The sequence below is a fragment of the Gossypium hirsutum genome, chromosome D05, assembly GCF_007990345.1.
Source record: "Gossypium hirsutum isolate 1008001.06 chromosome D05, Gossypium_hirsutum_v2.1, whole genome shotgun sequence".
NCBI lineage: Eukaryota > Viridiplantae > Streptophyta > Magnoliopsida > Malvales > Malvaceae > Gossypium > Gossypium hirsutum.
The window spans coordinates 1,206,809-1,329,623 of NC_053441.1; the positions used below are offsets into that span (position 1 = coordinate 1,206,809).

The 122,815-nt window shown below is 32.1% G+C and overlaps 14 protein-coding genes, 2 long non-coding RNA genes and 2 pseudogenes across 20 annotated transcripts; 12 read left to right on the forward strand and 6 right to left on the reverse strand.

Annotated features, from left to right (window-relative positions):
• Positions 1-1,072: 1,072 nt before the first annotated feature.
• Positions 1,073-4,389, forward strand: LOC107907317 (probable protein phosphatase 2C 27). The gene is made up of 4 exons (XM_016834653.2): positions 1,073-1,670; positions 2,366-2,566; positions 3,118-3,329; positions 3,562-4,389. The coding sequence occupies exons 1-4, from the start codon at positions 1,494-1,496 to the stop codon at positions 4,121-4,123; spliced, it is 1,152 nt and encodes a 383-aa protein (XP_016690142.1). The 5' UTR covers positions 1,073-1,493; the 3' UTR covers positions 4,124-4,389.
• Positions 4,390-4,971: 582 nt separating this feature from the next.
• Positions 4,972-6,366, reverse strand: LOC107907318 (uncharacterized). The gene is made up of 5 exons (XM_016834654.2): positions 6,145-6,366; positions 5,983-6,035; positions 5,809-5,881; positions 5,440-5,507; positions 4,972-5,367 (listed from the first exon to the last, which is right to left on the reverse strand). Exons 1-5 carry the CDS (start codon positions 6,209-6,211, stop codon positions 5,167-5,169), a joined length of 462 nt encoding a protein of 153 aa, XP_016690143.1. The 5' UTR covers positions 6,212-6,366; the 3' UTR covers positions 4,972-5,166.
• A 763-nt stretch (positions 6,367-7,129) lies between these two features.
• LOC107907319 (uncharacterized) lies at positions 7,130-11,407 on the forward strand. 4 transcript variants are annotated; one of them, XR_005913539.1, is made up of 4 exons: positions 7,130-7,625; positions 7,730-7,789; positions 7,879-8,005; positions 11,170-11,407. XR_005913539.1 is itself a non-coding variant. In XM_041093030.1 (3 exons), exons 1-3 carry the CDS (start codon positions 7,704-7,706, stop codon positions 11,290-11,292), a joined length of 336 nt encoding a protein of 111 aa, XP_040948964.1. In that variant the 5' UTR covers positions 7,130-7,703; the 3' UTR covers positions 11,293-11,407. The 4 variants fall into 4 exon arrangements, 1 of the variants encoding a protein (XP_040948964.1); XR_005913540.1 differs by lacking the exon at positions 11,170-11,407 and adding an exon at positions 8,208-9,846; XR_005913538.1 differs by lacking the exon at positions 11,170-11,407 and having other exon boundaries at positions 7,879-11,157.
• An 18,724-nt stretch (positions 11,408-30,131) lies between these two features.
• Positions 30,132-31,870, reverse strand: LOC107907320 (protein CHLORORESPIRATORY REDUCTION 6, chloroplastic). Its single transcript, XM_016834655.2, has 4 exons — positions 31,475-31,870; positions 31,183-31,314; positions 30,562-30,770; positions 30,132-30,482 (listed from the first exon to the last, which is right to left on the reverse strand). The coding sequence occupies exons 1-4, from the start codon at positions 31,692-31,694 to the stop codon at positions 30,282-30,284; spliced, it is 762 nt and encodes a 253-aa protein (XP_016690144.1). The 5' UTR covers positions 31,695-31,870; the 3' UTR covers positions 30,132-30,281.
• A 410-nt stretch (positions 31,871-32,280) lies between these two features.
• Positions 32,281-35,079, forward strand: LOC107907322 (uncharacterized methyltransferase At2g41040, chloroplastic). Its single transcript, XM_016834657.2, has 8 exons — positions 32,281-32,762; positions 32,989-33,098; positions 33,198-33,338; positions 33,586-33,667; positions 33,875-34,068; positions 34,184-34,295; positions 34,473-34,577; positions 34,701-35,079. The coding sequence occupies exons 1-8, from the start codon at positions 32,604-32,606 to the stop codon at positions 34,827-34,829; spliced, it is 1,032 nt and encodes a 343-aa protein (XP_016690146.1). The 5' UTR covers positions 32,281-32,603; the 3' UTR covers positions 34,830-35,079.
• Positions 35,080-39,163: 4,084 nt separating this feature from the next.
• LOC107903297 (protein RGF1 INDUCIBLE TRANSCRIPTION FACTOR 1) lies at positions 39,164-40,595 on the forward strand. Its single transcript, XM_016829320.2, has 4 exons — positions 39,164-39,498; positions 39,580-39,825; positions 39,913-40,053; positions 40,136-40,595. The coding sequence occupies exons 1-4, from the start codon at positions 39,484-39,486 to the stop codon at positions 40,457-40,459; spliced, it is 726 nt and encodes a 241-aa protein (XP_016684809.1). The 5' UTR covers positions 39,164-39,483; the 3' UTR covers positions 40,460-40,595.
• A 17,613-nt stretch (positions 40,596-58,208) lies between these two features.
• Positions 58,209-59,473, forward strand: LOC121217441 (uncharacterized). The gene has a single exon (XM_041093031.1). The coding sequence runs from the start codon at positions 58,475-58,477 to the stop codon at positions 59,090-59,092; it is 618 nt and encodes a 205-aa protein (XP_040948965.1). The 5' UTR covers positions 58,209-58,474; the 3' UTR covers positions 59,093-59,473.
• Positions 59,474-64,681: 5,208 nt separating this feature from the next.
• LOC107958701 (protein NUCLEAR FUSION DEFECTIVE 4) lies at positions 64,682-67,563 on the forward strand. Its single transcript, XM_016894537.2, has 3 exons — positions 64,682-65,280; positions 65,817-66,727; positions 66,794-67,563. Exons 1-3 carry the CDS (start codon positions 64,786-64,788, stop codon positions 67,278-67,280), a joined length of 1,893 nt encoding a protein of 630 aa, XP_016750026.2. The 5' UTR covers positions 64,682-64,785; the 3' UTR covers positions 67,281-67,563.
• A 366-nt stretch (positions 67,564-67,929) lies between these two features.
• On the reverse strand, positions 67,930-68,964 carry LOC121217442 (uncharacterized). The gene has a single exon (XM_041093032.1). It carries the CDS (start codon positions 68,872-68,874, stop codon positions 68,074-68,076), a length of 801 nt encoding a protein of 266 aa, XP_040948966.1. The 5' UTR covers positions 68,875-68,964; the 3' UTR covers positions 67,930-68,073.
• A 4,889-nt stretch (positions 68,965-73,853) lies between these two features.
• LOC121217444 (uncharacterized) lies at positions 73,854-76,786 on the forward strand. The gene is made up of 3 exons (XR_005913542.1): positions 73,854-74,914; positions 75,023-75,591; positions 75,697-76,786. It is a non-coding gene; the product is annotated as an uncharacterized lncRNA (long non-coding RNA).
• A 210-nt stretch (positions 76,787-76,996) lies between these two features.
• Positions 76,997-79,618, forward strand: LOC121217982 (receptor-like protein 13). The gene is made up of 8 exons (XM_041094806.1): positions 76,997-77,333; positions 77,480-77,554; positions 77,772-77,912; positions 78,005-78,049; positions 78,148-78,252; positions 78,336-78,473; positions 78,639-78,782; positions 79,017-79,618. The coding sequence occupies exons 1-8, from the start codon at positions 77,192-77,194 to the stop codon at positions 79,616-79,618; spliced, it is 1,392 nt and encodes a 463-aa protein (XP_040950740.1). The 5' UTR covers positions 76,997-77,191.
• Positions 79,619-79,704: 86 nt separating this feature from the next.
• LOC121217983 (receptor-like protein 1) lies at positions 79,705-81,279 on the forward strand. Its single transcript, XM_041094807.1, has one exon. The coding sequence runs from the start codon at positions 79,705-79,707 to the stop codon at positions 81,277-81,279; it is 1,575 nt and encodes a 524-aa protein (XP_040950741.1).
• Positions 81,280-81,405: 126 nt separating this feature from the next.
• LOC121217443 (protein S-acyltransferase 24-like) lies at positions 81,406-87,813 on the reverse strand (annotated as a pseudogene).
• A 2,607-nt stretch (positions 87,814-90,420) lies between these two features.
• Positions 90,421-93,146, forward strand: LOC121217447 (phosphopantothenoylcysteine decarboxylase subunit VHS3). The gene is made up of 4 exons (XM_041093035.1): positions 90,421-90,712; positions 90,811-90,968; positions 92,404-92,462; positions 92,555-93,146. The coding sequence occupies exons 2-4, from the start codon at positions 90,849-90,851 to the stop codon at positions 92,898-92,900; spliced, it is 525 nt and encodes a 174-aa protein (XP_040948969.1). The 5' UTR covers positions 90,421-90,712; positions 90,811-90,848; the 3' UTR covers positions 92,901-93,146.
• Positions 93,147-93,688: 542 nt separating this feature from the next.
• Positions 93,689-102,917, reverse strand: LOC121217445 (probable anion transporter 6, chloroplastic). 2 transcript variants are annotated; one of them, XM_041093033.1, is made up of 15 exons: positions 102,327-102,917; positions 101,790-101,935; positions 101,352-101,451; positions 100,999-101,051; positions 100,050-100,124; positions 99,484-99,564; positions 99,159-99,226; positions 97,430-97,539; positions 95,802-95,917; positions 95,500-95,536; positions 95,070-95,165; positions 94,628-94,769; positions 94,445-94,497; positions 94,122-94,208; positions 93,689-94,026 (listed from the first exon to the last, which is right to left on the reverse strand). In XM_041093033.1, exons 1-15 carry the CDS (start codon positions 102,726-102,728, stop codon positions 93,925-93,927), a joined length of 1,668 nt encoding a protein of 555 aa, XP_040948967.1. In that variant the 5' UTR covers positions 102,729-102,917; the 3' UTR covers positions 93,689-93,924. The 2 variants fall into 2 exon arrangements, with proteins under 2 accessions (XP_040948967.1, XP_040948968.1); XM_041093034.1 differs by having other exon boundaries at positions 94,441-94,497.
• A 6,276-nt stretch (positions 102,918-109,193) lies between these two features.
• On the forward strand, positions 109,194-110,042 carry LOC121217448 (uncharacterized). Its single transcript, XR_005913543.1, has 2 exons — positions 109,194-109,502; positions 109,755-110,042. It is a non-coding gene; the product is annotated as an uncharacterized lncRNA (long non-coding RNA).
• A 1,942-nt stretch (positions 110,043-111,984) lies between these two features.
• LOC121217984 (codeine O-demethylase-like) lies at positions 111,985-113,747 on the forward strand (annotated as a pseudogene).
• LOC121217449 (pyrophosphate-energized vacuolar membrane proton pump) lies at positions 113,680-118,967 on the reverse strand. The gene is made up of 8 exons (XM_041093036.1): positions 118,366-118,967; positions 116,319-116,893; positions 115,836-116,215; positions 115,664-115,750; positions 115,245-115,575; positions 114,448-114,858; positions 114,271-114,330; positions 113,680-114,170 (listed from the first exon to the last, which is right to left on the reverse strand). The coding sequence occupies exons 1-8, from the start codon at positions 118,625-118,627 to the stop codon at positions 113,964-113,966; spliced, it is 2,313 nt and encodes a 770-aa protein (XP_040948970.1). The 5' UTR covers positions 118,628-118,967; the 3' UTR covers positions 113,680-113,963.
• Between the last annotated feature and the right edge of the window lie 3,848 nt (positions 118,968-122,815).

Below are 122,815 nucleotides of genomic sequence, written 5' to 3' on the forward strand. Positions count from 1 at the left end.
TATATGCGTTAGTAACATTTAAAAGTCTAATGAGCATTAATTTAATTGACATAATTACAATTGCAACAATTAAGTAATGTGTAATTGACAAAAATATTATTATTAAAAAAAACTTAAAAATTAAGTGAACCTTAATTTAGTTGTAAGTAAATTTATTTTTTAAGTCAAACCTGACGCGGATAAATGAGAAAAGAGATGGACCCTAACACATAATTTTGTCATGAGCTCCTACTAAAATATTGTCATTCAAAATCTCCAATCGAAGATCCGAACGGTGATCAAATTACCGATACAGTTGAAGGCGATGCGGGTGATGAACGGCAGCATAGAAAGAAGATGAAAGGCGGTGGATAAGATTGATACTGTAGCGAGAAAGAAAAGTGGAGGAAGCAATATTGTGGGGTCAGCTTTTGGTTAATTTAATTTCCATTGTTGGTAATAAGATTCTTGAGATTTAAGAATACAGAAAAGCCAAGTATGATGGGCTAAGAAAAGAACCTACCTTTTGGTTAGTGACCATTCCTACAAAGACAACTATCTCCATAGTCCATACCAAACATTGAACCTTTTAACATAAAATATATTCAAACCAGATTTGTTTCTTTTAATCTCTCTAGATATTCTCTTTTTCTTTATTTAGTTTTTGTATCACTCCCTTTATGGGAAAAAAAAGCCAATTAAAGAGAAAATCCAACGTCATTTTCTTTGCATCATCGTCATCTTTTCCCTATCTTATTCCCTGTCTTGTAATTAAACACTTGGGATCATCGTTGCCTAAAAAAACTTCATTTTCAATTTTATTTTTGTCATAATTCTACCACCACTAAAATTAAACAAATCCCTTGATTTAACATTTTCACTTTGTTTATGATCATCATTAATTTTGCATTAAAAAACAATCTCTCGTTTATATCTTTTTCCTGGAACTTCTTCTTCTTCCACTTTCCTAGCAAACACGCATGAATTTCATAGTAAGAAAAGAAAATAAATTAACATTTAACATCATATTATATTTAAGTTCAAGATGGACTTGCAGAATATATATTATATTTAAGTGGAGAAAATAGGGTGAGACAGGTCAATATTAGAGGGAGGACATTTCCTGTGCCGTTGATGGTGATGGCAACATTTGAAAAGGAGAAAAGGGTTTATGGGAAAACGAAAGCGTTAAGAAAAAACACAACCATTTGCAACGGAACTGATTTTCAGCCACGCTTTCATAATAAAAATCTGGAATTCTTATTTCAGTCACATTATAATTATTATATTATAATAATAATTACGAAGAAGGTGTTTTTATTTTTATTTTTTAAAAGAAAGAAAGTGGCAACCAATCCAATTATATACTCTCAACGAATCTTCTCAGTTCTCCCCACTCCATAATTTTCTTTTGATTCTCACTTTCTTTTCTCTATTTGTGTCTAGTTTTCCTCCTGTTACTTTGGATACGCTTACCATTTCTTTTCCTTTCCTTTATTATCATCAATAGTACCATGTGTGTTCAAGATATAGAACAGGTCAGCCAAGAAATGGAGGACCTTGGTGATGGCAGTACCAACAAAAAGCCTTGGCCTTTACTTTCTAGGGGTGATTTCTTGAGTACCCAGATGGAGAATTGGGTTCACAAAGACTCTCCCTTTCCCCTGGCCGTGGTAGCTGGCAGCAATAGAGTAAGTACCCAAACTTCATTTCCTGCATCATTTTTGCTTTTGATAACACAGTTTCTTATGATTATGTTTTGGGTATTTCTTGTTTTTGTTAATCCTTTGCTTCAAGTTGAGAAATTTGTCCCAGTAAATGTGCTTTTGGCAGCATTAAGCTTTATGGAAAATAGCCAATTTTTTGTACCTTCTTCCCTGTATATGTGCACTTTTCATGTTTTGATGGATTACAAAAGTTGCATCAGCTACTTATATTCAGTTTGGTCAGGTTGATGATCAATCATGTTTGTATATTTTCACTTACATTCAGCTTCTGACTGTGTTGGAAGTGGATTCTGATTATATTAGGAGAGACAGGAACTGACATCGTTCTAAACATTGAATATAACACAATAGTGGGGTTGTGATCAATAGTATATAAACTTTGATATTCAGGGTCTAACTGTCAATATAGTTGAAGAATTTTCACAAGTTAGCTTTATATTTTGTAGGGTTTTGCTATTAGCACTCAGATAGTGTTGTCTTTTTTCTATAGATTGGTATTCATGATATTACATTGCTATTCTTTGTTTAAGGCTATATTCTTCTTTTATTCAGTTGTATCTGGATAGGAGTAGGTCCGGTTATTACCATTGACAACGCTTCTGCTGTTTCTTTTATGGTATTTCACTAATTGTCTTGTTTCTCATTTGTGTTTCATTCAGCTGGAAAGTATTTCTGAGGAAACAGTTGCCACAGACAAAAAACATGACCTGTTGACAAATTTTATTCCCACTCTTCGGTCGGGAGAGTGGTCTGACATTGGTGGTCGTCCTTATATGGAGGATACTCATGTATGCATTGCAGACTTGGCTAAGGATTTTGGTCGAAATTTAATGAGTGAAGATACTGTTTCCTTCTATGGTGTAAGTTTGCAAACAATCCTTTTTCTCTCTAAGATGCTGTCCTGTTAAACTTTCAAATATCTCTACCTGTAATCTGTTCTCGAGTATTTGCAATTTATTTTAGAATATGGAGCTAGAACCTTTGTGCTGTCCATCAACTAACCGAATTCGAAAAACAAATAAACTGTCATCTCTGAAGTCATATTTTCTTCCCTAATTTTAAACTATGTTTTCCAGATGTTCATAAAATGTTTGAACCTGTTGCTTCCAACAAAAGGATTGAAAGTTACTGCTATGAACTTAGTTTCCAATGAAGCCTTGGCATCATTGGCAAAGGCTGAGGCCCTGGGACCTGTAGTGCCTATGCCCGAGTCCCACCATGTGAAATTTATGATTCAGTTCTTGTAATGATTGATTGATTCTGATTGGAACTGTTGACATAGTTAGTTGTAGCTCTACTGTAAGCAAGGACGATAAATTTGATGCAGAGTTGTTTATTTTCTGTTTAATTGCAAAAACCTGTTCATTTAGAAGCTCGTAAGCATTCTCTTTTTTGACTTAAAAAAGAACAGGTTTTTGATGGGCACGGGGGCAAGGATGCATCTCAATTTGTCTGTGATCATTTGCCTAGAGTTATTGTTGAGGATGCTGATTTTCCCTTAGATATAGAGAAAGCAGTCACCAGGTCATTCATGGAGACGGACGCTGCATTTGCAAAGTCATGCTCTCTCGAGTCTGCTCTGGCTTCTGGCACTACTGCTCTCACTGCTATGATATTTGGGAGGTAAGCACTCCTAAAGCTTTTCTTGTTGGCCTTATCGTGCTTTTATCTTCCTTCGAAAGAGATCAAACCAAGATAGACGTTGAGGGAGGTGAGATTACACAATTCAACGCATGCGAGTTTGGAAAAGTGAATCGATAGTCTGGACATTTTTGTAATTTGTTTTCTCTATATGTTTAAATCAGCATGTAAGGTTTTTGCTTTGTCTGAAAGGGATGATCTTAATCTTTTACAGGTCATTACTTGTTGCAAATGCTGGGGATTCTAGGGCTGTACTATCACGGGGCGGAACAGCCATAGAGATGTCAAAGGATCATAGGCCCTGTTGCATGAAAGAAAGGAGACGAATTGAGTCTCTGGGTGGATTCATTGATGATGGTTATCTTAACGGTCAACTAGGTGTCACTCGGGCATTAGGCAATTGGCACCTCGAAGGCATGAAAGAAATGGGCGAGAGAATTGGACCCCTAAGTGCTGAACCAGAACTCAAAATGATAACATTGACCAAGGAAGATGAGTTTTTGATCATCGGGAGTGATGGAATATGGGACGTTTTTACCAACCAAAATGCCGTAGATTTCACAAGGAGGCGACTCCAAGAGCACAATGATGTCAAGTTATGCTGCAAAGAAATGGTTGGTGAAGCAATAAAACGAGGAGCAACAGACAATTTAACAGTTGTTTTAGTGAGTTTCCACTTGGAGCCACCTCTCCCTTCTATCATACAACGGGCAAGATTCAGGCGAAGCATTTCTGCCGAAGGGCTTCAAAGTCTCAAATGCCTCTTAGAAGGATAAGTTCTATATGTCCGTTCATCGTTCAATACGCAGTTTATAAAAGAGAAAACTAGGTATGAATTATGATCTTCTTGTGCATATGCATTCATCAAGCAACCGAAACCCAAAAGAATCGAATTATCGTTCATAATTTGATAGATTTTAGATTCTATTTCCCAGCTTCCTACTGAAGCTGTAGGATAATTCGAGGAACAGAATTGATTTGTATATCTGTGCACTGTTCGTTGTAAACAGAAACAATTGTGTTAAATATAGACATTTTGTAAGCTGGTTTGCCTTTTTGCTTTGGGACCAATAACTACTATGCAAATTATATGGGAAACAACTCAATATGTACAGCCATCAATGGTCGCAGCAGTGAACCGAAAAACAGTGTCCCGATAGACCACCACCTAGCGAGAAAGCATTTACTCATCTGCATGGTCCACTCAAATCTTAGTTCTCGAGGCCACAACATGTGAGCCCACATGTAAGAGTGACCACTGACCATTCGAACACTATAATCAATAAGTGAAACATGGTGGGTCTAGCCCAAAATCCATGGGGTGGGTCATTAACTGAGTAAAGAAAAGAAAAAAACACACAAAGGGTCTATTTTACAGATAAGGCTCGATGTCCATACCTACTTTCATTTAAAGACTTTGGCCTTCTTTAAATTTTCGTTCTTAGGTCCCCCATTTCTGCACTTTTATTAAATTCTGTCGACATCCCATTTTTTTTTATATCTCTTGTTAACATCTAAGACCAATATCATACTAATGCATGTCTGCCAAAATTTAAATCCATAGGTTTTCCTTTGTTACTTGTTAAGTTTCTGTGCATCATTACTCAATAACCAAAAGCGATGGTTTAACAAATAAGTATGATAATTAGTTATAGAATATTTATATATACAAAAAAAGCTCATTCTCTCTAACCCTAAAAAAACTGCAGCATTCCTGGAAAGCTGTCAAATTTCCCATTCCTTTAAATTATTTTTTCCTGGAAAACTTTTGCTTCTTTTTTTAATATTGTCTTTGATTTTTTTTCCCACCTATACATTCTTAGTTGTGTATTGGAGGTTTTCTCTTGGCTGGTGAATAGTCCATTTCAGCTATCTCCATAATGTCCGCGTATTGGTCCTGTTGTTCGGAACTTGTCGGCGAACTAACAGAAACTTTCTCTTGCTTTTCACCATTTTCTTGGTTTCCTGATTTGACTCTTGTAGTAGGGTTAGCTTTCTTATAATCTCCACCATCTTCGCTCTGTAAAAGCACATAATGTCAACATAATATATATCTAAACTCAAAACCCTATATATATATATAAAGTTATACCTTTGAACTGGTGGAAGATGCAGTGGTAGTTGCAGTAGTAGTTGCTGTAAGAAGTTTCCTACTGTTTCCTGCAAAAAAAAAAAACTGAAGGTGAAAAGGAAAATTCTGGTGTAGTGCATGTCAGTTGGATCTTTCACAATATGCCCCCATAAATAAAAATTCAACTCAAAGGGTACAAAGCTTTTTTTGTCAGAATGTAGCGAGAGACTTGGTTCTTATGAGATTCTTTTAAGGAATAATGATACTATCTAACCCTAGTAATTAAAAGATATTGAAGAAAACTGATCCTAAGGGAGGGTAATGCTTCCTAGGTCCACAGTAATCTTATTGAATGCATGGTAACCAGTGCCACAGTCATCTTCTTTGTACCTCTACATTGCCCTTGTTTGCAGAAAATGACATCTCCCATAACTCCATTACTTATTTTCATCAAAGCTTCTTCCTGCATTACAAAAAACCCACAACAGTAGGCTTAAGACTTTAATATTGTGGAAAGGAAATTATCTTGAACTGATGCATGGAAAAAAGAAAATGGATACTAACATGCAATTTAACATCATGTCCTGATGATTTAAAACTTCCCTCCAATCGAATCCCTTCAAGAGAAAAAAGAAACATGTCAGAAATTTAATGGTATGTAATAGCAACACAGAAACAGGAGACTCTGTTGTGTAATTACTGAGAAAAACACTGTTGGAAATTTACCTTCAACACTATAAAGGAAAATGAACAACACCAGAAAACAGACTGCTTCTAAACAGGAAGGCCTCATTTGCAGGAAGCTTTTTTTTTTGTAGAATTGCAGAGAAATTGTTAACAAATATGAAAGAAAGAAAATTATGATTCAGTTTATGGGTTTTCCCCCCCTTTGTATTAAGAACAAGGAATTTTGAATGCAAATTATGCAAGTTTTCCTGATGAATTTCTATTGCATTGGAACTGCCTGCCTTTATATATACTACAACATTGCCGTTTAGGACCCACATAAAAAATAATGATATTTTTTCTTTTCCATTTCCTTTGCTTTTGTGTTGAAAATTACTGACTTTTACCCTTTATTTGTCTCCAACATAGAATTAATTATAGAAAATGACAGATTATTTTGGGTACCCCCAATACCACATTGTTCAATTATGGATATTATGTGTGTGGGTCTTGTTTGGAGTGGACTTTAACCATGGGACTCCTATAAGCCTTTAAGGGGACAGATGTTGTATTTTTATGTGTCAAAATGACACCCAAGACAGACCATAAATTTTAGGAGAACCAAGGAGGTGCGCCACTGTTGAGTGTTTAGTGATTTTAATATAATATAACTAGTAATTTGTTGTATGTATTAAATTATATTAAATTATTTTTTAAATTTCTTTTATAAACTTTATAACGTTTCTATGATTATAAAAATAAAATATAATAAAATATAAGTTTAATTTTAAAAATATGATAATTAATATTATATTGAATCTAAATAAATAATATTTTGAAATTACTTTTAAAATATAAATATCATAATAATGGGTTGTGTGGAATTTTGTTTTATTATATACTAACTTAATTTATAATTATTTATTATTGAATATAGATTGTAAATTAAATTTATATATTGTGACCGCTAAATAATTTATTGTAATATTATATATATTAATTTTAATAGTATATTTAATTTGTAAAAATAGTGATAAACTTTTTTTTAAAATAAAGTCCGTTTAATATTTGGGCTTAAAAGACCAAATTAGAGAAGTTTACAACAACCCCAAAGGAAAAAACGAAAGGAAAAATCAAATAACAAGAAAACAAAAAATAGAAAACCAAAAAAGCAACAGGCCCCAAAATAAGAAATCGTCTTCTCATTTCTACATTCTTCCAAGCTCTTTGTAAATCTGAACTCCCCAAAGAATAAACGGCTAGAGTCAACCAGAAGAGGAAGCAAGTTGAGACAGACAATCAGATTACCAAGTTTCTCAACCTAATTAACTTCACAGAGAAGGAATTATGGTGGTCGACTGAATCGTCGATCAGAATCAGCCACTTCCAAGACTTTTAATGGCGCGTTTTCAACCCAGAACGAATCTTCATTAGTTTTCAAACCTTCAATAGCCATTGCATGCGCTGCCCCATTTCCTTTTCACACAACGAATTGAAATCGACAAGAAGAAAAATTCCTCGCCAAATTTTTCGCATCCCAGGTGAATGGTCTGGATTTCGAGTAATCTTCGCTTGTTTGTTGCATGTTTTGAATAACCAACTTTGAATCACTCTTAAGAATGACGTTTGTGAATCCCAAATCCAGTGCAAATTGGAGCCCATGCAATACTGCAGTCGCTTCAGCAATCACCACCGATCAAACTAGGTTATGCCTTTAAACCCCGAACCCATTATAAAGCCTTCATCATTTTTGATGATGAAACTTGAAATTGCATGTCTTTTTGCAACAAACAGTCTCGCATCGACATTAATTTTCACCCACCCTTACGGAGGGGGCATCCATTTTACCATGGATCGCGGTTTAGGATGTTTCAAAGTCAATGTGCTACCCCGATATTCCATACCAAAACCCCTAGTGAAGGTAACAACTTCTTCTATACTTTTCTTCTTTTTCTCATGGACATAATTGTTTCGAGAAAACCAAAATGCCCAAATTGTAATAGCAATCTAATCTTTTCTGTTACTGGCTGAATTCTCCAAAATCCAGTTCAACCACTAATTAAAATTTAAATTTGCCATTGAAATCGGCCACTGAAAATTTAATTTAGACCAAACTTGTGTAGCAAACAAACAATCACGAACAATATGGGTAGAGGATTCACAAAGCTATCAGCAACGCGAACATTTGTTATCAGTGATCAATCTCCTAAAATGTAAGTTCGGATAAGTAGGCACATAATTTTTCGCAAATTTCAGATTAAGATGCGAATTTTTAAAGGACACATTAAGCTCCATATTTGCTTGAATAACTTTTGCTCATTTAAATTCACATTTGGGGGATCCAATAACATCTTATATCCGCTTTTCACATAATAGATGCCTGAGTTTTCGCTAGACCAAACTACTTTATCAGATTGATTAGTAATAGGAATAGGAAGACTCACAATTTGATAAGCTTCTTCCACTGTAAAGGTTGATTAAATGAGGTCTCTATTCCATCGCTTAGGATTCTGCAAAATCAAATGCAATTTGATAATCTTCTTCCACTGTAAAGGTTGAATAAATGAGGTCTATATTCCATCGCTTAGGATTTTACAAAATCAAATCAGACACAAATTCCGTTCCAGCCACCCTGCCTATAGAAATAAGTCGTTGATATTTCCCTGGCAACCAATAATCTTGCCATATTGACACAAATGTTCTAGATCCAATCCTCCATTTCAAACTAGAGCCTAAGAGTCCTTTTACACACCAGATACTTTTCCATACAAGCGATGGATTCGCTCCTAGAGAAGCCTCCATGAAATTTGATCCATTAAAATATTTTACTCTAAGTAAACGCACTGTTAGCGATCCTGGGTTTTCCATTAGGCTTCAACCCTGCTTCGCTAGTAGTGCAATATTGAACTTGGACAAGTCTCGAAACCCCATCCCTCTCCTCTTTTGGTAAAGACAACTCTTTCCACGAACACCAATGAAGACCTTTTCTTCTAGCTTTCTTTTGCCACCAGAAACGGGCTATGACAACTTTCAGTTCTTTACAAACAGACGACGGTAGCAAGAAACAATTCATAGAATAAAAATGAATAGCCTGAAGCACAACTCTAATAAGAACTTCACTCCCACCCATAGAAAGTAATCTTGAGCTCCAACTAGATACCCTCTTGATTAACCTCTCTTTAAGCTCCTTAAAAGCCCTCTTCTTATTATGCCCCACCATTGCTGAAAGACCGAGATATTTTTTTAGATTAATGCAGTTAACCCCCGAAATTCTACACACCTCCTCTCTTTTATTCTGATTGATATTTGAGTTGAAGAAGACCCCAGACTTGTCGAAATTAATTTCTTGACCCGAACTCTGGGCATAAACCTCTAAATTTTCTTTAAGTGCTTTAACCCCATCAACTGTTGCATCTCTAAAAATAAGGCTATAATCAGCGAAAAATAAGTGGGTAACCCGAAGAATGTGCCTGTTTATACAAAAACCATTAAGAATACCTTTAACAGCCTGATTTTTAGTGATGTCAAAAACAGTGGTTTGAGCCACCAAATCCGGTGAGTAAGCTCGTAAATTTTATTATTTAATATTTACGAGTCAATTATGGTTTTAAAAAAAATTGAATTAGTAATTTATGTTCTTATAATGAATTATTAGATTCGAGTGATAAAATCCTAGTTCAAGTGGTTTTAAAAAATGAGGTATCGGGACCTTGTTTCTATAAACTGAGCCGTAAATATTTTTATAAATATTTACGGAGTGTCATTAAGGTAGTATTAAATTTCATTGAAAAATTTTAACGTTTCGACAGTTAATTAATTAAAAAGGACTAAACTGAAAAAGGTGCAAAACTTGCTAATTATAATAATAAAGTGACTAAATGACTTGATTAATAAATAAAGAATGACCTAAATAGCAATTATGCCTAAATAAAAAGATAAGGCCTAAATAGCAATTATGCCTAAATAAAAAGATGAGGCAACATAAAATGGAAAAAACTAAAATAAAGCCATTAATGGCAAAATTGTAATTACATTAAAATTAAAATAAAATAAAAGTGAAATTAGAAAGTTTCTAGGCAATTCTTTATTCTTCTCCCAATTTTCGGTTCGGTTCAAAAACAGACATAGGAGAGCTCCTTGAGCTGGTTCTTCAATTTTGCTTCATGTAAGTTCAATTCTTACTCGTTTCTTGCAATTTTTATATTTTTGAGATTGTTACAATTAGGTCCAACTAAATCTTACTCTAGTTTTTGATTTTGTTAAAGATTATGAATGTTGCCATTGATGAATCTATATGATTTTAGTTATTAAATGATGAATTTGAGATGTTGATTGGTATTTAAAAGTATTTTGGATGATATATGTATATAAAGAAACAGTAAGAGAATGATATGTGTCATGATATGTATATATATATCAATATCTTGATATGTTAATACATGGAACTATGTAAGTTATGATGAGTAATAAACTCAAGTGTGATATGTTGATAAAATAAGTTTATCAATGTTGAATTTATATGAAATATGTTCAAGTATGCTAACAAGTATTGTTGTTGACGCTTAGACAAGTGCCAAGTTACCGGTTAAATGGTAATCTGTTTATCATATGATGCGTTGAAAGGGTAAGTGCTCAAATGAAAATATACTTGTGCTCATGAAAAAGCAGTAAGTTTTTAGTTATGCAATTTTTTATAAAATGAGTTATCGTGTGATTAATTCGAAAATGGTCTATGTTTAAATGCACTAGCTTGTATCTATGGTTGAATGATATGCTTATGACTAGTGTGTTATGCATATGGAATGAGTGTGGAAAGTAAAGAAACGCAAATGAAAATAAAGAAATTTTGAAAGAGTTAAAGTTATTTAAAATCCTACTATGCTAGGAATATTATGTCTAAGTGATACTGTAGATTTATTCACTTAGTGAGTTGTTAAATATAACTTCATGAGTATTGTGGTAGCAACATTAGATTATTCTTGATAAGTATAAATTTCATATTTGAAAAAGAAGCATTATGATTAAATTTTATACGAGCTTACTAAGTATTCATTGTTTATGTATTTGTTTTCTTCTACTTTTCAGGTTATCGGAAGCTCGATTGGGTTGGAAGCTTGTCGGAGATATATCACACTATCCATTGGTTCTATCAATATTTTTGAATGTTTTGATTTTGGTTATAATGGCATGTATAGGTATTTTGTTTAATAATGGCTTATATGTAGTGTGTTGAGTTTAGCCACTTATTTTGGCTTGTTTTGAATGACTAATTATGGCTTGTTGATATAAGTAATGTTGATTTTAGATAGACACAAAATTGGGTGAGAAATATGGCTTGTAAAATGACCTATTTTCGTTCACACGGGCAGAGACACGGGCATATGTCCCCTACTTCTAAGAAAATTTTTAAAATTTTGAGAAAAATTCCCTTAATACTCGGTTTAGTCCCGATTCACTTCAAAGGTGAATATTGGGCCTCGAAGGTCCATCTAAGGGACAATATGAGTGTTATATAATTGATTCTTAATATGTGAAACAAAAGTAAAAAAATGTCCGTATTTAATTTGTAAAGTTCGGTAATGCTCTGTAACCCTGTTCCGGTAACGAATGAAGGTTAGGGGTGTTACAACACCCCTTGTAGCCACCATTCGAAGAAGAGCAGACAAACCTTATCCATAAATAAGAAATAATTAGAGGCTAATAGGGTCCCCTTGAAGAAAACCCCTTGACGGGAGAAATGAATTACCCACCTCCCCATTCATAACCACAGAGTAAGAGACCGATGTCATACAACGTATGACTTTCTCAACCCACTGATCTGAGAAACCCATCATTTGAAGCATAACTTACATAAAAAACAATTCAACCCGGTCATATGCCTTACTCATGTCAAGTTTTAAGGCAAATGATCCCTCTTTCCCTACCCGTTTTCTCTTCATTGAGTGCAAATTTCATATACTGCTATGATGTCATCGGTAATAAGTCTTCCCAGAATAAAAGTGTTTTGTGCTTCGTCAATACAAATATGAAGGACCTTTTGAAGCCTATTCGCAAGCATCTTTGAAATAATTTTATATAAAATATTACAAAGACTAATAGGCCTAAAATGAGTCATGAAACAAGGCGAACTAACCTTTGGGATCAAGACAATTCTTGTACTGTTTATTTCAGCCATGTTATGAAGTCGATGCAACGTCTCAATGCAAAAAATCTACCACCTCTTTACCCACAATATGCCAAAACCTTTGATAAAAAATTGCTCCTAAACCGTCCTCCCTAGAAGCTTTTAAAGGGCTCATAGCTTTTAAAGCCAAACACAACTCTTCATAAGTAAAATCCCTCTTAAGATCCACACTCATCAATTGAGATATACATGGCTCGACACCTTCCAAAATAGAATTTGGATTTCCAACACCTTTCGATGTAAATAAGTTATTAAAATAATCTGTGGCCAACACTAATAAATCAAAATTGCTCTTATGAATATTACTCGCACCATCCACCATCTCCTCCACCCTATTGTTTCATCGACGATCTGCTGCCGATTGATGAAAAAAATTTGTTTCTATGTTAAACGCTAGTTTAGTCTCCACAATTTCTCCCAATATTTCATCCGTGGGAATAGCTTCATTCAATTTAAGCAACTGTTGTTCCAAATCTTTCCTCATTAGAGACTTTTGATTTTTAATTTTCTGGAACCATTTATCAATGCCCACTCCTACCGCCTTTATTTTACTTGGAACATCACCCAAACTATTAGCCTAAATCCTACTAACATCTATTTCATATGATTCCTCCAAAAGTCACGTTGCTTCAAATCTAAAATGCCACTGCTTTAGACGTTGATTTCCAAAATTTGAATTAAGCAACAAAGGACAATGGTCTGAAAACACATGTGACAAATAAGATAACTTAAAATTTAGAAATAAATCCAACCAAGTCAACTTCGCAATACCTCTATCTAGGCATTTCCGAATATTATTAATTCTTGTATGACCTTTTCCCAAGTGAACCACTGCCCACTATAACCAAGATCAGTGAGAGAACAATATTCCATAACATCTCGAAATCTACACATTTGCATTTCCCTCATTGGAAGCTCGCCTTTCTTTTCAGTTGAAAAAGCAATTTCATTGAAATCCCATATAACAACCCAAGAAATATATGGGGAGTCATTCAATGTTCGTAATAGATTCCAAGATGCTTCACGCATAGTCTCCTCTGGCGCTCCGTTAAACCTTGTACATCTACAAGTTTTCCCCTCCAAGTCCTCATCAATTATAACATCGATGTGCCTTCGTGAAAAAGATTAAAGAGTAATCTTACAATTACTATTCCAACCTAAAGATAAACCCCCACTTCTTCCATCCGAATCAACATCTATTCCATTAAGAAAACCACACTTACACCTGACCTTTTCCATATTACAACTTTGAAGCTTTGTTTCAATTAAAAACACCACTAGGGAATTTGTGTCTCTCAGCATATGCCAGAAACGATTTACAGTTCGAGGCCTTCCTAAACCCCGAACATTCCAAGTTAGGAGTTTCATTGCTCCCGGCTAGCCTGTTTAGCAAGGCCTACTGATCTTTTTGTGTTTTTGTACCTGCAATGAAGTATCAAAAGTTTCATTCGAATCATCATTTTCAGAAACTCGTAAAACATTAAATTGCAAGCGAGGTCGTTTAAGTCCATCACTATGCGTTATTGGACTACTCGCTTCCTCATGGGCTACCATTTTCTCGTCAAACCCATCTTAATGTTGATCTATTTCCCTAAGTTTTAATGGGCCTAGAGCAAAAGTAGACTTTCCTTTATCTTTTACAAAAATAGAATCTTTTGGGATAGAGCCCCAATTCTCGCCTTTATTCACTAAATTTGATTTCAGAATCCACACATTCCTTTTTTTCCCCTGTTGACTCTGTGTTGTCAAAAATAGAAGGTTTCCCCCCATCGTCTTCCACTACCCACTTTGTCTTCCATAACAGATTCTTCCTTGGTTGAGCATGCAGAGAAATATTCCAATTAAAGACATATTCTGAGTGTGGCTGAATAGCTTTAATTGGGCAAAAACTTTCACCATGTCTTAATTTGCCACATAGAAAGCAAAATAGAGTCATTTTTTAGTACTCAAAATGAACATAAACCGATTCACCATTTTTCAGCGCAATCCTCTTCTTTCTGTTAAGAGGCTTTCTAACATCCACCCTCACCTTAATTCTTATGATGCATTTATACCCCAGTTGAGTTGCAGTAGTGTCATACTCAATAAATTCCCTAATAAAATTTCCCAACTGATGAGCAACAGTATCTGCCATAAAACCAAGAGGGAGGTCATGTATTAGTAGCCAAAAATCCACCCAATGTAATTGAACAGTTAAAGGATCCTCTCCCGTATTCAGTCGATGTAGAATTAGTAAATAGGGATTAAAATCTCATGGCCCATTCTTCATAACTCTCTCCACATCCACTTCATAATAAAACTGAAATAAATATCTCTCCCTTCCCATATCTGAGATTGAAACACCCCCTATTAGATGCCCAACACTTGCCAAAGTCGGTCGCATTGCTTGAAAATGCACAACACTGGAAATAAGAAATACTCCCACTAAACAGTTCACATACGAGATTTATTGATTAGTCTCTTCCACCTTCAGTTGAATGATTTCTTCCTCTTCATCATCCAATGAAAGACCTGCAATTAAGTCCTCTATTTTCTTCCTACAAAAAAGACAAACAGGTTACCCAAAATGGAAAATTAAATAAAATAAAAACAGAAAATAGTCCAGAAGAAAAAGCGCGTCAAAAGACAAAGAAAAAGTGTGTCAAAAGATAGAGAATCTCTACAATATAAAATAGTGATAAACTTAAAATTATTTTTTCAAACTTTACTATATAAAAAGGCGAAGGAGTTTATGTTATAAGTTTCTCCACTATAAATGATTACTTTCTATCTTTGTCACAAATCAATTTTTTATAACGTGAATACATTAACAACTTAAGAACCTTGTAAATTGTAATATATATAATATATTAATATTTTATCCAGTGCAATTTACGGGTTAATTGTATGCATTAATTATAATACATAAAAAAATAACTTTAAAAATCCTCTGATAAAGAGAAATAGGAAGGAATTTTAGAGATTTATGAGAATAAAAAAAATGAAATATAATTATTAGACAATTGATAGTGTACCACTTGATTGAAAAATTTGTGTCATTACATTTTAAGCTCTGGTGTCACCTCTTTAGGTAAAGTCAGCTTTTGACAAAAGCTATAAAAGGAGGGGTGGACATTCCATTTTAAATGAGTGATCAAATCAAATTATATATGTGTGAAAATTGATTAGCCAATAATTTAACTGTGATTATATAAAGTAAAGGTCGTACGAAACATCTTTTTGAAAATATAAAAGCGTGAGAATAGATTCTTTTTATTTTTAAAATGTAATAAATACAATTCCATACTTTTATATTACCGTTTGATGCAAAAATATTTATATATTTCTCAGATTGGGACTTCTTCATATATCTAATCTATAACTTTTCTTTACTCTCATTTTCATCCCATCCCATGAGTATTTACAATAGCCAGCAAAGAATAATATATATTCATGATAATATTTTTTAATTAAATTGATGTTTGATTAATTTATAACATCAATTTAAATTATAGTATATATATATATGCACTGTAGTTTTATCCCAGTAGTGGCTACCATACTGAGATTTTCATTGATATGTATTTTGGATAACTTGCTATTTTATTGCTTTTATAAAATACATATTGTATGTATATTGCACATTTTGTGATCAACAACTTGCCTATATAAAATATTGCAAATCAAAGGGACGGTCTAAAAAAAGGTTTTGAATAATATAAAATTTAATATATTTCACATTTTATGTTTTGTATTTAAATATTGATTTTATTTTATTTGAAATATATTAATAATGAAAATACATAAAATGATTTTTTTAAATCATCTCAATTAAATATTAAAAAATATCAAATTTTGTTAACAATTTAAAGCAGCAAATGCTTAAAGTTTTATGTTAGACATCTCAATCAAGTTCTATCTTAAATAGTTTGATTGTTTAAAAAAATCATATTTTAAATCAAAATCAAAATTTAATTATTTTATTAAAATAATTACTAATATAAAATAGTATAAAAGAAATGCCAATGTGATTGAAAGATTGATATCTAACATTTAAAATTTAAATGTTTGTATAAAAAGTCTTAAATATAATATAAAACAACATATAATAATTTTTACTTTTATAAATAATTTAGGGTGGATTTGGATAGGCGGTGCGTTTACTTGCGATTAGTGTAAAAATAGCGGTGACGGTGAGATTAGATACTGTAGCAATACTACAGCGTGAGCCAAAAAATAAACTAAACGCACCACACCGCACACAATCGCTCATTCAAACTCACCCTTAGTAATAAAACAGTGAATAGGACAAATAGAACTGCAGGATTCAATCTCGGAAAAAAAGTAGAGATTGAAGAAGTACAATATAATAAAAAAAATCTATCAATAATAAGATTTATTTACAGCTTTATTAAATTCAAAGTTGATTGATCTAACTTAAATTTATTTTCAACAAAAATAATATATTTATTTTAATTTTTTGATTGAATGAAGGGAATTAATTAGATGTTGCATCAGTTAGCATGGGGATTGGGAGGGAGACAAGGTGGGCCAAGTCCCACGTGTCACAAGAAACAATGGGATTTAATGTGAGGGTGACAGAGACGGGTTAAAATCACCCACCTTGACTTGAGTCACCAAACTGCCTTATTTTGACAGGGAAGTTTTGTCTCTAGCATCCCAACGGTGCGACCACTCCACGCGGAGCTCTGTAATGGTGGGACCACAATGGATTACATGGCAGGTGATTTAGCCACGTAGGCATACCCAGTTCACGTGGCATGTTCCCAACACCAAAACAACTCCGAAACTATTGCGTATAACACCTGCCGGACTTTCATCAGTTAAAAATCAAACTTAGGCTGAGAGTGTTTTTCTAAATACATTTAGACTTGTCCAGTTTATATTTTTTTTTGTCAAAATGATAATTCACAATAATTCATATTTATTTTTTGGATCAGAATAATTTATGTTTATTTAAATTCTAATAACATGTTATATCTTTACTAATGTTTCTTTTTTCTCCTTTGCCCATGCTATTATTCTTTTGATTCGACGTTTCTTGCTTGTAGAATTCACAGCGTTCATAGTAGTTATGTTTCGTGTGAAGGCCATTCAATTAGATATTTTAATAAAATAAACACTTGCATTTGGTCAAACTACTGTATTTGTTCAAAATTGTCATAGTTACTTGAATCTTATTATTCTTTTTGAACCTTTCAAATTTAATTAATTATATTGGAATGTGTACATTAGCTTATATTAAATGGAGTTAATTTCGGCTTCTTTTGTTTTGTTGGGCGTCACTAAAAGTAATATAGAATAATTTCAAATTTTCAGTGGTCGTTCTGGGACAATTGACATGAAAAAAACGAGTAAATTGATTGAAATAATGGGGACTTGAACCATAATACATAGAGTAGAAATGAAATGGAACGAAAGCAAAAGAGGAAGAGAATTGAGCCGACAAAACGACATCACATGTTTCAGGGACTCGTTGGAACATATTGGACCGCATATACATGTACATATTCAGATGTTATTGTTCCTTGTTCTTCCCAATTTTTTTTTTATGATACACTTCGTGATCTCGTTTGCCACCGAACAAACAATTATACTTAATCCTCCTCAACTATTTTCATAATTATTTCCTACATCCACTAATCCAACATAAATGCTTCCTTCCTATCTTTTTACTCAACAAACAGTATGTTTGCACTAAAAATTTCTCTTGCCCGTACCTTTTAACTGTAAATTTCATGTAATTATCTTATAAGTTATTACTTTTTATTATCTTCATTCAAATATCCTCTCTCAGTTTTACTCCCCATTATTTTTGTATAATCATTCTCTTAGTAATTTCTTTTCAAAATCTAATATTATTACAACCATGGCAACTTTCATTGTTTCTACGTATTTTTCACTTCCATCACCAGTGGCGGAGCCAAGCCGCAGCCAGCTATCGACCCTTAAAATGGAAAATTTTTATTTGAGCCCTTTATATTTTATAAAATTTTAAATTAACAATGGTATAATTACATTTTGATCTTCTATTATTGTAGCCCAAAAATATTTTCTAACTCCGCCACTGTCCATCACTATTACTTGTCAATGCACTTATTTTTCAATGTCTGCTCTAATCATCTTCTCTAGCATCTCTTGAGGGCACTATATTTTATTGATTTATAACTTTGAAGAAAAAAACCGTCTGCGCTTAACCCATTTAATTTAATTCATCCGATGAAGAAGCTCGCTCATCGACAAACCATAATTGCAACTCAACCTCTTTTTCCTTTCGTCCAAAAAGACAACAAAAATTCAACGAATCCGTAGCTATTTGAAGACAGTGTCTCGTCATTCAAAAGCATTGCAACAAAAGCAATCTTTCTTCCATGTTTTAATTGAATTTATCAATCTCTCATGTCCCTATAATATATATGTATTGGTTTCTTGTTCCTCTCTACGCCTTCCCATACCTAATGTTTCCCCATGCAGGATCACATGTTTTGTCCTACATTAATTCTCACATGGGGCGGCGTCACCCCCCCTGCCTAGCTACCCCTTATACGCGAGCCCATCTTTCTTGACCTTGTTACTCATACGGTGCGAGAGCTCCGAGGAAGGTTTGCCGATCAATACACCGACCACCGACACAATCCATTTGCTTTATACATGGCCTTTGTTGGAACACAATGACTCTTCCTTTTCGGTTTTGTAAAGAGAATTGAACTTCCAAATTTTGTTTCATTAGACTATAATATATGAACTATCGATTGATTTATATATTATTTTATGGGAAGAATTGCGATCGCATGCAAATTTACTTTATTTTCGTATAATTTGGGAGAAGATAATTGCATGGTTATATTCAGTTGATGATATTTTTCCTGCTTTTTTTACATTTCGTGTGTGAAAAAGGTTTGTTTGAATCATATAAAAAAAGAATGAAAGTGATATAATTTCCAAGGAGCCGACCATTTTCGACAATAATCCTCTACTGGGATCGATGTTGTCTAAACTTTTGTCCAAGTCATATTTTGTTGTTATCCATTTGAAATGTAGTTTCAAAGCTTCAATCGTATTAATGGAAAAATAAATTTCCATTCAACTAGGCAAGTGGGCTATTTAGGGTTTCAATTAAGTTTTTTAAAAAGTGACGAGTATAGTTATAGGTAAGTGGGGTATTTAGGTTTTCACTTGATTTATTTTTTATTTATATAACTAAAGATAACTACATAGAAATAAAAAAAATCAAATAATAATTTAAAATTAGGATAATGATAATATTTAAATTTTTTTGAAAGTTTCAGGTTTTGGAATCTTGATCTATATGCTCTTTTCTTTTACCCTTTTGCTCAAATGTACATATTCTCGAATCTTCATATAACTCCAACTGTTTATCTTTTTCATATGAAACAACACCAGTTCTTACTCGCCAAAGCCTATCAATTGGTTTTCTTTATTATCAACCAATCATTGGCTTCTATTTATTAGTTCAAAGCGGTGAGGTTCGTGCCTTCTTATATTAGATGTCAGTTGAGAGACCTTGCCTAATACATGTTAAACCATATTTTCCTCAGGTGGAAAATCCACTTTTTTACCATTAACTTTTTTGCCTTTTTTCGTCATCGTCAATCCAAGATTATTAATTATTATCATTGTTGTAATTTTAAATTGTATTTGAATTATTATTTTATTTAAATTTTTTAACAATTTGAATTTTTATGTGCTCAACTTTGGGAAGGTATAATGCCTAGGTCTGATATTGGGGGAAAACCATGTAATTGGAGAACGGAAGTCAGCTGGTTGTCGAAGAAAACTACTAGGAAAAGCCTAAAGGCTAAGCTAGGAAGATGCCTAACAATGATATAGTAAATTGGCAGATAGTAATAAGGGTTGAGATTAAGGAAAAGCCTAAATGCTAAGCTACGAAGATGCCTGACAATTATTTTATTTCAAATTTCTAATAGTAATAAGGATCGAGTTTTAGGAAGAATAAAGCAAAGCGTTATACCAAACCTGCTGTATAGATCATATAGTATCCACTTACAGGAATGTGGAGATAGGAGTTTAGGTGGCCGCTTTTGACTGTTATTTTTCTATTTTTAGGTTAAATTATTTTTTGTGTTTGAATTTTATTGAGTTAGGTTCTTAATTTCACAACTATTCTCACATTAGAGTTTGAATTTATTTTATCCAAGTTAAGCTCTTAACTTGACAATTGTTTTCACATTGGAGTCTAAACTTTTTTTTTTAAATCAGTATTTGATATTTTCTTGAAAACCTTTGTAACACTCTTAACTCTTATCCATGGCCAAAACAGGGTTATAGAGCATTACCAAACTTTTCAGATTTGAATACAAACATTTCATAACATTTAATGTACATATTAGAAATCAATTATAAATCACTCATATTGTCTTTTGTATGAGCCCTCGAGGCCCAAAATGCGCATCAGAAATAAATCGGGACTAAATCGAAAACTCAGAGAATTTTTTCCAAAATTTCAAATTTTTTCTTAGGTGCAGGGACACACACCCATGTGGCCAGGCCGTGTGAGCGACATGCCCGTGTCTTAGGTCGTGTGGGCATTCGATGTGAGGCACACGGCCGTGTCCTAGCCCGTGTCCATGCCCGTGTAACCCTCTGACTTGGGACACACAACCAAGTCACATGCCTCACTAAATGTAACACTCCTAACCCTTAACCGTCACCGAAACAGGGTTACGAAGCATTACCAAACTTTTCAGACCAATTACGAACATTTCATATCATTTAATACACATATAAAAAACCAATCATAATTCACTCACATTGTCCCTTATATGAGCAATCGAGGCCCAAAATATTTATTAGAAACAAGTCGGGACTAAACCGAAAACTCAGAGAATTTTTCTCAAAATTTCAAAATTTTACCTAGGTGCAGGGGACACACGCTCGTGTCTTAGACCGTGTAACTCTTTGACTTAGATCACACAGCCAAGTCACACGCCCGTGTGCTAGACCGTGTGCAAAAACCTGGGCATTGTGTTTCTAAATTTTAATATGCAAGGGACACAAGACTAGAACACACGCCCATGTGCTAGGCCGTGTGTCACACACGGCTGAGACACACGCCCGTGTCTCTACCTATGTGGACGAAATTAGGTAATTTTAAGGCCACTTTTCTCACCCTTTTTGTTATCAACCTATACACAACATTTCAATACATCAATACATCCCAAACAAACAATTAACCCAAGCCAAAATCATGTTTTAAGCTTAACATAACATCACAAATACTCAATTACTTAAATTTACCTATTTAATCCATCTCATTGGTTAAATTTACCTATTTAACCCAAGCATAACTTAAATTACTTAAATTCTTATCGGCTCTTCAAATTTCCAACCACAAATTCTATATCTCTTCTTTTCAAATCTGCATACGATTTCTAACGGTCAGAAGCAGCTTTCAAACTATCCCGAGTAATTCGAACTTTATCTTCAGTCTCTCGTATCAAGTCGACCCCTACTAGTTTGGATTCACTCAATTCAGACCAATACAATGGTGTCTTACATTTCCTCCTGTAAAGAGCTTCAAATGGTGCCATTTTTATACTGGATTGATAACTGTTGTTATATGAAAATTCAGCCAACGATAAATACCTTTCCCAGCTGCCACCAAAGTCAAGTATACAACATCTCAACATATCTTCTAGAATCTGAATTACTTGTTATGATTGCCCGTCAGTCAGAGGATGAAACGCTGTGTTGTAATTTAGCTTTGTACCCAGAGCCTATTACAATTTACTCTAAAATCTCGATGTAAACCTCAGATCTCGATCTGAAATAATGGATATTGGAACCCCATATAACGTCACAATCTCTGCTATATACAATTCTGCTAGCTTCTCAACTGAAAAATCTGTTCTAACTAAGATAAAATGTGCCGACTTAGTCAATTTATCAACAATCACCCAAATCGAATTTTTCTTTTTCGAAGTCACAGGTAATCCGGATACAAAATCTATTAGTAACAGACTAACTAAATTAGCACATTTCATTCAAATCAGAACAGACTTTTCGCTAGAGAAATTAGCAGAATTATATATGTCTGAAATTGTGATGTTACATAGGGTTCCAACATTCATTATTTCAAATCGAGATCCGAGTTTACATCGAGATTTTAGAGTAAATGGCAAGAGGCTCTAGGTAAAAAGCTAAATTTCAGCACAACATTTCATCCTTAGACTAACAGGCAGTCAGAACGAGTGATTCAGATTTTGGAAGATTTGTTGAGATGTTATATACTCGAGTTTGGAGGTAGTTGGGAAAAGTATTTACTGTTGGCTGAATTTGCATATAACAACAGTTATCAATCCAGTATAAATATGGCACCATTTGAAGCTCTTTATGGAAGGAAATGTAAGACACCATTGTATTGGTCTGAACTGAACAAATCGAAACTAGTACAAGTTGATTTGATCCGAGAGACTGAGGATAAAGTTCGGACTATTCGGGATAGTTTGAAAGCTGCTTCTGATCGTTAGAAATCATATACTAATTTGAAAAAAAGAGAAACTGAGTCCAAGATTTATTGGACCATATGAAATTATTGAAAGAATCGGCCCCGTAGCTTACAAATTAGCTTTGCCTCCTAAACTTGAGAAAATTCATAATGTGTTCCACGTATCTATGTTGAGACGGTATAGATTTAATCCTTCACACTTGATTCCACAAAGTTAGATTGAGCTACAGCCAAATATGATGTATTCGGAAGAACCGGTGAGAATTTTAGCTCGAGAGGTTAAAGAATTGAGAAATAAACGAGTATCGTTAGCAAAAGTATTGTGGCACCGTCATGGTTCGGAGGAGGCTACCTAGGAAATAGAAAAATCAATGAAATCACAATATCCAAACCTATTTTCAGGTAACAAATTTCAAGGATGAAATTTTCTAAAGGGGGGAGAGTTGTAATAACCTGATTTTCAGTGGTAACGGAAACGGTGAATCGAGGTCACCAATTTCGATGAGTAAGCTCATAAATTTTATTATTTAGTATTTACGAGTCAAATGTGGGTTTAGGAAGATTTTTTTTGAATTAGTGATTTGTGTTTTATAAGGATTTATTAGGTTAAATAGTTTAGAAAACGAGGTATCGAGACCTCGGTTCTATAAAATGAGCTGTAAAAATTTTTATAAATATTTACGGTGTGTCATTAAAATTTAATTAAAGTTCCGTTAGAAAATTTTAACGTTCTAATAGCTAATTAATTAGAAAGGACTAAATTGAAAAAGGTGCAAAACTTGCTAAAGTGATTAAATAGCATAAATGGTAAATAAAAGAGGACTAAAAGGAAAAATATGCCAAGTGGAATGGCTGAGGCGGCATAAGTGCGAAAAAAATCATGTGATTCAAGGGCAAAATGGGAAATAATTGAAATTTAATTATCAAATTGAAAAACCTAAAAGTTTCTAGACATTTTCTTCATCAATTTTCTGTCCAAAAACACCATTGAAGAGCTCCCAAAACTGTTTTCCATATTTTAGCTTCTTGTGAGTTTAATTCTTGCCTTTTTATTATAATTTTTGTGTTTTTAAGACTTTTACAATTAGGTCCAACTAGCTATTTTATTAGTTTTTGATTTATTGAGAATTTTAAAAGTTACCATTGATTAATACTGGATATTTTTTATGAAATAACATGGATTTGGAGCTTTAATTTTGTTGTATGATGATTTTAATAAGTGATTTTGTTTGATATTGATTTTAGGACTAAATTGTGAAGAATTAAAGAATTAGGGTTTGGAATTAAATTTCTATGTATCAAGGGCTGTAAGGTAGCCTAGAATATTTATATAAATTATCAATTGAGAAAAATTAGTTCATTTGATAGACTAATTAGTAAGGGGACTAAATTGCAAAAGTTATAAAATTTGGGGTAATTGTGTAATTTTAAAAATTGAGGGTATTAATTCTGAAGTGAACTGGAACTGATATATATGCTAATTAATGAGCAATTTTATATTTTAGATCAAGAGTCCGTAGATACTCGTGAAAAAGGGAAATTAGTAGAATAGTCTCTAAACTTCTACAAATTTTACAATTTAACCCAGGTAAGTTCATATGGTTAAATTTTATTAATTATATTGATTTGTTGAATGATATTATGTATTTTAGTATATTGTTGAAAAATGGAATATTGTTAAATTATAAATTTGAAGTGAATATCCAGTTTAAATAAAATGCGAGATTGAGTACAATCGTTGTGTGGCGAAAGATAGCAAAGGAAGAATTGACAAAAAATTACCCAAGTAAATCGAGTTCAAAATTTGTTGCGAACTTTCGTGCTTACTTTTCGTTTAGCTCTCTCGAGCTTTTGCTTAACTCATATGAGTTTCCGTTCAACCCTAATGGGTTTCCATTAAGCTATTTTGAGCTTCTGTTTAACCCTTTTGAGATTTTGTTCAGCTCTTATGAGTTTCCGTTCAACCCTTATGGGTTTCTCTTTAGCACTTATGTGCTTCTATTCAGCTTTCAGGCTTCTGAAAACGATGTACTCATATCCGTAAGCCGTTTTTCGATTTGGTAAGACTTGATAAGTGACTTATGTAATTGAAATTGAAAGATTTATTGTTTATTATTGATATTGATTTGAAATAAGTGAGTTCATCAATTAAGTTTCTGATTGACAGAAAGATTGCATGAGTAAATTTGAAAATTTGATTTGTTATATTCGGTTCAGTAAGATTTATGTTTAACCTATTGAACTTACTAAGCTTTATTAAGCTTAATTGTGTTGTTTAATGTTCTTGTAGATAAACGTGAGGTCGGGAGATCGAATCAACACATCAAGTCACACTATCCAGCTCATCCTGGTAGTCTTTAAAACGTATTCTATGGTTTTTATGGCATGTATAGGGTTGGAATAGTTTTAAGTAAAGTTAGTTTGTGGAAATGTTTAAAAGTCACATATTGTTATATATTTCCCACCAACTTATATATGTATGATTTAATCATGCTTGATATATGTTTAGAGTGGTTAAATGATGGACAGCTTATAGGCATATAGGTGAATGTGTAATATATTTTAATTGGTATAATAAATCAAATACGTGGTTTGATCAATATGGTAAATTAAAAATGCTAGGATGTCGATGGTAATAACATATGTTTAAAGCTTGATTTAGTTACACTGAGGGATTTGTTATGGCTTATGGGAGTGTAATTTGAAGTGTTTAGGTTGGAATTTAAAAATGGGTGAGAAAAGTGGCCTTGAAATGGCCAATTTTCGTCCACACAGGCAGAGACACGGGCATGTGTCTCAGTCGTGTATGACACATGGCCAAGCACATGGGCATGTGGCCTGGCCGTGTGTCCCTTGCATCCTTAAAATTTAGAAACAGAATGCTCAGGTTTTTGCACACGGCCTAGCACACAGGCGTGTGGCTTGGCCGTGTGTGTAACACCCCCTACCCGTTTCCGTCGCCGGAATAGGATACGAGGCATTACCAGATTTTACTAGTTTTTTTTAACCCCTTTATAAATATCAAATCTTCCCTGCAAATTTTAAACCGAGACCAATCTGACACAACAAATCCATTTCAATATATTTTCAAGATAGATTTATAATATTCATAAGATAATCTCATCACATACCAAAACCAAAGTTTGTTAGCCATACCAATAGCTAACCATACATTCATTTCACATTAACATCTACTTTACTAGCTTATACATGCCATTGATTTTCAAAATAAAGTTTCTTTATATACTGAGATCTTGAGGTTGATAGTGTGATGCGTCTCCGACCAAATCCGACCTCCGAGCTCTTAATTCTACAAACAGGGGAAAAAGAAACAGGGTAAGCACTTTGTGCTTAGTAAGCTCATGTAACAAGAATTATACTTACCTAATATTTTCCATACAATGTAATAACATTCATACACCCATTCCATACATTATTCCCCTATCATGCACAAACTCAACATTCAAATTAGTCCAATAATTTCCATGTATCAATAATTTATACCATGATTGATGAGCTCATCAATTCCATGATTTCCATTTCCTTGTTATTTTTCCATATTTATCCCGTTGAACTACTTGGAATTTCGATGGATTTTCAGGGGTACACCTAAGTGTACAAATTCCGGGTCCGTCAATTCATATTCATGTGCGCACATTTCCATTTCAGAGAGCACACTCCCGCGAACCTCATCCTTACAGCGGGATTACCAGTCCAGGCTAAATCCCCTGTAATATAAACTCATAGAGTATTATCGGGATTACCAGTCCAGGCTAAATCCCCTGCAACGACAATTACTCTAATGAGCTTGGATCTGATTACCAGTCCAGGCTAAATTCAGACCCTAATTCGGATTACCCGTCCGGGCTAAATCCATTTTCCACATATTCTTCGGGAGGGCTATATCAGGATAGGATCACCCGTTCGGGCTAGATCCTTTTTACCGTCAATTCCTTTTCAGAGATCCATCGAATTTTCCTTCCATTCAACCGGGATTTATTTTCTCTTTTCATCAAGAATATCAATACTTCATCAATTATCATACAATAAACATCCAACTCATTCTCACATCAATAACAAACATTTCAAGCATTTAAGAATATAATTCAAGTTACACGAACTTACCTCGATACTTGTTCGTAACTAAAAATCTACTAATCCCAAACTTTTTCTTTCCCTCGATCTTGCTTCGTATTTGAATTTTCCGGATCTAAATAAATAAATTTAATTATTAATCTAATACTTTTCATGTTCATATGTAACATTCTCTATAATTCTATTATTATTTATAATGCATTCAAAGCTGTCTCACTGAGTCACAGTCACTAAATTATTTATATCTTGAGCTAAGAAACTCCAAATTAAGATCCGCTAATTTTCCCTGAAACTAGACTCACATATCTTCTTATCATAAAATTTTCAGAATTTTTGGTTTAGCCAATAAGTACAGTTTATTCTTTAAAGTTTCCCCTGTTTCACTGTTTGACAGTTCCGACCTCTCTTCATTAAAAATTAATTATCTCATTGTACAGAATTTGGATGATGTTTCCATTTCTTTCTTCTGAAAATAGACTCATTAAGGATTCTAACCATATAAATTATAACTCATAATCATTTTTGTACAATTTTTAATGATTTTCCAAAACTCAGAACAGGGGAACCCGAATTCATTTTGACCTTGTCTCACAAAATCTATTATATCTCATGATTTACACTTCCATTGATTAAATTGTTTCTTCTATAAGAAATTAGACTCAATAAGCTTTAATTACATATTTTTTCATCCTCTAATACGATTTCTAAAATTTATGGTGATTTTTCAAAGTTGGATACTGCTGCTGTACAAAATTGTTTTAGTGTATGATGTTAATTACCATTTTTCCCTAAACTTTTAATAAATGATAATTTCATCCCTGCTCAATTAACCTCTCAATTGAGCTGATTTTTCTCCATTAACACTTTATTATATCACTTTAAACTACCTTATAACCTTTGGAAATCAAAATTTTAGCATTAGACTTTAATTCCAAACTTTTTCACAATTAGGTCCTACAAATCAATTTCTATTGAAATCACCTAGTAAAATCATCTCATAAACAAATTAAATCTTCACTTTCATCCTATTTTATCATAAAATTCCAGCACATATTCATAGCAACTTTCCATTTCATTCATAAAATCAAAAGCTAATGAATTTAGTAATAGGACCTAGTTGTAAAAGTCTTAGAAACACAAAAATTACAAGAAAAAGGCAAGAATTAACTCACTTGGGGAAAAAATTATGAAAAACCAGCTTGAAGAAACCCTTAGGACATTTTTGGCTGATGAGAATGCAGAAAATATGAAGAGAATTCTAGATATTCCACTTTAGTCCTAACTTTTAAAGCAAATTTTTGCAATATTCCAATTTTACCCTTAATTCTTCAATTCTCCTGATTTTTCTCAGCGTATGCCGCCCAAAACATCTCCTTTTGGGGTTATTTTCAATTTATGTCCCTCTTCATTTAACAATTGAGCTATTTAATCCTTCTAGTAACTTTTACACCTTTTTCAATTTAGTCCTTTTCACTTAATTGACTACCCAAGCATTAAAATTTTCGAACGAAATTTTAATACCATATTACTAACACTTCATAAATATTTATAAAAATATTTTTGACTCGGTTTTACGAGATCAAAGTCTCGATACCTTGTTTTTACTCAATTTCTTCTATAATTTCTTTTTCTAACTAACGACTAAATCGATAAAATTTTTTTATCGATATTTTCATACGATTTTCCTATCATACCAATATTCATGCAAAAATATTAAAATAAATTTCTCTTTAAATCGGATTTGTGGTTACAAAACCACTATTCCGATAACCTTGAATTTGGGCCATTATAGTGTGACCCCTGCACCTTAATTTCATAACACACGGCCTGACCACACAGGCGTGTGTCCCCTGCATCTAAGAAAAATTTTGAACTTTTGGGAAAATTTTTGAAATTTTGGGAAAAATTCTCTAAGTTTCCAGTTTAGTCCCAATTTATTTTTGATGCGTATTTTGGGCCTCGAGGGATCATACAAAGGACAATATTAGTGATTAATGATTGGTTTCTGATAATATATATGAAATGTTATGAAATGCTTGTATTCAAATCTGAAAATTTTGGTAATGCTCTGTAACCCTGTTCCGACGACAGATAAGGGTTAGGAGTGTTACAACCTTAAAATTCAGACCAATTTGTTCAAGCCTTAATATAGGTACAATTGCCAAGTTCAAATATTAACTTGGACAAAAAAAAATTAAGCCCTAATATAGGTACAATTGTCAAGTTCAGAGACTAACTTTAACAAAAAAAAATCAAACCTTAATATAAGAACAATTATCAAGTTTAGGTCCTAACTTGAAAAAAAATAATTGAAGTCTCAATATCAAAATAATTGCTAAATTTAAGTTCAAATATTGATTTAACCATTCTATATTTTGGTTGTTGATTACTGAGTTAATTTACTTACTTATATGATGTATTCTAGTTTTTTGTAGAATAAAATGCATTATTATAAAAAAGTTTATAATGAAAATTAAATTATTACAATACATAAATGAATTAATGATTTAAAAATATTAGAGTTTAGATCAGAATAAATTTAGAGATAATTTATACAGGTTGAGAATTTAAAATAAAATAAGAATCTATATAATATTTATAAAAAAGAATGAGAGTCGAATATAAAATTCCAAGTTACTCTTGCAGGAATTGAACCTCTAGGCTTCTTCTGCAACTGTTTGTTTGGTTAATGGTAATCTTTAACTTATTATAAATGGATAAAATTTACATCCTAATTTCAAACAAATAACATGTTGAATTTTAAATGAAAAATTAGGAATAGCATGGATTCCCAATAGATTGGTGAACCAAGATTATTATTATTTTTAGAGAAAGCCATTCCTGTTCAATGATTCAGGCCTGGTCCAAAACAATTTAAGTAAGCTTACACTAGATCAGTGGCTCGCTTTCAAGCCCATTAGTTTTTTATGCTTTATTATATTAAGGCATAATCACAAGTTTGACTCTTACTATTTATATTTTTTCAAAAATATTTGAATTGTTATTTTTTAACGGAATATTGATTATCTTTTTTTGAATTTTTATAAAATTATTTTTATATTTTTCTAATTTTGAGTTATGTTATATATTTTTGAATATTTTTATAATTATTTAATTATTTTTTGAAATTACATATAAAACAAAATAATTCTACACAGGTTTTCACGTAGTATCATCAAAATTTTAATATTTTAATCCATACTTTAGTTAAAAAAACAATTTGACTATTTTTTAAAAGATTAATAATTAATTTAAACTTAAAAATTAATAATATTAAAATAAACAAAAAAAAATTATAAATATTAAAAACTAAAATTATCGTTACAACTTATGTAAAAAAAACCAACGCAAATCATATATATTACCGGCAACTGAGTAGAGACATCATCTCTGTTTCTTTATTTGTAGAGTTAAACGAATACAAGGTGTTCAATCGAGTGGTTGTTGATCAATCAAGTCAAAAAGTTCATCTCCAATCCCAAACCCAAGCATCCTAGCCATGTCACTCGTCTTCAGTCGAGGTTTTGGAATGCCTTGCTGTTTCAACCATGAGTATACTACGAACACCTTCTTCATTATGAACAATTCCAGTGCCTCTGGATTAAATACAACCCCCATTCTCATACTCATCTGCCATTAAAAAGACATCCCAACATTATTAGGCTATGAAAAGCTCTCATTTCTCAAATCTATTACTGGATGGTAGTACCTGATGGGGGACTAACATGGCTGCATAACGGGCTAATTCCCCAGCTCGCCAGTCTAACAACACAGGGAGCCATGGATACACAGCATCAAGCCTTACAAACCATAGCCTTATATCAGGAAATTCTGACAATTCTCTTGGATCATGTGGATCATCTCTGGTATAATTTATTGTAAATCCAATTGTTTTTTCAAGATACTCTTTTGGTTCAGCTGTAAACATTAGTTCCATCAGTAATTAAACAACCTGATCCAAATAAAAGAAGAAAGAATTGGAGTAAAAATACGATGGGATTCCTGGTATTAGGAATTAGATTGATTTTTTTACTAAAGAAAAAGGACAAATTAATCTCTGTATATTAAATCAAAAAGTATATTAATCTTTCACTCAAAAATTTCATCAATTTCCACTAGTAAAAACCAGTTCTTATGACACACTATGTTGTCCGGTTATTCCATCCGTTACACCAGTTTTTTAATAATAAAAATAGAAAGAAATTTTTAACTAAAAAGACGAATTACTTTTTTTATCTACCATATAGGAATTAATTTACTCATATTTTTAGTTATAGGTAAAATATAATCGAACTCCAAGTACAATATCTTTTATATGATCCGTTTGTACCTGATAAAGGTGAAGTAATTCCGGTGGCACTTTGAAACGGGGACAAATCAAGCCGCCGTATAACATCATTATCAATAATCACTTCAAGTCGACCTTCACTAGGCGGCATTGGAGGCTCAGCTTGAGAGGAATCTGTGATGCAACAGTTTCATATATCAGATTCGACCCTGTTTTGCAGCTATCGTTTTACTCAAAGATTACGCTAAAACTGAGCAAAAAATCAAAACCCACCACTGAAATTATATAATCTTAACATAAGACAAGAATTTGGCAATGAAATTCAGTTACTTACAATCCTCATCACCATACAAGGAGAGGTCAAAATTTCCAGAAGGATTGAAGGAAACTGAGGGTGCAAATTGTCCTCTTTGTCGAGTGAAGTGGGAAATAGGCAAATTAGGCATTAAAGCTGAGATGGGTTTGAATGAAATCCATGGGGATGAAGAGGGATTGTTGATGTTGTGTTTGAGGGAAGGAGAAAGGGGAAGTAAAGGATTAAGGGCAGTAGCCATGGACTGTGTTATCTTTATGGTCAAAATGCAGTTATTATAGTTTTGATTGTGTTATTTTGGTTTCAGATATTTTTATCTAAGTTATTACTTATGCTAGCGGCCATATGTTTTTTTGAAGCTCCATATCATATCCGTTGTGTGTGAGGTTTTTTGTAGGGTGCAGCTCAACCCTATCTATTATTTACATGTTCCCCTTCCCTGCTTAAAATATATTGGAAGGGTATATCAATATTTTTATTATTTTTTTAATATTAACAATCCACTCCTCTTATTATGTAATACTTTTTCTTTTTCAAATCAAAATATCTTCCCACCTGGCAACATAAAAGCTAGCAATTTGGCATCACAATATCAACAGAATTTTTGTAGAATTAAAAAAAATAAATCTCTATAAATAAGGAAAGTAAGTTTAATTATAAGGATGATATTGTACTTAATTTTGATTGGTATATTAATAAATATAACCTCAAATTTTACCAATTTGCTGAATTTATATATTATTTTAAATTTTATCAAATTTTTATTTTTTCTAATATTTTTTGAGAATCAAGATTCATTAAATATAAGTATTGAATAAAATTAATTTATTCAATATGAAAAAAATTGGGAGTGAGAGTGGAGCCGTTTTACCTTTTATTTGGTGTGGGATGAAAATTAAGAGTTGATGTGGACAAATACTAATCATAAATTAGAGTTGGTATATCAGCAATGGAGATTTTCCTCTTATATTTTAGTAGAGGAGAGTATCTCCTCTCCCATGGTTGCTGACGTTTCTGCCACTAATTTCACAGGAATATTAAACACTAACCGACGAGCATATTACATAGCATTACCCAAAGCTCCAACTTTTGCATAAACCACATTTCTAGAGAATCAGTGAGCCAACCTTTCCACTTTCCCTTCTCTTTAATGGCGATTGCTCCACCCTACCTTCGCCCTCTTCACAAATCTCTGTTCCCGAAGTACCCTTCTCTTTCTCATGATTCTCCGTTTCGCCCTTCCCTCCATTTTTCTTCTCGACCCTTCCGCCTCACTGTTCGGGCGAGCTCCGCTGTCGCTTTGGAACAGGTAAACTCCTCCATTTCAAAGTAATTGAAAGGTTCAGACTTCAGATTAATTATAAATTAAGTTTTTTTTATTTACTCTTTCATGTGTTGCAAATGCGATGCTTCTTTTAAGGTGATACTGAATTTATAGAATTCAGATGCTGTATCATATTACCGCTTAACATTCATAACATAATTGTTCCATAGAAAATTCAGATGAACAAAAACTATGTTTTTTCTTTTTTCAGGATTTAAGAACTCAGGCTACTCAGCAGAATCAAACAGTGGAAACTGAGTTGTTTTCTTGCCCTGTGTGCTATGAACCACTGATCAGAAAAGGCCCTCCTGGTTTAAACTTGTAAGTTACTATATATATATATATATAGTAATTATACAAAGGTATTAATCTTTTGATCATGTTAGTGTATGACATCTAATTGATTTTCAAAACTTGTAGGGATGCTATCTACCGGTCTGGATTCAAGTGTAAGAAATGCAACAAGTCATACTCAAGTAAAGATGTATTTCTGGACCTGACTGTCACTACTGGATTGAGAAACTACACTGAAGTCAAACCTGTTAGGACAGAGCTATTCCGGTATGTATAGTTAACATACAGATACGGATTTACATTTGGTACCTTTAGACAGGGCTGGTTGAGTGTTCTATGTTAGGATTTAAGTTAACAGGTAATGGAAATTCCGGAATTACTATCTCTTTTGGAATCTGATTTAGCTAGAAAGATTATCGGCATTTCGTGACTGCACCAATGAACTAGTGTTCAAATTACAAATATGTCTGTGTAAAGGTATTGTTTTACTAGATCATGCTTTCATCTTTTCTAGGAGTCCTCTTGTATCGTTTCTCTATGAAAGAGGCTGGCGTCAAAATTTTAATCTCAGTGGCTTCCCTGGAGCTGATGAAGAGGTAAATCTTTTACAGGTTTCATAGACCCCTTGCAGAATATTAATCTGTCTGTATGCAAATATCGTTTTTTGGACCCCAATATGACTCCAAGTGAGCTGATTTAATATATGCTGCAATATCACCAAAATCCTTAATATTGTATGGCTTATTTGTTTAGTTTGTTACATTGCTATTCATGTCTAACTTTATGTTTTCAAAATAATGCAGTTCAGAATGGCTCAGGAGTACTTTAAACCCGCAGAAGGTGGCACTTTAGTGGATGTTAGCTGTGGAAGTGGTTTGTTTTCCCGAAAATTTGCTAAATCAGGGACATATTCTGGTGTTATTGCACTCGATTTTTCTGAAAACATGCTCCGGCAATGTAATGATTTCATTGAGCAAGATGCATCTCTTTTAGCTAGGTAATCATCTCTACCTCTTTAATTTTAAAAGTTGAAGCAGTCATTGCAAATACCAGTAGAGGTTTATATTTCTTCTCGTGCCAAGAGCTGATCAATACTTCATCGGAATTTGCAGCAATATTGCTCTTGTCAGGGCTGATGTTTCCAGGCTACCATTCTCGTCCGGTTCTATTGATGCTGTACACGCTGGTGCTGCCTTGCATTGCTGGCCATCTCCTTCCAATGCTGTAAGTATGATTAAATTCATGTCTCGTAGACTGAGCTACAAAATTCCTCTCAGCCTGAGTTTTAAGATGATAAAGTATCTCGATAATGCAGTTTTTGACATAGCATGCTACTACGGGTCAACATCTCTCTGAGCTAAAAAAACTTCTTATACGGTCACTTGCTTTTATTATCTTCAGATTGCTGAAATTAGTCGTATATTGAGAAGTGGTGGAGTCTTTGTTGGAAGCACTTTTCTTCGTTATACTTCTTCTACTCCCTGGATAATACGACCTTTCAGAGAGGTACAGTGTTTCCGGTTGTGTTTTGAATTTTGGTGCTGTGTATTAGTCTGTTCTCCTTTTGTGCGGCAAACATGCTGATATCTAGAACAATTTAGCACTGGCTAACATTCTTATTTGTTGCAGAGGGTTATGCAAAGTTATAACTACCTCACAGAGGAGGAGATAGAAGAGGTATGCACAAATTCGGGTCTTACCAACTTTTCGAAGAAGGTTCAGCGATCTTTCATAATGTTTTCAGCTCAGAAACCTTGAAGCTGGGTTTGGATCTTTGAATATATATAGTGCTTTGATATGTTTTACAATATTATTTGGTTATACAGGAATCACTAAAAAGAAAACCTTGAAACAGATTATAATGTGGTAAAGATGGAATGTATAGTGCATGCTCAATTTCTTATTAATGCAAGTGTTGCCTGATCGACCGATGATTGTGTAAATGCTTTGAAATACTTCGTTAGTGCTCAATAATATTGAGTATATGATGACATTGTGGTGATCTAAATTAGATATCTGACTGCAGTTTCCCTTTTATTTGTTGCAAATGATTCGCCGAGATGGTTAAACATGATTAACTCCTTGTTTTTGCTGTTCCCTGCGATGTAAGCGTATCTTAATCGCGCTCGGGTGAGTTTTGAATACGAATATGCGTTTAGTAGGTATACTCAATTTTAAAATGTAATGGATACGAATATTTTTTTTAAAAAATATGAATCTGGATAATAAATTATGAGTTATACCTAGGTTGCAATGATAATAATCTTACATTGCTCATAAATATATAACAATGTGTAATATGTTCATAAATAGAACGTGAAATATCAATTTCGTTTATGGTGTACATTTAAAAATAACTGTTTATAACTTTACCAACTTAGGCACCCTCAAAAAATATAGAATTAAAAGAATAACTTCAATATATGTTATTTTCACTTTGATCATGATTAGTGTCAAATTAATAATTAAAATGTTATTACCTTGGTTGATTTGTGGATGTCGAAAAGATTTAGCAGACATTGAGTAACAAATAATTTATTATTCATACATTCTAAATCCTAAGCTAGAATTTGATACGAAACTAGGCATTCTATAGAATCTTTCATGTATATAGGGATTAAAGGGTAAGATTAGGGCTTTGAATTTGGTAGAATTTTTTTTTCAAGTTAGACTCTCAATTTGTCAATTATTTGTACATCGGGCCCCGAATTTTAGAGTTTTCAAAGAATAACTTGGACAAAAATAATTTTAAGTCCCAATGTGGGAACAATTCCTAAGTTCAAGACTTAACTTAGAAAAAATTCAAACCTCAATGTGGAAATAATTATTAAGTTTAGGGCTTAACTCGGATAAAAAAGAGTTTAAGCATGAATGTCGAATTAGGCATTTCATAGAATCTTTCTTTTAAATAGGGATTAAAGAGCATTTGACAAATTTTCTCACCTCTAGACATGAAGCTTTTTTTCAAGTTAGCCCTTAAATTTTGGTAATTATTCTCTCATTAGAGCTCAAACCTTAGAGTTTTTAAAGATTAACTTGAACAAAAAAAAAATTTAAGCCTCAATATTGAAACAATTATCAATTTAAGAATAAAGAAAATAATAACCCAGTGTAAAAATCAGGGTGATTTAAAGTAAGAGTAAAACGTAAAGAAAAAGTTGAAAGATGAAATGCAAAGAAGTAGACGGCTCACATTCACTTCCACAGTCGCATTCCACCTTTTGAAGGCTTTAAAAGAAAAAAACTTGAGATTCCCGTACTTGTTGATCTGGCGTCATACCAACCTTAAAACAAATTACCAGTTGCAGTGAAAAAAAAAAACCCAAAAGGAACAGTGCACGTGAGCCTAGGCTTCGGTAACAACGCAAAGCATACACAAACCATATAAAAACTAGATTATTAATACGAATCTTTTCTAAAGTAAATTAATTAACAAAAATTTCTAAATAAATCCCAATTTATATTATCTGACACAGAACAAAGTTGTTGTGATTGAGTCAGTCAGTCACACATGTAAGAAATATAAAGGGACAGCCGGTGAGAGAGACCCCCTCGTGCATCATCATCTTATTTTTAACTGCTTTGCCCTTTGACTACCCAATGGTGGAACCATTTTTTTGTCAGTTTAAGACGCATTGGATCCCCTGCACGTGGGGAAGCATGCTGCCCTTTTCCCCTAATTTCGTTCTTTACTACGATTTATCCCATTGTCCAATGGGTTCAAGTTTGAAGTAATTTTAATTCTTCATTATATCAAAAGAATGATAAAATTTTTGGATTCGATTATTAAGGAGTGCACGTGAATTCTTTTCCCCAATTTTTCAAATTTGAACCCATGGACGCTAGCCGAAAGTTCACTAATTTCATACAAATTTTGAAACTTTTACTTCCATAGTTTACAATTTTTACACAACAAAATATTTATTATTTTTTCCATCATTCTCTTTGTTCCTTTTGTGAAATTATAAATATTTATATAAAGCTGTCGGATCTAATAACACCCAACTTTCTTTTCCCTAAAGCTTACTGTAAAAAGGATCGTTAATAACTTCTTAGGTTTCCCTTTTCTCAAGGAAAATTCTACTGTCATGAACAAATCAAATAATTTCTTTTTACCGATGTGAAGTTTGTTCGAGAAAATTCTTGTTATAATTGTTGCAATAATATAAATATAACTAATCTTCGTCTAATTTTATCATCACATCAATCAAATAAATTATAAAGTAGTTCATGAGCAGTAATGCGTAATTATATTTAATAAATAACAATGCAAGCCAGATGAAGCTAATCCAAATAATAAATAAAAGTGATTTATTAAACCCAACGGATAATTTATAATTATTTTTCCTTGCGTAGGCCTCTAGGTGAAAAATGAGACGACATGATATTGGTTTAATCATGGGATTAGCATTAAAGAAGGATTAAATAAGTAATTGTGATTATTAGGAATTCCAAATTGAAATGGAAGGGCAGAAGACAGAAATAATTGGGGCCGAAAATAGCAATCCCCAAGATCTGCGTTTGTTTGGAGCTTAAAGGCACAACAAATTAGGTCACCTCAAAATTAGTAAATTTAATTAATACATGCCTCAATTAATTAGCAAACTAATTACTTCTTTTTATTGAGTTGTGTAATTTGTCGGTCGTTTGTTTGGTAGAAAAGCCACAAGATGTATATTCCATAATTTAAACAAATGAGTTAATTCCACAAAACATCCTCAAATCATGACCTTCATTCTAAATTGATCCCTAAAATTCGAATCACACTAATTACATCTTTAAACTATCAACCTTATATTATTTCGGTTATTTTGTTATTAAAATCGTTAATTTAACTATCAAATGACACGTCGGATCTTATGTAATATATTTAAAATGAAATTTTTAGAGTTTTCGAAGCTTTTACAAGAGATATATTGTTTGCTCTCTTTTTTAGTTTTTTACTTTTAAAAATTATGCGACAACATTCTATTTCTTTTTTTTTTCATTTTAAGTTTGGAGACATAAGATTTGATATGTTATTTAACCGTTTTAATAACAAAGGGACCTGATTGTACAACATCGATAGTTTAGAAATATAATTAGAACATTCTGAAGTTTGTGGGCCAATTTACAGTGAGAGTCATAGTTTGGGGTTGTCTAGTGCAATGAACTCTAAACAAATTTATAAAATAAAATTTTACAAATTATCATGTATATAAATTTATACGTATTGAATGAAAACTAGAGATGAGTGGAGTGGTTGAGGTGTTGAATTTTAGCATGTTTCAATCCCAAAAAACCGGGGGCTTCCTCATATACATCTGTTTCTTTTATTAGCTTTGTTCATTAGTTTGAGTTGAGTTATTGCTGTAATGAAGGGAAATGCTGGCACCGCCCAACATACATGTCTGTAATTTAATGTGTTATTATTGTAAGTAGTAAAATAATTTTTATATATACTGAATTACTGTGTTAGATTTTCGTACCCTTAAGATATGATCTGAGCATATGTATAAATTACTTGGCTTTGAAGTCATACTAGGGATGTCAATACAGTTTGAAAGAATGTAAAAAAAAAAAAACAATTATAATGGGAAAATATGTCACCTTTCAAGAAAAAGGTGCTTTTTTTCCTACTACTTTGATGGGGTTCTTAATATCAGATTTGTATTCCCTTACAAGTTGCAATTTTTATTAAGAATTAAGCTTAATGATAAATCAATAATTTCTTGATAATAGTGCTGCAAATATGAAGTTTTCCAAAGTCAGTGTTATTTTATCATGAATTATTACACTGTCAATACAGTAAGTGTTGGACTTAAAAATTAATTATACCATAAATCTTAAAGGATTTCATTTTCAGTAAAGTGATGGACGATAGCGAACCTTTGATTATTATTATTTTTTTTAAAATTGAAAATTATAAACCCTAAATTTAATTTAAAAAAATCTAGAGATCATATAATTGTCTGTAAACTTATGGACTGTGAGCATATATTTTTCCAATCTCCTTAGAATGATAGTATGCATAAAAATCTTAGTTTTGTTCAAAATTAATGTTAAAAAATAAATAAAATTGAATTCAAAACTAGATTAGGTAGTTTAGCAATAAGGTGGTGTTAAGGCAAAGATGATGGGAAAAAAATTGTTAAAGGGGGGAGGGGTCTTAGATTCTATAATGGGAGGCATGGAAACAGCACCCACGTTCTTCTCTGATCATTATTTTACTTAACTTTCTTTTGTCTCTCTTCTTTTTTCCCGGTCTTCAATTCCTCCCCTCATAGCCATAGCCCATAGCCCATAGGCCATTTACCTCTTTCCCTCAACCTCCTTAAATACTCTTATTACACCATCTCTGTTAACTCCACTGTCTTGATAAACTACTGTCTGAACTACAACCATCTCTTCTTTACTACTTTTCGACTGTTTAATGATTATGATCATGGTTTGTCTTTATTTCTCTACCGAAATTCGAATTTTTTATTGAAATAATTGGTATATTGATTCATTTTTTGTGTTATTTTAGGGAATTGAAAAGCCTGCATGGTTAGAAGGCATCTACACCCAGAAATTCTTCGTGGGGTGTTCGTACCACGAAACTGCAAAAAAGAATGAAAAGAACGTATATTGTTTGGATTGTTGTATAAGCATTTGCCCTCATTGCATATCCTCACATAGTTTCCATAGGCTTCTTCAAGTTCGTCGCTATGTTTATCATGATGTTGTTAGATTGGAAGATCTTCAAAAGCTTATAGATTGCTCCAATGTTCAGGTTTGTAAATAGACAAATGATAGTTTGGTTTTTTTTTTTTTTTTTTGTAGAATTCAGTTCATAATTCATGGCCTTTGATTGGATTAGGCTTATACTATAAACAGTGCAAAAGTGGTGTTCATCAAAAAAAGACCTCAAAATAGACAATTCAAAGGGGCTGGAAACTACTGTACTTCTTGTGACAGAAGTCTTCAAGAACCATTCATTCATTGCTCTTTGGGGTGCAAGGTATGCTTAAGAATTATGATAAAACTAGGTTTTTCCTTTTTTGTTTGTTTGTTTGAAGCTTAAAAGCTTAAAATTTGAACAGGTGGATTTTGCGTTGAAACACTACAAAGACTTGTCTCCATTCTTAAAGAAATGCAAGAAATTAACACTTAGCCCAGATTTCCTTATCCCACAAGACATGGGAGACGATGAAATAACAAACGGGACACCACGTTCAACAATAGCAGACGGTGATGAACCGATTATAAGCTGGTCTTCAGGGTCATCAGGTTCCGACAACATGAGCATGGCATACAGTTGTGATGAGATTGTAAGGAAGAAGGGAAATGGGTTATATGATCAAGACATGGCTTGTAGCATCATGAATAGAAGGAAAGGCATTCCCCATAGATCTCCACTATGTTAAGCCCAATTATAATAATGAGTGAATCATTAATTTCAAAAGCTTTAAGCTCTGACTCTCTTTTCTTTTATCTATTCTAGTCACTTGGTCGGGGGGGTTTTGTCTTAATGGTATCACGTGATTCCTAATTCCAAGTTAACAGTTTGTACAGTTCTTTTAAGCCTCTTTTTTCCCATTTCTCATTAACCTTAATTACCATATATCTATGCTTTATTATTTATTTGGAGAACTTCATTCTTAAGCTTTTTCTCCTTTTCCTGTAAGTTTGTAACTCAATATTTGATGGGTTTTTTTTTTAGTCGGAACGACTTTGTGATTCGCTTAATTATAATTTAATGAATAAAAATAAAAGTTAGAAATAATATGGCCATTTTAGATTTGGGCCTTATTAATTTTTAATTTGATTTTAACTATTAAGATATTATTTCGTATCTCGAAATTTGAGTATTAAGTTTTGGTCATTTAAATTATAATTTATGGTTGTATAACTAAATCACATCAAGTTGATAATAAATAAAATCTTCGTCACCGCCCTGTTATTATTTTTTAATGAATCAAATAAAAAAGTTTAATTCTTTTATATATTTTCTTTAAAATACTAATCATGAAGACAAATGTCTGGTTTTAAAGCTGTTAAAAGCTACTTTGAGTTAACTAGTTTGGGCCTACGTTAAGGCTCAAATAAGACCCAGAAATCAGTAGATTCCTCATGCTTTGCTCTCTTATCTCACAAGTCATGCGTTCCTTTTTAGGCTTTTTAGGCTTTGGCCCACACAAAGTAGATTTGGATGTTGGTGTTTATCTATTTTAGGAAATCACATAAACATTAACAAAAGATAAATCCAAAAATTTGTGATATTTAAACTCTGATTATATGCATGAAACCTTTTGTCTTTTTCTTTTAATAATTTAATACAACTTAACTTGAATAATAAAATAATTTACACACAATTTTTATATCCCGAAACTCAAATCCGAAAATCTATAGTTTTATAACCTCAACTCTGGTTAACAATGTAAAATTTTCATTACTTACATAAAGCTCCTACTAATATTACCATATTTTTATGCAAAATTAACAGCTCACATATTAAATTTAGATGGTAGTATATTTTTTATTCCACAAGCAATTTTAAAAAAGTTGTCATGTGCATCTTTCTTTAATATTTATTTATTTTTAAATATTTTATTATACCACTATAAAACATTTGTCAATCCATGACCTTTCTTGTGGAGTCTAAATACTTCAATGACAATATACCAAATGTTTTCCCTTCAATTTAACTCAATTTTAAACATTCAAATTCCAATATCCATTCCATATTTCACCAAAGGGCAAGACAAGAGAGCACAAATTATAACATTTTAATGTATTATGAATATAGCCATACCGATTAGATTAAAAACCGTACAATACATTAATTGAAACAAATAGTCAAATCGATTTTTAAGTGAACTACTTGAAATTAATTGAACCGGTTTAAAAATATTCAGTTAAATTTGTGAATGAGTCGAATTTTCTCTACTTTTTTCAATTTTAATAAATATTTAATAATTTATTTAATTAAAAATCAAAACGTCGTGGAAACTGATCTTACTATAAATCTTATCTGAATTAGAAAACCCTACTATTACCTACAAATCTAAGCTCCCATCTTTGGATGGACATGGCAATGAATAAAATCAGGGCATTAAATTAAGATAGATAATGGACTATATAATATTACAAGATTTGATGTTTAGCCATCAAAAGTTGGATGCGTTAACCTATCATTTACTATACATTTTATAGTTTTGATGTGTATTTTGTAGTTTTTATTGAAAATTTATGACAACGTTTCTTAAAAGTATTATTTTTAATATTTAAACTTAAATTTTCTTTAAAAATACAATATATTTTATTCATCTTTATCACTTACTCTAGAACCTACACCCTATAATTCTTCGAGTGTAAGTTAAAAACAGGTTCTCTTTTACATGCTTATCCGTAAGGAATTATTATATGAACTGACATTTTTGGGTCAAACATTGTTTCAAAGAACATAAATTTTTTGATCATTATTCAAAGATAATAATAAGAATTAAAAGTGTGAGTAAAGTATTTGTTACCTTTTACACGCGTATCCGCAGGGAAGTGACATTTTTTTTGTCTTAACATTATTTCTAAATAATAGTACTATTTTGCTTTAATTTTTCCAGTGGTGTTGATTATAAAGTTGCTTTTCTATCCAATACAATATTATCAAAACACTTTCAATTTGTTTTCTTTTTTATATTTAAAATATCAATAGATTTAATTATATTAAATGAAAGATTTCATTTCATAACCAATCTAGTACAACAAAGGGACCTAAAGCCCGAGAGATAATGAAATCAAGCCTAAAGGCTAGGCCCAAGAGTTCAAACCAACAGAACAGCATCTCGCCGCCGTTAGTTTTGGACGAGGGGGGAACAAGAGATCGTTAGGATGGAAGTTACACGACTATGACAGAGAACTCGCCTCAATAACGAGCATGGAGCAGAGTGAAGCACGAGAAAACCCGGGCGTCGGAGATCACCGGCACCAATTACAAGCCCGACGGTGAAGGGGCCAAGGACGAAATGACCCTCCAATCAGTCGGCCATGAACAACCACCAGATAAACACGGGTGCGGCGACACCAACAGCCTTCGAAACTCACAAACGGCAGGAACTCCAGCAAACAACCGATGCCGAAAAAGGAAACCCAACACTTCACAGATCTGAGGGAAGAAAGCATTAAAAGGGAACATCTAAGGCATAAACACCAACCACCATAGAGGTGAACGGGGACCCTTGGAGAACAAAGATGCGGCCGGCAAGGATCCGGTTTTTCTAAAACGAAAAATTTTTATTTAAGGATCTATAATTTATAAATTTATAAATTAATATAAATAAAATTATATGTTAACTTAAAATAATAAAATTTTGATTTAATTCATTAAAATTTTGTAAAAATATAAATTATTAAAATGATGATATTTTATAGCTTTACTTATAAATGCCAAAATTACAGTAAATTATATCTTTAAAATTTATTTACTATGTCATGATTTATACTTACTGAAATTTTTAGATCCATTCATGAATTAAATAACTTGATCTTATTTTGAAACCAATGTTGCAAGCACTAGATCGTGGTTGATTGTTGAGTTCAACTATTATAAAATAATTTCTATCCAATTATTAATTGTCAAATCAACTTATTTTAACCTGTAAATCCATCTAATTTGGATGAAATTTGGTAAAATTCAACATTTTACTTTGAAAATTGTCCTAAAACCAGAAAAGTGTAGAAAAAGATGGTAGCATGTCTTTATCAATGTGAGTATGATCAGGAGTCCTTCCAGTGGTGGATTTGAATGTATAGCCAATTCTACCAAGTGACGAACTTTTATTTATTTTAGGTGGCAAACAAAGCTAGACTTTTGAACTTATTGCTATGTATAATTATCTACAACAAGTATTGCCCCCACATGACCGACCTTTTGGATAAGCAACCATATCAAGTTGAACTCAAATTCCATATCTTTGTCAATTTATTTAAATAATAATACTAACAATGGGTATGCAAATTACTTTTTGCATGAAGATTATTCCTAAGTGGTGTTTATAATTGTTGAACAAAATTAATTAAACAATAAAATCTTCATTAGAAAATAATATAACCTAAAATCATTTTCACTCTAACATCCACTTGACTTGGGGTTTAAGACAACACTGAATTCAAGACACTCAAACCCTTCCATTCAATCAAAATTCAACTAACCCTCCAAGTTTAACTCTTAAAGTTAATAATATCCCTTTTCTCTCACGCACATTTTCTTCTTTTCTGGCAACCTTTCAAGTATTCCAAGAGAGATTTTATCTTCCTGAAAATTACTAAAGCAATGTGAAGTGTCAGGTGAGTAAGACCCTTGACCTGCAACACCACTCACTCCATAACAATATATATACACACCTCTTTGTTATTACAAGAAATATAACACCTGAATTTGATGTTACATGTTTAGTAAGAAACGGTGCAAGATAGTTTTGTATCTTATTACAAGATCTTCCACCAGGTTTATTTTGTCTGAAAAATCAAAATGGAATATATTAAATACGAATTTTATTAGCTTCAATGTAAGAAAGGAACCCATAACTGCCATTGTATCACCATTATTGGAATTTTCTTTCTTTAGGTCTAATTTAAGGGGGACTACTTTGTAACAGCTGCAAATTGGAATAAGAGCAGTGTTCTGTCCTTCGTTGTCCAGCAGTCACCATTGAATAGACCTTTTTATTAGTTATTTTCAACTGATTCAACTCATTGAAAAGGAGATTAAATTAAATAATTCATGTATTATAGACTAATCTTGTTACCATTGAGTTGTATCTTTGTACTAAATTAAATATCAATGTAAGCAAAGGTTATTACAGTAAATTAAACAAGGTTTTCTTTTTTCTTTTTCTTTTTTTTTTTTACTTTTTGGCGTAATGTCAAACTCAATCTTTAAACGTTACATCTTTTGTCAATTTTTTACCTTATTTTTTATTTTTTTTAAAGTTAAGGGTGTGTTTGATTAACGGAATTGATTTTCCGTAAAATCATTTCCAACTTTTCCAGCGTTTGATTGACGGAAAACATTTTCCATTTGGAAAATTAACTCCAAAATAAGGGAAAATGGGTTAGGAAAATGTCTTACCCTTTCAATTTCCGTAAGACATTTTCCATGCTCTCCTCTCTATCGCCTCCTTCATTCCTTCCTTCATTTCCGGTAGAAAACTGCTTCTGTTTATCGATTTTCCAGTAACTTGTTTTTTTAATTATTCAATACTTGTTTTTTTAACACAATTACAAATAATTTATTTGATATTAATTTTTTTTCAATTTATAACGATTAATATTGTAGCTTAATAATTGAGTATTATTATAAATTAATCATTGCAATATATGTAAAAATAATTTAAAATATAAAAATTTATTAATATATGTAAAAACAACTTTTCCGAAAAATATTTTCAAAAAATCTGTCAAGCAGCAGAAAATATTTTACACAGATTCAATCAAACACCAGAAAATATTTTCCAGTAAATCATTTTACAGAAAAGTAAAACATTTTCCAGAAATCATTTTACAGAAAATATTTTACTGGCAATCAAACAGACCCTAAATTTTACTCTCTACTTTTTAAAAAGAGCCAAATCATTTATTTTAATGGAAATTCTGAGTAAAATGTTAATGTTTTTAACAATATTAGCAGGACAATTTGCCTGATAGTCCTTGTGTACTTTAGACTAACATAACATTATTTGCCTTGTAGGCCAACACAACAAATAAATTAAAATATATACAAATATTCATAAAAATTCAAATAAAAAATAAAAAGTTCAAAAAAATTATTATGAAGTACATATGGATTGTCATGCGAGCTATCATATTTAAAATCTTAATATTTTAGTCGGTTTTTCTGTTGATAGTTCGACTATTTTTAAAAAGTCGATGGTCAAATTCAACTCATTTGAAAAGGTTAAGGGTAAGAAAAGAATCGGAGTCAAATTAATAAAAATTGAAAAAATTGAGGGTTAAATTTACTATTATTTTGTTTTTTTTTTTCTTTTCAGAGCTATAAAACCCCACTATTCTGCAACATCCTCCGAGTTTGGCTCACAAGCGAAACCCAGCATCTAAACATCCACCCCCTATTTTTCCATGGCCACCAAAACTGCATCATCGTCAAGCTCAAAGTCACAAGCCCGTACATGCCTATGCTCCCCTACTACGCACCCAGGGTCCTTCAGGTGCAGCCTACACAGGAATTTCAACAAGCCACCGACTGGCCGGAGCAGGGCGGTTCGTATCGCACCGAATTCCTGGGAGTTAGCCCTGCAAGCCAAAGCAAATTCCATCAAGGCGTTGCTGCTCCAAATCATTAAACCATCGAGCCATGACTTGCAAAGGAGAAGGAATTTCCAGCCTAAGCCTTCCAGGTTTTGCATGTTGAATGGCAACAGAAACGGGTTCGGGGTGGCTGTTTCCTGATAATATATTGGCCTCCCTTAGTGTTTACTTTAATGTATATATACAAGGATTTAATGTGTATATAAAGGCATATATATGTGAAGAAATCTATTTTAGTTTCATTTATCAATACAGATCTTTCAATCAAATTTTCAGAAATTACTGGGGGAGTGACATATGATAGGAGTGTGTGTGATTCTTTTTTATTTTTTATGTGTATATTTTTTAGCGTTTCAGTCTTTCAGACTTGAGATTTCTGTATAATTATTGTTCTTTATATGTATACACACACATATATGCTTGATAAAAAAATATAATTTAATTTCAAATTTGACTAATTTTTAAGTACAGAGCAACTCAAAATAGAATAAAGATATATTAACGAGAAGATACAGCGATGTCTATGTATTATATTGAATACCCAAATATTGAACTGATTCTATATCAACCATTTAAAAGCTTTGATTTTAGAGTATCTGAGATTCAGTTCATTGGAGATATTGCTGTATCGCCATCAATAGAGATCCCCAGTGCAAAGGGATGCTTTTATTTATTCATACTCAAGGATATGTTTATCGTCTATATATTTAGGGTAAACTACACAATTAGTACTAAATTATTAATAAGTTTTCATTTTAGTCACTTAACTAAATAAAGTTAGAATTTGGGCACTCAACTATTCAAAAGTTTTCATTTATGTCAATAGTTGTCAAAATCAATGCTATATGGCTTTCTCTATTTGCATTGTGTGCATCAGTGGAAAGCATTATTTCCACTTCTCTTCTACAATTTATTTTTTTTATGAAATAATTTTAGATGTCACGAATTTGCGAACCAAAATTTAAAATTTTTTTTCTCTAGTCTCCAACCGTGACCGTCAGATCGACTTGAAATCTAATGTATGTCTCTACTTTTTAAATTTCAAAATTTAAGTCCAACTGTTAACACGGTTAGAATCATTCAGATTCATTACAACATTATTTTTTAATTACATTATTACCAAGTTAGTATTCTTTTTATTTCAAAATGCCACACCAACAAATTTAACAAAAAAATTAATTATTTTTGAAAAATAAAGGGACTAAATTCTTGTAAATAAAAGTATAGAGATGAATTCTAAATTTGTGAAGAAGAGAAGGTCCTACGACATATTTTTACCATTCATTTGCATAGATATGATAAAAGAATATATGTATAGGTTTTCATTTCTTTTTAGGCAGTGAATCAAGGAAGATAGAAATCAAGTTTTGATTCATACTAGATGAAGCTATTTTTAAAATTGAGTTACTCCCGATTTACGTTAATCAAGAATAAATTGAGGTTCTCGCAAAGCTGGATTTTAAAAGAGCTTCTAAGGAAAAGTTTTGCTTTAGGATCTGCATAGCAATGGGAGATAACTTCATCTTTTTCCATTACTAAATTAAAATCTTGATTAATTTATGGTATTGAAAAATAAAACATTGATTTTTAAATGTTACGTAAAATATTCAAATATCAAAGTCAAAGGTCAATGTGGCAAAAGAAGAGTGGACATATTAAAATTTCGAAAATTGGGTATCCTCCAAGACAGTGTCAAGTGCAAAGCAACAAACCACAAGAGTAAGAAACCTTGTGGCTTGTGCTAAGCCCAAAGGGGTCAAAAGTCAAACCTTGAAAAAGCAAAGCTTATAGATTTGACCGAAGAAAACATCAGAGATGGCCTTAAGCTTCCAAACTTGTGGGCTTCCACACCATGTGGAGAAAGGAAAGGAAAGGAAAGGAATAAATTCATACAAACGTATTAAAAGCCGACACCTCCACCGCATTCCTTCTCTTCTTTTGAATCTGAAATTTTCAAACCCCCCGCCCCCCTAAGTGCAAGTTGAGGCCTGCGTCGAACCACAGCTATCTACCTTCTTCAATACAAAACCAAAAATGTCATTTTTAACTCCAACTTCCCAACCAATCTCACAATGGCCAAGTCTTCATAACCATAGAACAGTGGCAATTGGCAAAAATATGGTTTTGTATTTATAGAATGGACAAATGTTATTTTTGTTGTAAAAGTATTACGTAACAAATTCATAGAAAGAAATTTCTTTCTTTTTTTCCTTTTTCGCTCCAACTACCTCCAATTTTTAGGTCTTGGATTTAAATTTATAGGGTCATTCCATCACTTGCATTCGTCTTGTCAACAAAATTGCTTCTCTATTAAACCTCATCAAAGAGTGTTTGAATAAAAACCAATCTTAGACTCTCATTCATATATGAATTAAATTGATCCGAATCCCCTAGAAAACCATATCACTCAATTTTGTAGCATCTTTTCTTTTTATTTGTTTTGAAATTTTACGGTCATCTTTTAAGCAATTTTCCAACCAAATTACGAGTCCATCATCAATATTCCCACACCAAAAATAAATCTTCGTATTCCAAAAACATCCACATGATTCATGATTCATGCTTTGTCCACACTGCAAAAGAAAGTTAATTTTGACAATCGTAAATTCAAGACATGCGTTCCCCGACGTATATGCTCCTTTAAAATTTTACTTATCGAGCCCTTCAAAAACAAGTAAATTAATTATGAATCCCCCACACTTAATGAATTTACCTTCTCAGAAACTACAGCAGTAGAGAGTACTTGGAGTGGAAGTCAACTTATTCCGGTAGGAAAAAGCTCTAATTATTAAGTCAAGGAATCTATTCAACATCACACACACCTTTTCTTCCCTTTATTTTTGTCTCTAAAGTCTAAAGCTGTCCATTTCACTTTCCATAATTTTAAAATTATAATTTAATGTTAACTATAACATATACATCCCCGAATTTGGGTCAGATTGCTACAATTTGTTTGATAAAAAATGTTTTAATTAAATTATATAAGATAATAATAAAAATTTAATATTTAAATAAATTACATTAAACAGTAAAATCAATTTTGGATTCCCCTTGTGAACCCTAGCTTGGGACAAGGAAAGGAGACTTCGAAATGATTGACCCCATACTTCCTTCCCTTTTGGTGGGTTTGTTAAACGTTAATTATGGGAAAAGTATTATGAAGAATCTTATACTAAAATTTAAATTGTATTTTACTTTTTATATTAGAAAATGAGAAAATTAGTCTTTATGCATTAAATCAATAAGTAAAATAGTCATTCTATTAAAAGTTTTATCAACTTCTACTGTTAAAAATTGATAGGTCTATGTCACTATGAAGTACACATGACACTCTAGTTATAACTATCTAATTTTCTGTCGAGCACGCTTGTTTTTAATAATGAAAATGAATATAGATTTAACAGAAAGGACTAATTTGCTACATAATCCAACTTATAAAATTAATATGCCTATTTTTTGAGTAAAAAGAGATAAAATATATTTTAACTTTTTTTCTATAATATTGTTACCGTTAAAATATTTAATTGAGAACCTAAATGTTGATTGTTTAGTGTTTGAGAGAGAAACTGGGTCCAACGTGGGGGGCTAGTGACTTGGTAGTCGGGAACTGTGGCCTCATTCGTTGCAAGGTGTTGGTCCTTTCCTTTGCATAATGCACTTTATATTTTTGAAATTCCAACTTAATTCATAATTCAAAGGTCATTTTCTTGTCGAGCAACCTTTGATTTATATATTTATTAAATACCAACTACTTTGAAATTAAACTTAAAAATGAAGTGGAGCCCCTAACCAGTGTACCAATTTATTTACCCGTAATTTCGAAAATATTATTTTATTTTATGGAAGTTAAATTCTAGGCTCTGGCTTGTTTTTTTATATATATATGTGTTAGCTTTGAAAATGATGATATATATACACACAATATTACTAGGATTATTATTTAAATGTGGAAAACAGAGGTTATTTTTGTAACTAATTAAACACACACATCCAATTATATATAACCAATAAAATTAAAAAAATCATTAAAATTTTAGGAGGCAAAATTAAATTGTAATTCTCACAATAATAAAAATATAATTTCACTATTTTAATAGTATATATTTTTATAACTTTTATAAATTAAATTTTTATCATTTTAAAGGGTAAAATATAATTTTATCTTTACTAATTTAAAATTAAAAAAATTAAGAGTCTTAAAAAAAATTATTTATTGTGTATTTTTATAACTTTACTAATTGATAACTTTTAGCTCATTTTTATAATTTAAGAAATAATAGTAAAATTAAAACAATCTTTATTGTGTATTTTGAGGATTACATGGAATTTTCTTTGAAAAAATTTGTTACTTCTAACAGCATTCTTTAAGAGCACACAATATTTTTTTTGTTACTCTGTAGTTGGTGCAGTTTTTCGTTTGAGAATGCTTTGAAATTTACATTAATCTTTTTGTAATATAATTATCATGAAAATTATTATTCTAAAAGTTAGACTATATTTGTCATTTTTATTTAAAAATTGGTAAATTAGTCCCTATATGTTAGATTGAAGAGCAAATTGATCATTCTATTAAAAAATTCATCTATTTCTATTGTTAAAACTCAGTCCTTGTACGCTAGAATGAGGTACACATGGCACACTGTACGTAACTATTTGGTTATTCTGTCAACCATGTCGGTTTTTAACAATAGAAATTGATGGAATTTTTAATAGAAAGGACCAACTTGCTCATTAATCTAATATATAGGGACTAATTTGACCATTTTTTGAGTTGAAGAGTGTAATGACCCAAAATTCACGGGCATCGGAAAAGTATAATATCGGGCATCCGTCTTAGAAATTTAAGTTCGAAAATAATTATTAGAAATATTTACGAGGCTAGTTGTGTGTTTAAATAGGTTTTGGATAGGTGAATTTAGTTTAGTTATGAGTAATTGGTAAAAAAGGATTAAATTGAATAAAGAGTGAAAGCATAATTATAGATTAAAAGAAATCATAAGGGACCAAATAGGTAATTAAGCCTATTTTATTACATGAGGCGGCAAATGTGCATAAAAATCTTAGATTTTTATGACAATTAATTATAAAATATTAAATATATTATTACTATTATTATTAAATAAATTAAAATAAAGACATGATAAAGTAATACATGTGTAATTAAAGTATGTATATATTTGTAGTTTATAGATTTAATTTGCTTATTAATTAGTATAAGATATTTATTATTTATTATTAGTTATTAGTTATTATTAAATTAAAAGATATTTAATAATTAAATAATTAGTATAAGATTTTTGGGTAATAATAAATTATGATTTTGCCAAGTGTGTGGTAAAAATAAAATACAAGTGTATTACATTTATTTATTTACTTGAAAATTAAGTAAAAGATAATTGTTATTTTAAATAAGAATATTTATGAGATTTTTATTTGATAAATTAGTTAGATTGAGACAAATGTATGGTGATGAATTAATGCAAGAGTACTAATAAAATACATACATTTGTAATACTTATAATTAATTAATATAATATAAAGTAAATGAAATAAAAAGAAATAAAAACAAAGCAAAAGAAAGAAGAAAGAAGAAAAAGAAGAAAATAGGGAAAATAGGGTTTTTGAAGCTTGAAATTTAAATTGGTAAGTCAATTTAGCCTTTTTCTCTTAATTCTAATGTTTTAAAAGCTTTAAAACAAAGTTTTGATGGAATTAAGTTGATATTTTGTAAGTTCATAGGTTTTCAAGTATAGTTTATGTTGAACAAAAGAGATGAATTAGGGATTAAATTGAATGAATTTTAAGTTAGAATTGAAAAAGGGATTAAATTGTAAAAGAAACTATAAGTTTTATGTTTTAGGGACTAAATTTAGAGAAATTCGAAATTAGCAAAATATGCTGAAATTTTTATAGTTAGATTTTAGTTTGGATGAAATTTGAATAGAAATAGAGTGTGAATTGAATTAGGAAAGTAAGTGAATTTAGTTAGGATTAAATTGACAATTAGGAAGAAATTGAATAGAAATTCAATTATTTATTATAATTAGTGCTGTAATTAATATTACAAATTATTATTATTTTCGTAGCTAACAAAGAACCCGAGGCATCGGCGTCAAAAGGAAAGGAGAAAGTTTTCGAGGACTAAAACGGGAGAATAACGGTTTGTATTACTATAATTCAAGTTATTTATTATTAAATGCTAAATTTTAATTTATGTGTCTAGTAAATGAAATGTGAGGTAAGTATTAATATTAGTATTAATTTATTATTCGTATTATTATTATTATTATTAGTGGGAATTAAATTGAATAGTTTATATGAATTAATATTTGAATTGTTTGTTGATTGAAAGCGGGAAATGAATTTGAATCGAATTGTGAATGGTATTAAATTGTATGGAAATGTATTGAGTTGTGAAAATGTGTGAATTTGTGAAATAATTATTGATTGAAGGTGGAAAATGATTGAATTGAAAGTGTGAGAAATTGTGATTGAATTGAGAATATATGTGATTTAAATACCCTATTAACTAGTCGGGCTGAGTCGGATATAGTTGGCATGCCATAGGATTGGAAGAGTTCAGGGATACTTCGACCTCGAGTCAATGAGACACTGGGTGTCACTATATTTCTTCGGATAGATTCGATGAGGTACTGGGTACCAACTTTCTTCGGCTTTGCCGATGAGACACTGGGTGTCAACTATTGCTTCGAACTATCCGATGAGGCACTGGGTGCCATTCTGGTGTGTTTGGTTGGATCCGTTTATCCGCCAAAGTCCGAGTTTTGTTAATAGGGTAAATGATGAAATGATAAACCGAACGAGTTGGTCAAACGAGCTATTGAAATGATATGAAAAAGTTGAATTGTGAATTGAAACAATAATTGTGAACGAGTTTTAATTTGCAGGGGGTTTTATGTAAAAATAAGCAGAAATGCTGCCGAAATTTTTATAAAAAAAAATGAAGTCATTTGGTAAACAAACTAATAAATTTTATGAATATTTTAATATGTTGGTTATTTATTTAAGAATTGTTGTAAATCGTTCGATACGTCCGGTAATGCCTCGTAATTCTATTCCGGCGACGGTTCGGGGTTAAGGGGTGTTACAAGAGATAAAATATTATTTGACTCCTAGTACAAGGGTCTCCATGGTACTTTGACCAACTTTCTGTCAATTTGACCATTGTTTTTTTAGCTAAATTTGACCCCCCAAAAAAAGAGTCAAATAACTTTTTAAACAGAAATACTTAATAAATTATTATTATTTTTAAATGATATTGGTGTGGCAACCCCTATAGTAGCAAACTATGTATATTTTATGTTGATATGATACTATTTGTCTCATATGTCATATTAATTAATAATTTAAAACTTATAAAAATAAATAATAATAAAAAGAAGCATAAACTACATGTGGATTATCATATGGATTGTCATGTTTAAAAATTTTAAAAATTTAACATCTTAGTGAGTATTTTTATTAAAATATCAATTCGACTCTTTTTTAAAAATTTGATGTTCAAATTTGATTTTTACTAAATAATTAAAAGTCAAATTTAACTAAAAAAATGTATTGAATGAATTAATAAAAGATATAAACATTAATAATTAAATTTAAGATGACGTGGACCCCAAAACAATAATATTTGTATATTTATATTGTAATAGGAGGATTTGGGTTAAATCTGTAGCACCCCACCCTCACTCTAATTATATATACATAAAAACATTATGTTTGTTATTATGGTTATTTTACGTTACATATTGTTATGGTAAGGCGTGCAATTTAAAACTTTTTATTGATGATGAATTTGTATTTCTCAATTTAAAAAGCCGTTGCTTTTTCTGTGTTTTTTTTTTCACATAAAAATTATTTATTCACGTTGTGTATAAATTTGATTTTTCCAAAATTGTCCGAAGATTGGGGGAGGATCCAAAACTATTCTCTCTTCCACTAACAAACCAATAATTTGGATCGTTAATTTTAGTTTAACAAAAATGCAACCAAACAATAAAAAAACAAAAACTTTAAAGTAGATCTCATGATAGTGTTGGAGTCTCAATCCTTGAACCACTTGATTCGTATTTATCACGCCGTAACGTTATCAAAACCGTTCATTGTTTTTTCCGCTTTTTAATCATCACTGTTACAATTAAATTTTAACAATTTGAAAAAAAATGAACTGAAAATAAATTTGACAACATATATTAAAAATAGTAGAAAAAAAATTAGAGGTGTAAAAAATTCAAAATAGTAGAAAAAAAATTAGAGGTGTAAAAAATTCTCTAACTTAAAAAAATCAATTAAACTGTTATTTGTCTTTTTTACACTCAATTAAATACTTGAACGGACAAAAATACATCAAAAAGGATCTTTTAAAAATTATAAAAATGTAAGGAAATTTAAAATTCATAAAAAAATGATAAGAATTATTGTATCCCATTATTGTGTCTCTCCAATACGTCCAGGTTGATCATAATCAACCCAATGTTTCCTTAGTTTTGTTTGATATTCTTCTCCTACTTACATTTAATTTTTTCTTGCTAGTTTTGTGTATCAAACCAAATTCTATTCAAATTTTAGAAATATTAAAAAAAAAGTGAGCCTCTTTGTAGCTATTGTTGCATTTTGTCACGTCATAACATGCACCATTTCTCTCTCCATATATAAAATTTTAATATTTTTCTATAACTATTATTAATTTTTATTATATTTCGTCACATGTAACGCTATATTGCGACACATGATAATTTTAACTAAAAAAATTAGGGGCATTAATTTTAATAGTCAACAAATAAAGTTAACGGTTAAATGATGTTTTTGATGTATTTTTATAGATTTTTACTATTTTTATAAAATTTTACAATTTTTTATAAATGTTTTTATAATTCTTAGTATTTTTATTTTTTATAATTTTTTTATCACATGTCACGTCGTGATGACTTTAACTAATAAAAATTAGGGACAATTAAATTTAACTGTTAAAATTAATAATGAAAAGACCTGTTTGATATAATTTATTAGTTAAAGTATGAAATTGAGTAAAAAAAGGGTTTAATTATTATATATATATTTTTAAAAGCTTTGCATTAAGCCTAAAAAGGATCAAAATCTTAAAATTGTTACTATGATTGAATGAAATAAAAGGGAAAAAGAATATTAAGTTATTGTTTTAGTGGGTGTGCGAATAAATAATGAATATAATTAATAAAACGAAATGACCAATGTTGGGAAGAGGCAGACAGGTTTAGCTGTAACAAATGAACCTAAGATTAATTATTGCTCTTAGATATCAAATCTCTTCTTTGTACTTTTTGCTTCCTCCTATCGTAAAGCCCATCATATCTTCAACCTATAAGATTTATTTTATTTATAATTATTGTTTTTATTTGATTTTTTAAAATTTCTTATTATCATTTTATTTTTTTAAATGTAAAATCTCTAATAATCAACCAAGTTTGACCTAATCATAAACACAATTGCAATTATATTATTTTTTAATTAATTGTTGTGAGTGAGGTTAACCTAATTGGAATCTTTTTATTTTTTATGGGTTTTCCCATAATTGTTGGTTATGTCAATTGGATTGGAACATTTGGTCTTGCACTAGCGCAACCAAGAAAAAAGATTCCGCAATGTCTTCCATTCATTTCTTTTTTTTATTCTTTGATGCTAAATAAAAAGTTTTCAGAAAAAGGGAAAAAAAATGCCGAGGAAAATACAAAATTCTTTGATTTCTTACATTACGCATTGTTTAAAATTATTTCTTAAAGAATATGAAAACACTCTTAGAGGAGCAAAGACTTGCCGCCAGAATAACATTCAAATACTCGTAAAACCAAAACATTGTTCGTGCCTACCACGTTTTAACGAATGTCTTAATTAATTCTTTTTATATTTTTTCATTTTTTAAAAATAAAATAATATACGAAGTGCCTAAATTTTAATAGTGAAGTTTTTAATCTATCTTTAATTTAGAATCAAATAAACAATTCAGCGCCAAATACAAATTAAAACTATGCTAATAAACTATAATTTGATTCCCACATGAGGCTACATGTCGCTCAACTATAGTTTTGCAGAAAAAGAAGAGAATAGAATCTTGTTATAGGAAATTAATCAACGATTGAAAAAATCTGCAAATTACCAAAACATGGATTCGAGAATGTGCTTTCGGTGTGCAGGCTCCACTTTTGTTTTCCCTACACGCATGATTCATGGATGGAATATATCTATATAGATTTATATTTGTTTTTTTGGTATTTAAATTTATATATTATTTTTTATAACAACGTACAATTCTGTGTTATTAAAATTAATTTTATATTTTAACATGATTTAATTTATTAATGATTTATAAATGTACCTTACCTTCATAATAATAGCACTATGTCCATGTGTCGGTATTTTTCACTAAAAAATGTGTGTTTTCCATTTTAAAGTTTTTTTCCCCCTCTATTGTAAAAAATGTAAGACTCGATTTATACTGATAATACCAGAACTAAAAACCAATAAGTAAATCATATCATAATTTCAAGAAAAAAATAATTTATAAAAAAAATTGATTCGATTTAATTAATTTATAAAAAAATTAACAAATTGATGAAATTCGTAAGTTACAAAAAGTCTAGGAAAATTTTTTATAAGACAGAAGAGGAGAGGAGCATGAAGCCCCATGTGGCGCTATCATAATCAAGAACTAGATTGCATGTGGAGTATGGATAAGAATGAAAAATAAATTAAAAAATGGAAAATTAGTTTTTTAGAAAAATAATTAAAGGGAAAGAAAAGGATAGGGTAGGTTAAAGTCAGTAGATAGTATTGGGAGTTACAGAAGGGTGGGGTGTCAAAGAGCTGGACTCCATACGTGGCAGTAGCATCAACGCCTTTCAGTGTTCCCAAAAAGATTAGCTGTCATTTTTGTTGTTTGGTTGTGAGTGTGTCTCAAATGCTTTTTGAATTTTTGATGTAACAAAAATGGGTGAAGGCAGTTGTAGGGAGTGGCAGTGACTAAGAAGGCAGAGCCCATAGCTTTTACCCAAAACCGTTGGTTGCTTTATCTTTTTCAATTCAGAAAACCAAAAACCATGTCCCCTGACTCCCTCTGAATCAATAACCGGCATTTAACTAACCCCAACCATAAATCTAACCCCAGGTTTGGTTAGCTCTCCCACACTATTATATATCACTTTTGCTTTTATGTCCTTTCAACTTTTTCTTTTCTCATTTTTACACCTAGCAATAATACTATTAAAACTTTTTTTTAATTTTAAATTTATATCTACTTTTTCGTGGTCATCATAGTTGACCACTTCAAAATTATTCGACTTGTCTTAAAATTCAACTCTCATTATTTGCGATTAAAGACTTTTTTTTTGTTTATTTGTTTTATAAGTAGCACACCATCAACAATGAATTATATAGAAATAAATTTTAGAAAAAATGGAAATTTATTTGCGACTTATAATTGGGTTAGGGGGCTTGAATTTTATCAATATTGTTATGGATACATTCCTTTTTAATTCGTTTTAAATTTCCCTGATTTGTTCACAATATATGGAACCAGCTGTAACATTAATTTAATTATGTACTAATGGCACATTAAAGAAAAAGGCAAGTCGTATAAATGCTAATTCATAAATGTTATAATTATGACTTGAAATTAACATTTTTTTGACATGGACAGAAACTTTTTATAAAAGGATTTTTCAAATCTATTTTTAATTATTTGTAACGGTTAACCAAAATAAAAATAAAATAAGAAAACAAATTGAAAAAATAAAAAAAATAATCAATGTGAAAATATGGAAAGATAACAATGAGTTGTATAGCTGCACACAGTACTAATAACGGCGACGGCACGAAAAATAAATAATTAAAGTTGAGAGGTACAATTGCAAAACAAAAGGACTAAAAATCCCTGCTTTGAAAATATCGCGAAATTACCAAATTACTAACCCTTCCCGTTGTCCTATAAATACATGGCTGGAGTGGAGCAAGGTTTGCCGAACTAAACAGCCAAATACGGCTATATAGAAATATAGAAAGCAAGAAAATAGTCTCCTTTTTTTTTCTCTTCTTCTGCAAATTCTTTTCTACAACACCCTAAGAAAATGGCGGCATCTTCTAGAAAATCGAGTGGACCGGTTCTCCGATCCCTCTCCCCATCAGGCCGATTCAGTTCTCACTATGTTTCACACTCTCCGTCTTCTTCTTCCTCGGCTTTTGCTTATTCCAGTTCGAGCTTTACTTCACGCTCTTCTACTTTCTTTAATCAACCTAGATCTATTTCTCCACCGCGCGTCAATGTTTATAACCACACTCAATCGTCGCAGTCTGTTCGATTCTCGCTCGATAGCCGTCCGATCTCGCCGAATCGTTCGATTTCAGCTGTCCGTAGAAACACCGAGGCGTTGAGAAATTTACAGAGCAAACAGCCAAAGCGTACCTGTATGTGTTCCCCTACGACGCATCCTGGATCGTTTCGTTGCAGTCTTCATAAAGGATTCAATAATTCGCACGCGTCGTCTGGTTACGCGCCTAGCAATCGGCTTAACGCGCGTAGATCTGCGATGACGAACTCGCTGGTGAGAATTGGAGGAGTCGAAGGAGATTTGGTTAAGAGAGCGTTGTCGGCTTTGATTAGACCTTCCTCTCACCAGCAGCGTCGACGTGCAGCGTTTCAGCCGAGGCCTAGCCGACTCTCCGTGATGTCTAAAGCCGAGGATTGATGAAGGTTCCTCTTGAGTGGTATTGCTTTATTCTTTCAAGCTTTTTGGTCAAGTCTCCGAGATTTTGCGGTGATTGGAGATGGAGCTTTGGAGTAGCGCCTCAGATGATGGCGGTGAAGTCAGAATCCGACGAAGAGGTTGGGGATCTGGACGAAAGGACTCGGGACGGATATGATTTTTAGTTTACTCCGGGCGACCGAAACCGTAGAATCCGATCAACATAATTATCATATACTTTGTTGGTGTAGATACATATAATTGCAGCCAATAGCAAATTTGAGGTGGTTTTGGACAAAAAAATGAACTCTTAAAACTCAAAAACTAATCTAATCTTGATATAATTGGAACTAACTCTAATCTAAAATCCAAATTCAAATCTCAGCTTCGATTGGTTTAAATTTTATTCTTTCATCTCTTTTTGTTCTCCAAACACCATTCCATTTCATTCCATCCCCGTACAGCTTTGCGTTTCGTTATCCGTTTTCTTTTCGGTTTCCCGTTTCCGAAGTTCCGTTATTTCTTCCGTTCGTTCTTTTTCTCTTTCTACTCGTCCCGTACATAGTTTGTCTTCCCTTTTCTTTTTAAAATTTTTTCCATTTGCTTCTATTTTTTTTCGAAATCTCGTCGTAATTCTGTTTTGAAAATTTTAATGTTTACCATTTTTTGTTAGTTCTAATCACTTTTTTTTCTTGTTTATAGGATTGAAATCGGTATCGGTCAAGCGTTTGCAGAGCTTTTACACAACTTCATTTTACTTTGACCATGCAAAGGAGGAGAATTAAACTGAGCATTGGATTTACAATTTACCTGAACAGACATCAAGGACAAATTAAACTTAACATTGGAGAAACTGGGAAGTGTCAAAAACTTGATTATAAAAGTGACAGCAAGGACCCCTTTGGTAAAATTGACAGAAATTAAGGGGAAAATGATGATAGTTAAAATCATGTTAATTTGAAATTAATGATGCATAAAAGACAGTAAAAATGAGAAAGGATGGAAATGTTGACAAATATTTAGAATGAGAGTTGACTCGACATTTATAATTAAAATAAATAAAATAAATTTCCAAGTGACTCCGGAGAGTCGCAAAGGGTGCGTTTAAACATAAGATTGTTTTCCAATTTAAGGAACTGGTCATTGGGAGAGCCCACTGGAATTCAATAGCCCACAGGAAACTGAAAAGAATGATTTTAGCCCTAAAGCCTGGATTTAATTTGATAAGTTTAAATTTTTCTTAGCTAATACTCGACCTAATTTAAGAAGACTTAAAACTGCAGTCTTAACTTCAAAATAAATTACTTCATCCATTGTTTTTGTAAATTTGTATTAAAGAAAAGAGGGAAAGAAGAATAAAATTGGAACATTTAGGAAACCGCCCTACTTTATTCTCATAATATTGGTGGCACGCAAAATGGGTCCAGAAAACTGTGAAAGCTTTCAAAATCATTAAAGGTGGAAACAGTCAAAAGTGGTTTTCATAGCTTATGGGGGACCAGTTGATTTCATTTCATAGCTCCACATTATCTGTAAGATTCTCTTTCACCCAAAGCCGAAAAGAGATCCATTTTCCCTATCATTACCATATCATCGTCCAATGTTTCTCCTCCATCTAAGTGGGGAAAATGTCGACCAACAAAAAAATGAGGAAAATCTTTTATTTATTATTTTTGCAGTCTATATTTTTGGTCATGGCAAGTCCCAACCATGTGGCATGTTTTATGATGGTAATTGTTCCACGCTGTTTTCCATTTTAATCAGGATAAGGATGGACTTGGAGTGGAGTTGCATATAATATATTTTCTTATCCTATATGTGGTCGAATGATGTTGAAACCTGCAGGACCAGTACTTGTTCATGGATACTACAAATTAAGGGGCTTTATATTTGTAGTATTCTGAAAAATGGGATTTTTCTCAAAAATTAAAACCGGCCAAAGGTTGAATCCATTGCCATTTATGGTTGTTATTGCAAAAGGAGAAAAAGACATAAAAATGAGGCCAGCTCTCGAAGAAAAAGAGGCAAAAGATGATGTTGTTGAGGCTCTTTGTCTGTATTTCGAATGAATTAATTTAATTGGTCTTATCTCCCTATCTAAATCTCCAGCGTATATTTGAAGCAGCTATACCTAATTCTTTTAATTGAATCTTAATTAATAAACAAAGAAGCAGCGGCCAAATTCTAGGTTCAATGATTTAATAAAAGTTTTTGCACTCATCTTTTATATCTCCAAGGGGCGTATGATTAAGACCTCTTTTGCTTTAAGAAAAAGATTAGGGTATGGGTCTTTTTCCATTTTTGCTGCCCTTCAACTCCAACCTTATGCTTTCGTGGTGTGATGTGTTTTGTTGGACATAATCTTTAGCTTTGCACTTTAAGATTTTCATATACAAGTGAACCCATACATGTTGGGCTGCAAAAACTGTTCCCAAAAGAGATGGACTTAATCAATAGATCCATTCCATGTCACACCTCTCTTTTCTTTAGCCTTTTATTTCTATAATCAAACAATTTCTTCTTTCTTTACGTCCATCTTAAAATATGATAGTATATAATAATTTCTAGGTAGAGGAGAACTCATGGGTTTGATGTTTTGACAATTTTAGTTTCTCCTGTTTCTAAGTTCATTGTCGTGCAACCATGGACATTTGGACATGGAAGACTGAATGTTAAAGATGTCTGGGATTTTTGTTCTCTTTTAGTCATTCCGATCAGTTAAAACTTTTTAAGGTAGAAAAAGAAAAAAGAGTAATATTTTTGTTGAAGAAAAAGAAAGCTCATCTATGAACTTAAAAACACAATGTTTGGGCACTTCAATACAATAGCTGAAAAGGCATTCAAAACGTAGTTAATTTGCATTGATGGATGGTTAACCCATAATGCAGAGTCCGATCATTGACCAACCACTTGCTGATTCAACCCCCCCTCCCCCCACCTTACTTTATTGCATTAATTGATGGTTTATGAGCTATGTGAATTATCAAACCATGGCAGTATTGTAAGACTGGGGAGTTACCTTACCCTTTAATTAGTTTTTTTAAGTAGTTTGGGATGTTAATAACTTTACATTATTAAATAAAAAATAATATATATTTGCAAGTTTATGTTTTGATCACTTAATTTAAAAAAGTTATAAAATGAAATTTGAATTTAAGGTATGTTTTTTTACTCGCCGATGAGTATTGATTCAACGTACCAATCGTCAAATCATTTATTAAAACTCACTAGCTGGACTTTATTTAAAATAAAACATAAAAACTTAATGACTTAAATAACAAATTTCAAATAATTCAATTACCCTTTTAAATAAGTTGATTGATAGTTAACTATAAAATTAATTTTTAATTAGAAATTACCATAAAAAAACGACATTGACCGTTGGATCCCAATTTTCAACACCTATCAATTTTGGAAATAAAAATAATGAGACCACAATGAAAGGAATTTGCAACTCAAACAATGTCTTCAATTTGCTTCCCCAAGCATGTATTTTTGTTCCCAATCCAAATGGCGGCGAACTGATACTCCAGGCACGGTTCAATACTATCCATACACATTTTTTTTATTTACTTTTCTTTATAAGAATCATTATATACATCAATTACATTAAGTTGCTTTAATTATCATCAAAGAATCAACGATGATGATGTATTAAAAGCGGTGTTATTCAAAAGTTTTCAAATGCTTGTTGGTAGATGTTTGGCAATGAACTTAGAGTTGAGGGATGGATTAAAAATAGTCCGGATTAAAAGATAAATTAAGGTGATTATTGAAATTGATTGTATGTTGGTAGTGGAAATGATTAATGATTGCTTTGGAAGTAAGTCATCGATAATTCTCGTTAGGAGAATAAAGAAAGTATTTTGATAATTTGAATCTGTTAAATTTTAATTTATAAAAAAAGAGAAATAAATATGATTGTTGATTGGTCAGCCAGAATATATCTATTTATTAATATTAATTTACATATTCTTGATGTTAATACATTTCATGTTAAAAAATAAATTTAATATTCCAAGAATAAACTGATATAAAATAATATAATACTTCTCCTATTTATAAAAGAAAAGAAAAGAAGAGGTGCTATGCTGATTATTGTGTCGACAAATTGAACCGAAACAATGTGGAATAAACAAAGCAAGGGAGAAAGAGGACCCACCAAAATCCTTGGTGTCGCAATAACGAAAGGCACCATGATTCGTGTGACATAAGTAAGTTTACATGTGGGTCATGCTCCTTTCTTGAATATTGTTCAATGCTTTTTAAGGAAGAATACAACTTCATAATTTTTAATATAAAACAAAGATGATTTTAAAAATTATAATTTTTAACTATTTATAAAATAGTGTCACATCATTAAATTTAAAAATAGTAAAATATTATTATATATTTATCTATACCTATAATTTTCTCTAACTTAATTTAAATTTAATTTACTTAAAATAATTAATATTTTAAATTATAAACAAACATTTTTTTTACAATTTTTAACATTTTTATTTTTTTGATAAGTTAATATTTTTTTATTTTTATGCAACCAGTTTAAAGAAAAATAGTTTATAAGCAGTGGATTTTTTTCTTTTTTTTCCATTTTAGTTTTTTATTTCATATTATATATATATATTTTAAAAGTAAAAATTATATTGCATTGAATAAAAATTATATTGCATTGAATCTTCAATGAATAGTCTAAATTTTTTTTAAAGATAGAATTGTGTAAATTTTAAAATTTATATGTTATTTGATTTTTTTAATTTTAATTACTTATGATTTTTTTAAAAAATAGAGTTGGAGAGTTAGTTGAATATGAATGGGTGTATAATAATAATTTTATGTGTTTAAAATTTGATGATGTGGCAAAATTTTATTAATACTTAAAAACCTTAATTTTTAGGATCACCTTAATTTAAGTTATTCCCAAACAAAAGCTATCTACTCTTAAATTTAATGGATCTTTTTTTATAATTTGTTTGAGTTTATTTTTTAATTTGATAGGAGCAAATTATTCTTGAAATTTTTTTAATAAAAGTTCTTAATAGTTAAATTTTATTTTATTTTTTAAAAATTAAATTAAATTTTGTACGTGAGTAAGTAAATGATTTTTATTAAAAAAATTATTCATTTCTACTATTAAAAATTAATGTGATTGATAAAATTAACGTGCCACGAGTACTCTATTCTAATTTATTAGAACTCGTTTTTAATAAAAAATAGATAAAAAAACTTAACAAAAAGATAAATTTTCTCTTTAATTTAACATATAAAAATAAATTTATTTATTTAAAAAAAATACAATCCAACTACAAAACATTATATATTCACATAAATTCCTGAATCCATCGCATTTTCAAAATATATCAATTTAAAAATGTATATGTTTCTGAATTGTAAATTACAAATGTAATATATGACGTGAATTGATTAATAAGCAAATTGGTTACACACCCCGAAAAGATGGATAATAAAATGTTGTTGTCCTCATTTTTCATTATTTTCTTGAAAGAAGTCTATATCGATAAAAATAAAAAATCCACTGAACAGATTCCATTTCTTAAAATGCACATCTTTGAGCTTTGATTCCAGATTGACGATAGAACGATCAAACCACTAATTTCAGGAAGAAAATAGAAAATAAAATAGACTGAAGCTCCAGTTGACATGGACATGTTACACTGCTGCAAAAACTTGTCCAAATGCCATGTCAGCCCATTTTCAGACAAAACTTTAGGCCTTCCCTACTTTTCAAAAAGAAGAAGCTCTTCTTTTATGTTCTTTTCTCTTCACTTCCCTGGCCCTCTCTCTCTCCTCAAGACAACGAAACCCACAAAAATCTGTTGGGTGTCCAAATTCACCACAAAACATCAATGGCGAACCTCAAAGCAGGGACAAGACCACCATGGGTTGGTCTTGGTGCTGCTGTCTGGGTACAGATAGCATCTGGGAATGCCTACAACTTCCCCCTTTATTCCCATTCATTGAAATCTGTTCTGGGGTTTAACCAACATCAGCTGACAATGCTTGGTGTTGCTAATGATATTGGTGAAAACGTTGGATTACTCCCTGGTATTGCTTGTAACAAGTTCCCACCTTGGGTTATTCTATTGATTGGATCTTTTGCTTGTATCTTGGGTTATGGTGTTCTTTGGCTTGCTGTTAGCAAAACTGTTCTATATCTGCCTTATTGGCTGGTAAGTTTATTTCTTTATATTGTTTTCAGATCCCTGCTATTATGTTTTTTTTTTTTTTAAATTAATGATTAGATTGGTTTCTATATAGATCAAATCCTTATTTATCTGCACTTTGGGTTGGAAGTTAATTGCATCCTTAGATCAACCATGTCCTTTTATGGAGTTTTGGAAGATATGATCTACTGTAATGATTGATACAAATTGGTAAAGTTGGTTTTGAGCTGGCGTTACTTGTTGCTTCGAAATATTAGGAAATTTGTTACGGTAATTCCATGGTGAAATAATGAGGTTTATTTGGGGTTGCTTGATACTTTAAACTAGCTAGGAAATTTCGTTGAAGCTTGATTAAAGTGATGGTTTGATACATACAAGACATGGAATTGACAATAACATGTACTTCGAAACTAGTTTTCCGTTAATATCTGTTGCACTAGAAGAGACCATAATCTTTGGATCAAGAATAATTGAAATACTTATAATAGAGTAGGATATTCATGCCTTTGTAATGATTGCTATTTTTTTCTGTGGTTTTTCAGTTATGGCTTGCACTTTGTGTAGCTACCAACAGTAGTGCTTGGTTGAGCACGGCAGTGCTAGTCACTAATATGAGAAATTTCCCTGTCAGTCGAGGCACGGTTGCTGGTATTCTCAAGGGCTATGCTGGGCTAAGTGCTGCGGTATTTACAGAAATTTACAGCACCATACTTCGGAAATCCTCTGCTAACCTTTTGATGTTTCTTTCGTTTGGTGTCCCTATTCTTTGCTTTGTAATGATGTACTTTGTTAGGGCTTGTACTCCTGCCTTTGGCGAAGACTCCGCCGAGCATGGCCATTTTCTTTTTATCCAAGTTGCTAGTGTGGTTCTTGGCTTGTATGTTTTAACAACAATGATATTAGATCCTATTTTTCATTTTAGTGCTGAGGTTTCTTATGCCATTCTTGTCGGAATGGTGGTTCTTCTCATGGCTCCCCTTGCGATTCCCGTGAAGATGACTTTTTGTCCTTTGAGGATCAACCAACCTGAGATACGTAACCAACAAGTTGCATCTTCAGATGAAACACTTCAACGTGAAGGTAATGCAGACAAAACTGAACCACTGTTGAAGTCATCTGAATCGTCGACGTACCTGGGAAGTTTCCGTGAAGGTGATGAAGCATCAGAGGTGGCCATGCTTCTTGCCGTGGGTGAGGGGGCAGTTAAGAAGAAGAGGAGGCCTAAAAGGGGGGAGGATTTCAAATTTACTGAAGCTGTAATCAAAGCCGATTTCTGGCTTCTTTTCTTGGTTTACTTCACTGGTGTTGGTTCCGGTGTGACTGTTCTCAACAATCTGGCTCAGATAGGGATTGCACAAGGCATACACAGCACGACAATACTGTTGTCTCTTTTCAGTTTTTGCAACTTCATTGGCCGCCTTGGTGGGGGTGTGGTATCCGAACATTTCGTCAGGTAAATGGTTCCCCGCAATCTTTTACATCAGCTCAAATGGTTATAAGACTTTGTTGTTGTTTGCAGGTCAAAAACGGTTCCCCGTACCCTTTGGATGACATGCACTCAAATCATCATGGTCATCACATACCTTCTCTTTGCATCAGCTATTAGTGGTACATTATATGCTGCAACTGCATTACTAGGAATATGCTATGGTGTTCAGTTCTCAATCATGATCCCCACCGTCTCTGAGCTTTTCGGTTTGAAGCATTTTGGTATATTTTACAATTTCATGTCCCTAGGAAATCCTCTCGGAGCATTCCTCTTCTCGGGGCTCCTAGCAGGATATATATATGATAATGAGGCTGCAAAACAGCACGGACTTGGTCTGATCACTTCAAGCATTTCATGCATCGGTCCAAACTGCTTTAGGCTTACTTTCCTGATCCTTGCTGGTATCTGTGGTGTGGGCTCAGTAGCAAGCATCATTCTAACAAAGAGGATATGGCCTGTTTACCAAATGCTTTACGGTGGGGGTTCATTTAGGCTGCCCCAAACTTCAACTTACTGAGTTTGTTGAGATAAAGTGTCTAAAAATTTCGATCATTTCGTAGGCCTACTTTTGGTATTTCCACTCACGTAGTTTGCTAATAAATGAAGTTCATGTTTCGATGGCTGTCTATTTACTCAACACGCGCATCCAAGCTCTAATCTTACAACCTTTGTTCTAATTATGTATAATCTATCTAGAGCTGCATTGTTGCATACTTGCTAACCTGATATACCGGAGCTTGTTATTGTTAACGATGTTGCAAGTTTGTAAGTTGATAATGGAGCTGCTAATTTTAGCTTTACTTTTAAAGGCAGTGATTAAGTATTTTTAAATGCAAAGAACCTATACTTTTTCTTTATCTGATTGTTTGTGTACATGAAAACACTACCGGGTATGGCCCTTATGTTCCTTTGTATTTTTAGACAAGAACTTTAAAGAACCTTAGATTTTGTGGGATACAATATTTATGATGAATAAGAAACTGGCATTCATTGCAACTATTTAAGACGGTGGCTGGCTGTTGTTAAAGAATTCGACCAAGCCCCCGTTACATTAAAATGGTGGATGAAAGTCGTTGAATACTTTCAATAGTGGCTAATGAATATTGTTTTCTACTTTTTGTGACATTACTCTGTCTGTATCAGCAAGAAGATCCTAACAAACCATAAATCTTAAAGGAAATATTAATATAAAAAAAATTTAGATTACATGAACTCAACAAGAACAAACCTTTATATCAGATTCACATGCATTTTTGAATGTGCATGGTTCAACTTTCCCGACAAAAGTAAGAAAGATTCCTCAGACATGGTCAAGTGGGTTTCATGTCTTGAAACAGTTCTGCCCATAATACTGTATGATCATCATAGTCACCACCTGCTTTTTCCTTGTAATGATCACCAAGAATCCTTGAGCTTGGAGGTCTTACATAATTAAGAGGTCCAGACAATTTTGGGCTCCTACGACCATTTGTCAGCATCAACCTCTCTTTAGCCATTGCAATATCAGTAGGAGCAGATGAAGTTTTGGGGCTCCTGTAATTAAACACTAGCTTCTCCTGCATTCTTCTATCTAAGGGCCCTGATAATTTCAAGCTCCTAGGAGGGACCAACAATTTCTCTTGTCCTCTATAGTCCAAGGGACCAGATTTTGCTACCTTCCTGGTTGTTCTCACCATCGGCTGCTCTATCTTCACCTCCCTCTCGTTCTTGCTACCTTTCCGTAACAACGCCACCGCTAGTCTCCGCTGATCTTGATGACGAACCGGCTCTGGCCCTGGCAACGGTTTAATCACGTTGTTATCATGATGAACCAACTTGTTGACATACTTGTTGAAACACTTTCTTGTTTTGTTAATTGCTAAAATGAGCTTGGACAAGCTCTTAGGGGGTTCCCCAATTTCCTTCCTAGCAACCTTGAGAATCTCCAGCCTATGCTTAGCAACTGAAATTCCCATGCTCTGAAGAAACTCATGGCTGAAATAGGCTAAATCCTCCTTCTGAAGCTCATTGTGAGAAAAAAGAAGGCCATATTCATAAACAAGAGAAGGCTCAAGGGCAGTCTTTGATAACCAAGAATACCAGTCCATTGCACTGGTGCTTGGTTTAAACATAGGATGCTAAACAAATTGGAGGGGTTTATATTAAGATGGTCGCCTATGAGTGGTCCAAGCTTACAAGGAAGGGATATATATGCAAATTGCAATTACGGATGCTTTTTAGTTGTGTCACATTTATTATACTTGTGTCATACGGTAAATACATAAAAATAACCATGGTAGAATTCAAGTTGCTGCTGCTATTTAAATATTGAATTAAAAATTTGGAGGGTAGTTGAAACTGAGAGGAACGTGAAGTGAAATTGGGCATATTATCATATGATTTCATCAAACTTTTGTCTTTTATTTAAGGCTACACTATGGGTGCATGTGCTTGCTATGAGTAACCCTATCAATACTATCTTCTAATAAAACAAAAATTATACCCTCACTTGTGAATACGTTTTGGCAGATATTCATTTTATCAACCTTATCTTTTCATTAGGAAATATTGTAAAAATATTTACAAGCATTAATTGTTTTTGGTGTGACTATTTTTTGTTGTTTGAGAACATTGTCAAAAACGTGTACTACCCAATTGCGTATTTTGCCCTTGAGGTTGTGGCATTGGCAAAAAGGATTAAAGTGGGCCGACTGTTTCCCATTGTGCCAGACACATGGTTGCTTAAAGGGATAATAATTTATTTTGCCCCTCTATTTTATAAAAGAATTTATTTATTTTTTAAAGGTTTTTTTTGTTTCTTTTAGTTATTGAACTTTTGTATTTGTTTGTTAGATAACCCAAAATAGATAAAAAGTTAACGTATGACGAAACATCTATGCATACCCATAAGCAAATAATTAGTTTTTAAAATTTAAAATATTAAAAATATGTTTTTTGATTTATAATTTTTATACTTTTAAATAACTTTTAATTTTAAAAGAATTAAATAATTACTGACATGGCACCTACGTGACAATCCATATACATGTCACGTTAGCAAAGTTGATAGATATTAAAATTTTTTGTCTATTTTAAAATGATTTGATAAATAATGAAATTTTAAATGAATGACTAAAATAATATTTTTGTAAAGTTGTAGGGATTGCTTAAAAATGTCCCATAACTTGTACCAACTTATGACAATGATATTAGCGAGGAAAGCACCAATTGTAGTGGGCAGCAAAGTAATGCATAGATGAAATGCCTAAAAGTCATAAGAGGTTTGAAAATTGAGGTCTTTTATGGGATACGAAAACCCCACACGTATTTGTGTATGAATTCATGAAAAGAGTCAAAGCTTTGATTGACATTTTTGGTATTGACTTCATTGGGTTACTATAAACAAAATAGAAGGAACTAAAACAGGATCTGTCAGTTAAGAAATTAAGAATTAAGAAGGCATTCTTCATCTGAATCGCGAAACATGTACCGGATTTTATGTGATATTCCATGTTTTCCTTTTTGTAATTTCTGTTAGTGCATTGAATCATATCGTTAACAGGTGAAGAGTTGTTGCCTTTGACTATTATTTTAACATTTTCCAATCTTGATCCTCCACGGCATGATATGGCGGATTCAGCAATGTTTCTCAGTTTATCTTCATTTTGGTACCTACTACCTACCCATATCAAGATATTTTGGGTTTATCCATATTTTAAATATTGTTTTGTTTATATATATTTATACTCAAATTTTTATTTTTTTCATAAATTATATATTATTTTGATTAAAAAATAAATTATATTTACACAAATATATATTACAAATATATCTATATAAATATATTTATATCTAAATATAAGTTTCAAATTAATAACTTTTAATTTTAAATGTAATTATGAAAATTTTAAAATGGTTAAGATAAAAAAAATTACAAATTGATTTAAAATACTAAAGTTTTGTACCAATCGGTATCGGTTAGTATTGACCAAAATACACCAAAATGATTGAAATGCATCAAAATTTTGACCGCAATAGAACATAAACTACTTTGTACCGATTTAGGTCCGCAATGGTAAGTATCGACCGGTATGAACGTTACTAGTGCAACACCACTATATATAAATTTGATATGGGTAAATTGCATTGATGGTCACTGAACTATCAATAAATTTTTTTGGTGACCAATGACAACTTTGAAAATGGGCATAATAGCAAATTTATCTCATAACATTTATAAATTATGTCAATTTAGTCTTAATCTAAAAAAAGTTAACTCTCAAACATTTACTCAATGTGTAATTTGATCTCTTTTTTTTTGTAATTTTGCTTTTCTTTGTGTCATTGAGGGTTAATTTTAAAATGATGAAAATAAAAATAAAAATTGTTATCTTGGATTTTGGGTATTTTCATTTTTTTTGTATATTTCCAATTAAATTTAGCTAATAAATTTGTTTTTTTGCTTTTTAAGTAACATGGTACAAAGAAAAGCAAAATTACAAAAAATAACAAATTACACGTGTAAATGATGAGGGTTAGACTTTTTTTAAAAAAATCAAAACTAAATTAATACAATTTATAAATCTTGAAGGTTAAAGTTAGTATTATACCAATTTTAAAAGCTGTCACTGTTAGCCAGTTGGCAATGAAAAAAATGCAAAATTGAATAGTTGAGTTACAATTTTAAAACTTTTCATAGTTGAGTGATAAAAAGAAATACTAATAATTGGATGATTATTTTGTAACTGTTCATAATTAAATGAAAAAAAATACACGAGTAGTAACGTAATTTATCCACTTGTTAAATCACATTTTAATTAAGCTTGATTCTCAGAAGAGTCAATTTGTTGAGCATTTATATATACCTAACACGATATTACATAACAGTAAGTCTACTTACTACCACTTAGATTTGCTTCAAAACTCTTTAACTTTCGCTTTCTAACATTTCATTTCTTTCTCTCTCTTCTTCTTAATTGGTTCAGACATGCAATTTTGTTAGACATCTCCATGTGGACCTTCGCTAGGGACCTTACATTGCATGTTCTACCTCTTGCCTATATAAGAGAAGACGAAAAGGTCTTTTTCTTTTTACAACTCTAAATTTTCTTTCTATCTTACCCAACTCTAAATTATTAAACAACTCCTTACTTTTCGAATGAACCGTTTTAAATATTACATTAAATTTTTTATCTTAAATTTTCAAAATAAAATTTAATTTTACTTTTAAAACAATATTTGATTAATTAGACAGTGTTACGGACCCAAGCATCTCCAATTAGGAAAAGTAAAATGTCAAAATTAAATGGTTTGACAATAGGAATGAAAATGTGATTATGGATTCATGAAAAATCAAATTGGGGCTTCCCGACCCAAAACGTAGCACTCAACGAACCGTCCAAAAACACCATAAGTAGCGCTTGCCTACCCTACCATTTGCTGCACCTAAGAGAATGAGGCCTATTGAGGAGTATTCAATCACCGACTAATATTATATTGTATTCATATTCAAGGGAGGATAGGATCTTTTTCAATTTTTATTTAAAAATATTTAATTCTTGGAAATATATAATTTAATTAGATAAGATTCATATATATATACATATTATTTCGTTCTTACCTCTGAAATGTTACGTAACATGGTAATATGGTTATAGGGATTAACAAAATTCGATTCGATTCAAATTTCTTTTTCGAATTTCGAGTTACTCGAAACGAATTATTCGATTTTTTTAGTTAACTCGAATAAGTAATTTGAGTTTCGAGTTTCAGCAAAGTTAAAATTTACAAGAATAACTCGAACAATAGATTGATGTAAATATCCCTTTGGACTCTGTCAGTATTGAAAATGAGCAAATTGATTTTACTCTCAACAACATTTTTAAAAGTATTTTAAATTCAAAATATTTATAAAATTCTAAATTTTATATTTTTTGAAAAATTATAAAAATTCTAAAAAAGTTAAAGAATATATAAAGAAAGTTACAATTTTAAATTTTTTCTAAAATAATAATTGTGAGGACCTAAATAAGTTAGTTAACGATTCAAGTTTATTATACTAATTTTTTTTTCTTATTTTGCTTTCAAAAAAATTTCAAATGTATATGGTTTTAAATTTATGTGCTCTGACATGAAATTAGTTATAATGTAATAAGATTTTAATTTGTAAAGTTTAATTTTTTAATTTAACTCGAATAATTTCACTCGATTCAATTCGAAAAAAATTCAAATCAAATTAAAATGATAAAATAAAACTTATCAACTCAATTAACTCAATTTTTTACTCCATTCGATTCAACACTCACATCTACGTGGCAAAACGTTTCAGCAAGTTTACTTTTCTAGATGAAATTAAGGTGCTTGTCCCTCCTCCAAGATTCCCCCATATTACTTTGTTTGATACTTCGTCGCCTTGTGGTTACAGAGAGCATCCACTCATCGGTTTTATTAGTATACAAAAATCAAATTAATATTATTTGAAAAAAAACCAAAAATCTCCTAACAATGTTAAGGTGATGGAGTTTTATCTCCTGTAATTGAATGGAGCCAATATATCCTAAAGATTTAGTTCATAAAGCTTTAAGTTGGTTTATTGAGTCTTCATGCAAGTGACCTATATAATTATGTTATTCATAACACTGGTATCTCTCTATTAAATAATCATGCTTTTAGCTTTGTGAACATGAACTTTTAGGATATGTTGGCTCTCGGTAAAGTATAAAAAAAGAAATCTTATTAAAAAATAATATTTTATTATTATTGATGGCTTAATCGATTGTCCAACTATCAACACCTCAAAAACTTCTTTTTGAAAGAATTGGTCCCATCAACATAACTAAAATATTAAAAAAAACTTAATAAGTCATGTTATAATAGAAATAAATATGTTCAGATATGATAGGTTTTCAATTTTTTTCTGTGAAAAAAAAAACCCCTCAATTGCTAATATACCAAATAAATAACCAAGTCAAAGTATTCTCTAAAAGTTAACGCTAGGGCAGATATAGGTATACTTTTAAGGTATTTTATAAAATTGATAATATTGAATAACAATAGTTTACTGATAATTATTTTCTTTTTTCTTCTGTAATATTTTATTTTTTGTCGTGATTGTTACAGGAAAATTATTATAATTTAAAGAAAATTATTTAGCTTTTTAGATCTTTACACAAATTGAAGGCAATGTGGTTACAAATATGACTAAAATTTGTAGGCAAATACAATGCGAGTGCCGTGCCTTGGAATGGAAGTCCAATTTACATATTTGGAATTAGAAATGATTTCTTTTAGTTGACGCCAAGTCAATCAGCTCTGATAGAAGCATTAATATTACTTTAGTAGGGGAGACCATTATTGCTGCTTTAGTCTTCGAAATTCACAATTTCCAATTTGTAGATTGAAAATTATAGACAAACAATTGTGACTGGTAAATTCCATAAGCACCCTAATCAAATCTCGCAACTTAGATGATCGATTTCGTGGTTGACCCGCCATCAACAAAGTGAGGTCAATCAACAACTTTTGTATCCCGAATAAGACGTTGCCAAAGAAAATATCAATAAAAAAAAAAGAGAAAAAAATTATAGTTTCTAAGGGACGAGTGGACCTTAATTATGAATGAATTTCTTGGAAACATGGAGGGTGGTGGTTCCTTTAGTTGTAGTATATAAAGCCCAAGGTTGCAGTATTGGCTACAAATGCATGAAAGGGTGAGTTATATGTTAAGCGAACAGATGGAGTCGAAACGGTTGGCGATGCTTCTGGTAGTGTTATTAAGGTTAGGAGGTAGGCTGTGTGAGGGGTGCTTGGAGGAAGAAAGAACTGCTCTCTTCCAACTTAAACCTTTCTTCAGTTTTATTGATGTAGGTTTTTATTCAATAGGCGAAAAAGATAGATCATGGAATTGTTGTGAGTGGGAAAGAGTTAAGTGTAACCTAATCACTAAACGAGTCACTCATCTTTTTCTTAATGATTCAAACATAATAATATTTGAAGACGTAGAGCCTAGCTGGGATATGATTTATACAAAGCCCACCAATGATCTGTATTACTATAGTTGGAGAAATAAGATGAAATTTTGGTATCTCAACGCTTCATTGTTTCTTCCATTTAAGGAATTACATATGCTTTCTTTGAGTGGAAATTCTATTGTTGGTTGTGTTCATAACGAAGGTTTATTCACTTTCAACTTCATTACTAATTATAACATCAATACGTTTTTTTTAATGGACATTTCAATTACTTGTTGTTCTTAATTTAATATGTACTTATTCTTTGCAGGTTTTGAAAAATTATCGTTGGAATTGAACAAGTTGGAGATCCTTGACTTAAGTTACAATAATTTCAATGATAGTATTTTATCATCCTTAAGTGAACTTTCATCTCTCAAGTCTTTAAATCTAGCAAATAATTTACTCACAGGAACAAATCCTGTCAACGGTAAGTTAAATATATATTTTATTACCAAAGTTGAAGTTCAAGGAAGTTTCATCACTTAGTATATTAATCCCTCTTAATATTAGTGTTGGCAGGTATTAAGATGTTATCAAAATTGAACCAATTGGAGACATTGGATTTATCTAATCACTATGATTTAGGAAACAATGTTTTATCACTCTTAGATGGTTTTGCCTCCTTAAAATCATTGCGCTTGCAAGATTGTGGATTGAAAGGAACTGTTAATATGCTTTTAAATCTCATAAAAAGTTTATTTATTACAAGTTCTTTAAATAACTTGATTGATTGACATATATTTTGTTTGATATGAGCAGAATTCAGTAATCTGATGAATTTGAAGGAGTTGTATTTATGTAAAAATAAAATTAAGAGCCTCGGGTCTTTATTTTATGGTAATTCACTTGAGTTTTACAAGCATAAATACATATATTTGGTATAATTTGAATAGTTAAATTGAATATTTTATTTTGTAAGGAAGTTACATAATTCTTTTTCAGACAAAAATGGACCGAAGTTAAACAAACTTGAAGTGCTTGATTTAAGTGAAAATATGCTCAACAACAGCATATTCTCATCTCTTGGTGTGCTCTCAAATTTGAAGTATTTGTATTTATACCATAACAAATTGAAGGGGCGGATACATATGAAAGGTAAATAGCCATATTAACTATTAGTTTTATTTGTAAATCTCCCTGGATGATTTGAGCAATTTAGGGGAGCATATAACTTATCTAGGCAATAATCCCAAGGTACGAAATCAGCTTGGCTTTATTAATTGTTCTTGAAACCTATAAAAAATAATTAAAATGAGTTTATGCTGGAAAAAAAAAAAGAAACAACAGGGATGTATTAAATTTGAATTGCTTGGTTTAAATGATAATTTGTTTAACTATGACAATCAGGGACGAAACAAGGGGCTGGCAGGGGTCCTGGGCTCCTTAAAATGATTTTTTTTTCTTTTAGGTCATTTAAAAATTTTAAATTAGTAAAGATAAAATTACACTTTGTCCTCCTCTAAAAATGATAAAAAAATTATAAAGACATAGGCTATTAAAATAGTGAAATTGTATTTTTAATGTCTATCAAATTTATAATTTAATTTCGACTCTTTTAAACAAATTTTCTGGCCTCACCCCTTACTGTAATGTATAATGATCTAATTTATTTGTAATGTTATTTTCAGATTTAAATTCTTTGAGATATTTAAAGGAATTGGACTTATCAGATAATAAAGTGACAGAATTTGTTTCATCCCAAGGTAGTTAAGATTATACCTATTTCCTAATTTTGTTATTTGTTTGTTTTTCCCAATGTCTAATTTTGTTAATGTTAAATTGCTTCCAAACTTATAACATTATGAATAATTAATACGATGCAATAGAGTGAAGGTGGTAAGATACAGTATTCTAAATAGGTAAAAACTTGTTCATGATTGGGTTGAATTTCAATCCATTAGGTTGAATTTATGTGATGTTTTTTTCTAAACCTTACTCATGTAAAAATCCAGAATCGGATTAAGTTTTGTTTATAATTGTTATCATCAAAAGTATACTAAATTTGTCTATTTTTAAACTTTTCTCCAATACAAATTCTCACGATTTAACTACATTAGCTTTCAAATAATTTTCTTGGTAATAATATTTGTAAGGACTTTGATCAAATTTGAAGTTGAATCAAATCGAATCTTATTTTATTCCATGATCTTAAAATCTTTCTTCAGATTAAATACTATAGCGATATTGTAGCATTAGACAAAAATCACATTGAAGATAAATGTTCGTCCGAAGGGGCCTTTAAGCAATAATCCGAATCTAAGATACGTCTAGTTATAAAAATCAATAACAAATTCTAAAAAACAAAAAAAGGATATATATTTGTTAATTCAAATTCTAATAATATGGATACAAAAAATCTTGTAAAAGATTTGGTTGGTAGATGTTTGCGTATTAATTAAAATGAGTTTACGTTGACTCTTCAATAGGAAAAGGAGAAATGGGGTTGATTAAACTTGAAGTGCTTGCTTTAACTGATAATCATCTTAACAACGATGTATTTCCATCCCTTGCTGCACTTCCAAATTTAAAATCTTTATATTTAGATGGAAACAGATTGGCAGGGCAGATACATATTAAAGGTAAATATCATTTTTGTTATTAAAAATAATTTTATTTTTATATTATAACAAAGAGAGAATAAAAATAGTGAATCAATGCTACCAAATCCAACTCAATAACCTGAGGTTGCATAGTTCTAACAATATAATGATAATGCTTTTTTCAGATTTAAATGCTCTGAAATATTTAGAAGAGTTGGGGTTATCAGGTAATGGTGTGACAGGATTTGCTCCATCTCAAGGTATCAAAGATTTTTCCTTTAATTTTATTATTTTTGTTATTGTTAAAATGCTCGAAAACTTATGAATAATTAATTCAATGCAATTGGGGAAGGTGACCGCTGAAGTGGTAAAATACATATATAGATAGATGCAATGAGGCGTCCATAGAAATTTTTTGCATCAAAATACGTATCATATTTGTTAACAAACATGTGTTGTATTTGTTTGACAATGCAGCAGAGCTAAGGTTGATGAATCTGAAAGTTGTTGATTTAGGTGATAATCTCTTCAATAATACCATATTATCATCTCTTGCTGGGCTCTCAAATTTAAAGGCTTTGACTTTGTGGAATGTAAGAGGATCAATAGATATGAATGGTAAAATGATCACCCTTTCTCTGTAATTCACACACTAATACGCTAGATTTGAACTTAATTATATTTCAATTTTTGAATCTCCTCGTAATTAGATGGTTTGAGGAATTTGGAAGAGCTGCATATGAGCTGCTATTCAGGTACTGCTAAAACAAATTTGTGGGTATATGAATTGACTTGTTAGTATTTCAACAAGGAAGTAAATGACTACCTCCTTTAATTAATATATTTCATGTAGGATGTACTTTTAACCTTCACCCACCTTTACTTCCGTCACTGAAGACTCTATCCTTGAAAGGATTTAGTTTTAATTTAACAACAGTAGCATCTCCTTCCCACAATAGTAAGTTATGATACTTTCTTTATACAAAAATTCCCAATTTCCTATCTTTTTATAATAGTTTATAGTTACACTTTATTGGACAGAATGGCAAATTTTGGCAAATTTGGTAGATTTGATATTAGAGGATTCATCTCTTCCTCTCAACTTTATTCCAACGCTGTCTTCCTTGAAATATTTGCACTTATCTTCTTGTTATGTCAATGACAGCTTCTTTATGCACGGTAAACTACATTTCTTCATTTATTTGTTTGTTTGTTTTCCTTTTTTGAAGTCAAAACATATATATTTAGTACCATGATTTTAAACATGATTGACCCTTTACAAATAATATTAACATGTTAAAATTACAAGAATTTTCTTAACTTGTGATTACTTGTATTTAACAGAAAGGCAAAACTTGAGAAATTTGGAAGAGTTGCTGTTGGAATATTCATCTCTACCTTCCAATTTTATTCAAGTTATTGGACCACTTACTTCTCTTAAAAAATTTTACTCGCCTCTTCCTCGTAATGTTAATCAAAGTTTGTCTGGTAAGTTACATTTTTTTTTCATTATATAAATTTTCTCGGATTAAAAATATATATACACTTATCTATATATCTTAGTAGCAAGTAAAAGGCACTGAAACTTATAATAATAATAATAATAAATCTCATTATGTCCTTGCGTTGGTATTTTATTAATGAAACCAACTGAAAGTTGTTCATGGCTTCTTCTTTTTTAATCTTTGAAATTTTAATATAATACTACTATCACTCTCGCAGATTTTTGTACAATGACAAATCTCCGAGAGTTGTTCTTCTCCGGCAATAACCTCAAAGGTAGTTTACCTATGTGCTTCTCCAACCTTACATCTCTTGAAAAATTAGACCTCTCTTTCAATGACTTGTCTGGAAATATGTCTGCCCTTAAAAGTTTGGCATCCCTCCAATGGTTGGACCTCTCTTTCAATGACTTGTCTGGAAATATGTCTGCCCTTAAAAGTTTGGCATCCCTCCAATGGTTGGACCTTTCATACAATAAGCTTCAAATCCCAAGCTCATTAGGGTACTTGTTCAACCTTTCAAAGCTCCAGTACTTGAGTGCAAGCAACAACATCATATACGTTGATGAGATGCATTCCGTGGCCCCAAGATTTCAGTTAAGAGAGATTAGTTTATCATGTTGTGGAAATGGTGGATCATTTCCTCAATTCCTCTATCATCAACATGACTTGGTGGATGTTACTCTCTCACACATACATTTCAAGGTAAATCAATTTCCATTTTGGTTGTTGGAAAACAATACCAACTTAAAGAGACTACATCTGGTCAATTGCTCTTTGTCCGGACCTTTCCAAGTACCATTCCCTCGCATTTGGTTTTAGAGGATTTAGATATCTCCAACAATTTCTTTAGTGGAAACATTCCAACAGAAATCGGAGCACATCTACCATCCTTGTCGTCTCTAAACATGTCAAAGAATGATTTCAACGGTAGCATTCCCTCTTCCTTTGGTGATATGAGTTCACTGCAAATCTTGGACTTATCTAACAACCAATTGTTTGGAGGGATACCTGAACACTTTGCCTGGGGTTGCTCTTTATTAGAAATCCTTGCATTGTCAAATAACACATTACAAGGACCAATTTTCTCTACAAATTTTAGCTTAATGAGCTTGTCCCAGCTACAATTAAATGGAAATAACTTCTCTGGAATGATCCCAAATGCCTTGTCTAACTGTTCTTTCTTGGGGACACTTGATCTCAGCAATAACTATCTCTTTGGTAAGATACCAAGTTGGATCGAGAGCATGTATAGTTTGTCAACATTTGACGTGAGCAGAAACCAACTCTCCGGTAGGATACCACAATGGATGGGAAATACTTCCAATTTGGGGCAAATTGACGTGGCAGATAATCATCTTCAAGGTTTAATACCACGGGCATTTTGCAATCTCAATCGCCAACTTCAATTTTTGGACCTTTCCATGAACAACTTCTCTGGGATTCTACCGTCTTGTTTCAAGCCGTCAAATATAGAGGAAGTTTATTTGTCTAAAAATATGCTGCAAGGACCGCTGCCAAATGCTTTTCGTAAAAGCTCTTTCTTGGTGACTTTGGATCTTAGCTATAACCACTTCAGCGGTCACATTCCAAATTGGATTAGTAACCTTTCTCAGTTGAGTTATCTTCTCTTGAAGAGAAATCACTTTGAGGGTGAAATTCCAATTCAATTGTGTAAGTTGCCTCATTTAAGCTTGATTGATCTTTCAATGAACAATTTGTCCGGTGGCATTCCTTCTTGCCTAAAAGTTACTGCACTCAACAAGGTACCCGACCATTATAGTTGGATTTCTTATAATTTTTTGGGGGCAAATAGGTCAATATCCATTGAAGAATCAATAGAATACACAATAAAGAGCAGATCCTACACATACAAGAAAAGAATCCTTCAATACATGTCTGGAATTGATCTTTCCTGCAACAAGCTTACTGGTGAGATTCCTCATGAAATAAAAAACATTTTGATGCTCTATACATTGAACCTTTCCCACAACAGCTTGATAGGACCAATCCCACGTGCGTTCTCTAACCTCAGGGATATAGAAAGTCTAGATCTTTCCTACAACAATTTGACTGGAAATATCCCTCCTGAATATGCGTTGTTACATTTCTTGCAATACTTCAATGTATCGTACAACAACTTATCAGGGAAGACCCCCGAAAAGATTGGACAATTGGGAACATTTGATGAAAGCAGCTATGTGGGGAATCCTTTTCTTTGTGGCTCATTGGCAGGAAAGAACTGCTCACCGATTGCACCACCAAAGGCTCCGAGTGACGGTGCAAAAGACCATGGCTTCATTGATATGGATGCCTTCTACGCAAGCTTCTTCGCGTGTTACATAGTGGTGCTATTGTGTATTGGAGCTGTGTTATACATAAATCCCTATTGGAGGCAAGCGTGGCTCTACTATGTACAAATGACAATTAATTCCTGCTACTATTTTGTGATGGACAATCTCCCCAGAAATTTTGGCTGTTGAAATATATAGCTAAGCAAAAATTTAAATAAAAGTTTAAGCTTTTTATTCCTTATATTCCCTATTCAAAAATTTAAATAAAGAATCCCTTGATTAATCTACATATGTGACCATTCAAATCAATATTACTTTACTGCAACAATGCAATGATATTAACATCATAGCATTGGTTGTAATTTCAAGAAAAAAATGATAAAGTGATAGGAACCACTTAGATAATACATGTTTAAGGTGCAAGGCATTGACACAGTTCGACTGGTAGGGTCCGCCACTGCACTCTCCAAGGGATTAGTTGTATGGTATTCTATCCCTCGGGTTTTTAAGACATTTTTACAACTTTGAACAGCGAAGGATTTTCTTAAGGAACGATCGTTATTTATCAATTTAATTAACTTATAATCAATGTGTCCATATTCTCAGCATGTACGTTTGCTCTGCTCTCAACGTGGAAAGGCGAAATCAAACAAAAGATGCCAAAAGAAAGCCCCGGGGAAAATAACGCTTACATTATGCTGCACATCAATTCCAGCTTGTGCTGGACATGATTATCGTGATGTCGTGACAGAACAGGGACTACTCCGTTCAAGACCATGACCAAGACCCAACCCCAGAAGCACTCTCTAAGTTCTTGCCTTGCTATGGTGACTGTGTTTGCAGTTGGAAGGATGAATGTGTGAAATGGTGTTGCTAGAATTGGCATTTATAGCAAGATGGCCATTTCTGTTTGCGAGACTGCGAATCACCATTTTGTAACTTCAAATTCCTCAGCATTTGTGCTACCCCAATTCCTTTAGAATGTTCTATATCTTCACAGGCCTCCACGTCTTCATTATAGCCTTTGAACAGGAAATCTGTGCAGTTCTTGCGGCAGCCATGATCATATGGGTTTTTGAATAGACCACCTGCACCCTTGAGGTAGCTATAGCGCATTACGTTCGCCATTTCATTCGTGGTTATATTCTGTGATATCTATAGCAAGAAAAGAAAAAATAAATACCTCCCAGTAAACAGAGTAATCTAGAGTTTCTAAAATCATTAGTGTTCCATGTAAATGAGTTAGCTGTACAACAATATGAAAATTGTGGCCCAAAGAAATTTATAAGCCTTTTGGCCAACCCACAACCATGAAAAGTATTATTTCCAGATAAAGAGACAACTAAATATCACTAACTCACCTGCGAAGCCTGTACAGCGGTTAACGATGCCACACCGAAGAAGAGGAGGAAATCCATAATCAAAAATGATATAGCACTGATATGATGAATACCAGCATGGTTCATCCATTGTAAAAATGACGATGGAGCCATTGGATCTGTCAAGATTCCTATATATGATCATAACACATTTGTAAGGTATTCAAGTTGGCCTAGGGAAAATAGTTTGAACTACGAACTGAATAAAAGACATACTTGTAATAGTAACTCCACCAGTAATCAACATTGCTGATACTTCCAAAACAAGGAAAAGAAAAAAATCCCATTTGTTTTTCTGCATCACAAGAAACAATGGAATTAACGGAAGATACAATGACTGCTCATCAAATAATTAAATACCATTCTCTTTTCACATGGGAGGTAGACCTATAAACATGTTGTAACCAACAAGCAATCACACATCACCCATATTCGTAAATATTTTCGAAGAGAAAAGTCATATAATAAGAGCATTCAAGTCCCTTAAGTTGGTTGTCTTACACGTGGTAAATGGAACATTAAAGTAATAATACCAGAGGGAAAAACATTTAACTCATCGGCAACAAAGCACCTTGCCAATACAATTTGATACCCAAGGACAATGATGGTCAAATTGTTCAACACAACGATTACAAATGGAGCAGTGTTTTGCGCGAAGAGGTCTGACAATCTGATGATGATATCAAAATAACATAGCAAAACAATTAGAATAAACAGGAATATACAAATGAGTAAGAAACAAGCAATACGGGCCATATTAGGTGATCACCTTGCATGTCACACAAAGCTGAGACCAATTTCCAGCTAGTAAAGCAGGATTATTTCTCTCAATCTTCAATAACGGTTCCTAACAGAACATATAGAGGATATATAAAAAAGAAATATAGTGAGAAACTAATTCAATCAATTTAAAGGAAAAATAAAACATATACACGACTCAAAGATATATAATGACAGGACTAAAAACAATTAAATTTCATGAATAAAAAGATTAACAAATCAAAAAAAAAAATCAGTTAAGACTTTATAGGAAAAACTCAACGCACATCATCTTTCATATTTTGAAGATCATGGACATTCATCCTGATATAACCGGGATCCTTTCTGCAAAGAAATTTTAAATGCAAAATAACTACATAAGTTCACTCGTCAATGTATCCAATTACTAGCAAAAACATGCAACAGATGTACTGATCCAGCCCTGGTTCTCTTACAGAGAACTACCTGATAATGTACTTCAATTTGATAATGTATCTCATATTATTTTATAGATTCATATTAATGATACACGGCCCGTTTAAATCTTCCAATACATGATATGCTATTTTCTAAATAAAACAACTCCCTACCACTCTAAACCATTCCCATTCCCATTCCCACATATTTAACTTAAGATTCACCTAACAGAAATAAACATCAGAAAACTTCAAGAATCTAATTGCTAGATACTTGAAACTAATCACAAGAAAAAACTAGCATTAAAAGTACCTGTCCAGTAAATTATTTCTGAAACCTAAAAAAGGAAACTAGTCAAATGCTATAAACAATCCCTTCATAATGATTCCAGCCATACGATGACTCCAAAAACTATTCTCTATTAACAGTTGCTATACTATGAAAACCAAGGGGGAAAATGAGACTAACAAGCTCATAAACAGAAAGCTAGACAGTCTCCAAAATAAATGTAAGCAGTGCAAAAATGGCCTAGCAGACCTTTCTGCGGAAAAAGAAAATAAGAAAGAAAAAGTCCATGTCAAAAAAGATACCTGCTACACCTATAAAACAAAACCAAACCGGCAGATGCTAGGAAAACACCCGACCATGCCAGAAGGCCAAACCCAGCTGTCAACCTTGGCAGATATGGAGCTGCAACAGATGTCCAAATCCACAAATAAATGGGTAAAAGACAACAGAGGTAGGTACTGTCTTGATGATATGGCACAATTAACTCACACGAAGAAATCCAGAGACACACCCATTAAGACAGATTGAATATATGTCACCATTAGTAGCAAGCTACTGCACCAAAGAATTGGTGCAAGTCTTAATTTAGAAAGTTGTCCAAAACTGTTGTTCCGACCACATCCTTTTTCATACAACCTTCTAGCATTACCCTGTAGAATCAAGTGTACAAGAAACATAAATAGGTAGCAGTATAAGCCGGATGATTTCATATACACATCGCTTTAAATGATAACAAATAGGAAATTTTAAAGCTTTTTAGGAGACAACTAACAAGATCAATCAAAATCAATTATAATTGCATCCTAATTTCTTCTCTCCTAGTGAAGTCACAAATTTTCAAATGCAGAACATAATTTTTGCCTATGCAAGGAAAGGTTGAGCTGTCCAACAACAAAATACAGCAAAAACATAGGGAAAATACAGAATCATGTTGTGCCTAGGCAAGGAATGCATATGGCATCAACCATTTAAGATGTTCCCAGAAAACTAAAACAAATAGAAAGCACATTTTGAACATTTACATCATTTTTATTAAGTATTTTTATGGTATATTCTTATCAGTAATTATCTGAAAATTTTTCTATGCGGCAGAAGAGGAAAAGTAATGTCTTTCCATTCAGCCCAAGGCATTCATCAGTCAAAGCTAAAAATCAAGAGCAACTGTGTGACATTGAAAAACATATGTAACAAACAGTAAAGCAAAAGACAATAATTCACCAAGTTAAGATGATATGAAACAGAAACCTACAAGGAAGATAGCAACTTCTCTGTGATTTTTATCAGAAGCAAGCTGTTCAGGTGTGAGGCCACCATTATCAGTGACCATCAAGTCCTCCTTCTTGCCAGCCTGTACTAAGACTGTGCAAGCATCTAGATTACTCCTAATAGCTGCCCAATGGAGAGGAGTGCAACCTGATATAAAGATGAAACATGGTTAACAGAGGAAAATTACACAAGCAATCAAATATTTCATGAGTAAAAGTTGATAAAATCAGATTAACCAGATTCCCTAGAAAAGGCACTTAATATCTGAGAATCAAAAAATACCTTCTTTGTCCTGACGCCCTCTATGTGCATCAAGAAATAAAAGAAGACGTATGCAATCAGCAAAACCTTTATAAGCAGCCCTAGTGTTGTCCATATTGAAATGAAGTCAGATTAAAAATAACAGGCTTGACATTTGTAAAGTCATCACATAAACTAGCATTTTTTTTGGGGGGGGGGGGAGGGGTTGAAGTGCTCAGAATTGTAAGCAAATTTGTTAAATTTAACAAAATAACTCTTAAGGGATATTCCACAGAAGGAAAATTGAACACACAAATTATAGCTCTTTAACATTTTCAGAATGGAAACAATGACAACAGAAATTACATAAGTCAGTCAAATTTTGACCAAAAAATTGTATATCTAGATTTACAAGCAATTTAAGGAGCTTATTACTATCATTACTAGGCAGAAAATGCAGACATTAACATACAAAAGAAATTAGCAGCACCCTTATCTTAGACCATGCAAGTGAATTAAGAACAAAGTAATATGTAGAACTCCTCAAATACCAGTGCAAAGGGCTTCGCCCATCATTATCAGGGACATCGGGGTCAGCATTCCATTTTGAAACAACATGATAGAGAAAAGCAGTTTGACCATATTGTGCAGCAACATGTGCTATCTGCGTCAAATTACAAAACTAAGTATGCATCATCTGGAGGTTGAAATAAAAGCAAGAAGTACAATTCAGTTATTATCCCATGAATCCACTATTAAATTGTAAAGCATCAAAAGGCAAGAACAAAGGTTCAGTATCAAATTAAGAAAAGGAACCTACCCTCGTGTTCTAGGGTTATAGGCAAATTAAACTTCCAAGAAAAAAAGGTATGTCAGCAACAGAAGTGAAACAACAATTCCGTGATTTCAGGTTGTCTTTGAGGTTCCAGACAAGTTGAACAAATATCATCTCCAGATACGTACCTAACCTTAACTAAAATGCATAACAAAAACATAACTTTTCTGAGACCGAAAATATCAATATGATCTACTATTTTCATGGAAACCATATTGCTGAGTTATAATTCTCCTTTGTGCGTGTATGATGCCTATGCAGATATAAACCAACTTCAAGCAGAGAGGTGAATGTCTAAAACAACTACCATTGTTTAAACATTAACTTACATCACTGATCACCGCTTCAAGTCCATATGAGGAAACAACACTAGTTTCTTGAATAACACGGATTATGGCACAAGACACCATAATGAAGAAAAACTAACCTGGTAGCCATTGATGTCAGCAGCATCCACTGCAGCACCCTCTTGGAGGAATAGCTCAGCAACTTGTATTGCACCGCGGACTGCACTCCAGTGCAAGGCCGTCTGCCCATTATGATCCGTCGCATGTACATCTCCACCATGCTAGACAATCAAGACAACCAAAAACTAAGCTAAACCAATTTAACCCAATGAAAGCTTCAAGGCCATCATGCCATAACTAAACCTAAAATCTAAACAATTCCAATCCAAAACTCAAAAAGCATGAGTACCAAAATCCAGCTCAGTAAACCCAATAAAAACCCAATTCAATGAACCTTTAAAAAGAAAATGAATTCCACAAATTAGAACGAAACAAATCCATTTAAATAAACCCAATAAACTCCATCTCTCAATTTTTTAAAAAGAAAAATCCAAACTCTGACGGAAACGCCAGCTAAGCAAAATAATCACCAAAATAAAGGAGAAAAACCTCGATGATGTACTGAGCAGCGGCGGTTCTATTATTCAAAGCTGCCCACTGAAGGGCATAGTAACCAAGGCCATCAGTCTCGGTAAGAGAGCAACCCTCATATTCAACCAACCTTTGGAGCTTCTCCAAATCCCCATAAGTAGCAGCGGTGTAGACATCGTTCCTCAAGTTCTCATCATGAGAAACACCTATAACCCCATTATTCCCTCCCCTGTATCCATTTCCATTCGCTACAACGTCACCGGATTGCTTCAATGGCAAAACTTCTTCAACCACCTCGATCTCCGACATCTCCCAAAAACCCGACAACCAAAAAAAGCTAAAAAACAAATTCTTTTCTCCTTTTTTATTATCTGGGTTCACTTTTTTTCGTAAACAAAATCCGGGCTAACTTTGTTTCTCAATAATATTATGGTTTCGCCATGGAAATGTGTGAAGGCGTTTAGGGTTTTTCAGGAAATAGGTGGGTTTGGGGATGGTTGCGCTTTGGCGTCCTCTACCCTGCTGACTGATGAGGCCGCCCAAGCCAATCCACAGCCAAATCCTACTTTGCCTGAGTTAATCGATTATCTGTAGGAATTTAACTTCTATTTTCGATAAGGTGCTCTTCCTGTTTCAGGGGAATTTTGGCTTACAGTATTTTTCAATATTTTCACATTACTCCCATTAATTTTACCTATTTACATCCTTTCTCTTTACCTAATGAAATATTATAATGTAGGTATGAGATTTAGTTTTTTTTTTTAATTATCCTTTATACTAACATATTATTTCATGCATAAAGCTTGTGGAAAATAATTACGTAAAAATATTTTATAAAACTTTTATGTAAAAATCTAATTTGTTGAGATCATGATTTTTGGAATCAAATAAGTGGTCAAATCAAACAAATCATTGATTCAGCTGTAATTAAATTAATTACTAGAAATATTAAAGATTTCGATTTAATCGGTTCAACTGTTAGCTTAAACGGATTAGTATTAGTGCGGGTCAATCAATTATTTCCCTTACTCTGAATTAGTATCTCGATCGATTTCGATTTGTCTGACCAATTCAATTTGTTTTCAACAACTATAATTGAGATAGAAAATTTGCAGTTTTGAATTATTGTTATTTTAGATTCAAAACTCATCCTATATGGATTTATTTTGACAGTACATTATTTTACATAAAAGACGAAAGTTTCGAATGCGCACAAATATGTCAAAAAAAATTTGTCACTAAAACTAACATATAAGTGATCATTTTTTTTTTGGGAAAATTCCTAATAAAATCATTCCTTATAAATCTGAGATAAAAAAAAGAGGTAAATTCCATGAGTTGGTTTTCCCCAAGAAAATGAGGTTATAAATAATTTGTTCTAGAAATGAGATTTTGCTATAGCAATATGATTCGATTCAGTATATGAAATTTACTCTAGGAATATCGACACAAGCTCAATAAAAGAACAGATCTTTTGATGAGATTACAGGATTGGCCATCATCCTTTCGAAATTTGGGATGCATGGGAATCAATGCAAACTCCATCTCTGTAAAGGAATCAATGCAAACCCTATCTTCGTAGTCAATGAAGCAAAGGAATACATTACACTAATTAGGAAAGCATAAGCGGGTTGGGATTCCAACAAACCGAGAGAATCAGCGAAACAATGATTGGTAGGCTAATGAGCATCAACACATACATAACATTCGGATGCAACAAGAGGAATGAGGTACTTGCATGAGTACTCTAATAAGAAATTCGTGTAGAAGAACTAGATCAACTCATGAAGGAAGACCTCGACATGAAAATGAAGTGGTTAGAAAATTATTAAGGTTGCGAGTACCTCTTGTTATTTTTTTTTTCAAGTAGATATCTTTTTTGCATTTTTAAAACAAATGATAGAATGATCGATTATATCATTAAAGAAATTTTTTTTTTTCTGTTCACTAGACTCCAGTATTTGTTAAATAACATGCACATCGTAAGAGAATAAGTGTAAAGCGTAATTTGATCTGATATGATCGATGACACATTAGCCTGGACAAAAATGAGAGTTAAGTATATATTAGGATAGACATAATTATGTAGTTATCTTGGGTCACTTGTGCTCTTTGGTCAATATATGTTTTATTTAAAAATTTTATTTTCACCACATTGTGGATATAGCATAGTCTAATAGATTATTAAGTTATTAAAATTAACCAACACCAATTCAATTAAAAAAATTAAAAAAAAATAAATTCTTTTTAAAATATAATAAGTATTATTATAATTTTTTTATCTTTCTGTTGTCTATATAAAATATATAAAAGAAATCTAAAACCATAATAAATTCACAAAAACATTCCATATATATAGTACGATTTCAGCTTTACCATTTGAAAAAAAAAAGAACATTCATTGAATTTTATAAAAAAATATTTAGTCTTTTATTTAATTTTTTATTCTTTTTAGTTATTAAAATTATATTTCTTTTATCAAATCACCAAAAATAAATAGAAATATAAATGTTTTTTAACTTTGTTAATGTGGCATATATGTAGATTGCCTTGTGAACAACATATCAACAATTAATTAATTAAAATATATAAAAATATTATTTATATTTTTAAAAAATTAATTAAATACCAATATATCACCAATGCAACCATTCACGTTTATGCTATATCAATAAAGTTAATAAACATTAATTATTCTGTTTACTTTGAGATGATTTGACAAAAAAATATATATTTAAAGACTAAAAGAAATAAAAAATTAAAATAAACAAAAAGTCACTATATCATTAAGTAATTATTAAATTTAGCACCTGTAATAATTGTCAACATAAGTTACGTTGTCACTGAATTCTAAAATTGTGCAACCCAATTGCAATCAGCATATTTTACAAGGTATATTTTTTTCAAGTTTGTTATTAAAAATTTCAATTTACATTAGATTTTGAATTTAATATTTTTTAATTTTGTTAGAGTACAATAACATGGCCCATGTTATATCTAAAAATTTAAAAATGTATATAAACTAAATAAGCCAAAAAATGTTAGTAAATTAATAAAAACTGACGTCATAATTATCATAAATTAATAGAATTGAAATTTAAGAAATAAACTGGGAAAATATCAAAATTTAAAATTAACATAGATAAAAAAAATTCAAAAATCAAAATGAGAAAAAATATTAATTATAATTATTAATTTATCCAATTCATTAATTACACAGTAGGCTCCATCAGATGAAATTCCGGAACCTCACACAAAGGACAAAGACAATTTAAACCAAGTTATGGTGATTCCAGAGTGGCGTCAAGTCAAATTTAATATCTTTTCAAAATAAATAAAAATAAAAAAAATACTATTTCCAGTCCCATTTCTTCTGCTTCCACTTCACTTGCCTCCTCTCATCCCATATCATTTTTCTTTCATCTTTCTTGGAAGTCACAAAAACAAGCCCTGGTAAATATCAATTTTTTTTGAAAACCAAAAACCCTAATCCCAAACCCTAGGGTTTACCTTAACCGGACCCAAATCCAGATCCAGGAACCACTCTGTGCTCTGCTCAGGTCTTTTTCTCTTTCCTTCTCTCCATTTTCACAATTTTTTTCAACGTCCTTTTTTACTTTTTATTAACTGATTTTGTTTTATTTCTTTCTTTCTTTAGGAAGTGTGTTTCTGTTTTTTAGCTTAGTTAAGGCAGCAATGGAGGTGGATAGTTTCAGTCCAGTTGAACAGAGCATCTGGGTATGTTCTGTAATGGAAGCTTTGTTGGCTGAGACTTTGGTTCTTGCTGGAAAATCTCTTGCTTGCCTTCTCATGCTGGTATATTTATTCTCTTCTTTGTAAAGCCTTTTTTTTTTCTTTTATAAAGTTCGAGACTTTGTTGTTTGCTTCATTTGACAAATTCTATACTTTAGGTTCTGTGCCAAAAACATTATATTTGTTTGTTTTTAAGGCTATGCTGCGTGTTTTGTGTCCCAATTTTTACTGAATTTGGTGGTTGACCCCCTCTTGTGTTCATTGAGATTTTTTGAGCTGCTAAAGTGTTGAAGTGTTATTACATTTTCAGTTGAGAAATTGTACTTTGGTTGTTCTTGTAGTTGTTAAGGGCAAGCTTCGAAATTGTGTGGACCACCTCTTGTTGGTCATAAATTTTCCTCTTATTAAGATTCAAGAATTGGCTTTTATGGAGGATTTCGATTTGTTTTCAACTTTTATTTTTCAAGTTTGTTACGATGTAGTAGCTTTTCTATGTCTGAAACTTGGTACTTACCAAAAATGGTGATTTTTTCCATAAGAAGTTTGGCTTAAGCTTTGATCTGATAATTAATATGATCTTCTTGCTACTAGAAAATAACTTGCCATTTTTTGTTTTGTTGTCTGCAATGAAACAATGCCATCTTCTTTAATGCTTGGTGATGACTATAGATTCTCTAAATTGCTGCCTGTGAGACCCCACAACTTTTAGTTTTTAGTTAGATTCGACTTAAAATAGCGGAATCCTTCTATACATTACCATTGATTTCTGACCTGCACCTTGTAGTGCTTGGCATATTTTCTGTCTGTATTATTGTGCATCCTAATACCATAACATTTTTATTAGGTCGCATTGCGCACTACCAATCATCAAGAGACTTTGGTCTTAGAACATTAGGGAGCAAGTTGATTGGATAAGATTGCTTTTGTTATCATTTCATACCGGACTACGTGTTCGGGGGAACCTGGTTTAAAATTTTTGCTGCTGTGCTTAGACATGAAAGTCTATCTAGATGACCTTTTTAGCTTATAAGGATTTTGGTTCACAGGTCTTATTTTGTGGCATCAGAGTTATTTCTGACTTAATCTGGAAAGTCTCTACTTATCTTTGTTTTAGCTTATCAGGATTTTGGTTCACAGGTCTTATTTTGTGGCATCGGAGTTATTTCTGACTTAATCTGGAAAGTCTCTACTTATCTTTGTTTGATGAAGATGGTTATTTTAATCATTTGAATAAGTTAACATGTCAATATGTAAAACACATTGGCTTGCGAAAATCTCATACTGAGTTGGTTACTTTTGCTTCTCCATGTCTGCAGACTGTTTTTCCTTTCGACTTCGATCTTTGATCTTGATTATGTTGTGGGTGGTAATATTCATATAAGGTCGACCTGAATTGAGGCAAAAACTTATTTTTGTTGCTCTGTAACCTTGTTGAATGTTTGTAGAAGCTTGATTTGCTTAGGATACTTTCTGACATGATTTAAGATTGTTATCGCAGACAGGATCGATGCTGAATTATAAGAATGCATCACTTAATTTGACTGCAGTGGATGAGAGGTAATGGAATTCCTTTCCTTTTTCATCTTAATTTACTATCAAATCATTGGTGAGAAAAACCTGACAGCAGGTAGGATTGACTTCTTTTTCAGGTTTCCATTTGATGAACTTCTAAAAATGGAACGTCCTGGTCCAGAAAACAAAGATGCTAGTGATACAGAGGATGATGATGAAGACGAAGACGAGGACAATGCAGATGATCAAGATGATGATGGAGGTGATGAGGATTTTTCAGGTGAAGAAGGTGAAGAAGGAGATCCCGAGGATGACCCTGAAGCCAATGGAGATGGTGAGAGTGACGAAGAGGATGACGATGACGACGATGATGATGGGGATGAAGATGATGATGATGACGATGATGGTGAGGATGAAGAAGAGGAGGACGAAGAAGATGAGGATGATGAGGTTCCTCAGCCACCTTCTAAGAAGAGGAAATAAATCTAGTCATAGGTCTTGAGATATTCTACTATTTCCTGCTTTTTTCCTCTCTGGGTGAGGAAATTTTAGTAGGGAGGGAGATTGCAGCTTGTTTGTTTGCTTAGAGTAGAAGATTCGTCATTCCAAACGAACCTTATTTCCAGCATTTGTCATGTAGTCATGTTATAGGTGGTTATGATACATATCATTGCATCTTGAACTAACAGTCAAGGCCTATTTGTTTAGTAGAACTTAGTATTCTTAGTAGAACTTGGGCTTTTCTAGTATCCTTGTAGGGTTTGATCAAGCAATTAGCTCTTAAGGTGGAAACTGAAGTTTATTCAATTATGCCAAATTAACAGGATGTGACTTGCCTGCACAAAATCTGGCTTTCTCAAAATGCTAACCTGTCGTTTCCAGGTTTTCTTTTTGAACAAAAATTACAGCTAGGAGAAGCTAATGAAAACTTTGGATGCACAAGTTGCCCATTGTCTAATTTCTTTTCTGAGTCACGGGTTGGCAGTGGTCTTTTGATGAATTCAGATTATTCGTATTCACTTCAGGGGGCTTATATTTGACCATCCTGTCCCAACTTTCGTCTGAACAACTTTCAATTGGTTTCAACTGAGTTATTACAAATTACCTTGTCATTTTAAGTTGATCTCTGGTACGACAAATTTGACACTTCTCATATAACAGGTTGTGGGAGAAGTGAAAAGATCACCACACTTTTCTAGGATTATTACTGATTGCAAGGTCTAATAAGCACTGCCAAAAAAATTTGAGAACAGAATTTCGAGAACAATATGTGGCCAAAACCGTTACCTGGATATACAAATTATATGAAGAAAATTGAAGTTTTAATCATACATGTATGTTTTCTATGCAGGTATATCTATATGAACAAACTACCTACTATAATAAACATTGAACATGGTCGACTTCTACTTGGGCACAGTGGAGGGTCAATTTGGGATACCTCAAACACTGTATATTAGTTTGGATGCTTCAACTGGGAGAAACAATGTAAGGCGCAGAAACGAGGTCAATCACTTTCTGAAAAGCTTTGAGGCTTACTGCTAGCGAAAGCCAACCAGACAATGGTACCAGTCAAGTAGAAGAATATGGATGGTGCAAATAATGACATCTGCACAGTACAAAAGTTTAATTATTATTTACAGAATTTGGGAGGGGACGGGAGAGGCATCATTTCCAGGCACAGATTCAGAAGATGAAACTTACACTCCATGAATGAGTTGAATCTAGAAGAAAACCAGTAAGGGCAACACCTACAATTCCAGGCACTGCTCCGACAGTGTTGGTAATACCCTACGAGAAAATTTTGAAGAAAGGATCATTTAGTGTTATTCATGGAGAAGTATGCTTGAATTCAACTGTCTATCCTTATCCAGTCATTTAAGACTACTGACAAACATGAGGAACAAAAAAACTAACAGAATTGGTCCATCTATTGATAATGGCACGTAATTACATGTTGACCTTAATTTAAATATTCTTTAAATGAATTTCAAGATCGTTACCAACCAATTTGCAAACTTACATACCAAAAGTATACTTGCATATTCAGGTGATATATCTTGATGTGTACAATAAAGCCCTGCAAGCAATTGGGGGGTTGGGAGTTAGTACCAATACTGTATTTAGTAACCCGCAGAAAAGGCAGATCATGTAGAATAACTGTTAATTTTCCATAACTAGAACAAGGGACTAGCTGGATTAGTCATCACCTGACAAGGCAAAACTGGAGAGAGCTAGTCCACAGGAGAGAATCCCCACAATTTCCCATGGTTGCAGTCCTAGATCTAGAGAAGATAGAATCATGCAAGTAGCAGGAGACAAAAAGGAAATTGCCTGGCAGATCTTTCTCACCTGCATGCACAAAGTTAAGGCCATTAGTAAGGTTCAAATCACAAATAAGAATAGGATCTTCTAGGTAAGCCTATTTATGTTATATGCCCACTGAGGTCCTTAAAATTTAAAGCTAAAAATCCCAAGGAACAATAAAATATCACAGCTCAGCTTATACAGATTCACTCCAATGATAAACTAAGAATACATCCTATACAGATTATGGGCATGTCATATTATCTGTTGTAACATGAAACAACTCATTCAACAAACTCAGTGAATAATCATATAGAAAGTTATAATTCTCAGGTGTCTTCATACCGTAGTGGTCTCAACTCCATTTGCAATTAAATTGTCAGAAAACTGTGCAGCTATGCTTGTCACAAAAACGGAAGCCAGGGGAGGAAGGATAGAAACCTGCAGTTACATAACTTATTGTTTGTAAGAACATAAATAATTCAATATTCAGTCTGGGACAGCACAGTAACCACAATAAGAACTAGGTGTATTTGAGGTAAATATTTCACATAATTTCTGAGTTCAATATCATCATTCATAAGAGGAAACTACAGAATGGTTAGGTACAGAATTGGCTTCATCGTATTTTTTTTCTTTTTCTTTGAAAAATATGTACCATACATTTTCAAGCCAATACAACTGACAAGACTTGAATGCCAAAGTTATTACTCTATTCTTCTGTATACAGAAGAATGTTCTAACAGAGTATAGAATATAGATATTTTAATGTTACCCATGCAGCTTCTCTCAAGTTCAGATTCAGCTCCTCACTGCATGTCACCCAAAACAGAAGTTAAACTTCTACATGAGTGAAATAATATAACATAAAAAAAAATGCAATATAGTTGCTATGTTTGTACATTTATTCTTGAACATTTTAGAGAAAGTAGAATAATGAGTATCCCTGTAGGATCATGACACACAGCAAAATTGTAGTATCCCTTAAGGCCAAAATATACAAAATTCACATTGGGATCACTTCCCTGTTGAATGCTTTTATGAAAGGGGTAAAATGCTGAGAAGCTGTGAACATACCTGAAAAAGGTAGGAAGCCAAGATAAACAAGTATAATGACCCCAACTCCCGCAAAAATGAGCATATATCATAGCCCATACAGCTGGAAGTCGGAAAAAAGCCTTCCACGGTACATCCTATAAGACAAAAACAGATAAGAAACCAAGCATAACATGACCAAGGCCAATATAATGAAACATTTGAAAGCTGCTACTAATAAAATGAGATTGACAATAGTTTTCAATTGAGACCATTATAAGTTAGTTTTGTGATGATAACAACAGTAGTCCACAAGACAATTGAACTACCGATTACTCAAGGCAAAAAACTGCACACTTTTACATGACATTTTTTTTAATCATAAATCATATTTTAAGTGATAAATCTGGTAAGCATATTCAGACACTGCCAATAACCATGAACTACATTGGTAAAGAATTCTATACGCCTTATGGCCAGCTGCTTCAGTATGAATAGAAACGGCTCACACTTGAACGTAAAGGTCGAAATATTGTATAATCATAAAATAATGTCAAATAAGTCCCAGGGATAGTGGTTTCAGTAGTTTTACTTAAACTGGCCTAGACAACTTAACTTGCCGCTAATGAAAGATCCACCAATATGCAAAATATTTGTTCTACAAGATTATACCGCTCAACTAAAGATACCCTGAATTATCTAAGATTTTTGATAAGTTGACTTTCAAATTGGAAAAATAGTTCATACAATCACTTAAAAAGTCTATCTATTCTTGGGTCTAGGCAGTGAGGTAAAAAAAATGAGAGCTAGTTACAATTTTGGCCCTATATACTAAAGGAAAATAAATCAGAAAAGCATGATTGTGTGAAAACTAAATGAGGTTAGTTTTAATGAGATTGCTTCAACTTTAATTACACTTTCCACAATGCTTATATCGATAAAAAGCAATTAAGTGAAATGATATGTATTATAAGAAATGCAAATTTCCTAAACTTTCTTCTAAGATAATGAAAAAGAAAGAAGCATTCATTACCATGATGATATGCCAAGTTTATAATAAAAAGTCCAGCATAACATGCTGAGTTACATTCTCATGATGGGTGCAACTCTGTCTGCTGCATGCTGGAGTCACATATCAGAATCTTTTCCACAAACCCTAGCTACAAAAAGCATAGCACTAAAGATGCTAATCATTAATCAACTTAAACCCAACCATGGTTGATTGAACCGAACCCAATCAATTATCATGCAAGATTCATGTAATACATAGGCTGTTTAAGTTTGCTGAATGGTCAAAATGTCGGGGCATTTGACAAACGCTATACATCCAATCATCATTACTTTACATTTTGGGTTAAGCACTAACTGATAAGGAGTAGAACCGATCAAGATATGGCTCTTAATAAGCTGGATATGCGGCCAGCATGTGTTCCACAAATCAGAACTGTTTTTCTAATGGAACTACTAGCAATTTAATATACAGTTGAAGTAAACCAAAGCACAAGTGATCAAATAACCCAAACCAAATGAGAAAGGGTGCCTTAGACGATAAAAGTATCCACGAAAAGCTAAGGACATAAAAAACCATATAACTTCAAAATACACCTTTTTTTGTGGGGAAGACAAGTTTCCATTGTCAGGGAAAGGTAACTAAGCATTAGACATCATACCTTCAGTGAGGCTCGCAACTCTTCTTGGGTGTTACTCCATGAAGTTTTTGTCTCAGCTAATTCTTCTAGAGAATTATTCCACAACTTGTGCAGATTAGCAGATTGCAATGCTGTCATATACCAAAATTCAGGACCATTAATACATTAAAGAGGAAATCAAGGAAAAATGAAAGAGTGTGAAAGATCAAAAGTATTAACAGTGTTTAAAATAATCATTTCAGCATTATGTGATTAAATTTTACAAAACTCCACGGTTTGAGAATCTACTAATGTATTTAAGCACCTTGGAATATTTGTGAAATAATGTCACCATGTACCAGGTTTGTCCAGAGTCAACTATATGGTTCATACTAAGGCCTTTTCTCTATTCAATACTATTTAGTTTCCACTCATGTCCTTTCATTTTCCTCTCCTGCTCTTGATCGATTACCACTATGAGGCTTTCGAGTTTTAATAGGAGCATAATGGTCTAGTAGTAGGCACTCCTAGTGTAAAATTTTGAAAAGGGGCTTCAAGTAACTTGTCCGTATGTGGCTAAAGATTGTTGAGAAGGCAGAAATAGATTAATCCTTCAATAATTCAAAAGTCAAGTACAAGTCAAATTCTATATTTGCACAGGCTTTAGATGCCTATCAGCATTTTGTTCTTGGTACTCCGAAAAGTTGCAAACTAGAAGGAAATATGACTGTATGAGTCCTTCATTGCATCCTTAGATGGCAGTGCAGAGGTTTGACCTCTCCTTCCTAATGAAAAAGCCCTTGAAACTAAATTACACTCCCTTTGAGGGCCTAGTTTCAAGTAAAGCTTGTTCAGTTGTCATTACCTATTTCTCTTCAGTTCATATTGGTGATCAAAGAGAGGTGGTGTAGTATTCGATCCTCGTCATTAAGATTTCACACATGATATCAGAAACAGTATTAGACATGTCAGACTGGGACAACCTTAAAATCAAGTAACTTCCAGGTCTTTCTTTCTTCATTTCCTTTTCCTATATGATACCCAGGGTAAAGATAGAGTAGCCAGTGAAACAAATTTCAAATTGTTATCTTATGTCTCCATCCATTTGCAAAGAGTTTCTCCTGTGAATGTGGAGCACAATCTCAAATCATTCACAATCATAAGCTGATATTCCTAGCAGAGGTTGTAGTCTTTGGGCCATGTGATAAGGCTTTTTGTTGAAGTGCATAGATGGATATTCTGGTAATAGAATGAATACATAACAGTAGCGGCCTTAACAATTGTGCAAATATCCATGATGAAGGAAAAGAGTCTTTATTCTTAGCAGTGCCAGCAGCATTCCGTTGAAATGTCGGATGCAGTGCACTTTGACCAATGTGATTGATGAGACAATTCACAAAATAGCATATTGCATCCATAGTGGTGACAGCTACAATGGAGAAGTTGAAGGGGACAGCAAGAGTAATATTTTCAACAAGGGTCAGATACTTAACCAATGTAAGGGGTTAAAGATGAGTTAAATATAGAAGTTAAATCATATATCTTCCAAGTATCCATCAGCAGTTCACCAACCAATATAGTAATTTCTAGTTAGTTACAAATGAACGTAGAAACAATTTATTAGTGCTATTGAAGAATAGAAGTACCATTATCTTAAATAGATCAGGAAAATGCTCATCATTTCATTATCCATATGATAAAAAAACAAAAACAAAAGCAATTCACTTTTTCAAAAAAACAATATGAACTTAAATAGGGAATGGATGCTTACGTGCAACATGCTCAACTTCAACTGCATCTGAAGCTCGCCCTTCTCCAAGAAAATGAAATCCCAAATACCTTCAATATTTTGGTCAAAAGGTTCAAGTCAAATTTCCATTCCATCATTGAACTAAATATTCAAAATAAAAAACCCTAAAAATTAGATTGCCTAAGAACTCTCTGAATCCAGATTCTTAGAACAAAGAAAACCCAACTTTTGACTTTTATATTTAAGAAAAGATGTTCTCCTATATCTTTGCATATTGCACAGACAGAAAGAGCACCTACTCTAAACCAGAAGTAACATATTTGTAATTTTAAAGATAGTAACATACCACCATATCCCCAGAAAGCCAAATAAATAAAATACGGATTCCCACCCAAGGTTTTGGATGAGCGTCGGAGCTACAAGAAGCCTGCAACATTTTCAAACAAAGAAAAGATGACAAAAATTAAATTGAACACTCATTTAACCCAACTGACTGCATTCAACAAACAGAATTGTTGATGGTACAGTTAAAACAGAAAAAACAATTTGAAGGCTATCCACTAGCTTTAGTGTGCTAATACAAAAATTAGTTTCTAGTTATGCATATGCTGATCACATCCTTTATTAAAAAATGGGCCTCTGGCAGCAATGAGATTCTATACATCCCAAAAATATAGTTCTAAAAGGATGTAAAAGAAAAAAAAAATACCTTTCATCAGCTTAAGAAGGTGGATTCTTGTTCTTCACAACACTCTAAATAAGGACAGATTTTTCCACTTTTTCTTCGAATTTAACCTACTTTTTTGCACGCATGCAATTATTATTTTTTCTTTTTGGGTCCATAACATGCATCACTTAGTTGAGCATTAATATGTATTTACCTACTTAGCATAAGACTCCAAGAAAACGTACCCTGTAACACTTCCTACACTTAACCCACCAAAGACAAATGATACAGCCCTGGACCGCTCTTCCAAAGGTATTGACCTGCATGTTGTGTTGGACAATATCAACAAAAGGAAACAAGATAGATATGGTTAGTTATTTGGGGATGAACTGTATCACAAAAAGTGCACTGCAGCAGAAGATATCCCTATGCTACAAGGTCAGATGAAAATATTAGATTCAAATTGCTTTCTAGTTTTGGAACACTATAAAAGTTAATCTGCAATTCTGCATCTCCAAGTGTAATTAGGTAAGTAAAGCAAAAGAAATTTCTTCCCACAAGACAGGGGTACTTGATTCTTATCCTCCTGACCTGGAAATCAATCTCCCAAGGATTTATATGAACAATATAAGATTTTAATGATATATATAGCAGGTACATGACCATATATATGTGTATAAATATAAATGCCTGGGTGACTTATGGATCTGTAATGGATTTACAGCGGTTGTTGAGAGATCTAAAACTTGAAAAGAATTCGACTTAATATAAAAATGGGGTAATAGAGTTTCAAAGAGGACACTGGACTTGAGATCTCATCAAACAGAGTCCACAAAAACCAATCGACATAAGCATACGGATAAATTTGTATGTATATGATTTTACTAAAATATTAGCCAATAAACTCCAGTTTCAGCATGAATTATGCTAAACAATTTCTAGGGAAGCCTTCCATAACCCATCCTTTTTTGTTAACTAAAATTACAAGGGGAAAAGGAGAACTGAAATGTGATGGTAGTAAAACCATGGCCAGGAAGTTTCAATTGACCAATGTACTGCATGTAGACAACTTGATACAACAAATTAAAAGTAAAAATTTTGGGCAAATCTGCCATTTAAGGTTACTGGTTTGGTATTAGCAATCGTCATAAAACAACAAGCTCATTGCTCTTAGAGTATGGATGTCACACATGCCTGGCAATAAGGTCTGTTGCAGCTGACGGAGAAACACCTTCTCCTATCCCTACCTAGATTTACAAAAAAGGCGATTCATTTCAGAGTTGAGGCATACTAATTAGCATTTAACAAAAGAAGCTCCAGCATAATCGCAAAAACAATCATAAACATATCAATGAGCAATACATTAAACATCTGAACAGCTTGAGTGACACTTTATAATCAATGATATAACAATATAATCCAAGGTTCAGTATCTGAACACTTTTAGTTAAAAAATCAAGGGATTTAAATAAATGAAATAGTAATCCAGACAATAACTAGATAATGAAAATTGAAGGGAAAAAAAAGGAAAAAAAAAGCCTACATACCAAAACCCTAGACAAAAGTAGTCCAGGCATGAATCCAGCTAGAATAGGAACAAGTGCTGTAGCCAAGGACCAAGCCAGTACTCCAATCTCAAGAACTTTTCTGCATCAATAAGAAGCTGGCAGGTAATAAGAAGTATATATGGGACTGTATCAAAAAATTAAATTCGTTGTCCTTCAATAATCCCTGGAAGGCATCTTTTTTAAGATCAAACAAATGACAGTTTATTTGGACACGGTTTATTTCAGCAGTTAGAATCTAGAGCCATAGACATCTTAGATGTTATATAATGAGGATCACTTTCCTTAACACTTTTGAATGGATGATTGAGAAAGAGCCCCATATATGGAGATGCTCTTGACTATTCGTTAATTCTAAATCATCATGCATATGAAAGATTGCAGATTTGAACTAAACAGTCAAAGACTTAAAAAACTAACCTTCCACCAAAAAGCTTCGAAAGCCAACCCCCGGGCAATTGACTCAATGCATAACCCCAGAAGAACGATGATTGCACTACTCCAGCTACTGATGAATTCCACCCGAATTGATGTGACATTGGAATTATAGCAACACTCAAGTTCACCTATCCCATTTAACAAACTCAACAAAATTAGTTCAACCTAAACATAAAAGTAAATAATGAAGACTCCAAGTGGTTGCTACATAAACTTTTTTGCTATTTGCTTTTACTTCCAAAATCAGTTGCTAAAAAGAAAAATTCATAATTGATTAAAAATTCCAAAATGATTAAAATTAGCCCCAAAGTTCTATAAGGAACAAAACACCAACATGGAGTTTTATGGAGGACATCATGCGTCACTGCAATAAAATTACATGTCTTAGAAAGACAATTACTTTGGCATCAAAAGGACAACTTTAACTTCATAAGTATATCTTATGAAGTTATGAACTACAAACTGTTTGTCAAATTGTCTAAGAGACCAGAAACAAAGCAAAAGAAATCAAGAACCAACCTTATCCATGTTGCAAATAACAAAGGCAAGTGAAGTGGTACCAATCAGCTTATATCTCTGAGGAATATTCTTCCATGGAGGCCAAACCAAATCAAAACCAGCTTCTTTAGACGCATTCTCCCGACCCAAACCTGTTTTTCTATCCAGTTCCTCAACACGTACCCCATTTACTAACCCGCCACTGCTAGCACCACCACCAACCTTTTCTATCTCGCCTTTAACATTCTCTTTCTCCTTGATACTACATAAAGCTTCGAAATTCAATCGATGCTTTGAAGGACTTAACTGCAACTGAAGATTCTTCCGTGAAGTTCTGTTTAAAAGGATTGAACTTTGGGAAGTGCTGGTATTATGAGAAAGAAAACAGAAGTTATTATCTAACCGGGTGGTGAACTTTGCCATCTCTGTGTCTTTTCGTGTGTCTAAGAAACTGAGTTTAAGGATTCATGGTGAAAGTTGAAAGTGTAAATGATTAGGAAGGGAAGAAAAGAGAACGTGTTTTGGTGAACTTGGTTAAAACGAAAGGTGAGAGGACTTGAGGAGGCCACGAGGGAATGGATTTGTGGCCTGGGATTTGGCTTAAAATGGCATCTTTTGGAATATTTGGTTCTTGGGTTAAGTTTCATAGATTCGTGAAATCTGAGACATTGTACACTTGCCTTCTTCTGATTCGTCCTGGTGCCCGGTTTGCAAAAAGATGTAAATCATTAAAAATTAGTCATATTTACCATTAAAAAAATTACAATGTGGTTGCTAACATTTTTATTTTTTAAACAACCAACTGTTAAAATCATACCTTTTTAGTTGATATAATAATAACTTTATTTTTCTACTTTTATGTTTTATATCAATAAAAAAATTATTTAAAAACTCAATTTTATTTAAAAATATAAAATTATAAAAAATTAAAACCTCAAAAAATTTGTTATTGAAAATTAATTTAAAATAAAATAAAATAAAGTTAAATCATGAATATTTCTTAAAACCTAATTAATAATATATCGAACTCAAATTTCATGCCCTTCAAGAATATTCAAAACAATATTACTAGTATTGTGAAATTGACTTTGATGTAATTTTTTTTAGCCCAAAAAATTTAAAATATACCACAATATTTTTTGTTTCAATTGAAATCAAATTTTGATTTCATTTAAATTATTTTTCAAAACTTTGTAAAAACAAAATATAATTTGAAATTATTTTTCTTATAATGAAAAAGCTATATCAAGATTCTTTTATTTTTTTTTTATTGAAGAATGGGTATTGGATATCTCTGTATAAATAATGCAGAGAGAAATTTGGAAGGTTTAAAAAAATCCTTATTTTCTCCCCCTTTATCTATTTTTTGAATTTTTTTATTTCCTTTTATTTAAATTTTAACTTTTCTAAAATTTTGAAGAAATTTAATCTTTTATCATTTTATATATAATTAGGGTCAAATCGACAAAAAAAATATAAAAATTGAGTATTAAAATTATTATACCGACTAAAAAGTGCGACTTAACAACGGGGTAAAAAACAATTTCAAAAAAGTTAATGATCAAATTGTAATTTTTTTGAGTTAAATAACTAAAACAAAAATTTACCCATAATTTAATGATTAATAATGTAATTTACCCTAAAAAATTCTTAGTTATGCGTAGTAGGATAAAAACATGAATTACGAAATCTACTATCTGTAAGAACTATGAACTGTGCTTCGCTTTGATTTTAATTACTATTGAGTAATTATAGGTCGCAAGTCATATTCGCAAAACAGTTCGTTTTCTTACGACAAAGTGGTTGCATTTGATAATATTGACAAGATAAATTCCTTATTTGAACAATTTCTTAAACTGATGAGAAATGTTGGGTTAGCAGAAGCAAATATGAAGAAGCTCCATGCTTTTTGGGTTAAGTTGAATGAACGGCCAAACTCTTATATTTCCTTTTATTCCGAAACCATGAATCAATCATCTGCAATTGGATTGATCTTTTCTTGTACAAGAAACCATGCAATGCATGAACCCAAACCAGTAAATGCTACAGTACTGCAGTTTGATTCGTTGCCATCTTGTAATAAATTTCAGGGTCAACAGTCCAAACCACAAGACCGCATAACTTTGGCATTTATCATAATTCATAATCACACCACAGCTACCAACTGTTTTATAACACCATTTACCCGACTCGGTTGCCTAAGTCAAGCTATCAGGATATCAAATTCGTTACCGGAGCAAGTACGATAATAACAATCAATAGAACAATGATAATGCATAAAAATATGATTTTCTAGCTTAAAACAAACTTTCGAAAGCTTTTTAAGTAGTCAAAACTTGATTAGGAATAAAAGAGTAAAGACTCAAGCTACTAGGAGCTTGTCGGGACTTTAGATTCCCCACGTCACAACGTGACATAGCTCGTCACGACCTCGAGAAATTCCTCATCGCAACGTGACTCTCTGACTTGAGTTCATCACGACTATAACATCCCGACGTCGCAACGTCGACCCTGCAACTTCAAACCCTACACATTTAGCTCCCTAACCACCTTAAGCCACTTCCAAAATTTATATCCCTTTCAAACAATCAATAACACAATACAAATATACCTTCTATCAACCTTAAGTATTACTCAAATTATCAAGAAACAACTTTAAACCATCCAAAATACAAAGTATAAAATGAAGATCATTATCCAACAATTTCATCCTTTAGTTTATATATATAATATTCTCAATGAAGTCCTATGTACATACTAAATCTATACTCAAAATTTAAATTTATACTTGTAACAGCCCGATTTTGGTTCTAGTCGAAACAGTGGTTTCGGGACCACAAATCCGACGAGGAAAAATGTAATGGCCTGAATTTTCAAAGGTGTCAGAACGGTTATTCGAGATCACTAAATTTGACAAATGAATAGAAAATATTATTAATTTAGTGAGTATAAGTTAAATGTGAAGTTAGGAAAAATTTTTAAATAGTGAATAGTGCACTAGAAATAAATATTAAAATAATTAGAATCGAAAACGAGGTATTGAGACATCGGAGATTTTAAACCGAGCCATAAATATTTTTATAAATATTTATGGAGTGTTAAAAAGTTATTATTAAAGTTTCGTCAAGAAATTTTAAAGTTCCGATAATTAATTGAACAAAAATGACTAAATTGTAACAAATGCAAAATTATAGGAAATGATTAAATAACTTAAATGATAAAAGGAAGAGGAGTTAAAAGGAAAATAGACCCAAGGTCTATTTGGGCTGGACGGCAAAGGCATGAAATCAGCAAGAAAGTCAGGAGAATTAAGGGTAAAATTGGAATATTGCAAAATTTGCTTAATAAAGTTAGGACCAAAGTGGAATTATCTAGATTTCTCTTCATTTTTCTACATTCTCATCAGCTAAAACACCATAGAAGGGTTTCTTCAAGCTGGTTCTTCATATTTTTACTGCAGGTAACTTCAATTCTTGATTATTTCTTGAAATTTTTGTGTTTTGGGGACTTTTACAACTAGGTCCACTTGTTGAATTCATTAGTTTTTGATTCTATGAAAGAATTTGAAAGTTGCTATGAATACATGCTGGAATTATATGATGATTTAGCATGGAATTAAGAGCTTTAAATTGTTCATATGCTGATTTTATTGAAAGAATTGAATAGAAAGTGAATGTTTGGGACCTAATAGTAAAAGAGTTTGAAGATAGAGTTATATGTGGAAATTCTGAATTTAAATAGTTTTGATACAACTTGTAATGTCTATGGAAAGTATTAATTGAGAAAATTAGATTAATTGAGGGGTTAATTGAGAAAGGACCAAATTGTATAAACTGTGAAATTTGGGGCAAAATGGAAATCAGCATTTTGCACTAAAGTAATTTTGGACAGCAGCAGTAGTATAACTTTGAAAAATCACCAAAAATTGTGGGAATTTAATTAGAGGGTGAATAAAATATGAAATTAAAGCTTATTGAGTCTAGTTTCTTATAAAAGAAACGGTGTAAGCAATGGAATTATAAATCATGAGATGTAATAGATTTTGTGAGATAAGGTCAGAATGAATTTGGGTTCCCCTGTTTTTATTTTGGAAAATCATTAAAAATTGTACAAAAATTATTATGAGTTATAAATTATATGATTAGAATCCTTAATGAGTCTATTTTCATAAGAAACAAACAGAAACATCATCTGAATTTTGTACAATGAGATAACTAATTTTTAGTGAAGAGTGGTCGGAACTGTAAGACAACAAAATAGGGGAAAATTTAAAGAATAAACTGTACTATTTTGCTGAACCAAAAAATTCTGAAAATTTTATGGTAAGAAGATATGTGAGTCTAGTTTCAGGGAAAATTTACGGATCTTAATTTGGAGCTCTGTAACTCTAGATAAAAATAATTTAGTGACTCAGACTCAGACGGACAGCTTGAATTTTACATACAAGAAAATAGTGAAAGTATGAATAATGTTGTTTAAGTGTGTTATACACATTAAGGATGTGGAATGGAGAGGAGGAGGAGGAAAATTGAGAAATATATGAATGATTTGTGTATAATTGGTCATATGCTTGATTATAATTGATAAATGATGGAATAGAAATGATGCTTATATTTGTGCATTATTGGTCATGGTTTAAGCTCATGTGTGAAAATAAAGTTTCATAGTATGTGTGTATGGTATATTCGGTATATGATTGGCATGAAATAATGTCATGAATGGTTTATGAATTAACACATGTTGGTAAGCCTGATACATGAATAAGTGTTGTGCTTATCCATGCTTATAATGCTTATGCTATATGTGTATTTGGCTGACATATTTGGTGTATATGCTTAGGCTTTGGCCAAGTAGTGGCTAGATTATGCTATGTTAAATTTATAAGTTATGCATTGAAATGGTTTATCATGTGGTTAGCCCCAAAAAGAGTTATGTTTAAATACACTAGCTTGCGACTATGGTTGAATGATATGTTTATATCTTATGTGTTGTGCATAGAAAACGAGTGTGGAAAGATGATGAAATAATAAGTTCATATGGCTGAATGATTAAATGTTAATTTCATGAATTATATAATGTATGATGAAATATATTTATTGTTGAAATGAGAATAAAATAAGAATGCGAAAACCGAATAAATGATCAAATTGAGCGGAACGCCGGATTTGAGTACTTCTGATCAAGAGATAAAGTGATAAGTGGTAGCTTTAGCTACACTTATCTGATCAAGTGAAAAAGTGATAAGTGCTATACTTATCTGATCAAGTGAAAAAGTGATAAGTGCTATACTTATATGATCAAGTGACAAAGTGATAAGTGGTAGCTTTAGCTACACTTATCTGATCAAGTGACAAAGTGATAAGTGGTAGCCTCAGCTACACTTATCTGATCAAGTGAAAAAGTGATAAGTGGTAGCCTAGCTACACTTATCTTATCAAGGACAAGTGATAAGTGATCATACGTAAGGCCATAGTTATACTATGGCAAAGTGAAAGTGAAGTACTCAATTTTCCGTAACCGTTCCTTAATTTTGATCAAGGATGGTAAGTGACAAATGGGCCCAAAAGAATTAAAGCAAATGGATAAGTGGTTGTGTATTTATACCAGGATGATGTTGTTATTTAAGCTAAAGTGATATTTTCATTGCAAAATTGAAAATTTCATAAATGTGTTAATGAATGGTGTCGAAACCATTTTTTTGAAAACAAAAATAAGTTATCGACTTTAAAAACAAAAAAAAAATTGGAGTCGCCACCGATCCTTTATTAAGGTGTGATCGGCTCACAAAAAAAAAATTCTGGTCTGCAAAATTTGAGAAAACAGGTTCAGGAGTCAGTTACGCACAAGGAAAGGTTAGCACCCTCGTGACGCCCAAAAATCGGTACCAAATTTGATTATTTTATGTCTTGATGTCGAAAATTTGAAAAGATTTTAAATAGAAATTTTTAACCCATGAATGAATCTAAAATGATAAAACATTCCCATTTCAAAGAAATAAAACACCACACCCAGTAAGTTAGGGCACAATATTTTATATCTTCAAAATACCGAATATTGCTTTTTGTTTTAGAAATTCTTATTTCGAGATAACGAAATGTCACGACCAGTAAGTTAGGACCCGACATTTTGAATTCCCGAGAATAAGCTTTTATTTGAAAATTACAATTTTATTGTGAAATGAATACTTAGCATGTTAAATTCATCGAAAAAAATGATCACGATCCAGTAAGTTAGGACACGATCTTTCTCGAGAATCATAATTGCCAAATATTAAAATGTTTTTAAAAAAAGAAAAAAAAATTAATATTAACGAAACCAGAATATATATTTTTTAAAAGGATGATAAAATGTTGATGCATAACATGAAATCATTACTTTAACTTAAATTATATATGTACAAAAATTATAAGAACATAATTATAAAATATAATGAGTTGACATAAAAATAAAAACGTAAGCATAATGTATTAATAATTATGAAAATATGGGCATATATGTATATATAAAAATATAAGTTTTGAATAATATATGAATATATATACATATATAAAAGCATGTATAAACATCTATAGATTATAAAATATGGAAAGCATATAAATATTATAAAGTAAAAATGTATATACGCATATATAATAAATAATAATAATAAAGTATATAAAAATGTTTAAAGTGTATACATATAAATATTATCACATAATGCGCATATAATATATGTATAATAATAATAATATAATATAATAATAAATGCTAATAATAATATAGTAATAAACAATTTAACAGTATTTAAAAAATAATAACAAATTAAGGATTAATATTGAAAATAAATAGAAGTTAAAGGCTAAATTCGAAAATTGAAAATGAGAAAAGGGGCAAATTAAATCACGCGTAACAGAAGGAGGATCAAAAGAGAAAATTATCCAAACCGGTCAAACACTGCGCAACAACATGGATTGAACTAAAAACAACATTAAAATATATTGCCTAATTTAAAAATATAAAAAAAAACTGATATAATCACCCAAAAAAAACAAAGGACTAATAATGCAAATGGCCCATTTTGAACCCATTTTAAAACCCAAAACTCATTCCCTTTGTCTGTCATGTTTGAGTTTGCCGCAGCCCCCTTTCCACCATTTCAGACCCATCTCCGATCAACTACAACGACCATGACGGCACCACGACGGAGCGCTACCGCTGGTAAGAACCCCTCTCCCTCTGCTTTGCTTCGCTTCAAGAAATTGTTTTTGATTCTCTTTCAATTTTTCTTTACAAAATTTCTCTCCTTCCCCCTTCTGTTTTTTTCTTTAATTTTTCCCCTTTCAATCCTGAAAAACTCCCTTCTAAAAAACAGTTTTCACCTCCCCCTCTTCTACAATCAGTTGTTTTCTTTTAATATATTTGTTATCCTTCTGTTCCTTGTGTTATTCGTGGTTCGTGGCTTATTTGCAGGATGAACGTGCACGGCGCTAGGGGAAACGGTAGTTATTGCGACGTGGGAGTGTGTACAGTGCTGGTCTGCTGCTTGCTATTGGAGTTTGCTGGGTTTTTTTTGGCTGTACAGTGTTATTAGTTTGGGCCTTATTGGGCCTCGTTTTTAATTGGGTTAGGTTGTAATTTGGGCTTTGGGTCAGTTTTAGTGAGTATAGTTGGGCCCGGGCAATAATTGGGTATTACAAATGGTATAATCGATAAACGTTGAGTTAAATGGTAAATACGTATTAGTGTTAAACTTATTGACATTGAATTGTACGTGAATTAAATGGAAATTGCTAGTGATATGATTTAAATTGTGAGCATGAGAAATTGCGAATTGAATGAAATGGAAACGAAGCATTGAATTGCATGAGTATGTATCGGGTCTCGTAGGCCCAATTTTATTATGATTATAATGTTTTGAGGATATATTGTGAAGAGTTATAAAAGCATGTTAATAATTTTGAAAGTTTTAATTTAGATGAAATTTTATAACTCGGTTAAATACGTTCGCAAGTGTATGTGTTCTAGTAATGCCTCATACCCTATTCCAGTGTCGGATACGGGTAAAGAGTGTTACAATACTTCCTCTCCAAGGCTTGAGATGTGATGAGATAAGTTGGAGACGATCTTCACCTTCTAACTTCAAGAAGAATCTTCACCTATGCGTTTAAAAGAAATGTGTTAAGCTCATGAGAGCTTAGTAAATATATCAAGAGTTATACGGTATATTTAAATTTTATTTCTTATATATTTATGAATAAATATACAAATGTGATTATATAGAATACTAGCTAGCGTTAATCTCTAACCTCATGCACAAGTTTGTTTAAAAAAAAAACTACAATTAAATGTCAATTCACACCAGACAAGCCACTTACCTTTACTATTTAACATACACTCGCCTTTTTAATTCAATTGTCCAATTGTAAGTTTAATAGAACACAATAGGATATACAGGAATGTCAATAAGATGCATCGAAGTGCCATTATTCTTCGCACAGACATGCGGATATCACTTTGCACCGAAGTGCCACTCACTTGCACCGTAAATAACTTGCCATTTATATTCTAGTAATTCTCATTTTGTCTACTTGAACATATAACATATACATTTTCACTACATTTACTCAACAATTAAAAAAAAACAATTCAATCGTTACTATTTTTATGATTTAGTCCTTTTTTATATAAAATTAAAAATCATAAATATTCACTTAACATTTATTACATCATCATCTAACATCTCACTCAAATGCTTCATATTTATATATACATCACCAATTTAAACTTTTTCACTATCTACAATTTAGTCATTTTTCAATAAATTCACCATACACATTTTCAATTCACTTTAAAAAAGTTTGATGTTCCAAACTATCATTTTCAAGTACTAATATATATCCTATGAATATTACTAAAACAAACTATTAAGTTTTTATTTAGGGTTTGAATTATACAATGTGAAATTCTTGATATACTTATAACAAAATCCTTCACTCCTTTGCTATTTCTTTACCCTTACAATTCTAATTTCATCTTCACTTTTTTTTCTCCTTCTCACAATACATATATAATATTTAATATCAAAACAAAAATCACACACTATTTCCATTAATTTTGATAAAGTAAATATAAATCCCTAGCTCTTTCTTTTTCTCTCTTCAAGAATATATTCTAGCTAGCTCCTCAAAAAAAAAAACCTAGCTTGCCATGAAGATTCTCTTATGATTTCCTTTAAAATTTATGAAGAAATTTTAGAGTTTAAAGCCTGGAAATAGTTGAAAATGGTGAGGGACTAAAATGAAAGAAATGAAAACTTGAGAAAATGGAGAGAGGGAGACGTGAAAGGAATTATTTTTCCTTCATCTTTCTTTTTTCTACTTCTTATCAAAATATCTCCCATCATCTTTTTTTTAATATTTAATTAATCAAATCATCATCATTAGAAATGAATGGTACAATGGTAGCCATTTAATCAATTTATCCTTTTAAGTCCTTCCTCTTTTTTCATTTATTTAATCTAGTATTTTCTTATTCCAATTTTTTATATTATAGCCCAACTCTTCTCACACCTTTACAATTTAATATATTCTTTAAATAATTTTCCTACTTTCAAAAGTCTTCCTAATTTCCTATAATAGTCAATTACTTTCTTCACTAATATTAATAATTTTTATTATTGTCTACTCCGAAATTTTCAATCATGGGGTTCCCTTGCCTAAAAGTGTTCAAGAGATGTCCATGAACGGTGATGAACCACCCCCGAATTTCATGCTAAAGATGGCAGTTCTGGATACGTTGGTTCTTCTGATCTTTCTGCATCAGTTTCAGTCCCTGTTATTGATCTTGGTCTTCTGCCATCCTCAAAAGATGAACAGGGAAAACTAAAATTGGCTCTCTGTTCTGGAGGATGTTTCCAGGTTCTATATATGCTCTCTTCAAAAGTCCATAGAAATTTCATTTAACTCTCATGAATCTTAATTAAACCACATTTTCCTCTTGCAATTGTGTTGTGTTTCAGGCTATTGGCCATGGGATTTCCAATTCATTTCTAAACAAAGTCCGTGGAGTTGCAGAACAGTTTTTTCAACTTCTGCAGGAAGAGAAGCAGAAGTATTCCAGAGCAGGCTATGATTTGGTAGTCTCAGAAAAGCAAGTTCTTGACTGGAATACTCGCTTGTTTCTTAGGGTATTTCCTGAACATCAAAGAAAGCTCAATCTTTGGCCAGAAAACCCAGATAAAATCCGGCATGCATGTTTCTTAATTAGCTAGGTTTCGCAAATATTTCTCAAATATAGTTTTGCAGTCTAGTGGTATGTGATTTGTTCAGATCTTACACTTTCTAGAAGAACCGTGAGCTATGAGTTGAATTCTTGCAGAGAGGTCTTGCATGAATATTCCATCAAGCTAAAGCAACTGGTGGATCTTCTCTTTAAGGCCATGGCGAAATCACTTGCCTTAGAAGAGAATAGTTTCTCCGACCAGTTTGGAGACAATCCAGTGATGCATGTCAGGTTTAACTTTTATCCACCCTGTACAAGACCAGACAAGGTTCTTGATCATGGATTACAGTCTTATTGCAAGATGAACAAGTGGAAGGCCTTCAATTTGTTAAAGATGAAAAATGGATCACAGTTCCTGTCATTCCTCGTGTACTTGTTGTCAACCTTGGTGACCAAATGCAGGTAATATCTCATTAAGCATACTTGCATCTAATATCTCTACACTATATAAGAGAGCTTCAAATGAAAAAGCAATGCAGTGTTAGTTTAATCTGCGTTAATTGATGCAGATAATGAGTAATGGAATCTTCAAGAGTCCAGTTCACAGGGTGGTGACAAACACAGACAAGTTGAGGATATCAGTAGCAATGTTTAATGAGGTAGAGCCAGAAAAGGAGATTGGACCTGTTGAAGGATTGATAGATGAAAACAGGCCAAGGTTATATATGCTTCTTTCAACTATGAATGCTTTCAGAAAGGCAAAGTACCACTTGAGGAAGTAAAATTTCATGCATAGGGTATGTGATCATCTAGGGATTAAGGCCTTCTCTCTAGATTCACATTTCCATGCATGCATGTGCTGTGAAGTGCCTGCATCTGCAAGAATGTACAACTAGTTTTAATGTTACTGGTGTGACATTGACATTAATAACAAAAATGGTTGTACGAAAGGCCATTTCTTGCAAGTTCCATGTCGAGATGGGACCAGCTGAATGTGACTGACGAAAAAAGGAAACTGGAAAAATAGTTTGCTCCAACAAGTGGGTTTTCAGACACTTCTCTATCGACAAAACATCTTGCGGAGGTCAATTGCTTGTTCCTCCATGACAATGTGGTTTCATGTCTTTCAAAGTGTTCATTCATCATTAAAATAGCTCATGACAGGAATTTCAGAGAAGCAAAAATAACATTCTTCATTGAACAAAACAGTAATAATAGTAACAATGTGGTTTCAAGTTTCAACTCTTTTCCTAGATTGACCGTAATCATCATCATCATCAACAATAACAACAATGTCGTTACAAAGGGTAAACTTTTACTACCAATACGACTTTAAAGAGGAAATGATCTCTAGAGTCAAAATGTGCTACGACCTAAATATACTTAAAAATGAAAATTATAAGAGAATAACAGACAGGAATCGGAAATGGTAGACTAGTAGCCGATGTTTGTCTTCACTTAAAATATCTTAAAAAGCAGCCCACCATGTGTAGCAAAGAAGGGAGCAAAGACAAGAGATTCAACAGCCATTAGCTTGATGAGGATGTTCAGTGATGGCCCAGATGTATCCTTTAAAGGGTCACCAATGGTGTCACCAATAACGGCAGCCTTATGTGGATCTGAACCTTTGGGACCAAGAGTTTTTGCATGCTCAGAAGCACCAGCCTGCATTCAACACCAAAATCCAAAAGCATAAATATAAAACTATTGTTTTGAAACGCCAATCAAACGAGAGGCTCATGGAAGTCGGTAAAATTATGGATACCTCAATATACTTCTTGGCATTATCCCAAGCACCTCCTGTGTTGGATGCAGAGATAGCAATCTGCAAATGTTACCAAGACAGAAAAGATTAGGATGAACCCTTCTATAGGAAATATTTCACGCAGTAAGTTATAACATGTGATTCCAATCATAAATCTCTGGTAACTGTTAACATTACCTGGACACCAGAGACAAGAGATCCAGCGAGGACACCAGAGAGAGTTTCCACGCCAAAAAAGATCCCAACAACAAGGGGTGTGAGCATAACAAGGGCACCAGGTGGGATCATTTCTTTGATTGAAGCATCAGTAGAGATCTTAACACAGGTAGCATAGTCAGGTTTAGCAGTACCCTCCATGAGACCTGGGATTGTGTTGAATTGCCTGCGCACTTCCTCAACCATCTTCAAAGCTGCACTTCCCACACTCTTCATGGTCATAGCAGAAAACCAGTAAGGAAGCATTGCCCCGACAAGCAAACCAATAAAAACTTTAGGGGTCAATACATCAACTGTTGAAATAGCAGCACGGCTCACAAAAGCACCAAAGAGGGCAAGGGACACAAGGGCAGCTGAACCAATGGCGAAACCCTGGAAAGAAATGCAATGTTCAAATGAATATCTTCATATGAAAACTACTTCTCAAAGTTACAAAGTACAGAAAAAATCATAACTGGTCAATGAAAAATACTCATGGTGCAAATAATTTTGAAGGAAACAAGATGCTCTGAAAACAAGATACTGAATAACTCTTACAATTCAACTAAATTAAGGTAAAAAATTAGGACATGAAAAGCAAATACAAGGTCCTTCAATGGACCAATGCAACACTTCACCAAAGACATCAGCATCAACCAAAACAAATAAACCTGCATTAGAACTTGTTATGTAGAACCAACCCAGATATGCCACAAATCAAATAAAATGAGAAAACAAACCCAGTGCTCAAGTAAGAAAAAGAAAAACAAATAACAAACCTTTCCAATAGCAGCAGTGGTGTTTCCAGCAGCATCCAGAGCATCCGTTCTCTCTCGTATTCTGTGGCTCATGCCAGCCATCTCAGCAATACCTCCAGCATTGTCACTGATAGGACCATAAGCATCAATAGCCAGTCCAGTAGCTATGGTGCTCAGCATTCCAAGGGCAGCAACAGCAATGCCATACATAGCAGCAAAGCTAAAACTAACAAAAATACTGACTGCAATAGCAAATATAGGAATAATGCAAGACTTGTAACCCAATGCAAGGCCGAAAATAACATTAGTTGCTGCTCCAGTTCTGCAGGAATCAGCAACATCTTGTACAGGGCTACATGATAAAGCACAGGAAGTGTTAAAATCAATAAGAATAGAGGATGAGTCAAGGAAAACAAAATAGCACCATCAAGGTTAGATACCTGTATGCGTTACTGGTATAGTACTCGGTTACAAAACCAATAATTAGACCAGCCCAAAGACCAACAGCAACACATAAGAGTAGTTGCCTGCAGAAGAAACAATGTTAAACACTCATTCTAATGCAATCATATGACTGTTGATATTTGTCTAAAAGAAACACCAAGTGCTTACCAGTTCTTGACAACTTTCTGATCTCCAAAGTTGAAAATGGTAAAGGAAGATGGAAGAGCTACCCAACTAACAACCCCAATTCCAATAGTCATGAGAACAGTGGATATGATAAGTTGCCTCTTCAATGATGGCTCAATTTCCTTAACAGCCTTGATCTCAAAGAAATCAGTTGCAAATAAGGTTGTGATTAAACAAACAATGATACCAACAGAACTTATGATGAGAGGATATAACATTGGAGTGAACTCATGATTGATGCCAAAAGAAGAGATGGAAGCAACAACAAGTGCAGCACAAGATGATTCAGCATAGGAACCAAAAAGATCAGATCCCATTCCAGCTATATCACCAACATTATCTCCAACATTGTCAGCAATAACCTGAAAACATGGGAGCAACTCAGTTACAACCCAAGATGAGGAACCAGAACTCATATTTAGAATTTATAGAGCTATAACATATTTGTAGATACATGTTACTTACAGCTGGGTTTCTAGGGTCATCCTCAGGAATGTTCCTTTCCACCTTGCCAACAAGATCAGCACCCACATCAGCAGCTTTGGTGTAGATGCCTCCACCAACTCTACCAAAAAGTGCCATGGATGAACCTCCAAGCCCATAACCAGTGATCGCTTCAAAAAGACCACCCCAATCATCACCATAGTAGATCTTGAATAAGTTGATGGTAATGTAGAGCACGAGAAGGCCATTTGCAGCAAGAAGAAAACCCATGACAGCACCAGATCTAAATGCAGTGATAAATGCCTTTCCAACTCCCTTTCTTGCCTCCAGGGTGGTTCTAGCATTTGCATAGGTAGCAATCTTCATTCCAATAAAGCCAGAAACAACTGAAGTGACAGCACCAAGTAAGAAAGATATTGTGCTGAATGCAGCAGTGGCAAGAGCAGGCTTGCAAATCTTAGATTGGTCATATGAGCAAGGCTGACTCTTTGTGCTGAAACCCTCTACCGAACCAAGGAAGACAAAAATCAAGATTGCAAAAGCAACCATGAAAATGCCAACATACTGGTACTCGGTGAAAAGAAATGAGGTTGCCCCTGTAAATTCATAAATCCAAAAATTAGCTAACTTGGAAAGTCTTTCCAAAAGTGTCAACAGAAAAGGCAATACACAGAGCAACTAGACATACCAATAATCTTTTGTAAAAGAATATTTTTCTGACAATATCTCTACTACGTGCTAGTGTTTTCTTAATACCATCCATGCTTCTTCGACAGATTACCAAAAACAATGACATAACAGATAGAATTGAAATAATTGCCTCCAACAGAAAACTAATTGCATTTGTTATACAACATTTTGTTGACATAGCAAATGCATTTCAGCAACAGTAACATTAAAATATTAAGAAAAAAACAAATTAAGTTTCTCAAAACCCAAAAACAAACCAGGAAATGGGCCACCAGAAAGCAATTCATTGTATTACAACCTTGGAAGCATAGAAATCAGTCAAAAGAATCTCACTTTCCAAAAGTGAAATAAAGTGTTAAGCATATCAAATCATGAAATAGTGCATCATTTGCTTAAGTCAGATTTTACTATTATAAATATTTCAGACAAAAGTATAATTAAATCATCCAACGTGTATGTCTTTGTTAAGTAAGGCTTTCAAAATGAACAAACTTAAGAGTTCTGTTCACTGAAACTTAATCCATGCCCCATATAAAGTAAGACTTCCAGATCTGCTACAAATTCAACAAAAAGTAAAAGAAACAAGATCTTGTATATATGTAAACAACAAACAATCAATCCCGGGAGGTATCAACATTCATTCTTCCATAAATTCTCAATCTGCTGATAAATCAGTAGGAAATAAGGGTTTCACATAGTAAGTAGGCAATTATAAGAAAACGTCCAAAGTTCTTCAATGCCATTTCAATACACCGTGTGCTACAAAACCTAAAACTAAAAAAAACACTAAATTGATGATGATAGAGAGATGTAATAAATAAATACGTGGGGTCTAAACTTAAGATTCATTGAAGCACATATTTTATACGAAGACAGCTTGCAGATGCTGTAGTTTTTCATGGCTTTTCAATATAAAAGAGCAAATATCTGGCTTTTTTTAATAAAAAAATACAAACACTTTTAACATAGAAAAACATGAAGAAACATAAAGCTCGTGCTCCAGAACTCTTTCTTCTTCCCCGTAATAATTCATAAAACATCACAAAACATTTGCAGAGAAACCGAAAACAAAAAAACTCCATCAACCAAAAATTTGATGAAACACAATGTGAAACAAAAGATCTAAACTTGAAGAACAAAACAAACCAAAATATTTCACAACAAGAAAAAAGAAAGTTTCATTTTTAGTCAAAAAAGAAAGTTTCATTTTTAGTCAAAACTAATTCGAACACGCAAACGGCCAGAAAAACACAAAAAACATTCACGGAAACCCAATATCAAAAAAAACCAAAACATACCAAATATAAAGAATATTAATAAAAAAAAACAGATCTCATGCACTGAAAAGAAAAAAATGAAAAATGACAAGAGCAACAACCTTCAGAGATGGCGCTTTGAATTTCAGCACATTTAAGAACAACATTATGATCATTAAGTCCTTCTTCTTCTTCAATGAGGTAATCGGCGCAGTCATTTTTTCCACCCGCACCGTTGTTTCTAGGTGAACCCGGGTCTCGACCAGGAGAGAGCTTCACCTTGGAAACGAGAACCCATTGTAAGAGAGAAAAGGCAATTCCAATCACGGCGCAAACTGGAATTAAGATCTCGGTTCCGAGATCTGATAAAATAGAAGCCCCCATTCTCAAAGACCACGATATGCAAAGTTATGACCGACGGGGGAAAGAGAGATAAAGCGTGAATTGTTTTTCAATGCGAGAATGAAAAAATGGCGGATAAGTGAGTGTTTATATACACCAAAAGTTTGCGGTGGAAAGTGGAAACTAAAATTAATGGAAGGGATTTTGTGAAAATTAAAGATCTAGTTTCCTTCTTTCATTTTTTTTTCCAAAAATTGTAATAAAATCAAAATAGGGTAAAAGGATATACATTGAATCCTGAATTTCGTGTTAACATAATGTACCCTCCCACTAGTTATTGTCATTTTACTACTCATTTGACAAATGAGTTGTGTCGTACGTACTGCGTATATGTGGTTTATGAATTATTTGATTTTATCTTCGCACATTTTCATTTATTAAATCAAATTTATGTTTAATTATTTGTTGGATGATTTTTTTCATTAAGTATTTATTTTATTTTAAAAGATATGATTTTTAGGTATCAATAAAATAATTTCACGTCATTACATTTTAAAAATAATAAAATATTATTATACACTCATTTATATCTAATCTTTTATCCAACTTAATTTAACTTTAATTAAATTACTTAAAATAATTAATTTTTTAAATTATAAATAAACCTCCTTTCTTCTTTTACAAGTTTTTTTAAAGTAGTATTTTTGTGCAAATGTCCTATGTCATTGACATATAATTTTGGTAATTAATTTACCCCGAACCTCAAACCTTGAACTTGAACCCTAAACCTTAAATCTTGAATCTCAATGTTTGAGTTTCGAGGTTTAGGGGTGAAGCCAGAATAATTTTTTAGGGAGATGTGAATGAAATTTTAATTTTTTATAGTCTATATATTTATAATTTTTAAATGATTAAATCAAATTTTTATAATTTTAAGGAGGCTAAAGTACAATTTTACATTTACTAATTTAAAATTTTAAAAAAAAATTAGAGGCCTAAATGGTAATTTTTCATTTTAGGGGGGGTCGGGGCCCATGCCAGCCCCCCTAGAATCGCCTCTATCAAGGTTCATGGGTTTGGAGTTATGTATTACGAGTTCAATGTTAAGGTTTTGGGGTTCGAGATTCTAGATTCATGGTTTAGGATTTGGGATTTGGGTTTCAAGTTTAAAAAAATTACTAAAATTATGTGTTAATGACATAAAAAAATTTGTTGAAATGTCATCAAATAATTAGAAATGGACCATGAATAATATGGTGGGAAAGTTCCATAAAATATTTATATATGGATTAGTGTATAATAATAATTTTATGTATTTAAGTTTTGATGATATGACAAAATTTTATTGGTACCTAAAAACCTTAAAAATAAAATTGTTTATTCATTAGATGGCGGATTTATCCCAATTAGGTTTATTTGATATTTGAGAGGGTTTAAATAGAAAATTATGTTTTGAAATTTGAGTTTAAGCAAAAATTAAGGGTATTTGAAAATAAATATCCTTCGGATGTGATATTTAAAGTTCGAGCTTATCTAATATGGTCTGTTGTTATTTTATATTATGTAATTTATATCATATAAAAGTTAAATATAAGAAACTATAATTATTAAACTATATTAATTGTTTATATTTAAATTTTTAATAAATAAAAAATACAACTTTATAATATTAAATAAAAATATTAATAAATTCAACTCAAATTATGACTTATGGATCAAATATTAACTTTTCTCAAAAATTATCTGGATTCGAATGAGCATTTCCTACTTAAAAAAATGAGTTGTGCCAAATAAGTAAGCGAATTTGGAATAAACATTTATACATTTGGAATTATTTAAATAAAAATTTGACTCATATTTTTAGCCACTAAGCGTGGGCTACATGTGGCCTTGATATCACATACAAATGCAACAGAGCAATAAACACCTATTATTAATCAATAAATATTTTTAATAGGTCAATAAAAGTTCATTTATTTTTATTGTAATATACTAACATTTATGCTTTATTTATATTTGAGTGATTAATATTATTTATTTTTTACGGATAAATTAGTATTTAAATCATATTATTTATTGTCGGAAGTGATATTTATTATGCTATTCAAAATGTCCAATTATTATATAAATATTGAAAAATAAGTAAAATATATCGGTATTCCAAATAAAATTTTAAAAGAATATTTAAAAATATTTTCAAATTAATGGTTTTTTATTTTTATATTTTGATAAATTATATAAAATACAAATATATAATAATTTAAAATACAAATAATTAAAATATTCAAATTAAAAATTAACTGACACCCAGTGTTTATGTGGCTTTTTTGCCATCAGTCACTATGTGATTGAGCTACCCATAGCCCCTCCTCAATTCATCAATAATAGAATTAACACACTCGAACTCATGTCCTCTTATATTGACAATAATATTCAGGTCAATTAAGTTAAGATTCAATCAGCAAGTTTATGTATCACTTTCGACCATAAATAAATTTAGATATCAATACGAGAAAATAAGTATATTTTAAGCATTAGTTTGTTAAATAAGCCTTCTTTATTTTATATTAGTTATATTTGTAAATTTGGTAGCAAATCATCGAAGCCAAGTGAAACTAAATGGAAAAAAATCATTTAAAATTGTAAAATATAAACAAATTCTAAGAGAAACTCAAATTATTATTGTTTTTTAATTGCATCTTTTTTAAATTTTATAATTATGAGTATATTTTAGAAAATCATAAAATAGTTAAAATTAATTATAATAATTTTAGAATAATTATTTGGTATATCAGTAATAAAAATTTTAACTTCATAAGTGAAATTCTTAAACTTGAAAAATATAAATATTTGAGGTTAATAAATTCATTTTAATCATTAGTCTTGAAAATTATAAATGTTTAATGACATGATACTTTGAGATCCTACCACGTCCAAATCCAAATAGACGAATTCAACATTATGCACCAAATCCAAATTGACGAATTCAAAAATATAAAAAATAAAAATGAAACCTATAATCGGGCGGTGAGGATGAGATCGGGACCCTTCACCCAAAGTGGATGGCAGCTTCCTAGCCAACACCAAGCACCACTCCGTGGACCCACTCTTCAAATCTAATCTGTTTTTGCACCAATTATTCCCTGTTTCTTTGTTTATTCCATTTGGCTTTATTTCAAACCACCTTAAACTAGGGTTCTTAATATACTTTTGATCACAAAAGTATCTCATCTTATGCTTTTGCCTGTTACCTTAAATCGAGGGTTTTTTTTAATTAAATTATTTTCGACTTTGTTTTTTTTGGTCGAAATTATTTTTCCACTTTGTTGATTGTTATTTTAAATACACACTTTATTGATTGTTGAGATCTTAAATATGTATCCAGAAAAAAAGTCTTGTTTTTCCATATTTTCCTTTATTTTTTTATTCTTTTAATTCAATCCAAAAAGTAATGCATTAAAAACAATTTTATATTGAAGTCGGTTGAAGGGTGATTAGGCTATCATTTTATCTTTTGTTAATTTTAATTATCCAAACAAGAGATACATAATCATTTAGTTTGTTTTTTTTTCAATTTCTCACTCTTTTCCTTTGTTTTTTCTTTCGTTGCTTTTAATCCAAATAGTGTTAAAAAGTGTTTGGTTTAAATTAAGAAAGGGATGGGAAGTTTCTTTTCCACAAAAGAATACCGAATTATAAGAATATGGTTTAACCTGTATTTCTTTTAAAATATGACCATTAAATCAGTATCTTAAATTCTCATATAATGAAGAAAAATAATCTAAGGTAAATCAGTAGTTACTGAAACAATTCTGGAGTAGATAAAAATAAGGTTAAAATATGTGGTTGTGAGCATGTGATTACATATAATAATTCACCCATAAAGTTGATCAATGCTTAAGTTCAAATCTATATATATAAATTAAAGCACATGGTTCCCAAATTCTGGAACCTTCTAAAAGCACGCTAAAGTGCTGACCAACATTTAACAAGTCCAGTCACTCCACGAATGCCGGGAGCAATGATCTTCAGACTTAAGATTTGTACGAAACATAGGATGCTTTTCTTAATCATACAATAATCGGGTTTAGTCCTATTTAACAGTTAGGATTATTTAATTGGATTTTAGGTACATTTTCTTTATGCTCTTAGTATATGAACTGTCATTCTAATACTTATATTTAGAAAGATAAATATTTTAATATAATATCATTTGTATAATCACTTTCT

Bases quoted from the DNA above. Each gene is read 5' to 3' on its own strand.
- LOC107958701 (XM_016894537.2), top strand. From the start codon at position 64,786: ATGCCATGTCAGCCCATTTTCAGACAAAACTTTAGGCCTTCCCTACTT. The intron at 65,281-65,816 runs GTAAGTTTATTT...GTGGTTTTTCAG, and splicing joins TATATCTGCCTTATTGGCTG to TTATGGCTTGCACTTTGTGT. The intron at 66,728-66,793 runs GTAAATGGTTCC...TGTTGTTTGCAG, and splicing joins GTATCCGAACATTTCGTCAG to GTCAAAAACGGTTCCCCGTA.
- LOC107907318 (XM_016834654.2), bottom strand. From the start codon at position 6,211: ATGAGGCCTTCCTGTTTAGAAGCAGTCTGTTTTCTGGTGTTGTTCATT. The intron at 5,882-5,982 runs GTTAGTATCCAT...TTTGTAATGCAG, and splicing joins GACATGATGTTAAATTGCAT to GAAGAAGCTTTGATGAAAAT. The intron at 5,508-5,808 runs GTACAAAGAAGA...TTTTTTTTGCAG, and splicing joins CAAACAAGGGCAATGTAGAG to GAAACAGTAGGAAACTTCTT.
- LOC121217449 (XM_041093036.1), bottom strand. From the start codon at position 118,627: ATGGGGGCTTCTATTTTATCAGATCTCGGAACCGAGATCTTAATTCCA. The intron at 116,894-118,365 runs GTTGTTGCTCTT...ATGAATTTACAG, and splicing joins TCAAAGCGCCATCTCTGAAG to GGGCAACCTCATTTCTTTTC. The intron at 115,751-115,835 runs GTAAGCACTTGG...TTTCTTCTGCAG, and splicing joins CAGAAAGTTGTCAAGAACTG to GCAACTACTCTTATGTGTTG.
- LOC121217442 (XM_041093032.1), bottom strand. From the start codon at position 68,874: ATGTTTAAACCAAGCACCAGTGCAATGGACTGGTATTCTTGGTTATCA.
- LOC121217445 (XM_041093033.1), bottom strand. From the start codon at position 102,728: ATGGCAAAGTTCACCACCCGGTTAGATAATAACTTCTGTTTTCTTTCT. The intron at 95,918-97,429 runs GTATGATGTCTA...TTTGTCTTATAG, and splicing joins AGTTGCGAGCCTCACTGAAG to GATGTACCGTGGAAGGCTTT. The intron at 94,498-94,627 runs GTGATGACTAAT...AATTGCTTGCAG, and splicing joins CTCCAGTTTTGCCTTGTCAG to GGCTTTATTGTACACATCAA.
- LOC121217441 (XM_041093031.1), top strand. From the start codon at position 58,475: ATGGCGGCATCTTCTAGAAAATCGAGTGGACCGGTTCTCCGATCCCTC.
- LOC107907319 (XM_041093030.1), top strand. From the start codon at position 7,704: ATGACGTTTGTGAATCCCAAATCCAGTGCAAATTGGAGCCCATGCAAT. The intron at 7,790-7,878 runs GTTATGCCTTTA...TGCAACAAACAG, and splicing joins ATCACCACCGATCAAACTAG to TCTCGCATCGACATTAATTT. The intron at 8,006-11,169 runs GTAACAACTTCT...TCTACTTTTCAG, and splicing joins TACCAAAACCCCTAGTGAAG to GTTATCGGAAGCTCGATTGG.
- LOC121217447 (XM_041093035.1), top strand. From the start codon at position 90,849: ATGGAGGTGGATAGTTTCAGTCCAGTTGAACAGAGCATCTGGGTATGT. The intron at 90,969-92,403 runs GTATATTTATTC...TTGTTATCGCAG, and splicing joins TTGCTTGCCTTCTCATGCTG to ACAGGATCGATGCTGAATTA. The intron at 92,463-92,554 runs GTAATGGAATTC...CTTCTTTTTCAG, and splicing joins TTGACTGCAGTGGATGAGAG to GTTTCCATTTGATGAACTTC.
- LOC107903297 (XM_016829320.2), top strand. The intron at 39,826-39,912 runs GTTTGTAAATAG...TGATTGGATTAG, and splicing joins TAGATTGCTCCAATGTTCAG to GCTTATACTATAAACAGTGC. The intron at 40,054-40,135 runs GTATGCTTAAGA...AAATTTGAACAG, and splicing joins ATTGCTCTTTGGGGTGCAAG to GTGGATTTTGCGTTGAAACA.
- LOC107907320 (XM_016834655.2), bottom strand. From the start codon at position 31,694: ATGGCTACTGCCCTTAATCCTTTACTTCCCCTTTCTCCTTCCCTCAAA. The intron at 31,315-31,474 runs GTAAGTAACTGA...GTTGCATCACAG, and splicing joins CTTGTATGGTGATGAGGATT to ATTCCTCTCAAGCTGAGCCT. The intron at 30,483-30,561 runs GTACTACCATCC...TTTTAATGGCAG, and splicing joins CCATGTTAGTCCCCCATCAG to ATGAGTATGAGAATGGGGGT.
- LOC107907317 (XM_016834653.2), top strand. From the start codon at position 1,494: ATGTGTGTTCAAGATATAGAACAGGTCAGCCAAGAAATGGAGGACCTT. The intron at 1,671-2,365 runs GTAAGTACCCAA...TGTTTCATTCAG, and splicing joins TGGTAGCTGGCAGCAATAGA to CTGGAAAGTATTTCTGAGGA. The intron at 2,567-3,117 runs GTAAGTTTGCAA...AAAAAAGAACAG, and splicing joins ATACTGTTTCCTTCTATGGT to GTTTTTGATGGGCACGGGGG.
- LOC107907322 (XM_016834657.2), top strand. From the start codon at position 32,604: ATGGCGATTGCTCCACCCTACCTTCGCCCTCTTCACAAATCTCTGTTC. The intron at 33,668-33,874 runs GTAAATCTTTTA...AAAATAATGCAG, and splicing joins TCCCTGGAGCTGATGAAGAG to TTCAGAATGGCTCAGGAGTA. The intron at 34,296-34,472 runs GTAAGTATGATT...TATTATCTTCAG, and splicing joins GGCCATCTCCTTCCAATGCT to ATTGCTGAAATTAGTCGTAT.
- LOC121217983 (XM_041094807.1), top strand. From the start codon at position 79,705: ATGTCAAAGAATGATTTCAACGGTAGCATTCCCTCTTCCTTTGGTGAT.
- LOC121217982 (XM_041094806.1), top strand. From the start codon at position 77,192: ATGGGGTTGATTAAACTTGAAGTGCTTGCTTTAACTGATAATCATCTT. The intron at 78,050-78,147 runs GTACTGCTAAAA...TATTTCATGTAG, and splicing joins GCATATGAGCTGCTATTCAG to GATGTACTTTTAACCTTCAC. The intron at 78,253-78,335 runs GTAAGTTATGAT...TTTATTGGACAG, and splicing joins AGCATCTCCTTCCCACAATA to AATGGCAAATTTTGGCAAAT.